Below are 144,179 nucleotides of genomic sequence, written 5' to 3' on the forward strand. Positions count from 1 at the left end.
GTTACAATTTTATATCAAAATTCAGCGATAGACCTCTTAAATTTTTGTTCATATGTCAAAAGATGATTAAATTACAACTTTTATCTTGTCAGCCTTTTACAGGAATAGTTCACCCAAGAAAGAAAATTCTGTCATCATTTACTCATGTTGTTCCGTGCACAAAAGAAGATATTTGGAGGAATGTTAGCCGTTTTCAGATCTGGGACAACACGGACTACCATAGGAAAAGTTAATGTTGGTAGTCAAAGGTGCCCCAGAACTGCTCGCTTTACTAAAGTCTTCAAAATATCTAATTTTGTGTTCAACAGAACAACAACAAAAATATAAATATAATGTAGTTCACTTTCATTTTATATGGTTCTCTCTCTCTCTCTCTCTCTCTCTCTCTCTCTCTCTCTCTCTCTCTCTCTGTCGTTCTCTCTCTCTCTCTCGTTCTCTCTCTCTCTCTCGTTCTCTCTCTCTCTCTCGTTCTCTCTCTCTCGTTCTCTCTCGTTCTCTCTCTCTCTCTCGTTCTCTCTCTCGTTCTCTCTCGTTCTCTCTCGCGCTCTCTCGTTGTCTCGTTCTCTCGCTCTCTCGTTCTCTCTCTCTCTCTCTCGCTCTCTCGCTCGCTCTCTCGCTCGCTCTCTCTCTCTCTCTCTCTCTCTCTCTCGTTCTCTCTCGCTCTCTCTCGTTCTCTCTCTCTCTCTCGTTCTCTCTCTCTCTCTCGTTCTCTCTCTCGTTCTCTCTCGTTCTCTCTCACGCTCTCTCGTTGTCTCGTTCTCTCGTTGTCTCGTTCTCTCGCTCGCTCTCTCGCTCGCTCTCGCTCGCTCGCTCTCTCGCTCGCTCGCTCTCTCTCTCTCCCTCTCTTTCTCTCTCTCTCTCTCTCTCTCTCTCTCTCTCTCGCTCTCTCTCGTTCTCTCTCGCTCTCTCTCGTTCTCTCTCGTTCTCTCTCGCTCTCTCTCTCTCTCTCTCTCTCTCTCTCTCTCTCTCTCGCTCTCTCTCTCGTTCTCTCTCGCTCTCTCTCTCTCTCTCTCTCTCTCTCGTTCTCTCTCGCTCTCTCTCTCTCTCTCTCTCTCTCTCTCTCGTTCTCTCTCGGTCTCTCTCTCTCTCTCTCTCTCTCGTTCTCTCTCTCTCGTTCTCTCTCTCGTTCTCTCTCTCGTTCTCTCTCTCTCGTTCTCTCTCTCTCTCTCTCTCTCACAGTTGTTATAATGTCGGCTTTATTTAAAGTGAGATGTAGAGGTTAAAGGTCATGCGAGCACTAGTGATGAGTTGTCATGTTTGTTATCGGTCACACACAGTTTATCCGCTGACAGTGTTTGTGTGTGAGAGTTTGACCTGACTGCTGCTGATGTTAATGTCTGTTCATGTACGAGAGACGTTCTGACCCAGCTGTGAGCGGCCAAAGAAACACTCACCTCTGATTCCGTTCCAAGATTATTATAACATTTACAACTTCATTTTGAAGGAATGGACAATAACATTATGCTTATTTCTTATTGTAAGATTGAAATAGCCTGAACATTTATGCTTTCATTGGGCTTTTAAATTCATAACATTGTAAATATATAAAGTAATAAAATAAGTTAACAAAATATGAAATGTGTTGTAACTTTATAATGGATTATTTTTAGTATTGTTTATTTACAAATATAAAAATACAAGAATTTTGCACATAAAATATTTATCCATCTCATCATCACAGAAGTTATTATTTGCTTGGAAAAGACAGGGTTAATGTGAATCTGTATACTCAAACAGAAATATCATGGATCTGTTTCTTCTTGTCAATGAGAGGATTCGGGTTTTTTCCTAAACGCTGCAATTTCAGTTTAATCCTGTTTCACGTGTACGTGTGTTGGCTGCCGTTTGCAATATAATCTCAAATGAAACGATAGAAACAAGATCAGTAAATTGTGTGAGATTTGTGATATTATCCCACTCTCATTGTTGAACGGAAAATCTGCTTGTTGCTTTATAAAAGCAAATAAAATGGTACTTAAATCTCACTATTTGAAAATCAGCCGTGACAAATCCAATCGACTTCAGATTCCTTTTCTTGATCTCTGGTTCATCTGGGTTATTTCTCCTAGACATCAATGCTATAAAATGGAGAGTAACTTCTGTTAAGTCTCATCTGCGTCTCAGATATTTCAAGAAGTCAGGCATCTCACAACTGTCTCAACCTGAGCTCAGATTTGAAATCAAAAGTCAATATTATTGAAGATCTCAATACAACAGAGGACTTCATCAAATCTCGTGAGCTATGAAAGCACAACATCTGAGCAATAACATTTTCCACTGGGCACCTTCACTGTTTTCTTTCTTTGTTTGGATGAAAGGCCACTTTAAGACACGTTTAGCATACAGATGTGATCATTCACCGGCTGTGGAAAATGGACTTCAAGCGTCTCCCAGCCCACCACCGGAGTCACTTAGACATCGCTATCCTTGGAAAATCAAATAATAGTGCCATTAATTTGTCAAGGTAATCCGGGCTGTCAGGCACACTGGAGAATCAATCTCGCCGGCCGGCGTTCATCAAGTACGTGACAGCCGCTGAAGTGAAGCATTATCTCATTAACATGAGAGGCGGCGGCTGCTGCAGATTTACACACGACTGTTCATAATCATAAAATCTCACGGCACTACGTCCTTTTTGTGAAGTATTGTAAGTTTTTACTTCAAATCTAAATTTATTGTACTTTAAAACCGTTTACTGTGACTAAACGTGAGTGTGAGGCACAAGCAGCTTTTGTAGACTTTGCAGTATAAAAACATTATAATCGGCACAGCTCTGTTCCCAGCAGAGCCGTGCACAGAATGTTCGAGGGGCATGTGCTGAAACTGAAAAAAGGGCAAACCCCGACCCTTCATTGGTCACATGGTTTATAGTTATATTTTTGGGCTTATTGCCTTTATTAACTATAGGACAGTGTAGAAAGACAGGAAGTATTTGTGGGGAGAGAGGGAAGCAGAATCGGGAAAGGATGCTGAGCCAGGACTCAAACTCAGGTCTATCAGGGCTCAGTTGCACCACATGTCTGGAGTGCTGTGCACAGCCACGGGCTCTGACGGTTGGTCACATCTTGATGACAAATTTAATCAAACAAAATAAAAGTCTGAAAAGCTTTAGATTCATTCACTATTAATAACAACCATAATAACTAACAGGTAGGAAATATACAGATATATACGATTTTACCCCATTTTAAATATATACAGGACCGGACATTATGCGTGTGCGCGTTTGTGTGTTTGCGTGCATGTGTGTGTGTGTGTGTGTTTGCCTACAGTATGTGTTTACATTGTGCGTGTGTGTGGTTCCGTATGTGAGTGGTTGTGTGTGTGTTTGCATGCGTGTGTGTGGTTGCATGTGTGTGTTTGCATGTCAGATTGTGTAGTGTGTGTTTACAGTATGTTATTACAGTGTGTGTGTGTTTGCGTTTGTTTGTTTACGTGCATGTGTGTGGTTGCGTGTGTTTACAGTATATGTTTACAGTGTGTGTGCGTTTACTGTGTGTGTGTCTGTGGTGGCGCTTGGTGGTGTGTCCATGTGTGCATGCCTGTATGTGCATGTTTTTCTGTGCAGGAATAGGTATATGAATGTGTTTTTATTTGATTTATGTGTGTATGCGTAAGTGTGTGTAGTAGATGACGGGTAGTAGAGTTGTGTGATGTCGTCGTGACAGTGTTTCTCTCTGATTATCACTTCTCATTATTGATCGGTTAAGCGCGCTTTGCTCTGCATTGGCATCTCATCACACATAAGGGGGAAATGCAAGACTGCAAGAGGTGCAATTAGTGACTCCCTGGAGCACACCAGAGACTGACAACCGATTGGCTGCCTGGCCTGCTGTCATTACATTGTGAAGTCATAATGCCCCATCCATCCAGCGGCCAATCAAATTCTTCCTGCTTTAATTGGTCCGGTATCGGTTATTTGTTCTGGCATGTTGGTGACGGACGTGATGGAGCGCTCCTTAGGGACCCGATGCAAAGTTGGCATGAATTCGTTCACTGAAGCAGAAAGATGCAACTTTTGTGTGGTAATAACACAAATGAAGTACTGCAACTTTTAATTCAACGTTTTATTATGATGCAGATGTTTACAATAACGCTTCATATTAATAATGCATCACTGATAGAGATGTTGCTGTGCGAGTAAACATGCAATCTAAATGCAGAGAGAAAGCCTCGAGAAGGCACGAGAGGAAATTGTGTTGCTTCTGTCAATATGGGTAACAGGATTTTGAAGGCAAATGTCAGTGTGCGGCTTTGCTTGATTCTCCTTGAAATGCAGCTTGAAAGCTTGTTTGGATATTGTGCTGGCGAATGAAATCAATCCACGGGACTAAAGGAAAACCACGTTGTCATGTCTTCTTGACACTTGAAAAATGTCTGTGGAAGCGGGTAAACTGTGTCTCCTTCCTTTAAAGTCTAAAAATGGTGTAGATCTCAAAGGCTGCACAATGTTTATAATGTTTTAGATGTTTAAATGCTTGTCTTGGTTTCCCAGTTTCATGTTCAGAGGCGGCATTCTGAACTAAGTAAACACTTCGGCTCTTGTCACATTATGGGTGTAGTTGTAATCTAGCTCAATTAGCCTTTTTGGTTTTGAAACATCTTTTAGATTTGACGTTCGAAATGTGTTTAAATTTGTTCTGTAATGTGTTCATAGTTGATGGAGTGAAGTGAAAGTGCAGCGCTTTAGGAATGTTCCTTGAGTGTTTTGTTGATCCGGAGGGGTTTGTTGGTCAGGATTGATGTAAAATGTGGTTGATTTGATGAAGAGAAAAACAGGGAAGTCTTGTTAACTTCAATCTTGTGGGGAACATCTCTCTCATCAATATACCTCCCGGCTGACTCAGGAACAGCACTCTCTATAGTGACATATTGATTTTTTAACATCAAGACCAGGGCTTTCTAAAAGGGCACATGTAATCTTTTTTTTGTGTGGATGTAGTTTTGGTGAAGATGGTTTGGAAACGCACCTATCCAAGATACTTGTTGTTTAACAATGAAATTCGTAACTTTTTGGGGCGTTTAAAATAAACAAAAGTTAGTTATTGAGCAAGCATCACAGTAAAAACCTGTAATTTTACAGTATTTTACTCAAATTTTGTACACATTTTCACCTACAGGATAATGCCCAAAAAACAGTTTTTACTGTTTTATTTACAAACTTTTCATGTATTTTTAACACGGTCAAATTACAAAAATGACATCAAATTTACTAGAAAACAGTAATTTAACAGAATTTTACTGTTTACTATTTTATTTACACATTTTTCACGTATAGTGCCCAAAAGCCTGTAATTTGACAAGATTTTTCGGTTTATTTCCAAAATATTAATGTATCTTTGACACCTTCAAATTACAAAAACAACAGCAAATTTACAAGAAAACAGTAATTTAACAGAATTTCACAGGGCAGTCGTGGCCTAATGGTAAGAGAGTCGGACTCGTGACCAGTTGGATTCTCAGGGCCGGCAGGTAACGACTGAGGTTCCCTTGAGCAAGGCACCTTACCCCTACTTGCTCCCCGGGCGCTGCAGTGATAGCTGCCCAGACTGATATTATGGGTTATGTCACTTTAAATGCAACTCATGTAAAGGTAAGTATGAAAGAAACCTTCGGTTAATATCTGTAGCAATGGTCTTATGCATCTATGAAGGAAATAGTAAGTTGACTCAATAAAACGCAAGTTAGTTGCAAGAAAGTAAATGCAAGAGGGAGCAATTTAAATCGACACAGTCAGACCTTCTACTTTTCCCAAATGAGATACAATTCTTATTTGAGCGGAGAACTGACAGAAACTCCAGCTGCTCTGCCGCTAAAGGAATTGACTCCGGGGTTCTGGAAACCGCCTGCTAAATTAGCCATCATAAAGTGTGACCACACATCTGATGACCGAGTCATAAGACACCAAACAGAACGTGCAGACTTGATTTTGAGAGGAAAATCTGCCGGATGGATTTAAAGGTGTGAAAATGTGTTCAATTCTGATAGGTAAACTCTCATATTTATAACTGAGAATGTTTTGAGCATTGTTATGTTTACAGGAGCAAAAATAATACCACACATGCATTTCAAACACAGAAGAAGGTTCAAAGCTGGAAGTGAGCAGTGGTCTTCATGGACCGTGTGCGGAGACCCTGTGTTGCATGTAATCTGTAGAAATACACGTATGCAGCGTTCACATGCGCAAAAACTCGCTGGCATACGTGCATTATTAATGCTCTCTGCTCATAAGACTGAAAGAGAGAAATACAGTAATGAATAAATCATTGAAATGCAGCAGTGTGATTACAGTAAGCACAGCACTGCCCATCTCTCTCCCAAAACATAGACAGCATTGAAACCGCATCACAGGCACGACTTCCATTTGATGCTTAAAGCAACAAGATCTATAGAGCAATCCCAGAATGCATTGCAAAGAGTGGTTTCTTTTTTTGTTTGGATTTCATTCATTTGAATTATTTAGTTTTTATATTGCTGTATGAGTTCAATCATTTTTTACAGTTTTATTTGAGTTTTTATTTCTGTAAATCTATTTTGTGCCTTTTCTTTAAGATATTTCCTTTCCACGCATTAACAATTTTTCTTATTTTAGTTTAGTTTACGTGTTTTAAATACATTTGGGCTTATATTTGAATTGATCTTTTTTGTTAATTATAATAATCTTGACCACGGTCCCTAAATTGAACCAACGTTCAATCTCAAACCGTATGTGTTCAACAATAACATTTTTGTGTTATGGAATTTTAACACTCAGTGTTTTTTAACACAGTCATTTTGGGTCCATTTTGTATTCAGTTAAAAGGACAACGAAAGGTTGAGATAAAAGTAACACAAAATGCTCTGTCCTTAACTAGACACAGATGTGTTGAAACAAGACCGATTTTATTGTTTATAACACAATAGTTTTTTGTAGCGTAGTCACTTTTATTCGTACTTGTAGTAAAACCAAAGAAATGTGTTATTTGTATGAAACTATGGTACAGTGGTAATCAATCTGCCCTGCTTGGCACACTTTTACTATACATTCACAGAGGTACATTTTATGTAAAAGAAATCTCAGTCTACAGTACTTTTATTTCATTTAAAGGTAGTGATAGAAGAAAACTAGTAGAAAAACTATTCTTGTTTTGTGTCCTTCACACCTCTCCGTTTTTGGGTTATGGAAGTTTATCTGCAGATAGCAGGCCCGTCATCACACCCTCACTGGAAACCATTTACCTTCTCATCGAACTGAGTTTCACATCTGCATTCTCCGGCTGAACGACTTACAAACGTTCTCTTAAGGACGAACATGAATTTTAAGCAACCTCGTGCAACAAAGGAGGTAATTGATGTTTGTGTAGACGTCAATGCAAATGACGGCAGGCAGCAGGAAAAGTTGGGCTGTAATGACTCTTTAATTGAGCTGCACCTGATGAAACGGATGAGGTTTGAGTAACTCATCAGTGTCTCTCCTGAGATGATTTTAGACGCATTGTTTCCTGCATTGATGATGCGTCTAATGTTGGTGCAGTATGAATGGAGATGATGTTCATCTTCTCGTTGGATTGTAATCGCTCTAAGCGAGCTGTTTGTTTCATCAAAACTTTTTTCCGTGCCGTTGTCCTTCTCCAGATTTTTGAATGCGGTGAAGGACAGGGATGAAGGTGAATACACGTCTCGTCTTCCATCTTTAGATGATGTCCTCACATCCACACATCTGAAGACACATGTCAGGTGTTGCGAGTCTAGAGAACATTAATAAAGTAGATAATGCAGAACCACACTGGTGCTTGAGTTTCCTGAATGCTTTCTGTTCTCTTAAAGTGAAATCCTGCTCGATGTGTGAGGCTCAGCCTGCATGTGATCCGCACAAGTCAAATGCATATTTAAAACACAAGCTGTCAGCACAGACCACTTGGATCTTTCCGATGCAAATATGAAATGTACATTTTAAATGCCAAGTTTTCAAGTTTAGAAAAGTCCTCTGATTTTCAATGTATAGTATATATTTACTGCGCTTAGTATCAAATTATTTTATGACAACCTTTTCTCAATATGAACAACCGCTTCTCATCAACTTCTTCCAGAATTTGAACCAAATATTAAATGTTAAGGAGGGACGTGAGCCATGCTGTGAGACCCAGACAGAGACTTGAAGCAACTCATGGTGGTCGGTTTTGGACAAGCAATCTCACATTTCCTTTAAAAAAAATATAGTAGAGTTTAAACATAATCTAATTTTACAGCACAACCGTTGACAATTATAGTATTTGGTTGTGTAAAAACGTGCATTATTATGAACTGATCTGAAAGTAAAAATCCGTTTGAAGAGATTGTGCAGATGATGTCATCATGTTTGCATGTTTACTGTGTGCTGCAGCAGGTGGTCTCTTGTGTGGTTATTGTAGGAGATTATGAGCTACAATAATTCACTTGCATCCTAATGTTCTTTAAGAAAAGAAAAGGAAAATAAAATAAGAAATAAAAACAAATTAAAAATCATGCATTTAGGGATTTAATCAAATTAAATATTAACTATATCATTAGATACAATTAAATCTTTAATATAAAATTAAATTAAATAATACAACCTTTCAGATTTGTTTGGTAATTTAAATAAATAATATTAAATGTATTATTTAATTAATTCAATATATTGATTAAACCTTTGAGATCAAAAGGTTTTTAGGACCATGAGAAACGTTTTGATCAAGTTTTGAGCAGAGCGTATAAATACACAATATACACAATGCCGGATGGACGCATGCTTTACAGGATCACAGAAGATGAAAGTGTTTGTGAAAGTCATGACCCCTCACCGGACAGCACGCTGGAGTTTCTCATCCAGTAAACATTGATTGTAAAGAGGATATCAGTGTGTGTTCACCTCCACGGGACAACACAGATCAATATGAATCATATCTCTCTTAACCTTTCATCTGTCTTCTCCAAAGTCTCTAGGCTAGTGAGCTGCCTACCGAGGGGACCGTTGTCACGTTCACAGCGTGAAGACTCTTCAAAAAGATAAACAGCATAAACTTGAAAGAAGTTCTCAAGCCTATGGAGAATACAATCCCAGAATGCTTTGCAACTTTCATGTTTGCTAAGGAATAGTTCACCCCAAAATCCTTTATTTACCTTCATGTGGTTCAACATCTGTATTTTTGTGTCCATGCAATAGAAGTCAATGGGGTTCAACGATATTTTCTCATCAATGTTCTTCTGCAGAAGAACTCTGACACACATTCATCTCTTTCTCCTTCATTCCACCGTTGTCACATTACGAGCTGTTGAGATTTGAATGGCATACTGTTGGATCTTATATGCTATAATAATAAAAAGCCATAACTTCCTGAGGACCATTGATTGACGTGTGGTGGAAACTCGATTACTGTCTTTACAGCGAGAGGCTGATATTACACACCGCTGGCTGTTGAGCTTTAGACGCTTTATATTATAGTATATTGATGTGTTTCCTCTGGTTCCTCGCTAACATTCACAATAAATGAGAGCTGGCTGTAAAACTCATAACGGCATGAAGAGAAAGACGCTCTGAGGATTGTTGCCGTTGTATAGTTTGAAATGAACTGTGGCTTGGTTTTCCACAAGGTGCTGTGCATTACAAAAGTTTATGTGACTTTGTTCATTACTTCAGATTTTATTAATGTAATAAATGGAGAATGAACGCTTACAGAACAGTGAAATAAATGTATTTACTATAAATTTTGTAACATCATTTAGTGTAAATGCTGTCTGGGATGTGCAAAATCTGATAACGCTGCAAACGTCCAAAAGACTTTGCGGAGGTCAGACAGTTCTTTAAAAAACACATCTTCATGTTAATATTCACAGCATTTGGCATGGAATAGAAAAGCTCAGATAGTCAGAATGAATGTAAACATGTAATGTGTTTATTTTCTTTGTCTATATGAATTTTAATATTATTATTTTATTGTATTATAATTGAAGTAAATATACGTTTTGTTGTATCAAATTTAGTTAAATAGGTCCCGTATTTTTGAAGCATTTAAAGCAACCCCTTGGAACATTAATATCTTGCGGTTTAGCTCGGTATCGCAGTCAAAATTCTAAACATGGGAGAGACAAGTTTAGCCAAGTTAGGGCGTTTTCTTTTGCTTGTTATCAGAAATAATCTACAGGCGCTCTATTGTTTGTGAACGTGTACCGTGCACATGCGCAGTGACGTTTGTTTATGTTAACTCTGAGACCATCTACATGTATAGTCAAATATTATGTAGAATCATACAATTTATAAAAAGAAATATTATTTAGAATCATGGACAGTCTTTTGATGTTTAACAGCTCTAGACATAAGAACAATGTTCTTTTTATCGTAATAATTTGATAGGATTGGCTAGATGGATTGAACAGACAGGTATGTGATTTTTTGCCTTTGGTCCTGACACTGTAAATGCTGTAAAGCATGCCGTGTTTCAGGTTTGAGTCACGTCACCTGTCTGAGGATAAATCATTTATCTAAAGTCAAGATTAAAGCAGGATTTTAATGGTAACAGCATGCAGAGAATGTAAACAACAAACAAACATTGTGAGTCCAGCTGTGTGAGCATGTAATACATTCATAGCGTCTGCTCGCAGATTTCATCTTTAAAACAATCTGTGGATTAAATTAAAATGAAATATTACACATTTGTAACAAACATCATATTAACTAAATCATCAACAATAATATCATCGCTTTCTCCATTTTATTTTAGTTGTTTTATATGTTCAAAGTAAACGTGAAATCACAACGGACTCTTGGTCTTTGGTGCGGAAAGAATAATATTCATCACTTTTAAGTTAATTGTTGCCTTTTATCATCACTTTGGCATATTGAACTCATTTATGTATTTATTGAAATGATGATGTTTGTGTATTTGTCTGAAGTCACTTGAAGATCCTCCAAGAACTCTTGTCTCGGTCCTGACCAAATGAAAAAAGACAGTGAACCAAACAATGGCGAAACCAAAGTGTTCAAACCAAACCATTCAGGAGTCCAGGTCACAAAGTCAATAGATAAAAGTAAGAAATTTAATTTGCGTCAAGATAATTTAAAATATTCATTTTTTGTACAATGATTTCATAATGATGTAAAATGATCAACATTCATAAGATGATAGTTTCTGGGGTTTACTACAAATGAAATCATGAAAACAATGAGAAGGGTGTTGTTTAGCTGTCCATAAGTCTGCACTGGTAAAGTATTGAGATGATTCAACACTTCGTCTTTACATTTGACCTTCACACAAGGTTGATATTTGGAAAAGGGCATTTTTACGTTTTTGCTTAATTTATTTTAGCATTACTTGTTTTGGATGTTCATGAACACACTTAGACCTTGAGAAAGGTTAGTTTTGGTGTCAGTTGAAGTTTGTTGAAGAATTCACACTTTTCAAGGATGTTGTGATAATTTGTGAGTACAGATGACATCAATTTACCTTTATAACAAGAAAATAAGAAGTCTGCACCAGGAGAATGCTTTTGCTCAGAGACTGATCAGAAGACAGAATGGAGTTCTCAGTTAAGTTTCATCTTTGTTTACACAAATTTTCCACACTTTAAATTGTCTAACAGATTTATATTTATTCTTTACCTTGGTCTGTTTGAATAATCAATTCTGATTGGCTGGAATATCTGCATTAACAGTTTAATGCACAGGTAGTTTGAGTCAGTGTGACCAATGTTTGAAATTACTGACAAAAACAATGGTCAATTTTTACCTGTCTGATCACAAATGACACTGTAAACATCAATAAAAGCTTTATCTTAGCAAATAACCATGGTATAAGCGGGCTAATGCACTGCTATAGCTAAGAATTTTAATGCACTTTTTTAGCCGTGGATTATCTCTTACGTATAACAGGTATAATAAATACATTTTTTTTAGATCAACTTTAAAGTTGGAATGCTGACTGTGACACATCTCACATTTACTCAGAATAATACCTTTTATTAGACTTGTTTTAGTATTTAGGACTTCCTGCTTGCACAATCAAACCTCTCCAGATGATCCAGAATGCGGCGGCAAGAGTGGTCTTCAATGAACCGAAGAGAGCGCATGTAGCTCCGCTCTTCATCAGGTTACACTGGCTCCCTGTTGCCGCCCGCATGGTAGATCATTCCACCAATGTGGAACAGATCCAGAGAAGGTACGGGAGAGTGACTTTTTTCCTTTTTGGGATGGTACCACTAGTCGTTGTTCCTTTGCAGACCGCAGTGATCTGGCAGGAACATAGATCTGCATTAGCGAGTGGAGATACGATGGTGCAGATCCGGTGTTGGTCTTGTAGGCCAGGAGCAAAGCTTTGAACTCTATGTTCCTGCCAGATCACTGCGGTCTGCAAAGGAACAACGACTAGTTGTACCATCCCAAAAAGGAAAAAAGTCACTCTCCCGTACCTTCACTGGATCTGTTCCACATTGGTGGAACGATCTACCAGCTGCTACAAGATCAGCAGACTCGGTTGCCATCTTTAAAAAACGCCTAAAAAAGCATCTCTTCCGTCAAAACGTCGCTGATTGATTTTTCCTAATTCTCTTCCCTTTCCTTCTTTATAATAAAAAAAACCGTAATAACCTCACTATTCTTAGCTTTTTATACTGTGCTAGGCTTTAATGGACTAGTTTTGATGCACTTATGTATTTTGTTGCCTATGTTGTTATAATTGCTTCCAATGTTTCCTCATCTGTAAGTCGCTTTGGATAAAAGCGTCTGCTAAATGACTTAATGTAATGTAAATGTAAATGTATTATAGTTTCATTTAGCTTTTATTTTTAGATTGTTAGTTTATTTATAATTTTAGTTAAAGTTTACGTTTGAGTCTCATTTTTATCAATAACGTTTTATGCAAAGTTTGTGAGATTTTGTTTGAGTAGCGTGTGTTTCTTTAAAGTCCCTGTGAAATGGAACTTGCGATCGTTTTTACTTCCCTATTATGACGTAATTTAGACGGATGAACAGTGGGCGTGGCTTGTTTTCCATTGCAATTGGATTGGATGTAAAAAACAGGTGTTGCATTTTTAAACAAAACTAGCAGCAGACTGACAGTTGAAGGGGAGGAGTTAACGACAGTCTAACTGACGTCATCTGAGACGGATGGCCACTAGAGGGCGAACGTGCATTTTCAGATTTCGATTAAAGATTTTGAGGCACATGAATTTTAAAGAGTCAATGACCCACACTGATAAGCTACGTATAACAAACACTGCAAAATCCATGAATAAACAGGAATTGTTATTTTAAATTTCACCAGGACTTTAAAGCTAATGCTAGTAAGTGCTGTGGGAGAACTTCATTAGACTGATATGAAACTGCAGCCTTGCAGATACTGTATTTATTACAAAAAAATCAAATAACTGGCAAATTTACTCCATTAATCTTATGAGGCTGTGGATAAACGTTCCAGAATGAGTTTAGGAAGTCAAACCTCAACAACTGTGAAGCTGTGGATCTGATTATCTATTTATCACACACGAACACACACACACACACACACACACACACTCGAACAGTGCTGAGTACAGCATGTGGGCTGTAATTAGGAGGCGCTCGGCCGAATGCTTTCGCTCGCCCGCTCTCTCGAGGGACTCGCTTGTCAGATGCGTTCTGTTATGTTGGATCAAGAAGGGAGTCGCTGTTACCGAGTTTCCCGCCGTGCAGGACGTATTGGGATGAGAAACGCTATTCCTCTGAGGACAAAATGCCAGCGTGTGCTAGTGGACACAAAAACTCTTAATGTATGACTCTGTATAGTCACCAGCGCTTGAAAGATCTCAATATAAAATTTCAAGATGCAGTCCTTTTTTTGATAGCTTCAAGTCATCATTTATGCAAAGCTGTGAAATAGCATTCGTGTACTGTATATGCATGGCATTCATGGTGTTTTATGGTCACAAAATACAGGTCAACTGGTTGAGCTGTGGAGGATGTGTGTATGTTTTGTCGTTTGTCTAGTCTCAATGAAACGTATTACAAAATGACGTTGCGACAGTCAGATTGTGAAGAAATTGGATTTGTGTGCGGTGTGAATTCAAGTTTAGGTTTAGTGTCTCTATTGCACTTTATAGCAATTTGTTTCTGCGTCTAATTTGTGTGAAATTTAAAGACAAAAACATTTAAAACATTTGAAAATGGTGTGAAAGCAAATCGTACTTAAACATACAAATGTGATCATGCAAATTCCTACAAATTTGTCACTTTATAAAATTGTTGTGCCATGAGATGTGTCCCCTCAACCTTCTCGCCTTTGGAATCTCTTGTGTGCTTCTAAACCAGTTGAGTTCGTCTTTATCTGATTCCCAGCATCCCTGAGATCTGAACGTGAGGTCAAACCCAGTAAAACCCTTACAGCTTGAATAAATGTGAAAATTTCTCGAGGCTGGGATAGTCTCCAGAGAATGTGAAATGTGTATGTAAGAGCAGACCTCTGCCCCGCTGCCGTGGGCTCATTTTATAAGGTCTCCCTCTTTAAAGTAGCAGCGATTACATCTCAGAAGATATTAGCACACTGCAACACAGCATCATTAATCTCTCGCCATAACGAGACGCTTGGCATGTTTACTGCCAGCCAGCTTTTGAAATCAAAGAGGAGTCACCACGTAAATGCGAAACGGACGCTGACTCCACACCGCAAACAAGATTTTTATGACGCTCATAAGATTATGTCCACCTACAGTAGAGTCAGGTGCAGAGCAAGAACCGGTTGCATCTGTAATATTCGGTGTTTGCAATTTTTTATGTTGCAATAGGCCAAATATATACTGTTGAATAAGCCCCTTAAACACTGAGATGCGTTTTTGTAGGCGGAGCTTGGATGTAGGCAAAACTGTCAGGATTACCTTCCAAATCAGTTAAGGGGTCTGACATCCACACACACCAGATAAAGACATATACATGTTTAGATGTGTTTATGTACTCACAGTGGCAAATGGTAGCAAATGCACTGACACATAACATGAGTCTTCTCACTGATATCGCTCCAAAAGGGGTCTATTATATGAATGTGAATGCCCGTCATCTCTGTTTGTGGAAAATCTTGCTGAACAAGTTTAGTTTAAAGCTACAGTATTTAACAGGGATGTGACACATGTGGCCAAGCCTGCGTGTGTGTCTGCATCTGTATTCCGCCATCTTGGAACAGTCAACATTTCAGTTATCGTGGTCACTCAAGATGCCACAACAAGGGGCAGTCGTGGCCTAATGGTTAGAGAGTTGGACTCGTGACCAGAGAGTTGGACTCGTGACCAGAAAGTTGCCAGTTCGATTCTCAGGGCCGGCAGGTAACGACTGAGGTGCCCTTGAGCAAGGCGCCTTACCCCTACCTGCTCCCCGGGCGCTGCAGTGTAGCTGCCCACTGCTCCGGGTGTACGTGTGTTCACCACTTGCTGTGCGTGTGTTCACTACTCACTGGATGGGTTAAATGCAGAGGTCACATTTCAGGTATGGTTCACCATAACTGACAAATAGGTCACTTTCATTTTTTCATTTCTTTCATTTCATTGCACAGCCTCTGGGTGAAAAAAAGCCTATTAAGATTTCCCCCAAAAAATAGGACTTTCACAGGTGAGAATATATTTTATGTATTAACTAAATATTATTATTTAAAAAATGTTAACAGTTTTTTTAACTGTTTAGTATTTTTTATATTGTGTTAGCTTTTGTCTTGCAACATTGTGTTACTTTAGCAACTAAAATGTATAAAAACAACTGGTATGATTTTCTGTCATACTTTTTACGTTGGGTTCCTTAAATTAGGCTTGGGATGTTTATAATGACTGACATCATGTCTGATTCTGTTCACAAGTTTCTCTGACCTCAGACTCGAGGTTGTTTTGTTGCATTGGTGTGAGTAAACCTGAAAACGTTTGATGTGAAAAGAAGAGTGCATTTGTCAAAACAGAGTTTTCAATCCAACAAAGACTCTATTGGAGACAAATGAGGATCATGGGGAAAGTCTGTTTCAATGTCTCTCATTTGCACGAAATGGTTTCCTGAGTGTCTTTCTTCTCTGTTTCTATTGCGATCGGCAGAGAGTTTCAGTGAAACATCAAAACGAGCGAAAGCACTTGAGCGGAGATAAAAAGAGGCCGGATCAGACTTATTCAGCACGATTCTGTGGCGTGCGAAACAGAAGAAGCAATTTTCCATGCCCTATAAACATGGCTAATAAATGTTTTATTTTCAGGAGGGTTTGACGATGATTTCAAGTCAGAGGAGAAAATAAAATCGCTGTTGTGATGAACGTTCGGCCTCAGGTAAGAAAGAAACTTCTCATATAGTTGCAGTCCTGCTAGATAAAACTCTGTCTGGTCACATTTATTCTGACGTCTGAATGCGGATCTCAGATGCTTTTAACAGCAATACAAAAACAGAGATGAGCTGTCACTTCAAATAGTCGTGGTGAGAAAATGCTTTCGTGCTACTTGGGCTCTAAATATGTCTGATTCTCATTTCTTTACTCCTATGATGAAATGTCAGTCATGTGTCAGAAATACATTATACTTGTCCCTTACGGATAATGCAACACGACAGAGGTCTTCCCTATAGAAAATTGAAAATTTCTGATTCAAAGCCTGCTGGAAAATCCATCTCAAGTTTGTGGTCCAAACTGCGAAATATCTGATGTAAACTGGAAGAGCACCTGCTATGAAAATGTTCAGACACATTTGTCATATGTGATAAACAGACGGAAATGAAATGCATTATTGAAATATGTGCTAATGTAAATCTGATCTAAGACATGTGGTGCACATGAAAACAATCATTTTATTCGCAAAATCTCACTATTGATGTAAAATAAATGTTTACATAATGTGTAGTAAAACTAAAGCATTCCCTGTGTCAAATTTGATTGAATGCACGAAAATTCATTTCTCAGGGATAAGCTTCGTTATCATTCATTGGTGTTTGTCAAACTGCGTATGTGACAAGAAAAGTGATTACAATGCAAATGAATAGTGGATGATTTAAAGATTTCTCTGAAAGAGACATTGATTCACTGTGTTTATATAAACGAAGCGTCAGAATCATCATGTATTAAATCCACAACAATATAATGCAGATTACAACATACGACACAAAGAGACCAAAACAAGAGGACATTAGAGAAATAGAGGATTTAAAGTTGTGCTGGGGGGTTGCTGGAGCGATGCTGTGCTGTTGCTAAGGTGTCATGATGATGTTGCTAGGTACTTGTTCTGAAAGGAAATTTGTGGGCCTCTAAATGTAATTTAATCTCTTCATAAATGCACTTATTAATAGTAACAGAATGGGCTTCAAATTGAATGTTGGTTGTTGCTATGCGGTTGCTAAGGTGTCCTATTGGGGTTGCTAGGTTGTTGCTTTAAACAGAAAAGTTGCTTTGAACATTAACTTAACACTTACTTTTACAGCTCTCAATTTATTATACTTCTCTCGTATTAATAGTATCAGATTGAGCCCCAAGACTCAACTGTAAATGTGTCTGCAAAAGCAAGATGCTAGAGTGCTCTGGGTGGTTGCCAGGTCATTGCTGTGTGGTTGCTAAGGTGTCCTAGTGTGGTTGCTAGTTGGTACTTAGGTTTAATAATTATATATTTCATTATATTTATAGTAACAGACTGAGCCACAAACTGAATGAAAGCATGATGCTAGAATCCTGTGGGTGGTTTTCAAGTCGTTGCTATGCAGTTGCTAAGGTTCTGATTTGGTATTAGTACGCAGCTACATGGTTGTTTGGGTCTTCAGTGTCGTCACATGACTCACATGGTTTTATTTGTACCACAAACGCTGTAGGACAAGTTACATTATGAAATTTAATGATATAACTAAGCAAATATCACTTGACATTATGTCTTATTTTGTGTGATGAACAATCCTTAAATGGTAAATGTTTCGTGTTTCAGAATAAGTCTTGTTTTTTGTCCCAGCTCTTAAAGACATCACACAACAGCTCTGTGGCCGCTGTCTGTTTCTCACCTTTCGTACCGTTCTCCCGGGTGCCGTTAGCTTGATTAAAATCTATCACCTCATTCCCCGGTTCAGCGGCTTCATTTACGGGTTCTTCATGGAACTTTGGCGGGACGTCGTTCCCCAGCCGATGGCTTTTCTTTAGCTGTCATATTATCAGCCGAAAGCCAAATCTCTACGGTGTGATGCGTTTTCACCTGTATAACATTCGAATATTCCTAGTGAAGCTCGGGCCATGAATTTCTAATGGGTTAAAGCTCAGGTTGAGAATAGAAATGAATCGGAGACGTACGTTTGAACCTTAGTGAGCCCTCTGCTTAGACTGGATTTTAAGGGATGTCCCATGACTCGAGTCTCTCTTTCAATGTACTTTTAGTAATTTAGAATGGTAACATCACACTTCTTAACTAACCACACCATTTGAGGTTCATTTATATCTGTAGGAAAGGAAACATTGTTTGTAAGTGAACATGTTGTTCATTTAATATCAAATGTCTTACAAATTATAAAAGGATTTTGTGGGTAGCTGGCTTTCATTTAATATGAAATGTCATTGGTAGATCCTTTCTGTATTTTATTTGTTCTATAATAGTTCATTTGTAGTTTACTCTTAGGTAGCTGCCTATGTAGACAGCAAAGAGCAAGACGTCTTCCCGCTGTGAAGTAGGTCACTAATCTGAATAGCTTCCCATCACTTCCCTTTGCTGAACATTAGTTATGTTTGGCCGGTGGGTATTTTACAGATTTTGTGTCATACCACATCATTTGTAATCATTGGGAAATGATACACGTTTGATTTATTTGTCATGAATTGATCAATTGTGAAATACGGCTGCGAACAACAGAATCAGATCTGAATGGGTTGTGGAGAAACAGCAGCAGGTTCATCCTCCAGATCATTATTTCCTATTATTGCCAAAATAAAGCACCATTAAAGTGCAATTTCCTTACAACAGGAGCTTAAAACAAAGTCATATTACAGGTGTTGGTAAATAACCATGCACAGTATTTTTTATGGGAATGTTATTTTATTTTGTGTTCTTCGGTTTATAGGTTTCTGCTGTGCATGTCCTCCGGAGATCTGCTGAAGGTCTTCTGTACTTCTACAGAAATATATCCTTGAATTACAACAAGCACATTGACTCTTTAAAAGATACTGCAGACCCACTAAACATTTATGAAGCTGTAATTGTGAATCCATTTGAAACATTAAATCATTTCTATAGACAAAAAGAGCTTGAAATGTTGAAGCGATGAAATGAAAGTGCTTGTGTGTGTGTGTGTGTGTGTGTGTTTCAGTGTGAGAGCGAGGAGAGACAAACGAACACTGTGTTGTTGAACACGTTGAAGTTCAAAGGCTTCGTTCATTTGTATGGTGATGTTGACAGCAGAGAGCAACACAGAGCCGTCTGTCCTCCCTCGTGCACATTCATCTGCCTTTAAAATATCGGCAAACATTTCGACATAAGTCATAAATCAAAAATGCAAAATGTGAGTTCAGTGTTTATTGTTCAGTGTGTCTCAAATCGTACATGCAGACATCCTTTTTATTAATATTAAATTCTAGTTTAAATACATTGGTTTATATTGTGCTATAGCATAAGCACTATAGCGACAACAAGGATATATACTGACTGCAATGACAAAAATTACTAAGTGATTAAAACCACTATACAAAACCAATCATTTATCTTGCAAAACTTTAGTTAAGCCTATTGACTATTTGTGTGAAGAAGCCAAAATGACATTATAGTGATAAAGATTAGTCATAAACTAAATCATCCAATATATATATATATATATATATATATATATATATATATATATATATATGTATGTTAATTTAATTCTATGCCAGTAAAGTCCTCGAATATTGAAAAACAATACAAATATTGTTTTTAATTACATATCCCATTATGAACCATCAACCCAAAAAAAACAGTACATAATGTCATTATGTAGTGTACATTGGACCCTATTCCAGTAATGGTGCTCTAATCTATGGGTCCCATCCACCAAATAAAAGCGACCATTATAGTTTCTATTAAAACCAGTGCAATTCTGATTATAACTGTTGAATACATTATAATTTCTCTCAAGGCTTCTATTGGTTTTCTCAGCATGGCCTTGTGTGTGTGAGAGAGAGAGAGAGAGAGAGAGAGAGAGAGAGAGAGAGAGAGAGAGAGAGAGAGAGAGAGAGAGAGAGTGTGTGTTTATGAGTGTATAACTCTTCATACAGATGAGGGGTGGGAGTCACGCTCTCTTTGACGTAGACTCACACCGGCTCGGTTTCCATAGCGCGTTATTGCGCAACACGTCGGATGTTTCGTTCCGTTCGGCCTTGGAGCGAACGCACTTGACTCGGTTCGGTCCATTTGGCACCGACAAAAGCACCAAAGTCTTCGCTTCTTCCTCCCACACTCGGGAGAGATCACGGACGGACGGACAGGTGCATGCGCATTCCTCGTTCGGGATTCTGCTGGTGCTGATGCTGCGGGCGGACACGCATCATCAGCATCACTGAAAGCGCTACGGACTCCTCCAGCAGAAGCGGCTCCGAACCTCTAAAACACACATCGAACGAACAGCCAGCAGAAGCGGAGCATCTGATCCCAGATTAAGCGATGACATCTGCTAAAAGACCGTTTTCGTGGGAAACGCGATTAATATGCAGTGAAGCTCATGCGTGATTTGTCATCGGAAATGTGTCCGAATCCACCTCCGAATCCCAGCAGCCAGTGAATGGACACAGCTGTCCATCCGGATCTCTTCATTTTCCGCTCCGTCATTGCCGATCTTTGTAAGGATGCAGTTATGTTACTTAAACTGATGTCTCTTTTTGCTTTAAATTGTGTTATCTATAAGTCTAAAATGTGGTGATGCACATCTTTTTTCCCACATCTTCCCCACCCTGGAAAGAACTCGGACTCTTTAATCTGGATATGTTGAAAGGCACGTAAGGATGGATGGGATTATTAATATTCTGGGGGTCCTGACGCTCGTTGTCGAGGGCATATCGTGCCAGGGAGTGTATGGTAAGTGACTGTTATAACTCACATGTATTTATATGCCAGGCGACATTCCATGTGTGGATGCGAACAGGTGCAATTTCACAAACCATTTCAACTGCATGATGTGCCTCAATCTCCTCAAGACCCAAAATCGACAAGGGTTTCTGTTCAGTAACAGTAACATTATCATTGCAATTATTCATGTGATCACAGAATACACACCTGTTTTGCAAATCTAATATTTTATTATAATATAACTACATAAATAGAAACAGGGAATCATTTTTAATTCTAGAAATGCTGTCATGTTTTGCACTTACAGTTTGGGTTAAGGTTAGTCTGTAGTCATCTCATACAAGCCATTCTCAACGGCATGAGTTCAGTCCTACCTAGACTGCTTCAAGGTTTAAATATGTCAGGATGCTTATAAATATCGCTTCGATGACATTTTCATCCAGGCTAAACTAATTTCACATTGCTATCAGCATACAGATGAAGCCATCAGTTTGGCCAGACATGCATAATATTTTGCTTTAAAGAGACATGGTCAATTTTCTCGTGGCGTTTGCAAATGTTAATAGCACATCATCTGAAATCTGTGTTTGTAGATAGTGGCACTTGCTCACCTCACCCTCCCTTATTTTCTATACTATATTCAACTAGTGGCATTCAGTAATGCAGCGTGTGCTCTGCATACCGTGACTCATAATGTGCAAATGTCATTAGAGAAAACATCTGAGCTCTGTTTACGCCGAGCTGCTGTTGTTCATGGGCGATATATCCGACTGGTGGGTCACGCTTTCAGAGGGTGGGCGTAATATCAGCCTTGCGTTTTGGAGTCGGTTCACATAGAGAGGAGAGGAGACGAGGGAGGACGTTCATGTGTCTAATGAGATAATTGAACCTCAGTTGAGCTCGATCCATGTATCAATGAGTACAGTCCCGTCGAGATGATCTTTGAGATGTCTTATTGAAATGCTATTAATCTACAGTCTGGTTTCTCATAATTCATCATTATAGAGACACTGCAGTGGTGTAGTCGGGGCCAGACGCAGGCATACGCCGTAGGCTGTGCTTACTTTTTACACAGCGCCGTTTGCATATAAAGACTTCTAAAGATCTAGCATATACCCTCCCTATACTTGTTTTCCTGCGTAAAATGTCTCCAAGCTGCATTGTGGAAGCTATCCCTTCAACTGTATTGCATTTTGTCTTTGTTAAAAACGAACGATTCATTCATACAATTTGGTGTATATCTTACTTACAATATACACAATATTTTCCGTGGACATCATGCCGCTGAAGTTGTAAGATAACATTGATAAAATGCTCACTTTAGTCAAAGTTGGTTGAAAGTGAGCTCGCCGGCAGTGCGTATTCGAGTTTCTGCTCGAGAGAGACAGAAACAGAATTCACGGGTTCTCTCGCGCTGCTTTGTCTTATCACGAATCACGAATCACGAATCTTTGACATCTGTCACAACTTCATACTTGGGCTAATATTTAATAAGTCAGAATCATCTCTGTATCCTCATTCTCTTTACAGTTGTTTTAAACATCCTCATTGCGTTTATTCTACATTAAATTAAGGTACATTTTATATCAGGTACCTTTGCATTGTTGTTCTTTTGTTGCACAAATTGCTTCTATTGTCTTCCCCTTCTTTGAAAGTCGCTTTGGATTGAAGCGTCTGCTAAATGACTAAATGTAAATGTATTTTTATCAAGTTTTTACACAGAGATGGCAGAGATGGCAGTGTTGGCAGTTAGGCGACACATGTACCAAGTAAAATCCTGCATATGTTTTAAAGTAATGTCGCGTATGTCATGTGTTAAAAAGATAACCTTTGTAAAAATAGAGCATTGTGGTCAACAGCACTGGTGTTTTCCCAAGTACTTATTCTGTTCCAGTGCTATAACTTCATGATAAAAGCATACTTGAAGAATTAGGCATAACTATGAATAAATAGCATATTTAACTGTAATAATTGTCATGTTACTAGAAAAAATAACACACTGACTTGTGTCTTTTTTTATCATTTGGGGTCGGAGGTAATAGCATCGTACACCACATTTTTGGTAGGACTCCACCACTGGTACATTGCTCTATATGTACTCAGCAGGGATGTATCTGATAAGTTTACTTGACAGAAATCCTTTATGTCATCGAGCAGACTTCACGCGGAGTAAGATGATCATGTGTAAATAAACATAATATAAATGACTATAATTGTTTTTATATACACACATGCATTTACACACTAATTTGATACATAACGACTAACAATATTTCTCCTAAATTTCAAATTAATATATTTTATTATGTACATATTATTTCGGTTTGTATTCTTTTTTTAAATGAAACTGGAGAAACAGATGAAAATAACAGAAAGGATGCTCTGTATTTTTCCAGACCTCAAATACTGCAAAGAAAACTTTTGGAAAAAATGTATGTGATAACCTGGATGCTATCTCGGTTTTCATATGTTTCATATGATCCTTTTTTCTGCTGCTGTTTAAGTAATTGACAGCATTTGTATAGCATTGCATTAATAACATAAAATGTTATGGGTTTGATTCCCGGGGAACACACACGCTGATAAAAAAGTTCAGCTAGTGCATCCGCCAAATGCAGATGTTGTAAAATATGAATGAATCTTTTACAACAAGGCAACATTTAACAGCTACAGGAAAATCACATTATGATGTTCCCCGAACTAAAGTAATGAAATGTAATGAAGTAAATTGATCATCCACTGAACTAAAGTCATTCAAAGATCTTACCTGAAGGTACTCCAGCACCGAGAGATTACATCTGATACAAAAGTTTTACAATTTCACCTTCCAAACAACTAGAATTAAATCTTTGCTGCTGCCCTCAATATTTTATCATTCTGACTCAATCCAGTAGCAGAGATGTGTTCGTGTAGGGTGGTTTTACATGTAGGGTTCGCTGTAAGTGCTCTGCAGTGGGTCGGGTGCAGTGATGTTGACTTTCAAGTGAATTACACCAAACGTTTGAAAAGGTAATGCAAAGTGTTCAATCACCAGTCATTTCAATTATGAATCCCAGTCTGATTCAGTACCGCATTTCTTCTGTCGTAACCTTTCTTGCATTTACATTTCTTCATTTAGCACTAATGACTTACCTATCGTCGCTGTCCTTCTGGAAACTGAACCTCTTATGTCCAAATTCGCTGTTTTTCGAGAAATGGAAAAAACACAGTACTTTTTAAATGCTTAGATACTGCTGTTTGGTCAAAGTTGACAAGAACTTTTTAATAGGCCTACGTCATATTGGATTGATATTTGCTAAACCTAGGAACACTTAAATTGTGATGTGTGTTCATGTGAATATGTTTGGAATGAAACTGGTTTGTTCTTGTTTAGTTCTCTCTTCTTCACATATTGGTAAAGACGGGGAGCTTTTGTAGCGCTAATGAAAGAAAGTGATGAGCAACACGTGTACGTGAGGTGTGTGTAATTGGTGTTTTATCAGTGTATTTATGCATTCTTGTGCCTCCACAGAGAATGATGGGAAATAGTTCAGTCACATGATGCCATCTCTGCTCAAAAATCAAATCAAAGATCTCAAATTGCTTTAGTTCTTCTCCATCAACAAATCACTCAGTGTGTTCAAATTAAAAGGTACAGCGGTGACAATTAAAACTTAATTATGACCGATGACAATTACCTGCTGCAATGATTCTTTATTTGTCGCTCCCTCGGCTTTGAGAGTTTCTCAATGGATGGGTGACGGTCACATGGAAGCGTCATTCTAACATTCAGCCATCATCAAAGAATAGCGAATAAATCAATAACAGTCCTAGTGTGTAAAGGATTAGTGTCGGGTTGTTTGTGTTTCATCTCATTGAGACGTGACGCCCTCCTTGCATAACATTGTTGCATGCAGGGTGGGACGAGAGCCGCGAGGGAATGGCGCAAGGCCGGTGATGCGAGTGGACCGGTTTCGCCTCTCTCACAGAGGAGCTCCGGAGGCATAAGACCCTCCCGGGTTTCGGCACCAATGTCGCGAAGGTCGGAAGGCAGGAGGCGGGAACCGGCGAACAAAATAAACAAACAACAAAACGAAAGTCAAATGCCAACAGCTTCCTCACGGTCACAAAACACACTAAAATACAACATAAAGTCCAGGCCTGGTCCTCTCTCGCACTTCCCTGTTGTCGCTCCTCTCTTATGCCTCCGGAGCTCCTCCGTGAGAGATGCGAGACCAGTGCTCGTTAGTCCTCGCGCCGTTCCCTCGCGGCTCTCGTCCCACCCTGCTGGCCACACACCGCTTCAGCTCTTAAAAAGTGCCGAGATAAAAACAAGATGCTGGTTCTTCATTTGATCTCTGGCTGCTGGTGAAGCAGTCAATCAATTCACTTGGATCAGGCCTCGCACATTTCCAACTGTTTCATTCAAACATTGAAAGGTTTTAAAGTTACAACGATTAGCATAAACCCCACAGTATGAAAAATATGAGCATTATGAAAATTTGCCTCTTGAATTTGTATGGTTTAATGCTCTCGGCAGCCATTAAATCATCATATTGTTATATTGGTATATTTGTAGCAATAGCCAACAATATACTGTATGGGTCAAAATTAGGGATCTTTAGTTCATGCCAAAAATCATTTGGATATTAAGTAAAGATCATGTTCCTAGTTTACCAGAGCATAACGCCAGCAATGCTAAGGTCATGGGTTCGATCCCGGGGGATTGCACATAGTCAGAAACAAATGTATAGTAAAATGCAACTTAGTCGCTTTGGATAAAAGCGTCTGCCAAATGCATAAATGTAATGTAAATGAGTCACAATTTAACATTAAGTAATTACATATTAACATTACAGAGTTACATATTGTTTGGTATGTTAGCTTAGTTTACTGTAACTACTGTATCTTAATCAAAATGTTGTATTGTTATGAGTTTGTTGGTCACATATACAGTAGAGAGCATCTAGCATGATATTAACAATCAACCATCCGTGCTCTTTCTTTACATTCTGTATCTATATTATCCAAGTACATAGTGTGTCATTGCTCAGCCTCGAGCATGCCCCTGTGAGTGACTGAACGTTTGCTATCAGACTCATTGGCAGTCTCATGATAATCTTTCTGTGTGTATCTTTAGCCACACACATCCATTTCAAGTGCCGCTCCCGTGTGAAGTGATGTCTGTTGTCATGGTGACAGCATCCGCTGAACACTTCTCGCATCCCGACTGCTCTCTTGTACCAGAGAGTCAATCTCTGAAACAAATGTGAAGTGATTGCGACCTGCAAACGCACGCCACCGCCGCATGCGACATAAAGTGTCTCGCAAATTTGAAAAAAATCACTTTCGTCATTTTATCTTGCAGAACCAGTTCATTGTGGCTATTTTTCTGTATTGTGTGTGAGGTTTGACGGGTTGGGGAGAGGGTGACTGTAAACATGTTGACGAGGAAGCCATCAGTAGTCGTTACTGGTCAAACGTTCCATCAGTGCTTGGGTTGAATTATGCGTTTGTGCATGCATGCGCGCGATGTGTGTGCGCAGGCATGTGATGTGCTTGTCATCACTTGAGACTTCTGCTATTTAGTGACTCAGTATTGTATCAGCATTAAATGGTTAAACATCATGAAACCTCAAACCATATGTGAGCTGTTTTATTGTTTTATGTTATGGTGTGAGTGATGTTCAGACAGAGTCGAAACAGTGAATACAGAGCAAATGGTAGACTAGATTTCCCTTCCGGAGCTTGAGTTTGTATGTGAATAAAGTGGTGGCAGTGGTAAAGTTGTGCCTGTCAGCAAGAAGATCATAGCGGCAGCAGTTGCATTCAGCCAAAAACATCTCCATTCACGGGCGGCCGATGTCTGACGAAACCAGCTGTCTCTCTCTCTCTCTCTCTCCTCGCAGCGTGCCTGTAAAGAGCTGCACGTCAGCAGTTGTCAGAAGCTGCGCTGTACTCCACCATCACACACACCGGACCTGACAAATCACTGGGAAACGCAGCTGAGATGCACTTTAGTTGCTATTCCAGCTGCATTTCGCTTCTCACACACGTAAACGTTTGCAGTCAGTTTGTTCTTGTTGCACATCAATACCTGATGGACAGACTTGAACTCACATTTCAAAATCTTCGGCCAGGATCTTGTGTTGGTGTAGTTTTTTTGGTGCATTGGTACATATTTAGTCTTGTGTTACAGGTGTTTATTATTATTATTATTATTGAATAAAAATATATTACAACACAGAATAGCTCTAGTCTAAAAAGATAAACATTAACAATGCATTTCTTTGCAGTGTTACGGTGTGGTCAACTGATAAAGTTGAATTTAATAATTAAATTGTTGTTTGCTGGTGTGTGTTTGGAATCATTACTTCAGCACAATGGACATTCTGTATTTTTCTCTCTATTTATACTTGTCTCTCTCTTTCTCATGCAAATTCCTTTGGTTTGTTAAGCAGGTCCGTCAAGTTAATTGGTTTTGTGGCACTGAGCAGAATCTCTTCCAGGCTGCAGTGGGCAACTTTTAATGTCTCTTTTAAACTGTCGTGTATTGAATACAGTGAGCGCTGGTGTGTTTACACATGTCACATCTGAAATAGACTTATCATTCTGCCTCAAAGAACTCACAAATTTAATTTGCATATACTGTACGTTTGGTGGGTTTATGTTCAAGAAAAGCAATACTCTATAAAATGTTATACTAATAGGAAAAAAATCACACAACTGTCACACAAATGCATGCACTGCTCCATTGAACTGTTACTGCACATACCGCATGCACTTCTCTGTTTTCATCATATAATGCTCTGTTGTAACTGCATGTACCGCATGCACTGCTCGGTTTTAACTTCTTGCGATGCTCTGTTAATGTCATGCACTGCTCTGTAGTAACTGCTTTTACCACATGCACTGCTCTATTATAACTCCACTTACCAGACATACTGCCTTGTTTTAACTTCATGCACTGCTCTGATTTAACTGCATGTACCGCATGAATTGCTCCATTGTAGCTGCCCGCACCGCATGCGATGCTCTGTTTTAACATCATGCAGTGATCCATTGCTCCATTGTTAATGCACGCACTGCATGCACTGCTCTGTTTTAACGGCTTGTACTGCATGTGCTGTTCTATTGTAACTGCACGAACCGCATGCGCTGTTTGGTTTTCAACTTCATGCATTGTTATATTGTAACCGCATGGACTGCATGCACTGCTTTACAGTAACCGCATGTACTAAGTACACTGCTCTGTTTTAACTTTATGCAATTTTCTGTATCAATGTCATGCACTGCTCTTTTGTAACTGCTTTTACAGCATGCACTGCTCTATTATAACTCCATGTACCACACATACTACCTTGTTCTAACTTCATGCACTGCTCTGTTTTAACTGCATGTACCGCATGAATTGCTCCATTGTAGCTGCCCGCACCGCATGCGATGCTCTGTTTTAACATCATGCAGTGATCTATTGTAAATTCACTGCTGCTTTATTCGATGGATTTCTGTTTTAACTGCAGCATGCACTCCTTTTTTTAACATTATGCACACGCTACTGTTTGGACTGCTGTACTTGTAACTGGATGCACTGCAGTCTGTTGTTGATATAGTTAGTTGTACTTCTGACTCTAAACCTAATAAGCAGGCACTTAAGCAGCTAGCTTTGCGTGAGCAAATGCGACCGCACTGCATTGTGGTTTGTAATCCTCTAAATTCACTGAAGCGTTTATTCTTTAAAATGACTGATATTAATTATGAATGGACAACGATGAGAAAATGTTTCATTCTGTTCAGATGTTGCATTGAATGTGAGTGTGTGTTATTTTGAGGAGGGTTGCTGTGATCAGAACATGAAGTGATTACTCTTTCCCTGAAATAGCTCGATGAGCCTCAGGAGAGACTCCCTAACACCTCCCCCCCACCCCCACACGTGTTTGCTCGTCTCACTGGCTGTGACGACTCACGTCCCTTTTTCTGTAAAGTAACGAAAGATAGAAGCAGCCACAGGGTTGTGTGTATGCGTGTTGCAGTTGGTGCATGGCCTTCTAACACACAAACAACTGTAGAGGTTGTGTGTGTTCATCTGAAGTCGTGATGCCTGTGAGTGTGTACAGCTCTGTTTAAATTACATTGTCATTTTTTCTTCTTTGTGATTTACCACATTGTAGAGTATAACAGTACTACAGTTCCCATTATACACTGGGGAATCATGTAAACGACACTGGTGTTTGTGTCCAGCATTTTCATTGGTTTTTCAGTTTCTTCATAAAAACTGTCCTCATGCTGTAGAAGTTGCAAATAATTTTGTGAGAATCAACATATATGGATTGGCTTATCCATATAAGTCAGTATTTTGCTCCTATTCTCAAGATGTTTATTGACATAATTTATTATTAAAAACATCCTGCGTGTCCCTTCAATTATGCAACAACCCCACTAGCGGAAATGCGGAAGTGGTTATACAGCATCTGGGACGCAGCATCTGTTGTGCTGTTATTATGGATCACGACTACTCTTTGGTGAGTAAAGGAAACCCAAAAAGCGTAAACGTAGTTTCCTTTTTAAACGACAACTGTATGACTGTTTTAAACACGTAAAACTGTGAAGCATCACTACCAAATCAATTGACTAAGTCCAATATAATTTGCGAGCTAACGTAGCATTACATTCGACGTTTCTTGCAAGCTAATTCATTACGATGACATAAAATGTATTAGTTCATTACCTCGTCCGTGAACATAATAGGCGATCTCCATACGCCTCTGGATGGTGAAAACGACATGTCCCATAATTCCACTCTCCTACATGACGTCATTTAGCTCCGCCTTTTGTTGTTGTTTCGAAAGTGCAACATTTAGAGGTCCAAATTTACATATTGTACCTTTAACGTATTTTTTTATTCTATTATTCGTGAAGTCAGGGGCGCAATTCCAGGGGGGTCAGAGGGGACATCCACCCACCAGTATCTGATTTGAATAGTGAAAGAGCAAGATTAACATTGACCTAAAATGAGACTCCAGGGTGTGTGGGGTTAAGCATGTTGTTCTGACAAAATAGACCCCTTAGGTTTGCTGTTTTACATCTTTCCATCAGATCGTAAGTTTTGTTTTCAATACTATTTAAGAAATGTTTGAAAATTGGCTAACAAGTGTTTAATCATAAAGTTTAGGGCATTAAATGAAAAGTCAACCAATCGGCAGACCCAAGCCGCGAGTGAATCTATGAAATCCTATGATTCATATGAAATTCACGAAACAAATTTAAGGAAAAGTAATGTTTTTTATTAATGTTACTTTTATTGTCATAAAACACTGCATATTAAAATGTTAAGCTAACTGAAATTAAAATGGACTATTACACAACACTTACTTTTGGTCGCGTCCCTGCATGAGGTGCCGCTGTTGACACTCACTTTTACCTGTTCTCCATCTGAACCCTTCACTCCAGCTGTCAGGCTGCTTTGTGTTTGTGTTACTCTTGCATTAGCCCTGCGTGCAGTCGAAGTGAATGAAGGTGTTAAAGAAAACTGTAATGCTAGCAAGGCCAGGTTCTTTTCTCCTGCCACAAATATTTGCTTGAACGAGTGAAGCGCTCTGGTTGACATAGTCAAACGGCCGGCACAGCTGATAGAAGCCTGTGTTTTATTGCCGTAAGCTGTGAATCACAGCTACATGAAAGCCACTTATCACTGTGTGTTATGAAGGCGAATAATCTCTCGAGGTGGAACATGCGTTGGTTGTAACGATTGTCTGAAGTTCTGGCAGATCTACGGCTGGACCTTCCAGAATGGCAGAGACGGCCGTAAAGCTGTTTTATAGTTGGAGCTTTTATAGTATTTTCTGCTCTCTAAAGACCCGTTTCTGTTCTGAGAGCCAAGAGCTGTAAAGTTCCTCCGTGCGGTGAAACACATTTATTTGCGATCGTCAGACGTGCTGCAGGTCATTCCAGTCACGCTTCTAAAACGCTTCTGTTTCAAGCACAGAGACATGCAGTATATTGTTTATAATCTAATACAAAAATATTTGAATGTTCTTAAAAAACATAAAAACATTATATTCTCATAGGAATTCGTGACTCATTCACATGAATTTGTATGCTCCACCCCCAAACTTTAGTGTTGATGGTGCATAAACAGATCTAAATGAAATGATCTCCTGTCTCTCTTTTACATCTCCACTATGGCTATGAGGTGAAATTACCAGGCAAATAAACAATATCCATGTTTGTCGGAGCCGATAGCCTTGCGGTAACGTGCTGCGACATATAGCGCTGTTGCGCTCCGGGCAACCCGAGTTCGAGTCCCAGCTCGAGGTCCTTTCCCGACCCCAGCCCCTCTCTCTCGCCCACTTCACTTCCTGTCCTCTGTAAACAACAGCTGTCTAAATAAAGAAAAAACGCCCCAAATATTAAATCTTAAAAAAATAAAAATAAATACAATATCAATGTTTGAAGCATATTCTTCGTTACGCGTTTGCTGTGTCCGAGTCTGTATTTAGTGTTTAAGAAAGATTAAAAGGCTCAGCTGTGGCCTAATGGTTAGAGCGTTGGGCTTGTGGTCAGAAGGTTGCCGGTTCTAATCTCAGTGCCAGCAGGTCATGACTGAAGGGCCCTTGAGCAAGGTACCTTACCCCTGATTGCTCTGCAGTAATGTGCCACTGTATAAAACTACTTGTAAGTCGCTTTGGATAAAAGCGTTTGCCAAATGAATAAATGTAAATGTAAATGTAAAAGACGTCACTGTGATGGTGTTCCGTTGTCTTCATTGGACTGAGGCCATTATTAATATGCAGCGACACTTGCATATACAACCGCAGTGATCCGAGATGTCTCGTCATGGACCATAAAATTCCCCAAGGTGCCTTTTGCCCATCTCATATTGAGAACCTCCTGTACCTGCATTATAAATCATTGGGTTTCCATTATGGAAAAGTCTTTATTGCATTGCTGAAAGCAGAATCTACATTGAATTGAGGAAAGTTTCTGGCGCGGTCTCTCTGTGTGTGCGTGTTTGTCCCATTTAAAGGTTACAAGAGAAATTGGCCTGATTTCTGTGAATGGAGATGTGAGATGTGAGTCCTCGGTGGACAGAGTACTATTAGATTTACAGGTTCATGTACAGTTATTGGTTTGTTTTCTGGTAGACAAACTCCTATCATGACTATTACAAGAGTGAGTGGCCATTTTCATGAAACTCTTGAGTCTTTATGCTGTCTCAGTGATATTTAATTTAATTTAATTTAATTTAATTTAATTTAATTTAATTTAATTTAATTTAATTTAATTTAATTTAATTTAATTTAATTTAATTTAATTTAATTTAATTTAATTTAATTTAATTTAATTTAATTTAATTTAATTTAATTTAATTTAATTTAATTTAATAAATACATTTAATTTCTAGTCGAGTCGATTAGTTGTCTGTTTTAAGGTTTTGACAATATAATTATTAATGAAAATAGATTTATTTAATGAAAAAAATATATACTTTAGAAATGTAAAAAATGTGTGAACAACTCAATTTATTTACCATGGATTGAGCTTAACAGAGAAGACTGTCTTGAGCACTAAATTTAGGGCCTTATGTAGATGCAGAAAGTTTGGAAACCAAACAAATCAACACTAAACATACAAAGCAAATACAACTTAAATGATGGAGAAATGTCATTTGAATGAAACAGTAAGTGCAGATCCAGGACTAAATGCAGCAGATACTGCAGATCACTCTTGTTTTCTAAGGTTTCACAATAATTGCGGTGATCTGAAATAATTGCTATCAAGTCAAATAATTGCGACGAGCCGATTATTTAATAATTGTGACCATGTGTGTGTGCGCGCGCATGCACGCTTGTGTTACATAAGTTTATTGTTTAAACTTTAAGGGTCACTCATTCATAATTTAAGACTGATAGTAAACTCATCTATCAAATGTATCCTTGGAATTTGTTTGTGACAAATAAAATCAATTAATTAAGACTTTTAAATTTGATCTGCTATTCTGTTAATCTACCATGATAAGTTTTCTGCATTCTTCGGCCCAAGTGATTAATTTCAAAAACAATTTTTTAATAAAGGAAGCAAACATGTTTGCCCTCTTTAGATTTTGCCTCTGAAACTAATTTCAGACATTTAGGCAAAACCCTTTAAAATTAAATTGACATGATTATATATTATAGCATTATTATAGGTTTATTTATTTACATTTACTGTTTTTGCAGTGCTTCATGCATGCAGTGTAGTCTTTTTTCAAATGTGAAATATTTTCTCATATTAATATCCGGCGAGAACTTTAATCCACTGGCAGACGTTTCCCTGAAAAGTACAAATATTATAACCTCCTGTTTAAAATATATATATATATATATATATATTGCCTCAGGGCTGTTAGTGATGCTAGTGGTGCAGAATCTACACTCTTTAACTTTTCTCATCAAGTTTTTAACTTTAAATCTTTCACTATACAGTAAATTTTCTTCTCACGTAATGCTGTGATTGATCACGAAGCTGCTTGATTTGGTTTCTGACTTCAGTGTTCTTCATTGAGGAAAGTATTCAGAGATAATGTTTGGTTGTGATGTGGATCACAGGCTGATGTTAGCCTCACTGACACACACATGCAGATCTCATTAAAACCACGAATGAGTGACAACGGAGGTTAAGCGCGTCCCTACACGGCCGTGGCTGTTTATTCATCGAAATGCGTCGTCATCCCGGATTGATTTTCACATTTTCAAGGCTATTTTGTTTGTGTTCTCAGGGCCGAGACGTTTAATGCAGTGCGGATGAGATCCCGTGCGAGGTTGAACGTGTGTGTTTGAGGTCAAACTGCCTCTGTTTACCTCATTTACCGGTGTAATGAGTGCAGCTGGAGCTCTCAGATCCGACATTGGACTAAATTCTTTATGAAGCACATCATTAGGAAAATGAACCATGGTTTTATTAAAGTAAAAGTGTGGTAACCAAGTTTTGAATATTTTAACACAAATACCACGGTTGAACTTGGATAATTTCCGTAAGGGTGGATGTCGCTGGAGTAGAAACGTTTAAACTCCTCACGATTCCCATCGGCCCTGCTCCATCTTTCAGGATGACACAGTTCCAGTTAGGATGCAGATGGTTGAGGTGTAAACCGATGTCGCTCTACACCCTCAGCAGGTCAGCATCACAGACGTCGTGTATCACGTAAAGTCACCTGAGCTGCTGACTGTGGTTAAACACAGTTGCTTTAACTGGGACTTAAACCTCAAATCTCCATAATGGATGGATTCGTAGGCGGCCGGCGCTCGTGAAATCCCAGATGGGTTTAATTTTATACTTCCGACATCCCAGGACCAAATAACCTTGACAGTAAACCCCCTGTGATGTCATTAGACGATTTTTCTTCGGCCGTTTGCGAGCGAGTTCATTTCTCTGTGGTGCGATGGGTTTTGTATGATTAAATTACGGCTGTCATCTTTGATCGCTGGTGTCGTTCAGAGAGCTTCGGAGGACCAGCGGCTTTACTGTAGCTCCTCCCCGCCGTCCTTGTGTGAGAAAGAGCTCATTGATAAACATGGCATCGCTCTTGTGGCATCTGTAAACAAAGAGCCTCTCTGAATCCCTCCCGATCTGTCCATCTATTCCACGTATGTGCTTTGGTTTTGCTGCCTTTTGGTTGCTGAATGCAGTGCGGACGTGCCTTTTATGTCAAACTATTGTTGCTTCAAAGAGATAGTTCACAAAAAATGTATTCATCCTTATGGTGTTTAAAACCTGTATATTTGTCTTTCTTCAGTTAAACACAAGAGAAGATATTTTGAGAAACGTCTCAGTGGTTTTGTGTCCACACAATGGAAGTCAATGGATTTGTTTAGTTAGCAACATTCTTCAAAATATCTTCTTTTGTGTTCTTCAGAGGAAAGAAAGTCAGACAGGTCTAGTATGACATGAGTGAGTGAAATAGATTTTTTAAGTGATCTTTCCCTGTAAAGAGAGCAAAATAATACATTATATTATCAGTATATTGGTGTTTCTGCAAAACATTTGACTGCTCAAAATAAAAGAATCAACCCCTATGAATTTTATTACCTTTGTTTTATATATAAATTCTGAAATACATTTTTTAAGGTCAAATGAATTACATGGATTCATTAAGATTTGAATCTGGAACATGTTTATTTTTATATTTGTAACTGAATTGACAAGAAGGCTTGAAAATGTGTTGTGGTAAAGACATGCTAATATTGCAGCTAATAAGGTCTACTACATTAGTTTTGATCTTAATATTCATGAATTAAACAGTAATATACATTCATTTTTAAATGTACTTCAAAGTACAGAATTACTAAACTGTATGGTAAGGACACACAATAAATACTGACAGAGAAAAGATGAAATGTACCTTATATTTTGGGGATCTTGTGAGTGAGGTGAGGTGGCCTAATCTAACATTTACTTCATAAACTTAAAAAATTGATCAGTAAAATATACCAAATTGTTTTTTGATGCTGTAAATAAATATGTGTATTAAACAATTCCATTTGAAATTATGTCAAATTGTAATTCGAATTAGCTTATTTTACATATCTTAATGTTGGCACCAGAGTTGGTGTTTGGACCTATTAATGAATATATTTATAAAGCGTAAAATGGCATTTGACATATAGCATAAAAATTTCACTATTGGGACTTAAAAGTGCGTTATAAATATTATATCTTAGTTTTGTTATTTGAGCTGAAATGACACTTTCACGATGTAAATTGTCAAAAGCGCTATTGAAATAAAGCTGACTTGACTTGTCATGTGTGCTAACTTTGAACACTTACCCTTTTTGGGTGTTTCTCTCCTAAATGAATTTGTTTTGAATGACGAGATATTGATTCAGTGAGTCATTTATCAAGATTTTGTTCGTTTTAAACGAATAGCTTGAATGATAGAATGAAGTTGAACTGATTCAACTGCCTCTACCTACTTGTTGTTTTATTTTCACCTTTAAATTAAGCTAAACATTTCCCTTTGATATATAAATCAATTTTAAATTAGTTCCCACGTCAAAACATTTTCTATTGTACTTTAATATTTACTAGAGTAAACTTCACAAAAATTCCTAGACACTAGTGTTTTAGTCTTACCATAGTAAATATTAAATGATACTACAGTATTTGCTACAATTCTTCCAATTACCATTGTAAATACTAAAAAATATTGTATTGTACAATATAATATAATGAAAACTTAATGTTTCATATCGATCTGTGTATTAAGAAAATGTGGTTTATTTGTTAGATTTCAATAATGATGCTCTAATATGCAAGTGTCAAAGCTGAGAAAGGGTGCTACAAAGTTCTTCACATTGTCATAATATAAGAAAAAAATGTTGGTTCCAACAACCATATACTCTCAGGTTCTTATAAAAACAAATTCTTACGTACTTTTCTATAATCTAAAGAAACCTTTTTTTACTACAAAGTACCTATTGTGAATGAGAAAGATTCTTTGAACCATTTAGTCAAAAATTGTTCTTGTATGTTATCATGAAGCACCTCTATTTTTAAGAGTGTATTATGGTTCCTTTAGTCTTTATTTTGTTATGACACTAAACAACAGCCGAACAACACACACATTAAACTACAGTCTCTTTGGAGGATTTTTTATTGTATGTATTTTAATGTGAGGTACACGTTTCCACATAATTCATGTTAATCAACTGAGCTCTCAATTGCTTTATATTTGACATACTACACTAGGTCTTTCATTCATCGGTTTATTTTTGCAGACGCTACGTAAGGTTTGTGCAGCGTAAGTTAAATAGCGAGACAGCAGTCAGGTGCCTGTGCTGAGCTGTTGGGCGGAAGATTTATGTGCCAATTTAGCATCACCTCATTTTTGCCTCCTGCATTGTTAAGACGCTCGGCTCACAGAAAGCATGTAAGGAGTCTGTAATTACAGCGCCCGCCAAGTGTTTGGACCTCATTTAACTTTCATCCCGTATGCAACATTCCCTACATTCGCCATCACAAAGTGTTACGGTAATTCCTGGCTCGCGTGAATAATTGTTGCTGAACATGTCAAGTCTATAGACGGCGCGACTGTCCCCACAGACAACAAGCACATTGTTAATCGTTCCTGGGAGTGTTGGGAATTGTTAGCAGGCGTTTCACTGGTGTCAGTGCCGATGAAACTCACAATTAAAGCCTCTATTAAGCGGATTGAAGTGTCCTGAAGGTACAGCGGTCTTATGAGCAGATCAGAAGAGGGGGGAAGCAGTTTGCAGAAGAAGTCAACAGAAGTGTAATTGATTAATCTTGTCTTATTGAGTTTAATGCAGTGTTGTTGCTTTGTTTACTACCGCCGTGTCACGTGTTGAAATCATGTTTGTTCTCATCTAATCTAGTGCTGGTTTCGCTTGTTTATTGTGGGATATTGCAAGGCTGAATTCAATTGCGTGATTCAGAGGGGTATATAAGTGTGATTAACCACCACGGTCGCAGCAGCCTCGATCGCGTGAAGACCGAAGAGCGTAAAGACCATCAACTCTACTTGTGCAACTCCACCGAGCAAGGACACCCACAAGGCACTTTAGTATTGCACTAAAGTATTCACCTTTTGCACTTCTATTTATTCGCTTCTTGTTATTCGTGTTGTATATTGCCTATTCTCGGATTTTGACTATGTGTTTTCCAATCCCTACTGTCACTACAACTCATTAATATCCTGCTAATAATCTGCACACTCTTTCAGCATTCCACAAATACCTCAATTACATTTCCTATTGCTTTATTGAACTGCATATCTTCTATAAAAAAAGCAGATTTCATCACAGCTATTGCTAAACATTCTGGTCTTTCTCTTTTAGCACTTACTGAAACCTGGATCAAGCCAGAGGACAGTGCCACACGGGATGCCCATTGTAATAACTACACTTTCTCCCACAACCCACGCATATCAGGGAGGGGTGGAGGAACCGGGGAAGGAAACTTATCCCTAGCGAATGGATATTCTAACAGCTAGCACCCTCATGTGACAACATCTACATTTATGCATTTGGCAGACACTTTTGTCCAAAGTGACTTACATTGCATTATACTATACATTTGTGTGCAATCCCCAGGGAACGAACCCATGACTTTGGTGTTGCTATTGCAATTCTCTAACCACTGAGCCACAGGAAAACATCTCCTTCAAGTCAAATTTCTTGGAGGAGTTGGATACAGTTCTTGACCATTTCCTGGGTGATGTCTTCTAACCACCCAACTACCTGCCCACTAGGACCCATTTCCACTCATCTCCTCCTGGGCATCTCTCCATTGCTTGTTCCCGCTCAGACCAACATTATCAACTCGACTCTCACCACTGGTACATTTCCCACAGTCTTCAAAGAGGCCTCTATTACCCCACTACTGAAGAATCCGACTCTTAATCCTGCACTGTTAGATAACTACAGACCGGTATCCCTCGTCCCCTTCATTGCCAAAACTCTTGAGCGTGTTGTATGTAACTAGCTCTCCTCCCTTCTCATGCAGAACAACCTCCTGCACAGCAATCAGTCTGGTTTCAAGAGCGGTCATTACACTGAGACTGCACTGCTCTCGGTCATTGAAGCCCTGAGATTGGCAAGAGCCACCTCTAACTCATCTGTATGTATCCTACTTGATCTATCTGCCGCCTTTGACACCATTTACCACCACATCCTCCTGCAGACCCTCAAGGCTATGGGTATTTCTGGAATGGTGCTACAATGGTCCAGGTCATACCTCTCAGGTAGGTAATTTAGAGTTTCCTGGAGTGGTGAGGTCTCTGAGTCCCAACATCTCAATACAGGGGTGCCTCAGGGCTCAGTACTTGGACAGTTGCTCTTTTCTGTATACATGACATCACTAGGCTCTGTCATACGGAAGCATGGCTTTTCTTAACACTGCTATGCAGATGATACAATGCGCTAATTGGTGGACTTCCTGCTTGCACAACAAAACCTCTACAGATGATCCAGAATGCTGCGACAAGATTGGTCTTCAATGAACCAATAATACGCATTTATAAAAACGTTTCAGTTTTACAAGTGCAAAGAACTGAGCATTTTATCTACTGAATAAAAAATACAGTTTTGCCATAATGATTATTTTATAAGTGCAAATATTCTTGCTGACATTTAAATCGCCATACGTTTTTTCATAATGATATATCCGCTGCAAACCCACCTCCCTCTAAAGTTTAAGAAACATAGTTTAAAGAGCGAATTGTGTACTCTCTCGGATCGCTCCGATACGCTCAGAGTCGTTTTTACACTTCTGTTCTATCTAAAAAAATAAATGACCCGTGAATCCATATCCGTTCTGTCATATGGAAGAGGATGAAAAGGCCTTTTGAAAGATTACCGGCTACTTTCTTTCATTCTTGTTCCCGAGCTGTGGAGGAACTTCTCCAGGGTCAAATAAGCTACAGCAGAAGGACGTTAGCGGTTTTATCACACTGACAGGTATCTATAGATGTTGTAGACTTTAAATTAAAGAGGAACGCTTTGCAATCAATCATACATGCGCAGGCCGGACCAGAGAGCGAGGCTGTGATGCATTGACCTGCTCCTCCTGCGCAACTAAACCCATCAGAGCTGAATTAAACCCGAGACAAGAAAAACGTTCAGTGGGATCAGGAGATAGTCGGTCATACTATCATTGACGCGCCGGATAGTTTTCAGTTGACCCCCTCTATAGGTGCAGTCCTGTATTATAACTACACAAAAATTAACTTTCACTTATATTCAGTAAGATCTTTCTCCTTATCTTCATGTCGATAATAAATATGTGTTAATTGTCATTATATCGAAGGCAGTGTTTTCATAAACATTTGTGACCCTGTCTGTATCCCACGTGGAGGCTGAAGTCTCATGATGTCGTTGCAAGATTAGAAGCGTGGAAGTTTGATTTTAATCATTCATTTCACTATGATATGACATGGTCTTGCTAAATCCATATTAAAGAAAGCAAGGTTGTATTTTCATAGAATGTTCTTAATATTAATTTTAAGAATTTAAGTATTATTTTGTGTAGAAAATCACAAAACAAAGTGTTTTTATCCCGATAGCCATGTAAATCATGTGTATATATATATATATATATATATATATATATATATATATATATATATATATATGTATAAATTCTTATATTCATTATTATTGATTATTGTAATGTTACGTGCTTTGAATTGTAATTGACAAGTTGAATGACACATGAGGAGGCGTAGCTTTGGAGAGAACTTTAAAAGCTGGCTTGTAATTGTTTTTTATTTTTATTTTTATTTATCTTTATTTAATTTTAGCACAGTCATTGCTCACTGGTGACATAACACATGTTACAGGATACATGTATCCTACGACAGCTTATAAGCACATGCAACACACTTCTGAACAATGATGACCACAAAACTCTTCTAAATATCCAAGATAAGTGAATATCAAACACTCACAAGACTACTGAAAAACACATAAAATAATCATATTTTGAAATTGACTCCCCTAATGCAGTCTGCTGCAAAGCGTGCTGGGAAATCATTCTCGACCAAAATTGTGTTTTAATGAATTTTATTGTCTTTTGTCGCATCGCGCCACGTCCGGTCCAGTAGAAACATCTGTAAAAAGTGGCACCACGTTTGACTTTATGTTTTCTTTAAGCAGTGAAGGTCAAGTCACCCCGTTTATATTGAAATACTATGTCTGTCACAAGCATGCAGTATATTACTCTACAAACAGAACATTCACAGTACAAACCACATCAATTTCTGCCGTTCTGTCCTTTTCGTTGTGTCGTGTTCGTCTCGGTCCCTCTCTCCTCCTGTTGTCGTGCGCTTCTGATTGTTTGAAATCGACATACTTCAAGTCGGGCCACTTATGAAGAAAGATCCATTTCAATCACATGTGTGTCTGCTGATTTGAAGTGTTTCATGAAAATACATTTTTCATATTCCACACGTACAAGTGTTTAACAGAGAGAAATTGTATTTGTAATCGTTTCGCCGGGAACACAGCTTTATTAAGCGATGGAAACAGAAATGTTTTACTTATATAAATAATTTCACCATATGAATTTTACATGTGATCCTATGAGATTCACATGGAAGAAACTTCAACACCACACGTGTTTTTGCGCGTGTGAAATTCATGTCTTTTAACACGTATTTTCTGTAGATGGTATATACATTTTTGATTCTCAGATGTAATTATTTACATATAAAACAAACAGGTTTTCCTCTGCTGTTTACAACTGTTCTGAATGAATCATACTCTTGGGCGATGGGTAGTTGTCAGGAAATAAAACAGCGCTAATGTGATGCGATACTTCTGTGGGGAAAATTTGTCCTGTTAAAAACAAATAAAGAAACGAGGAAACGTTTAGATAAAAAGAGCACCATTTCTCCTCACTTATAATGTCCCGAAGCGTTTACACAGCAGCCACCTTGAATACGAGAGGAATTAAAACAGTTATAAGAATAATAAGGCGTCGCTTTTACTGGTGTTTATTTTCGTGCTTGGATCACACAGCTTTTTGTTGCTTTTCTAACTGACACTGTACTATAATGCATTGATAAAATAACAATATACTATAATATACATTGTCTACTAGTAAGGTTCAAAAACGACTACTTGATCTCTATTTCACTATAGTATACAGTTATTTATGACTATAGCATACAGTTTACTTTAGTAAAACTAAAGTAAACCACATTCCTTTTTTCTTCTGGCTTGGCACGTCGGACGGCCGTTAAAAACAAAACTGTAAATGGTAGCGGTACCCAAACTCTTCAAGGAAATGTTTCCGAGATGTTTCATTTGCCGCCTGTGACCTCCACAGCTGTGTAATAGTCATTATAGCGCTCTAATGTGCTCGCCGGCATCTTCCACGATTGTCCCAGAGCAATTACGCCGAGTTTGTGAGCATGTAATTATTTCTCAATAGATGTAATTATATCATCCCACCTTTGCCGCGCTCACTGAGTGTTTCTCTCGGATTTCTTCTTCGTATCGGTCGCTGTTGTTTACTAAATAGAATAGTCACGTGAGTTTTTACCGCGTGTAAATTCCAGCGTTAATCTTTCTCCAAAGTGGAGTGTCAGCACGCTACAGTAGCTTTTAATCGCTGCTTCCTGTGGACTGTTTCTTTTCATCAACATCACAATTTGTCGTAATTGAACTCTTGTCAGTGGCAGACCCCCCCCGCCCATGAGTAATCGTGACTTTTAGTAGTTTAATTGATGAAAGGATGGAGAGGGAGAGGGTTATTTATTTGCTGTGCTCCGGCTGCCAGCGAGGGTTACTGCAACACACCAACACTGACTCAAATAGTGTCCCGGTACTTTTTACGTTTCTGTTTTTAACGGTAGTTCAACGCACAGCACGAAATATTGTTTTAAACATACAAAACTAACAGAAAAGCCACACGGATTTTCCAAAATGTATGAAATGTCGGCACACCAAAGCTCCGAAGGAAAATGTAATAGACTTTCACAAAATGTGTAACATTTCGAGCACACGGGCTAATGAAGATCACTTTGCTTCCCATCTCGACATTTTCTGTGTTTTGCACCTGATTATTCTTCATTGACATCATCATCCTCCCGGTTTCTCTTTTGTACGTCTCGCTTTTCAATCCGACCTCGTCTGTCTCTCATCAGACGCCCACGGAGGCAAGGAGCGTTCCTCGCTCTTCAAATGAGCACCTAGTTATCGGTTTGCCTGCGACGCTCGCGTCGTTCCTGTTTGTTTCTGTGGTTTTGCTGATGTTTGACTAATGGCTTCTATCGCTCAGCACCGAAGTGATTTCTCACAGGTGACACACTCGCAGAGCCTGTAGTTTGATTTACAGCCATTTAAGATTCATTTCATTGGCACGGGCACGTTTGACACGGCACAGTTCTTCTTCCCGAACGCATTTATCAACAGACAGACTGCAGAGACTAAACAGATTATTCCAAGACGGATTCTACTGTGGCGCAGTGATAATATAGAGCTTAAAAATGAATGCGGATGGCACAGCTCAGAATCTGATGAGACATGAGAGATTTCTTTATTGCAGATGAAGCGGTGTGTGTGGATTCAGCAAAACAACGGGGGTTGTTTACCTGAACAACACCGATGGCACGTATGACGTGACAGATAAGAGGCGCGTTGGCAAAGTGGAGGTGATAACTTTAAGAGCTTTGATGGTTGTTTTGTAGAAAGCCAACCAGAGCTGAATGAAGACTGGAACGGAGGCGTCGCTCTCTGCGCTGAGAGACGGTTATAATGTTGAGGTCCAGACATCTCTCACATGACAAACGGCGTTCTTAGCCCTGAAGAACTAATGGGTTTGCTCACTGCTCACCACACATCCTCCAAACAGGCCACAGTGGGCACCCTCCTGCCAAAAGACAAAGATGCTTCATTTTCACCTGCTGTGAAAGTGTCGATTGATGGCAACGCTTCAATCACACTTTAAACCCTTGTGTATTTGTTTGGACCTGCCAGTGATGTCTTTCGTTTAAGGCATCGTTGTTGGTTCTTATCACCATGTTTGATTTCTTAAAGAAGGATTTCTTAGGATTTTAATAAGCTGCAGATCAAAACAAGGGAAGCGACAAGAGACCGTACAGCTGTTTAAAGTATGTAGAATAATATAATTATAATGTATAATATTGCAGAAGAATGTAGAAATCTTTTTGTCTAAATACACAATCTTTCATCAAAATACAATAACTTTGTCCGTTCCATCTGATGGGATCTTAAAGGACAGTTCGCTCCTGAAATAAAACTTCTTTCATCATGCATATTGTATATCCTCATGTCATTTCAAAGCTGTATGAGTTTCTTTCTTTTGCCGAAGACAGGAGACGGTATTTTAAAGAGTGTTGATAATCAAGCAACACTTATTGACTTCCATAGTATGGACACAACCACTGAGACGTTCCTCAAAATATCTTCTTTTGTGTTCCAGAGAAGAAAGAGTCACAGACAGATTATAAACCACGAAATCAAATATAACAGAACATATTGCTTTAACAATAGTTTATAAAAACAAACTAAAGTATTTTGCACGACCTGTAGACACGATTCCCTGCAAACGTGGACTTGACGGCAGTCAAGATGAAGTAAATTTCCCACAATCCATCGCGCACATTCAGATCCATCCATCCCTTCCTAATAGATCAGATAAAAGCGCAATGCTCAAAGAGCATCCTAAATTACAAAACAGACAATATACAGAATGCAGAACATCACCGACCCATACCAGCACATCTCCTGCGAGGCTGAATATTTAAAGAGCCTAAAGGCCATAACTGAATGATATCTGTGCTCAGGGATGGTAATATTCCAACTGGAGGCCTCGGGCATTGAAAGGACATCCATCACGTAGAGTTACTCCATCTGCACGTGGAATGTAAAATGTGTTTCAGGTGGATTAGCTGAATACGTTTGCAACATGTTTCTTTGATATCATCCAATGTCTGTGTGATGTATAGCTGTGACACACGGGCCAGAAATCCATAGTTTAACTGTAATTGATTACGGTTGACTTGTGTGCAATGGGTCGATAAACAAAACAGACGTATACTGTATGTAGATTGATGTCGACGTGTTCTACATTAACATATAACAGTAACAGATGCAGATAGGTTACACTGTGTTACGTTTGAAAGAAATAAAGTAATTTAAGATTACAAAGAATTCAATTACCGTTGACCTTTTGCGAGTGGCTGAAGATGTGCTCTATGTATTATTCCATTTATTTTCCTGCTTAAATGCCAAGCAAATGCAAACAAAGGAAAGGCTTTTTAAATATTAGAAGTCCATAATACAAGTTACATTTTAACCCTGTTTGGATGAGAATGTTTGTCATTTTAATACCCGTCCAAATTGAACACATCTGTGTTTTTTTGGCTCGGGAGTAAATAGCGTACCTACTGTTTTTCTGATGACTCCGTCATCTCTCTATAATCCTCATATTGTGTACACGGTGCATCTCCCTCATGTTTGTGTCTTCACATTTGTGGAATACTGATTTTCTCATTGCTAATGAATCTTTTTTTCTGATGCAACTTCATCACGAATCTGACAAATCCCCTGCAGAAAAGCCACATGAATTGTATGTTCTTTGCTAGATTCAATCTATACGATTTTTCAATGTAAATTAAACATACAGATCTATCTGACATAAAATATTTAAAAATTTTAGCTGGGTAAAAAAATTGACAGTTCTATGGCTATTAAAACTAGTAACACCCTGTTACCCGGATTCTGCAAATCATTTTGAGATTTATAATTTGATAAATTATAAATGTATAAATTAGATTATAAATATCTAATTTTCATTTTATGTCCAGTTTTTTTGTCATGGCAAGAAGCCGCAAAGCGGGATAATGTACAAGTAGCCAGCTGTTATCGTGAAATAAGCCTCTTCAATGTGATACACTGTCGGCCTTATTTCTGCGATAACAACCGGCTGCCTGTACATTATGCCTTATATAATCGTTGTGATATGACATAGCAAGTAAGCACAAAACTCCTAAAATGGGGAGAAAATCATCGTAAAGCTTGCATCTTTTAAACTGCCACTTTAGAGAAAATAAAAAACACAACATTTTGTTCACTGCATTTCTACTATTTTAATAACTTTTTTGCAAAACCCACAGAACAACATGAAGGATGACCAATAGCAATGATTTATATAAAAACCAAGAAACCAAAAATGGAGTAGCTTTCCAAAGGTCTTAAAATGTACATTTAAAAACATGTATTGTGTTAACCGTGTTTATTTTTGAGCAAAATAATCATGATATAATCTTCCATTGGCTCAGTGGTTAGCGCATGGCCAAGGTCATGGGTTCGATCCCAGGGGATTGGACATATTCAGAAACAAATGTGTAGTATAATGCAATGTAAGTCGCTTTGCATAAAAGCGTCTGCCAAATGCGTAAATGTAAATGTGATAATTTTCTCATGATCGTGCAGCCCTAGATGGGTCAAATGTGGACAAACCCAACTGTTGGGTTCAATTAACCTTGAAAACTGTAGGTTAATTTAACCCAACTCAGATGTCATTCACGTCCTAAACAATATTTGAGGAGCACTTATAGGTCTCTGATTTCATGTCAAATGAATCACATGAGAGTTGAGTTTCCAAACTCTCATTAACCACAAAGAGCAAGCAAAGATTTAATGGCTTTCTAAATGTGACTCAAATACAAGAAATTTAAACATAATGGGACAAAAAAAGTTGGTCCAGATTGAATGTGTACTTTACCAAAAGACAGACGGCACAGATGGCGAAAATTGAATTCCACGAAAAGCAGGATCAGATCATTAAAATGTAAATTTAAGGCATTAATTTTGGCTGAAGAAATACAGATGAACCAGAATACTCATCTATTCGAGCGCAATTTTCTCTTACGCAAACAGAAAGACCTACAACACCTCCTCTTAAATTCCTCTCACTTTCTAAAGAAATGTTCCTGACCAAACTATTATAGAGGGAATTTCAGGAACTGGTTATGTAAACATGCTGCATTATTAAACATGACATTTTCGAGATGAATCATAATTACATGCGTTTGTAACAAATATGAAAACATGTTTCGGTCAGGAGTATATACAGTATTTTATCCAGCCATGAAAATGTACGTATTATTTATGTATTTATTTCTCCAGAGAGACAAAGAGTAGAATAATGAGACCTGCTCTGACCTGAATGATTTACGGAAAAATCCATCATTGCTCATTATCAGTCCTAATGTATTCAGAAACATGCGTCCATCAAGAAGAGCACTCATACGGCCATATTTCACTTCCATAATGTGACAACATTTAACAAGAAAAAGATTTTATCGCGCAGTAGATAAAGAGGTTATTGCATTTTAACATTTTTGTCTATGGAAAAGCAAATGGACTGTGCGATAAAAGCTTTGAAGGTCAATAAGGTCAATAAGGTCAATAGGATGAACTATGTTCTGCTCTTGACCTGACTGAGCTGATAAGATCAGTACAGACTCGTACTAATGCATCTTTGAGCGATTTCATCTCAGGGACTTTTATCACGATTACATTTTAAAACCTTGTGTTTGGTTAAATATTTAAGATCAAACCATCTTCTCGCCATTCAAAAATCCATTTTAACTGAGATATTATTCAAATGAAATTTGAATCGCTTTAAATTCGTAGGGTTTTCATACATTTTTGAAGCACCCTTTATTATTTTATAGACACATATATAGGGGTTTTCTAAGTATTACGATTTTGCAAATTGTACTCTACCATTCAGAACAATTTCTCCTATTTTTCAACACACGCTGTCTGATATTGTTTTAAAACAGTGCAATCGCAGATCTTTCCAATGGGATTCTGTGTGTGCGCCTTTTTTTATGATGCTAGAACAATTGGTAATATCGCAGCGTTTGGTGAACACAGAAGATATTTGGCGACCAACGTGTCATTGTTTTCTTGTAACGGCTGTAATTGTGGGCCATCATTCTGTAACATGACTGACGTCCAGTCGGTTCCTATGATACCGTTTCCTCTTGAGTTCAGCATCAAATAATGAGTTTCTCTTCAAGAATAACACTAAGCTCTCGGGGCACCTGATTGCCACCCAAATTTGCTTGCAGATGAATATATGGATAAATAATCCTACCTTTTGGGCTTGAAATGTAAATGAGCGAAGTGAAGCAGGAGCATGCATCAAACACCAATTAGCCTGTGAATGGCATGAAAAGAACCAGCATCTTTCTGCTCCAATGACTTTATGTACACTTTAAATGGGACGGATCAAATGCCACAGTACACACTCAAAATCGTGAGTGTCTTCAGGTTTATCATGCTTATGTGTAAAGTCATTATACATTTCAAAGATAGACAATACATACAGTATGTATAAATATCAAGGCTAAATGTTTATTGAGGCTTTTTATTCATTTAAAAAGTTGCCTTCTGTGGTTTATTATTAAGCAATTTAGCAAAAACACTTTATCTGATACAAATATGTTCACAAGTTTGCAAACTTTGCATTACATACACCTTACCGCGACCTTCTTCCTGTTTAAAAGAAATGACGTGACTCAGGAATTGCTACTGCTCGTCGCCAGCCCTCCATTGAAGTGAATGGGATCATGCCGCTTTGCCGCTTATAAATGTGAACGAGGGGTCAAACGTGGCAGGTCACCTGAATGGGCTAATGGACGGGCTTGCACTCGACAGGAGGTGATGCTCGTAAAGATCGGCTGGCTGTACTGTCAAATAAGGTTATTCCCGCCTCTCTTTGTCATAGGTCAAGAACACCTGTCGGAAATGAGTTACGCAATGATGGGGACGTTGCCATGTTCTGTTTGGTCTTGCTCCAGATGGAATGCGATTTCAATACTCCTAAGCCATTACCGCTGCAATGTTTAAGGATTGGATGACAAAAACTGGATGACTGAAAGATCTGAAAGATAACCGTAAACCCATTAATAAAGACTTCTATTTCTTTTCTACTTCTTTTTTCTTCCCCCCCCCCAAAAATGTGGTACTTAGCTACGTAAACTGTGTTTTATTGCACTTATGCATCGTTGTTCTAATAGCTTCTGTTGTTTACCTCATTTGTGAGTCGCTTTGGATAAAGATGTCTGCTGAATGACTAAATGTAAACAATGTTTAGTACTAACAAGTAGAACTTTCACGAAATCTGCTAATTCACTTACTGTGTTTTCATAGTTATTTTAAAGCAGTGAACATAAATACATAACTTTGTATTTCATGTTATTTGATTTTAATTAAAAAAGGAGGAGTACGAAATAATTGATGTGTCCTTTACTTTGAAAATGTAAACATCACATAAAAAATACATTCAATTCCCCATAAAACAATCTAGTCAATTTACTAGATTATTAGCTTATACATTGACTATATTCCTACAGAATCATATAGTTTGCTATGGTAAATATACGATACTACTTAAAGATAACTAATCGGCCTTTACAATAGAAAACTGCAATTTACCACAGTTCTTATGGTGAATACAAGGTACACTATAGCATTTTTGTGCTCATATTATGAAATAATATATCCAGTATTCGGCCATATAGTAGCATGACTATAGATTTACTTCTTATGACTTTGTAGAATGGCTATATTTTAAAGGTACAGTTCACCCAAAAATTCATCACTCACCCTCAGGTTATTCTGTTAAACACAAGGAAAGTTATTTGTAAAAATGTTTGCAATTTTCAGTTCCGTGACATCATCCACTCCCATAGTAGGAAAAAAACATGTATATATTGCCGTTTTTTTAACACAAAGTGAGCTATTTTGAAGAATTAGGAACGCAAACAGTTCTTGGGCACCTTTGACTACCGTTTCATTTTTCTTACTATGGCAGTCAATGATGTCACAGAATTGAACATTTCTAACATTCTTCCAAATATCTTTCTCTGCGTTCACCAGAATAAAGTAATTTATACAGGTGTGAAATGACATGAGGGTGAGCAAATGATGACATCATTTAAATCTCTTCTGCTGCAAGGTCTTTATTTTGGTGCAGGAGTTTTGTGGAGTTAATGGACTGTGGAGCAGTGAGATGAGACTGATGACCTTACAGCGGTGCTCCTCAACTCCTGCGTGGAGGTGACGTCTGTCTCCATCTGTCTCGACTTCAAATTCTGATGAGCCCATACGGCACCAGCTCTGTGATCACGACCCGCGTTCTTCTTCTGCAGCTGGGGTCACGTGTTGTGTTCACAACCGCCAGTCGCTCCGAGTAAAAGTGTCTGCCAAATGCCAAAATGCAAAGGAATGTCTGGATTTCTCACCGTTGTTTGTGTGTAGCTGGGACTAAAACCAAAAGAAACATTCATGCATTTGGCAGATGTTTTCGTCCAAAGCGATGCAGAGTACGTTCAACATGTTTATCATTATGTGTGTTCCATAGGAATTGAACTCGCGATCTTTGTGCTGCTAATGCAATTCTCTACCCGTTGAGCTACAGAAACATATTGAAAAATGTTATGTAATCATTAAAAAATGTGAATTGTGCGGCGGATGCGTGCTGTTCAGTACGATCTCGGGTCATTTCAATATTTTATTTTTAATATCACACTGTGAGTCTGATGGTAGAGAATACATCTCTCTGTTCCCCATGCGGTTCACAGCACGACATTCAAGAGAATGTGCTGCCCATGAGGATTTGACATTTTGGGAAGCAACATAATTTTCTTCAGAACAAATTATCAGTGTGTTTGTGTGTGTGTGTGTTTCAGAGAAAATTGGGCCATTGAGTTAAGCAGGAATGAAGCAAAGCCATGAGTCAAAGACATATGTGTGTGTGCTCTCTTTCTGATAACAGAAGCTGTAAATATGTTTATCAAGCTCATAAATGATCGTGTGATCATTATAAAAGGCACTTTGCTATGTTTTGCATACAGATGAGACGTTCCTCTTATGTCAAATTACATATAAAATATTTGTCAATGTTGAAGAAAGAGGAAACCTGAAAACAATTTATCTTTTAATCTCTTACTTTTAAAAAGAAAAAAAATGACATCTATGGATATGAAATGCTATGATCTGGAGGTTACTTTGGAGACATGACCTTACTTTTGTCCTTTTCTCACAGCGCCCCCTACCGTGCGTATTGTGCACTCAGGTCACGCGTGTAACGTGGAAGAAGAACGCTATTCGGAGAGAGTCTACACCATCCGAGAGGGCGAGACCCTTGAACTCACCTGCCTGGTAACCGGACATCCACGGCCACAGGTGAGTGCTGCGATCCTGAACTGACCAATCACAGCCCTTTGTATGACATACGCACTCGTTTCAACAGCCTCCGTCCATCTGTGATGATGCCATCGCTCTTCCAATTTCCTACGCAATTATATATTGTTCTTTGTTTTTACTAACCGAATGGCAACATTTGAATGGCAACTCATGTGAAATTCAAAGCACATTTAACAGCTCATTTAGCTTTATTTTGACCTCTTGAGGTTAGATATGAACAACAGTTTTAAGTGAAGGACCGTGAAGTTTCGCTGACCATGACTTGAATGAATAACGTGATGTGTTCAGGGCTTCATATGGTTGGCTCACCATCATGGGTCACCGCAGCCAAACTTTAAAAGTGAATAAATTCCTATCACAATGCCTCAGTTCGTTATCCACCTCCCCAACTAAATCTCTTCAGTTAAGACATTAGGGAAAATGATGGTGTCAAACTTATTTATTAATGTCTTAATTTAGTGCGCCACGCTTATAGCGTTCAGTCTGCCCCACTTTTCCCAGGAGACGCCTGCGGAGCCACCGAAGAGAAATGATTCTGTGCCGTAATCCATTTTTGTGCGGTGGGTTTGCTCCTCACATATTTCCCAGCTGGATATGGCCGCACAGCCGACCGGATAAACAGCTCTAACCCTGAATAAATCCATTCGCAAGGGCCTTAATCAAGCGGAAGACTTTTTTTGGGGGTCTGTTGACAAATATGCTCCTCAGACACTGGAGACCTGATGCTTTTGTTTTCAGGCATTCAAGATGCAACCTATAAATGTTTCTTTTAATGTCGTTCTTTTTTAGTTACAGAAACGTGTCCGCCTTCATGCGAGCTGCTTTCATATTAGTTTCAGATGGTAAAGCTTTTAGCAAAGTGAACGTTGTAAGAGACCTGTACATGTTTTCTTTTTATAGACAGTTTTTATTTCTTTAATTTTTGAATCGCCCGCGTGACATCAGTGAGTAGAGGCTTTTGGTTTATTACTATCAAAAAAATAAGTATACTCTTAAAAATAAAGGTGCTAGAAATGTTCTTCACAGAAGAATCACTTTTGGTTTCCCAAATAATCTTGCATTCAAAGGTTTTAAAAGAACCATTTCTTTTTTAACCTTTTTATATAAGGCCCTATAAAATCAGTTTCATCTTTTCCCAAATTCATTTTTTTCTGGATTCTGTGTTTTCAGTCTTTTACTATACAATAGTAATATACTGTATTTGCCCACATGAAAGAATACTTCAGTATATTATAGTAATCGCTATATTAAAAGACCTATAGTAAATACATTGACCATACAGGGAAAACATCTGTAAAAATAGGGTATAATGTACAACTAAATGTTAATAACCAGTATCTTGCAGTACATTTTCATTTGTAGGTCTTCTTAAATGTACATACTATGTTTTAATTAAGTCATATTTTTAATAACACGTTTTATTTGATCATAATTTTATTTACGAAAGTAAATAATAAACTCTGAGGTCAGTGCATGGCACTAACAATGCCAAGGTCATGGGTTCGATCCCAGGGATCGCACATACTTAGAATCAAATATAGGACAATGCAATGTAAGTCGCTTTGGATATAAGCGTCCGCCAAATGCGTAAATGTAAATGAAATAATACATTGGCATTCTGCGCTGCCTGGATTCTGCGATTCCGTCTGCGTTTCTATATTGCAGAAATGATAGGGCCCTATACTAGTCTCTGGAACCTTGTTCACTACAAATATCTTTTCGTGAAACAGAAAGATGGATGTTCAAGGTTCTCTTCGGATCCGAATAACCAGCCAGAAAACCTTTTTGTAAGAAAGTGAGAGCTTCTGTAAAGTGTTTTTTGCAATTTCTGCAGTACATACAGTAATTCCAATATATGAAGCTCTGTTAGAAATTCTCGCTCCAACGTTTATTTACATGACACTTTTTTTAAAGAAATCAGATCCAGCCTCAACCACGATCTTGTTTTGCACCGAACTCATTTAGCAGGAAATGAAACGGGATGTGATGGTGTCTTGAGGATGGACTCATTTAGTCTAATTAATATTTAATTCATCCTTTGATCAATAATCAGCCCATTACTTGGTACACTCCTACCCGCCATGTTGACGCACACCAGCTATTGATTCCTATATTTCAATTGAAAAGGTGAAGCCCCCTGAATTAGCGAGACGCTCCTGCTGCGATTTATCTTGCATGCGCAACACGCCACATAATAAAATTTTTAAAACGAGAGATCAAAGTTTCCTTGTGTCTCCTTTGAAATCCAGTCATTAAGATACCGGCTCAGGTCCAGCCACAGGGAAGCTTCTGGCCTGTCACTCCGGATCTGGGAAAAGAAGATTCTCCGAGACCAAAGTGCAAAGTTTTTATTAAGTCGAGACATGAATGAGATGTTAAGACACGTGGCGTGTTTTAGAGGTGAGTTGTGGTTGTGTCGAGACTCGGGTCGGAGCACTTCAACTAGTTTGATGTAAAGTTTTTCATGGCAGTGTGGTGGAAAATTACGCTTTTGATGTTTCATCAATTTTATCCAACGGTATAGTAATATTATGCATTATTATTAATCAGTGTATTGTTTTCATATATCTTTACAGCGAGATAAATTTACTTAAGATGCGAGGGCGAATATATCTTGAATGAAATAAATAAACTGTGGCAGTACTTCTGAGAAGAAGGTTTGATTTACGACTTTATTTCACAACGTCATGAAGCTCAAATTACTTTAGGGAAATCTGTTATTAATAACTTCCATTCCGTGTTGGTATTAGAGTTTATAATCTTTCATTTTACCCTCATCATTGTGTGATTATGCCATCAGCCCGAGCGATCTTCCCCGCGGTCAGAAGATATACACAGATCTCTCTCTATTTAATGATATCAGAGGCTCCGAGGCCATTTGTGTCCTCAATGGGGCCACGGTTGCCAGTTTCAACATTGTTTAATTCCTTCAGTCTCTTTCCGTATGCATGTGGTTTATTTTACCCAGAATCCCACAGGGCACTGCCTACAAATGGAGCTCGTGGACCTTGTCCGATAAGCCCTGTACAAGTAAAAAATCAGTTTGTAGTTTTATATTTGTATGATGTCTCATAGAGTGTTTCTTATGAGATCGATTTATAATTTGGATGGCGCCGTGGAAGTTTGGACCGCAGTTTATCCCTTTCCAATCTGGAAGGACCCACTGTATCCACACAGTGGTATTCTGGGTAAACATGCTCTTCCTTCGTTTCAATTATCGGGCCGGGTTGAGGTCAAGTGCTGGGGGTCAGCGGGTGAGAATTAGTGCTGAGAGCAGCCTGCTGACACCTGAAAGCTGACTTCTCAGTGATGGAGATTTCCGCTGGGATCTTTATCAGTCATTAGACTACATAACAGATTTAACAGAGAAGTGAAATGTTGACTCTGAATCAAACAAAAGCCTTTTCTTCCATTACTATTTTTTAAATCAAAATATTTATCGTGCTTTTCACAATTTTGTAAGGACGTAAATATATTATTGATATCGTGTTAATCGCAATAGCAAAATGTCTCAATATTATCGTGGTCACATGACTGTATGGAACGATAGGTCTTCCGGGCCTAACATAAAGAGAGTTCGAAAAATAATAGATGTTACCTTTGGCAAGGTCCGTCTGGGGCAATTATTTTATTTTATAAAAGAGATTTTTCGCTCATTTGACCCATTTCATACAATAATGTATACCTCTAAGCAACAGTTATGATTAGAGGATAAAGAAAAGAGGATGTGTATGCCACGTTTCCATCATTCAGTCATCATTTGTCACTTTAAATATAGCAATAAATACCGTACGGTGAACGATATACCGAGGTATCACCCAGAGCCGATCCTCCCTATTCACAGGCCTCTGCACCACCCCTTGAGTACCGAATCAAAAACACTATAATGTAATCAAGACGCTATTTTTAGAACTTGCGGATTAATCATTTATATTAACAATTCATTTATTTAATTATTTTGACATCATAGGTCTCGGACATCGTGTAGTGCGCGGCAGGTGATGCATATGGACATATGGCCATGGCTATAAAAGAGCTATCCGTCTGTAGTGGAAAAACCCCCAACAACGCGAAGCAAAAGAACAAGGCGGCGTGTGTTTTTGAACTTTTTTAAAGTCTTATGTAGTTTTGCCAAATTACATAAGGACAGATTTACAAATTCAGTATTTCTCCACTGGCATAAAGTTGGTTTGACGTTGGACGTTCGATAGTCTGAATTTAGGGACCGTCTCCAAAGTTACAGGCTAGAGATTAATATGCACGTTTCTGACTTCAATAGCGTTAAAAGGGAATGACTTACAGTCACAAAACCAGCTGTACAGTGTTCATGTGGGTGTCAGCTAAAATGCACACCACTGCAATGCACTGTATGTTTTCCCATGATAATATGTCATTTTTGTGTCATCACATTTAGAAAAATTATTGATGTGTTTTAATTGATGAATTAATAACACTCAGAAAGTTAATAAATATTATTTTAATCTTCAGAATTGGTATCAGTAGATATCGCTCTTAATAGTCGGCAATCAGTATTGGTGGCATACATATTTTTATGTAAATGTTTATGCCCAAATTTGAGCCTGCACATAATAAAAATCAAACATGAAAACTTTAAAAACTGTAATTAAAGTTTCCATTCCCTGCGATCCCATCTTTCATCCAGTAGTTAGTGTGGAATGTTGCTGTTAGAGCATAAATTATACCTGCAAAATGATAAAGCTCAAAGTTCAGTGCCAAGCGAGATATTGTCTTTAATAAAATTTGCTTTTCAAGGACTACAGAGAACGGCTGGAATCGGACTACAGCCCTCTACTTCCCGGGTACATGATGTCACTATTCCTAGTGCTTTTAATAAGCTCCGCCCAAAGGAATACGCCAAAAAAGGGAAAAAAATTTATCTCTAACAAAGATTGCGGTTTGCAAATGCACTAGCAGACCTCCGTTACACTTCGATCGATCCGCATGTTTTAACTGATATAGTGAAGCTGTAAAGATGACGCATTGTTACTGTTAGCCAAACTTTATAAATACATGTGTACTGAGAGGGGCTCCGACCAATAACAACAGCCTGAGAAGCGTAACCTCGCTGATATGGTGTGGGTGGGACATCTTCACACACACTAAGCGGGGAACCAATCACAACAGACCAGGTCAGCTTTACCAATCAGAGCGTTTCGGAAGGAGGGACTTTAGACCGGAAGAAATCCTGTCGTTTTGTTAGAAGAGGGAAAGCGGTGAACAATAGACTTAATATATAAAGCGTTTTTTTATTAGAAACATGAACATCCATTGTTAAACACCCATAAACATAATCAAAGCCTCAAAAACAGCAAAAGAATGGCTCCTCTAACCATTACTGCAGCCAAAAAACAATTACAAATGAGTTTATTAAATCAATATTTAATGTGTACCTTTACTGAAATGTATTATTGCACCACTTGAAGGCCAGATTTAACAGCTTGCGGCAGCACAAATGTATTTTTTGGCTTAAAAAACTGTATTTACTTAAGACAATAGCGTGGGAAGGTCTGGACGCAGCTGTTTTTGCGACTGACCTTGTTGCATATGCATTTTTGGAGTTTCCTCTTCAGCAGCAATTTTTATGGGGAGGAGAGCATTTCAATGAATCACGCAACGAAGATTCACTAATAAGATTTATAAAGTTTGCGCTCATCATTGTGCCGGTGTTTGCCACTTTAACATCCAATAAATGCTTTTCTTACACCTTGAGTCAATTTGCGCTGCTCTTGTTAGATTGCGTCGGTCATTGTTGGAATGAAATATTGCGACTGTTTTGATGTGAGCCTTGTTAGTAAATCACCTTTTTTTTCAATTGCGCTCTCTCGCTCTTTTGCCCTGTTTCGTAAATCTGGCCCTGAGTCTTGTTGCTTCTCATCACATACAAGTATGTGATTTCACATCTCCGACCTTATTCTAGGTCGCTGTGTATTTCTTATACACACACTCCTGTGTCATCACTTAAGATGTCAGTAATTGTTGTGTTTTATATTCCTCAGGTGTTAGTTGGAGGTTCTGTCAGAGAACGCAGGGCTGCGGCTGCTATTGAGACTAGCAATTAGGAGGTAAAGTTCGGAGGGGAGTCATTTCAGCAGGTCGAGAGAGCGAGTCGCTCGCCATGCGTGCGTTGGCATGTATTGTCAGAATCACGACAGCTGTGCTCGCCGTGTGAATTAGAGGCCACGGCACGTCTAGACCTTCAGACTTCTGCTGTTCACAGTATATACAGATGTATCCCATTTTTTCTATTTAATACTACAGAATACTATATAAAATAACAGAAATTATACTATACTGTAATATAGGATAGTACGCTACAATTTACTTCAGTATACTAGTATTTTTTGACTATTTTGACTTCACTAAATGAAGGATGTAAAGAATACGATTCGTGAGAGTGGGCCGTCACCGCTGTGCTCTTTTGGCATGATTTACGTTTCCATGGTAACGACTTCTCCGATAAGTGAATCTCTCTTCAGGATGATGGGTAGCGGGGTGCGGTGCATTATGGGGATTCCTTTGGAATAATTTTTTGACGGTAGCGTGTTTACTAATAAACCAGAGAGCGGATCTTCATCACATCTGGGGAATAATTGCTGTATTGGGCTTCAGTTAAGTGTGTTAACCGTTTTCCCTGCCGTTTCCTAACCGCGTCCCTGCCGTTTTCAAGAGCGAAAGAGCCCACGGGCTCAAATTAACACGAGATTCGAGTTGGTGTAAATTACAGCGAGTCATTTTCCTCTGCATTGCCATGGTAATGTGTTCAGGTAACTGTAGGAAGTTTCTGATTTATGAATGACTTGAATAGCTGTTCTTCACCTCAGAGAGGAAGAAACTGGGTCAATGTGAATGTTAAAGGTATTTATCCAGGTTAAAACTCCTGCTTCTGTGTGCAGTAAACATTCAGATCGAAAATGCACTTGTTTGATGCAGTAAAGCTGCAAGGGTGCCAATGAGAAATGAAGGAAGGATGAATTCTGCTGAGCGTGCAGTACAGGAACGGTGTGTTTTAATGAGGATGGAACGCTTTCTGGAAGTCTCCAAAGCTTGATCTTCAGCCTGATTTATTTTGAGATCTTATTAAACCGGTGCAGTCGAGTTGTCCTCAAGCACTGTGGTTAGCTGTGTTATGTATGATGTCACATAAACATTATATACAGTATATTATATTTACAGACCCCAAATATGGCGGAAATCTAGGGATTCTCTAAGGATGTTCACTTGTAAGATCCTTAAGTTTATTCACCAATTTTGTGTTCTTATTTATCATTATTTTTTTTTGAAAAGGTTTAGCTACTAAATAAATTAAGTGAAACAATTCTAAAGGTACACTCTTAAAAATAAAGGTGCTTTAAAGGTTTGTTCACAGCGATGCAATAGAAGAACCATTCTTGGTTTCACATATAACCATTAAGTTAAAAGTTCTTTGAAGAACCATCTCTTACTTACTTTTGATGATCTATGAAAAATGATATTTATTTCACTTCTATGGCATCCTTTCGAAACACAAATAGAAAATATTTCGTGTAGGAAGTGTTTTGGGTCTAAAAGAAGTCTAGAATCAGGTAGACCCATCATTTACTTATCTCCTAAAACCGTATATTTGTGACGCCCCCTAATCCGTTCTGATTCAAATGCCCCTATAGACAAACACTCAGAGCACAGCAGAGGTGGATGTTTCCGAGGTTCAATTTGTTGGAGTAACGACTTTGGCGGCCTGACAAAAGCTGATCCTCCCTCCCCGTGTTTGGGATTTCCCAGGGCCCCCTGACTGGGACCCTCAACCTCCTCAGATCCTCCCCTCGGTTCTAGTGGAACACGACAGTTAATCTTCGTCTCGAGTGGATATGCATTAAAATAAAGAGAACACTATTTAGGCAACATGAGGCAACACAGAGCTTTATACCCTCTGCTCTGTTGAACGCAGTTGCAGCGTGTTTTAGCATGCTGGCTAAATTGACATTAGCGCAGCTGAGACAGAATGGCAGGGGGCTCCCAGAGGACGCGTCGTGGCATTTGTTTGACAAATGAGCAGCGCTGCCGTCTTCACTGCTGGAGTGTTTGTGACATAGTGTCAATCTGCATCTTCTGCATGCTGCATGCAGCAGAAACATGCGACCGGGATCAAAATGTCACGCTGCCACTGAATGTAAAGCATATAAATACTGCATATGCACATTACCCTTTTGTAAAATCCTTCTCTTGACCTTTCAGATCTGTTCTGAAGATGCTTAAATGTATGAAATAACCAGACAGAAAAACAGTATAACTGTGCAAACTTAATAGTTTATTTCATTACAAAACTAAAATCATTTGATGACATTTTATGAAAATGGATATGAGTCAATAATAATTATAAAGCGGCCAATAGGAGCTCATAATAGATGCAAACGGTCCGGTGAGAAGTCATCTCAAGCTGCTTGATAAAAAACGACAAGTGAACATTTCTGTGACAAAGGGAGAATACTGAAGATAACCAAAAGGTTTATGTGTTTTTGAATGATTTCAGCACAACATAATTCCCATAAAGTATTTGAGTTATTTAATATTTTATTAACTGCTTTTTGCTTCTGATCCACTACTCGTTTAAAGTTTTGAAGCACTTACTTATTCTTTATTACCACCTTTTAGGATAATAGTATACACGTTTAAACCATAGAATAACACAATTGTGACTGCGGAAATTATATTGTGACTGAATGCATCCAAATGATATTCCTAAATAAATGTAGAAATATTACTGTTGTATTGTTTACAATTGACTATGAACTTGTGTTCTTTGCAGTATTTGAGGTCTGACAAAATACAGAGCATCTTTTCTGTCATTTTCACCTGTTTCTGCAGTTTTCATTTTCTGCGAATAAATGCAAATAGAAACAATATTTTTGTTTGAAATTTGGGAAGAATATTGTTAGTCGTTCACAAAAAAACAACCAAAATAATTTTACCTAAGCACATACCTATAAATTGTAAATTCAGAACAACTGAAAATGGGCTTTGCAATGGTCTTCATTTTTTCCGCGGCTTTATTTAAGCATCTTTAAAGTAGTCTCACTTTGTCTAAACAATTTGCTAAATTGTACACTTGACATTTTATCATCCAGCTTTTTAAGTCTGATCCTGGAAAGCTTTTCAAACAGTATTTAAGGAACTTCAATCTATGCTGGACTCTTATTAGCTGCATTTTATTCATTATTTGGTCCCGTTACTTTTACATTCAAATGTGGTTTTCTGATGAAAGAAATTCCAAGTTTGCACAAATATATTTTGGTTTACAAAAGTTATTTCAAACATTGAAACATTACGAAAAAATTGTTATAGATCATTAGAAACACTTTTGTCAATTGATTGTAAGCTTTAATGGTTTTTGTGGGTCTCTACCGGGAATGTGTTGGGTTGTTTTGGAGGTTACCTCATAACTCATGCAATGAATAGATCTATATTAATATCCACCTGACATTTCTCAAAAAACGCAAACCAACTTTTTTTGCTTATTTGATGAGACGTAAACATTATATTTTCTTGTCTTGCTTTTTTTACGCAGATTCGATGGACCAAGACAGCAGGCAGCGTTTCCGATCGCTTCCAAGACTCCAGCGTATTCAACGAAACTCTTCACATTGCTAAAATCCAGAGACATCAGGGGGGCCGATATTACTGCAAGGCCGAGAACGGACTGGGTTCACCGGCCATTAAGTCCATTAGAGTGGATGTCTACTGTAAGTCACTCCCAAAACATTTCTTTTAAAATTAAATTCCAATTTAAAGCTCTTCACATCAGGTACATGAATGCTTTCATTGGCCAGAGGAAAAGGATATTGCTCAGAGATTGCTCTTTTATTCCTCGTCAGGTTTTGAGGCGTTATTTAGTCTCGGATGAATTTGATGAGGGATTTTGATTTCATATAGACATCTCAGAATTTTGTGGCATATGTGAGCACAGTTAGATCTCTTGTTGTAAGATTTTTGGGTCTGAGAAGCTTCACGTCCAGGGGTTAGACTTCATACGTTTATAGACAGGAACCGGCCAGTAGCGGTTTGGATATTGGAATAATGTAAATGAAAAATTCATAAATGCGCTATGAGGAGTTTGTTGGCATCTTTTGTTTTAAACATCGCCCCGGCCTTGCTGTACCTGCGCTATGTGTTTTTCATTAGCCGTGCACTGCAGTGTTTCTATTGAGAAATGTTAAAGCTGTCCCCGCAGGCCGAGCGCAATTGATGGGCTGATGCCAGCGTTGGTATTTTCAGCGCACCTAGCCTTGATTGTTACTTAGCATTGAAATTGCTGCCGCGCTCTTAACACCTTCAGCATGGCAACGTGAAAAATTGCGTTCCGCATTTACACCTTTGTTTGCCGGGGATGGACAGTTCCATTCGACTTTAAGCGAGATGCGGTGAGTAAGACGGGATTAAATCGAGCTGACATCACAACGAGAAGCTTCTCTCCGTGTGAAAATGGCTTCAGAAGTTTGTATGACTTTCATATTTCACTGTATTTATCAGAGCAAATCACAAGCACTTGAGATTTATGTGCATATGAATCTCGTATAGTTTCAATTTAATTTCATGAGATCTCAGAAGACTGTCACTTTGAAGGTTTGTACTTTAGCCCTATTGCCCTATTCATTATTTTATACCAGAATGAGATGAAAGTGAATCTGTTTTAATTCTGAACAACGGACGCCAGCGTCCCCCTTCAGACCTGCGGGTGGGGTATAGATTGAGTGCATTTGGAGGTGATTTCCCATGATGCTTTGTCCAGTTGGCCTTTAATCTCCATCAGTTCTGCTTTGTACTAGTTGTTTTTAGCTCGCTGCAGTTAATGAGAATGAAGAATCAAGCGCTTTGATTTACTCTCTGTGAATTGCAAGAATATGTAATCATCGATCTCTTATTACTTCATGTTTGTGGACTTGACTCGAGCTCTCATCGTTGAGTTCACCCAAAATTCTTACATAATTTTCTTACCTTCATGTCATTTCAAACCAGCATGAGCTTTTTTCTTTTGATGATAACCAAACAACACCGAACCCCATTGACTTACCATTTCGTAAGATATCTTATTTTGTCTTCCATTGAAGGAAGAATCACAAACAGGTTGAGAACCACATAAGGATATATGAACGATGACAGATTTTTTTCTGTCCCTTTAAAGGAAAAAATATCAAAATCCAAACTAATCACTCACATGACTCTCGGCATCATCCGAAAACAAATAAAGATATTTTAGGTACATCCAGGAGATTTCAAGGCCTCATAGGCATCACGGTTATAGTTGTTGACAAGGTCCAGAAAAGAACTAAAGACATTGTTAAATTGGTCCATCCGCTCATAGTGACTCTATAAAAGTTTATGAAGCGACGACAATTACTTTATGTGCGAAAAACAAACCAAAATATCGTCTTTAATTGATATATTCTCCTCTGTCTTGTCACTCTAGGGTGCGCGTTCACGAGAGCACTTCCACGCATGCGCATTCGGTTGGTACGGTTGGGCAAAATAGTGTCTTCCTCAATATAAAAAAAAAGACATTTTGCAAAGATCAGCTTATATAAAGCGTGCGTCTGCTTGTAAACACAGAGTTGTGCTTCTGGGTTATCAGTCACCACCGAATGCGCATCACCAAAGACTGACATGACAGAAAAGAATATATCTAATAAAGTCATAATTTTGGTTTGTCTTTCGCACACAAAGTATTCAGAGAAATCAATTGAGTCACTATGAGCGGATGGAGCTGAAATGTCTTTAGTACTTTTCTGGACCTCGACATCAACTATAACCGAGATGTCTATGAGGAGGCCTGGAAATCTCTCGGATGTCACCTAAAATATCTTTATTTGTGTCCCGAAGACACCGGGAGGTCTTAAAACACGTTGAACGTCATGTGGGTGAGTAGAAAATAACAAAATTTTGATAAATTGAGATGAAATTTTCCTCTAAGACAGAATAATATAGGTTATACAATGCTGGTCTACCTCATATTGGAATAAAGAGGTCGGTCTCAACAGAGCTGAACAAAATCCGATTGTAAATGCATGTGTGTTGTGAGCGGGACTGAGACGCTCTGACCTGCTGTAGAAATTGTATGAAATCTCTCTCTGTGAACATCTGAGGAGGCCGTGCAGGTCGACAGCATCTGTGCAGACTGTAAATTTGTCTTTTGTGTTAGAGATCAGACAGAGTCATTCGTCTAACAGCTTCAGACATCAGACGTCCACGGTTGACAACCTGTTGGGCTTATAGGAATAGTTCACCCAAAATGAAACTCACACTCATGTCATTTTAAACCTGTATGACATGATTTTAAAATATCAGTTGTGCAGTAGTTGTTTTTTGAGTCGGACTGCAGGTGGAGATCGGAAGAATTTGTGTTCGAGTCCCTACACTTGCCTTTCAGCTTTAGTTGTCTTGAATTTTCTGCCAGGCCTCTGTTTCGTCTGTCTGGGATTTCGTCTGCAGTAGAGAACCGCGGGTCACCGTTTGATTTCCACCGAGATGAATTGTTGGGGTGATGAAGGCAGGCAGACGCCACTGTCCCGGACAGAAGCTGAGGAAGAGATTCATTACTCCTCTGACTTTCCTATTGGCTCTCATTATTTCCTCATCTTTATCTGGAGAGAGAGTAAGATCTGTCTCTGACGGGTGAAGCATCCATCAGCCCTCGAGCGGCGACCCGACGGGCCGGCCAATCCAAAGAGAGCAGCACCTGTCATTGATGAAGATGAAGGTGTGGGAGTGATGCGAGCGGAGAGGCGGAGTTTACTCTTTGTCCTCCTGACGTTCTAAGTGGTTGCCAGTAGTGGTGCAACAGATCACAAAAGTCACGTTTCAAGGGTTTCGTTTATAAAACTTTGCGTAGATTTTATCCTTAGAGTGAGAAAAGGATTTAGATTTATAAAACCATCGCTTTTTAAATCCCCTACAGGAGAAGACGTACATGCGTACCATATCATTTCCATATGTATATTTCCATTCACGTGACGTACAAGACATGTGGAAGATATGAGCCAATATGGACCGCTCCACAACCGGACACAATAATATCAAAGTGCGCACCATTAAGCATTGTTCTCGCTAGAAATTGATTTTATTTTTTATTAAATCTTTCTTTAGAACACGACTTCTGCAATTTAGTTTAAGAGGAATTATAATGCACCTCGCACTCCTCGCTGTTATTAAGTTTCAAGTTTATTAGATTTATAAAGCACATTTAAAACAACCTTGGTTGACCAAAGTGCTGTACAAAGTTGTCCATTATACCTTCACAAGACATGAAACGCACAAGAAAACAGAGAGGTTTTTAAAAGACTTTTGAACTCAGACACTTTGGGCTCTGTTTTTATTAAATCCAGTTTGTTCCACAACTTTGGGCAAGCTACTACCACCTACATCGTAGTCTAGATCTGGGAACCCGTGAAAGATGACTGGTCTGTGATCGAATTAAAACATTCAAACATACAGCATGCAAAAGAAAAGTGTTAACTTTCAGATGTAAGTTTAGTGCTTAACTCCAAGAGTTCAAGACATATACATTTACATTTAGTCATTTGGCATCGATTCCAATTAGTAATCGGGATCGAAATCTAAAGGAATCGGATACTTGAGATTCAATTCCTGTGTGTCTATTTGCAGCAAAGTACAGGCGTTGCATGATCTGCTGATATCTCAATAAAAGCCCCTATGAAAATGAACGCTATTTTTTGCTTTAGTAAGCATAGTTTAACTAAAGTACTTTCTGTAAGGCACAGGAACCACAAATTACCCATAGTTGTATTATAATAAGTACAGTTTACCATGATGTTAAATAATGATAATGCAAATGCTAATAAATCTGAAAAAATATGAGTAAATATGCACAAAACGGTTCTCATAAATCGAAGTATCGTCGCAAATAACCAGAAGTATTTTCCATATATAGACAAGTGACATTTAATGTATATCAAAATGAAGGTCAATGAAAGTCAAATGGTACATTAGGACTTGGGATGCCGCTTAGCTGTAATTTTGAATAGTACAGATCAGGGATGCAGGGATAGTAGCCCCGTGTGAGTATCATCTGAAAAACCTCTTTTGGAAATCTGTGTTCTATATATATCATGTTTGTGAAAAATATCTCGCATGAAATAGATGGAAAACCTTAACAGACAGCAGCGTCATTTAATGATAGCTTAATAGCTTTCCTGCGGCTCTGTGGTTAGCGTATGGTGCTAGCAACGGCAAGGTCATGGGTTTGATCCCAGGGGACTGCACTTAGTCAGTAACAAATGTATAGTACGATGCGATGTAAGTCGCTTTGGACAAAAGCGTCTGCCGAATGCATAAATGTAAATGTAATAATGTACTGTACACTTTCGGTGTTGACGTCTGTTTTTAACAGCAGGTTGCAGTTGAAATCTGGTACCTGCGTCGAGTTTGGCGACACTTCATCTTGCTCTTGCCAGGGTCACATTTTCAGCAGCCAGTCGTAATGTGTGAGATCATCCATCTAGCGTGAGGAGAAATGATGTTTGCGGCACAGCGGGCCAAAGGTTCGCCTCTCGATTTCTTTTTCCCGTGTGGCGTTCAGCTGTCGCCACCGGCTGCGTTTAGATGTACCCATTCGACAGCCTAATGACAAAGATGTTGATCAGCAGGGGTTAGTGGCACGTAGGTGGAAACGGTGAGATCTTTTATTTCATCAAAAGGCTACTTTTTATCAGTTCTGTTATCTGAATCATGCATGCTTTTCTTTTCAAAATATTATATTACCCCAATTCCTAGTGATCTGCTTATGCTTTATCATTTGAGCTATTGGGTGTGATGTCACAGAAAATGTCGGATTGATGTTTATTTGGCTTTAGTCCATGATAAATAGGTACATAAAGTCATTTTGTTTCAGATAGAGATGGCAATAGGGAGGCAAAAGGAATTTGAGTAATTGCGGGTGACAGATTTGTGTGCTCGTAATCAGAGGTTTGGAATGGAGCGTTTGGAATGGAGAAAGTTGTTTTGCGGCATCCGTCACAGCCGTTGCTGAACGGTTAGACTGTTTTGTTTAGGCTGGCAGCGCTCCATTCCACACTTTATAGAGGTCTGTCTTTGTTTTCACAACTATTGAGGTGATTAAAACTGTGCGACCAGCGTGTCAGTGCGCGGCGAGAAAAGTCTCTCTCTGAGCATCCAATAAGTAATGAAGTAACGCCGTGAGCCGGGTGGGTTTTCTGTCCTGTGTTTCTCTCCATTAGATCTCATCAGAACAGTGATGGCTCAGACTGAGAGTTTAATGAAACACGCCGTGATCTCCCACTGTAATCTATACTGGTCATTATGGGAAAACAGCTGTCAGACCCTTCAGTCTGTCAGATGTGGGTGTTACAGGGCCAGAATTAAATGCACCCCGACTGGGCGGCACTAATCAGCATCCTGACTGGATTACACGTGACCCAGGTGACATTTGCGTGGTCGTTGTCTACGTTGAAATAGTCACATTGTGTGAAATAGATCAGCCGTGTGCTTGCATTAGGGAAACATGATTAATAGAGACGAATTACCATCAAGCAGATGTGAATCAAACCAGACATTTTCTGAGGAAAGAAATGCTTAATGCACAGTGTTTTTCAAAAGTTAATGTTTCGTTTACGCACGTCGCTGAGACTTACTTTTGTTGGGGTGTTTGGGTGGGTTTGCATCATGTGTCCTTGCATAAATTGAGGTAATAAACATGCACTGCATTGTTATTGTGTACACTTTGAAATAGCACAAATGATACGATAAAACTTTGCTGTAATTTCGCAGCAGGTTTGCCAGTATTTTACTGTAGTTTTGTTTGGATAAAAGCGTCTGCTAAATGACTGAATTTTAATGTATAGATTTAATGTACCATTTCGTTTTAAGCATTAGCTCTCCTAGTTTATATATTGTTCTTTCATAAAACAAGACTTAATATCTTGGGTCGCTTTTCTTGAAATGTAAAAGTCAAAGTATAGCAAGTCATTAAATCTACAGTAAGTTATTGACAAACCTGCTCCAAAAAAACGACAGTGAAGTTTTACAGTGTATACCTTATTGTCTGAATTGTTTAGATTGTGTAAGGTGTTAAGCAAAATCGAATACAAATTAAGAATTTAATGACAAGAAATGTATTATAAAACAGATATCAAACATTTCTCATTTTAATCTATCGTGTTAGTCTATTTTTAGATATTGGTTGAAAATGTTTTTTGTTTGTGCACTTCACTGAAAACCTTTTCATGTTTTATTTATGATTCATTTAAATTTCCATCTTGTTTGAAACCTGTATGTGACTTTTTCTTCGGTGAAACAAAAGAAGGTATTTTGAGAAACGTCTCGGTGGTTTTGTGTTCATAAATTGGAAATCAAAGCTTCAATGTTCTTTGGATACCAACATTCTTCAAAATATCTTCTTCTGTGTTCTGCAAAAGAAAGTCACACAGGTTTGTAATGACATGAGGATGATTAAATGATGAAAGACTTTTCATTTTGAGGTGAACTGTCCCTTTAAAAGGAAATCTCTGAAGTGTTTATTATCTGTTACTGTAATAAATTTTAACGATGTGATAATTCAGTATTCCACAATAAACGTCCAAGCAATTGTCACGATATATAAATTTAATAACGTCACGTGTCCACGACTGTTTTTTGTCCTGGCAAACAACGTTAATTTGAATGGCTTTGAAATGCACCGCACTAAAAATAAACTCAAAAGCCAAAGCGATAAGGTCTAAACGACACACTTCTCGATACCCAAACCGACCGTGGCAGAAATGAAGCAAGCAAAGATCGCAGATGAGGTTTTAAAGCTCACCACGTCAACGTAATGCATCAGTGTATTTATTTAAAGCAGCGTGCTCTGCCAAACCAGCCCGACTCAATCGCAGCGTTCTGCGTGTCCAACGTCTTGGTAAAGGTAATTGCTCCTACCTGCGTGGCTATAATGGATCCTGGATGAAGTATTGACCGCCTCTAGATTTTGATTAAGGACCTGCGGGGCAGAACATGTCTTAATGAAAGTGAGGAATCAGTATTCACATGGCCCCTCGCACTCTCTGATTAACTTTGGATCTCGGTCGGTTCCGGGGAGGAGACGCTAAATTAAAGCAGCTTTGCCGATAAACATTTTCAACGTGTTTTATTTTTCCTCTTGAAATCTTAATGGTGTAAGGAGAGGATGTTATTGGCATCATTATGGGCTTTAAAGGGCGTTAGAGTTCATGATGAATTCATCGCACTTCATGCTTCACACGTCAGTCTGCCGGCCAATGGATCAATCTTTAAAGTATTATTAGTGTGAAGCAAACATTAGCAAGCGGGGTGACATCGAATTTATGATGAGATCGGTTTGGAAAGGCTTAAGTAAAGGATACCCTGGTAATCCGGGCAAATCTGTCCAATCCACATGACATGAACCCTAAGAAAGAAAATTCACAAAACGAACGAGATGTCTTAATGTTTTCTTTCAGACAGCAATGACATTCATGGAGACCCTTAAGTCTCCCTCATCAGAGTCAATGTTGATACAATATAACATAACTTTCCATTGAAATGAAAGACAACCTTCCATTGGTATTCACAAACACAGTCGATCTCTTCAAGGGGAATAAAGGTCGGCTCAATATTTTTCCAAAGGCTGATGGGAACAATATGAGTGTTGGTAGAGGACATTGGTGGTCCATTGTGAGGGTCAGCAGGTGTGATTTTACTGCTTCGTGCGTGAGGGATCGTCCTACCGGGTCATTGATCAAGAACGTCAATATGTCCTCTAGAGGAAAGTTTGTGTGGAGTGAATCTGGCAGGACTTGAAATGATTTTTTTTCTCCAATTAAAGTGTTGAGTGATTAAGTCCGTCTCAATATTTCATTTTCAGTTTCACATGTTAGAACGTGTGACAGCTGAGTAACTCTATATCACACGAGCCGTTCTCTTTTAAAACGTTTTTCCCTGATATGTATTTCTTCTGAAAGAAATATTCTCTTTTGTATAGGTTTGGACTGAGGTCTTATCATTTGTCCAGACGGTTTGGAAACGTCTGTAGTTTTATGTAAGTTTAAGTCACAAAGTGAATTGTGGTTTCTTGTGTCTGATCTCAGATCTGGACGATCCGGTCGTGACGGTTCATCAGAGCATCGGTGAAGCTAAAGAACAGTTCTACTACGAGAGAACGGTGTTCCTGCGGTGCGTGGCCAACTCCAACCCTCCCGTCCGTTACAGCTGGCACAGAGGACGAGATGTTCTCTCTCAAGGCTCGGATAAGGGCGTGGAGATCTACGAACCCTTTTTTACCCAGGTAAGAATTAAACCTGCGCTGGAAAGTGGCTCCGGACATGATACTGTGGTTATACCGTGATTTATAATTCATTCACTCTGTTTTTAATCAAAAAAATTTTAATGCAAAGATGCTTTGAAACAATGCAATATTCATTTAAATGAAAATAAATTTTCCCTGGGATTGTGTTGTAGTTCAGTTATGTATCATATAACAAAGATGGTACTAACATATAAAAATACAATAGTACTGAATGGTTACCATATTCATGTATCATATTGTCGATGCCGTTCCAAACCTCAGATGGCCAAATTAGCAGTTTTGCTCAATTTTACAGTTGACAAGCACTTTGTAATACTTGTTATTGGATAGATATTTGCAAAAACCTTGTCACAGATATAAAGGCTGATTATAATAATGATTTATTGCAACAACAACAAAAAATGACCTCACGAAATATAGAGAAAAGAGACAGGAGCGATATCCACTAGGTTCATGTGTCATTATATTGACTCTTGTTTCTATTCGCTTTATCATCCAAACAATTTATTTATATTTCTAATAATAATATGTACATAAATAAAAAGCAACACATTCAGGTATAATAGTGCACTTTTGAAGTAACTGAAGTGAGTTGAATTTGTCGTAGTAGCTTAAAGGTTAATGGTGTAGACGGGAGCTGGGATGGTTTATTTTAAGCCGGGAGTGTAACTAGAGCAGACAAATCTCAGTGTTTTTGACATCACTCTCACCAAAAATTTGCAGGCGTCTTTGAAACTCAACGTGTGGGTGACGCTTGTAATTAACACACGTGTGATGAATCTTCATCCTGTACTTCCCACAGAGAGCACACACGCACATCGCCGGCATTCTGAGCCTTTTCATGTCCATCGTGCCACTTAATGTCATTTTACCATTTCACACGCTTCCGGCCAGCGAGGATCGAGAGCAGACACGCTAACGTCCGCCTCACGTGTCGTATGTCTGCTCGGCTGTGGTCATCATGAGAAAAGCTAGACGACTCGTCCTTCTCACGCTGTTTGCTTGTCGTCTGTTAATCTTATAGTTTCTCAGCCTGATCTTAGTTTTTCACTTGTTGGTGTGTGCCCATGTAAAACTAAAGTTATAAGGGTGTAAAGATTCCATCGCGACGCAATGCACGATATGATTCATTCACAGTTTATTTGTACAAAATGAGTTGAGACAAATTCAAAGTCAAACAAAAAATGAATAATACCGAAGTCTCTTTAAAATAAATAATTATATTGACTCTTGTTTCTCTTCTCTTCTCTATATAATATTTAAATAAATAAAAATACTTAACTGTTTTATAATATAAATTAATTCAGACATAAGTAGTTGAAAGAGTTGAATTTGTCGTAGTAGCTAAAGGTTAATGGTATAGACGGTAGCTAAAGTAGTAACTAGAGCAGACAAATCTCTGTGTTTTTCCAAATCAAATTTTAGGTTTAAAGTTAAAGTTTTTTTCAAATAAACAAACTAAGACTTTGTGCTTTTCTAGGATTTTTTGTATGTTTAAGATATTTCAGCATATCCGCGTATTCTAAGTTTGCAGTAAACAAAGCAGCCCCTGCTGTTCAAAACATTTATTGCGATTCGAATAACGACTTGAATCGTCACAAAGTTCATTTTGAACCGGCTCACGGTGTATCGTTACATCCCTGCTAATCACCAAATTTTCAGCGCACGTGTCTTTTCATATTCCGATCTCGTCATAAATGTATTTCTCTTGAAATTGCTTTCCCATCGGGGCTTGACAGCCGAACGCCAGGAGCTGCATGAACAATCCGATATCAGGCAGATGGAGACGGACAGCTAATAAAATTACATTTGAATGATCGTCGGAATACAAAAGCGAGGGAAGCTCTTGGTTCTGATGAGGTGTGATCTGTCTGATATTGTAATCTGCTGTGATGAGACGTTACATCACCGTGAGGTCGGCTCAGGGTTTGCAGATTCTGTACCAGCTTTCAAACACAACAGTCTAAAGCCCCCTGCATCTTTACCGCCCTGATGTGGCGTCAGAATATGGTAAGACACAGGCAACGACGTCCTGAGAGCAGTTATCAGTCCCAATCATTTTATTGTACAGATCGGCTTTAAATGAGGAACGCATCTCAGTCTGTACGTCGTATATGGATTTTAATGCTGCGGAACTGTAATAAAATGAAGATTAATGATGAAATCACGGACTGCAGACGCACATGCCTACAAATCCACCTGTTAGTGAGCTTTGGTAACTCCTATGGTAAAAACATACTGATCCAATTGATATTTTTATTATTACAAGCTCAGATTTTAAAATAAACAGGACATGATCGTGTAAGATAGTTCTGCTAAAAAACTAATCCTGATCACCTTTAGAGATGCACCAATACTACATTTCTCAACCGATTCACGATTATTCAGAGATTATTCATTATTTCATTCCGAATGCTTCACAGAGCACATATTGCATTTTCTTGTCCTATTTTAACTTTTAACAGACATAAAAAACCTTTGTAATGGTTTTAATTAGAGATCCACTGATATAGCGGCTGATAAAAGGGTTTTTTACCTTATTGGGCGTTACCGATTATTGGCAGATATATCGGCGCATCTCTAATTAAAACCATTACAACGTTTTTAATGCAGTGTTTTTTTTCTTATTTCAGTGGGATGTAATGACGCTTTAATGAAAAGGACCACATTGCCAGTAATGACCCATTATATAGTTTCCATTAAAACCAATACTATTCCCATTATAGCCAGTAAATCCTAAACAATTTCTAATGTTTCAATTTTTGGCAGCAGATAGTAGAAATGTTTTGAAAGCTTATGTACATTTACATAAAATAATCAGTCTATGAAAAACATGTACATATGAAGAAAATGCTTTGAAAGAAATGTTTGCTGTCAGTTTTCATTTCAGTAAGCCTGTAGCCGAATGCGAGACCTTGAGAACTAACTCATTTGAAAAATGTTCATTGCTGAAACAATCAAATCATTTCTTTGTGTCGCTCGTGATCATATGTTTATAACCCGAGCACATTCTCCTTGAGTTTGGGTCAGATGGGAAATGGGTCATTTGATCGCAATGCAGCTGTGGAACTCTGACGTTGGAAATGGCACTTGATTTCTGAAGAGATGAAATCACAGTTGTCCTCTTGAGAAATTGGGTCGCTCTCAATCGCCGCCGCTTTCAAGCAGGTCGACTTGAATTCGTGTTGAACTTTAGATCTCGAGCACACAAAGTGATGCAAGACGCTTTTAAAGCATCTTGTGTTCATGTGCCCAATGTTTTTTTATACCAGCAGTGAATCTGAATCTGAATGTTAGCCCGCATTTCATGCCGCTCTCTGTCTTTTGCTCTGAGCTGCAGGGGGAAACGAAAATCCTGAAGTTGAAGAACCTGAGACCCAAGGACTACGCCAACTACAGCTGTATCGCCTCCGTCAGGAACGTGTGCGGCATCGCTGACCATAGAGTCGTCTTCAGACTCACCAATAAAACAGCGTCTCCCTCCATCAAGCTGCTGGTGGAGGATCCTATCGTGGTGAATCCTGGACAGACGGTATCTCTGGTGTGTATCGCCACGGGTGGAGAACCCACACCAGTCCTGGCATGGACCAGCAGCTCGGGCGCTCTACCCAAGAAGAGTCTGGTGAAGGATGGCACTCTCACCCTGCCGGCCATCTCCTCAGAGGACGCCGGAGTCTACAGCTGTTTGGCCAGCAATAATGTGGGCAACCCGGCCAAAAAATCCACAACCATCATCGTGCGAGGTAAATGAGTGAATACTTTCTGTTGAGTGATTTTTTCCCCAACTTACGCAGGATCGTTTTATGCTTATATACGATAGGACGGTATATACTGTATGGGTTGAATAGGAAAGTGAGAGAGGGGATGCAGAGAGAGGGGATGCAGATATGAAAAGGACCTTAAACGGAGTACTGATCTCGGGTCGCCGGAGCAGCGTTTGCTCTTTATGTCGCAGATCATTATTTTAAATGCATAACAGCTTTCCGTTGCAGTTTACATGTCAGGGACTGTACTGAATCTAGCTGAATGACCGGTGGTGTTGTTTCTCGGTGTGTTGAGGCGCAATGATCCTCTCATTGTTTTCATTATTTGCACGGTCGGTTAAATCATGTTTACCTGTCTAAAGTGATTTAAACTGATTTTCAAGTTAAGTTTTATTTCTGTAGCGCCTATTACAATTGTGCATTGTTGCATTTAGTATATTGATTGTCAGGAATATGGGAAATTATTCTTGTTGAGATCCTTTTTTTGCATGCAGATGTTAAGTTTTATAGCTTTGTTTGACTGTTAAAGGAATGAGATGGTTGTCGTTTTATTAATAGACCTTTATGTTGATGTCATATAGGTAAATCTCATGTCTTTGTCAGGAATCTTTTGAAAATGTATTTGACAAAATATATCGACATTTTTATTATGCTTTTACCACTTCTGCAATTTAGCTACATATGCATTTCTATATTTTTGTACAACATTATTCTGACAATATTTTACTTAATAACTTTAATTTAGCTACATGTAGATATATTTTTATATTTTTTAAACATTTTTACATTTTATGCATTTGGCAGACGCTTTTCTCCAAAGCGACTCACATTGCATTACATTATCCTATACATTTATACATGGGTATCTGCAATCCCCTGGGATCCAACTCACAACCTTGCATTGTTAACGCAATGCTCTTACCACTGAGAACTATATATATATATATATATATATTATTTCTCATTTACATTATTGGGGCAATATTTATACATTTTAATAATTAATATTTTCTGCACTTTAATTTAGTTTAAATAGATTTTTTTATAAACATTATAGTGACAGTCTATACGTTTTTTATATTTTCTGGCACTTCTTTAATTTAGTTACATATATAATATATTTCTTTTAAAGCAATAAAGATAAAGTGGTAGATGTCGTTTATTGAGATGCCGTTTATGGTAAAAGCTTTACATTTGCTGTACTATTTTATAAGCTTTTTCAATGATAAACTTAACTTGAACTTTGTTAAAAGTTCATTGCTATCGTGTTCAACACACATACACACACTTACACATGCAGATTTATTTATAATTTAATGTATTACTTATGCATAATTTCCATGTGCAAATTACAAGCTTCAAATTTTCTTTTCTTTCATGTATTACCCAAACATTGAAAAGCCCTGTCCACCCACAGCAGACAAATGACATCTGTGTAATATGTGTATTTTATATTCTAAATGTTATTGATATCAATACATTTATAAAGAGATTTATTAGGCATATTAAATTGAACAAAACCAAATATGATTGTGCTTCAATAAATGTACGTAATGTCACGCTGTGAAAATCGTAATAGTCATCTTTGTCAGCTTTCCTGCATGTGTAGAATATATCATTTTCATTTTGTCTTTAATGATTTTACGATATAAAACGAACTGGAAACGGTTTCATAAGATTCATCCAAATGCTAAATTACAATCAAGTCATTAATGCGTGTTTAACCTGTTAACATCTGTCAGTTTGTAAACTGTAGATTTATGTCCCGTCTCCCGCTAAGTAAGCTGAGAATGGCAAACAGTCAGTGTGATTGTCCCCTAATGAGTGCACGCATGTGTGTTTATGTGTGTTTGTCACACTAGTCCTTGAAAAGCCCTCGTAGCTCCGCTCTGCCAGCATGCGCTCCTGCGTTCGGTCAGATCTCGCCTCAGCAGATGGCGGCTTTTCTCCGCACGCTTCCCAGTAGCCTGGGATGACTTTCAGTTTGGCCTGTTCCTCCAGTATCCCAGCATGCTCTTGGCACACCAAACGCCCTCCATCATGATCCTTCCCGTGGATTAAAGGATCCTGTCTCTTCTCCAAATCCAGTTCAATTTTCAACACTCTTGTTTGTTCAGCGGCGTCCAGAGAGTTTGTGCATGGCTCCCGGAGGTTTTTTTGGAGAGCTTCTATTTTTCAGTTGTCCATCACACCTTATTGAACGAGCACGGCAATGACACGCACAGCTTCAATTGAAGATGTTTTATCTGGCCGGGAATTGTTTTCTATACCCATCACGATTTTGCATAACAGATTATTGCCTTGGTTTTAAGCATTTTTAGATATTTTTACTGAAAGCAAGAAATAATATTTTGTTGTGCGGAAATCTTGATGTTTTGAGTCTTTGGCTCATTAATTTATATAATATTTCTGTTTCTTATTATTATTAATGGTTCGTACAAAGTATCAGTTGATAAATTTCATTGCTATTTTTTGTTTTTCTGTTGTTTTGTCTGTAGTGATGAAACCCTGCATTTATCAAACACTGATTTTTGAACCTTCTATTTGCTGTGATAAATAGAAAAAACATCTACATTTACGCTATTTAAAGTTATTCTGTTTCTACATGCAGACCGAAGGAAGTAAATTGAGATTTATTTCAAAGAGGCATTTGAGAACATTTGCTCGGCAGCGGTAATTGATGATTAACTAATGGAAAAGAACATCTTTCAGTCGTGGATTGACTGTGGGAATCGGGTGTTTCGATAGAGTCCTGTCGATGTGACCTTCAGCGTCCTTCACAATCAAACCCTTGACCAGTCGAGATTGTGTCGTCTTGATTTAATTGGATGATGAAACAGTCAGATTTCATCTCGTGTAAATAAATCACAGAATGAGCCGTTCGTGATGCTGGTGGTGTAGATACGCTGTAAAAGACGCCATCAGTCACTGACATCAGATCAGTCACCCTTCAGAAGAGAGCGCTGATGTTATTTATAGGCGAGCTTTTGTCTGAAACACATCATCTGCTTTATTTGATTTGTTGTTAGCTTGTAAGTCAACATGTAAATGTCTGATTTGTCATGTTTTATGCCTAATCACATGTGTTTGACCAGCAATCCAGGAGGAGTTAGAAATACATTTTTGGGTGCACTGTTCCTTTAAGACGTGTTGCGTGTGTGTGTGAATACGATCACGTATGTCAACAGCGTGTCTAGCGTTTTTCGTCTCCTTGACCCCTCAAGATGCGGTTTAGGAAGAGCTTCACCATCTGTTTGTGAATCATGTGACGCGGATTACACACGTGTAGCCGTGAGGTCACGTTAGAAACGCCCTCGTCATAGACAAATGAGCTTTGAAGACCAGAGCACATAACATTGAGAGTAAATATATAATAGATTGTATTTCAGTTGTGTTTTCTTTGTATTCTTGAGCTCAGAGATGTTCAGAGACTGACCGGGCCTCAGACAATGCCTGTAAATCATGATAGACCTAAACTACATTTCGTTTCACTGTACTTGTATATGTGTAATGACAATAAAGTTGAATCTAATCTAATCTAATCTAGTCAAGTTCCTCTGTGTTAATGCACGTCCTGCTCTAATGCAGTTAGAAAGAAATTTAACTCCAAGTATTTGATATCAGTTATTTGTCCTGACACATGCTGGATCTCACCAAGAATAATAATGTACGGTCATGAATTTATTTCATGGATAGTTTGTCTTATCTGTATTATGCATCTAGAATGTTATCAAGGAAAAAAGAAGTAATTTATCTTTGTCTATAGATACTGCCTGTGCATGCCTCTGTACGTGTGTGAGTCTCTGTGAGTGTATCTACAGTATTTGTAAGTGAGTGTGTGTTCGTGTCTATCTGTTAATTTGGGATTGTACGTGTCGGTAAATTTGTGTTTATGTGTAAGTGAGTGTGTGTGACATTAATGTCCCCACAAAGATAGTAATAGCAGTAGATTTCGACCGTGTAGGTCCCCATGAGGGAAACAGTCTTTAAAGCGTACAGAATTATATTTACAAATGGTTAAAAAAGGTTTGTGTGATTATTAGGTGTTGGGGTAAGGTTAGGGCTAGAATATATCATAAGCCTGATATAAAATCAATGGAAGTCTGGAGACGTGTGTGTGTTGATCATTTGTATGAGTTATTACCGGTGTCTTTGGCAGGCATCATTATCAAAGCTCAGTTTTAGTTATTTATTATAAAACGACAAGTTTTGGTCCTTGATCCTGATTGGTTGAGCCGCGTACTAAGCCGTTATTAAATACCAGATTTGTAACCGCCGGCCGCAACTAACACCGGGTTCACACCGAATGCGAACTTAGCGTTTTGCGCAAGTAAATTACATACAAAGTTAATGCAAAGACGAGTATAGACGCGAACTTGTGACAGGCGGTGCAAATGACACAAATCGGAAGGATGGCACGATTGCCGCAAATGCACGGCAATCTTGTCTTTCGCGATGGTTGAAAATATTTGTCGTTTCGCATCACTCAAGCGGAAATAACGAACTTTTCTGTCGAGTAATAAAGAGCGCAGAACGCGATTGTTTGCGTTTGGTGTGAACCCAGCATAAGCGTGCTTTTCCAACATCGCGCCATTGCTTAATCGGTACACGCCGTGCCGATCCAAGCCGAAATGTAAATGATTTTATTTTCCACCGCAGGGCTGATAACAGAATTTTTTGAATGTGAACACAAACGCGTCAAATGCTGCCTTGGTAGCACAAGAGACGTAGCTATAACGCCTATGCACGCATTCATTAGCACGGTTCCGAGCCGAGAACAGTTTGTAATCCTGCCGTGTAGAACCAGGCTTAAACCTAACTGTAACCGTTTCAGACACAATACATTAAAATGTATTAAATGAATATGAATTAACTGAGATTATTATGATTTATATCAATTTTCACTACTGGAACTAAAGAAAATGTATTGAATTTAGAATTGTCATTGAAAATAGCCGGATGTTATATATGAAGTAGAAGAGTGAATATTATAAACGAATTGGACTATAAATAAATCTGCATGTGTGAGTGTGTGTGTTGAACATGATTGCTATGAACTTTTAACAAAGTTCAAGTTCAGTTTATCATAATAACGGCCCTTAGCTGTTAGAAAATGCACTGTAACCCACTACTTCTTGGGGCGTATTGCTGTTAATAATAACTTGTTCTTTGTGAAAGTGTAACTTTTAGACGATTCAGTCAACTAAAGGGATCAGAGGATTTTGAAGAAGCGTCGGCAGCATCAATATTGCGTATGGGTTTGTGTATGTTGTTGACTCTGGTGCTGTGTGCCGGCTCTTTTAAAGACAGACGCTGTGTTTGCAGTGGACTTTAACTGCAGATTCTGCAAGTCTTGCGTTGCAGGGGATTTTCAATCTCTTTGCTTAAGCTGCTCGTGTCGTTGTGCTCTGGACTGTATTTTCATTTGACCATGTCAGAATCCTCCTCATGGGCTCATGGGATGTATATACGAGGTCTGGACGGGGTGATGGGGGAACATGCAGGCAGAGCAGGTAAATGGAAAAGTTCTGTTTCGGCGTGTGTTCTCATGGACGTTTAACAAGGTTTAGATGATGTGTGTCGCATTTGGCGGCTCTTTGTCGTTCAGGAGATGAACAGCAGCAGACGTCGTCGTTCATGTGCAAGACACTGCAGGGGTGAAGATTTGTGTCGGTTTTTCCTTTAGATTTCTGTAACCGTGAGCTTTTGCATTTACGCATTTGGCAGATGCTTTTATCCAAACCGACACACAATGCATGATCATATACATTTGTTTCTGAGGACGTGCAATCTGTGGGATCAAACCCATGACCTTGGCGTTGCTAGCGCCATCCTTAAACCACTGAGATCTTCCCTATTTCAAACCACAAACTTTAAAATATCCACATATTTAGCATTTTCACATTATTGTGAAAGTAGTTTTCTGGTTTTATCATAAGGGGGTGAGCGGGTGTGCTGGACTGAGTCGCCATATCTGGTCTGGAGGTTTGATGCGGTTGCAGATATTATTTTTAATAAGATTTTATTTCATACTTTAGTGTCTTTGCGCTGGATTATTTATGACAGTGCAAATGCGATGCATAGAGATTTAAGGCTAAAAACATGAAGTCAGCTGTTTTACACGGCTCCAAATTACATTTGTTTTACCTCCCAAGAGAAACATGATTTTTTTCCCCGTTCGGATATTTTATTATAGTTCATTAGCTGTAGAATTATGGTGGTTTTTTTATTAAAAACTGTAAAGACAGTAAGTTCCTGCAGCAATTCAAACAGAATTGACTATAAACGGTTATTTTTGATATACGATACGACCATCATCAGCACGAAATACCTGCTGAAAGAAATCATAGAAACCATCAGAGAGATTCTTCTGGATCTAATGGTTATAATGGGAAATATAATGGTCTCTGTGGGTCTCACTTGGTGATGTGATATGTTCTAGTGGTGGGATGTTATCTGGCCAATAAAGCTATTTACAGCTATTACTGTAAATCCTACTGGGAAAAGATCCAATACACAAAACAAAAATGAATAGCACTGTCGTTTATGGTAAACCGCTGATGATTCGTAATGGTATTTGCAATTAAATTCAGCTGGATAGCCTTGATGGTTTTGACGCTTTCATCACATGATACTTGTTTTCTTGTTTAAAAGTAATGGATAAACATGCAGCTCCACATGTATCTTGTATAAAGGAGTGACAGCCACTGATAAGCTTGTACAGCGAAACATCAGCGGTTTATCATGTCTTAAACCACGGGGCTGTTGAATGCTTCAATCTGATTGGTTGACAAAGTTCTATGGGTAAGCATTAACGTTCAGTAAGGTGTTCCAGGTCCGCCGACCACATTACAGTTCCATATCACTTCGCCAAGCTTTAACAACAGAAAGGTTATTGTGTCGCCTACAGCCCATCACCTCACACGGGCTCTTGATATGACGTTTATATTGTCAAACTTTACTGTTAATGGAAACATGTGCAGTTTCGTTGCAATTAACACGATTTTCTTTTAAGAATCAATACGCTGAATAAATAATTTATTATCACTGGCTTTTCTGTCACATTACTGCAAACACGCAGCAGGTCGCTAGCTCGCTCTCTTAAATAGATGCGCAAGAAAGTAGTCCCACCATCGAGAGCATTTTAAAGGCGATAACAGGACAAAAGTGGTATAAGCGGAATAATTGACTCTTTGCTTTGCGTGGTTGTCGCATTACCACCCGGGGTGTGCATTTACTTTTGAATAATTGAACGGCTCGTCGTCAACTATTCCTTACGTAGCCTACAGTATGACTGCAGGTTAAACTATGTTGACATGATGAAAACATGCATCGCTAGGTGTCAGGATCTTAAAAAACAGATGGCACTTGCCTCATCCGTGAATCTCTTTCCCAGTTCGTTCAATTTCCTGTATTTGAGTCAGACAGGCGCTTTTGTTGATTGTTTTTCCCATCATCCTCCTTGTAATGCCGCAAGGAAAGATAAAGAGTTTCCACGGCTCTGACGGAGATGACATTCATCCGATACAGAAACTGTTTGCATGTCACATGAATGGAGATGATATCTGAAACAAAAGAAGATTATCGTTGTCATTTCAGCCACAACGTTGTGAATTGACAACTAATTATTTGTTTACGGTTAGTAGCATGTGACACTTAAACGTGTCGTATCATGTAGCGTCGTGTGATTTAAAGTCTCACAATTACATTTTACATTTATGCATTTGGCAGACGCTTTGCATTACATTGCATTATACTGTACATTTGTATCTGAGCATGTGCAATCCCCAGGGATCCAACCCACCACCTTGGTGTTGCTCCATGATGTAACTACTGTCATAATGTTTTATTTTTTGTCAATTCAATTAAAATGTATTTTGCATTTTAGTAGTAACATAAGAAACCAAAATCGTATAAATATGGAAAATAAATGATAAAAAACTCATGGTCCATTTTTTCCATTCGATTAAAAAATATAAAATTGTACCATTGCAATCAAACTGTATTTCTTGAACAAGTTTGACTATTCTGATTTAAAGGAATAGTTTCATTTCATGAGTTCACTCACCCACGTGCTATGCAAGCCATCCGTGTGTTTATTTCTTCTGTCGCAAACAAATTGAGACTTTCCACGGTTCTTATCCAAATGAAGCAAGGAAACGGGGTTGTTGGTCAAGGTCCAAATTTCAGTTTCATCGCATCTTCAAAAGGCTCTACACAACACCAGCCAATAAATAGGGGTGTCTAGTTTAACGATTAGTAATGTTCCAAGAATTTTTTTATACTTTTTTAACATAAATACACAAATTTAGACCTTTATAGGGATAAGAACCCTGGAAAGTCTCAATTTGTTTTCGACAGAAGAAATCATTTGTGGGTGAGTGAATTATCATGAAATCTTATTTTAATAGTGAACTATACCTTTAATGTCCTGTGAAGGCTCGGAAGTTTATTTCGAAGAGTACATTCGTTTGACCTTCGTCTTTTGTCATTTCAGCGTTGAAGAAGGGCCGTTTCTGGATCACTCCAGACCCGTATCACAACGACGACAACATCCAGATCGGCCGCGAGGTGAAGATCTCCTGCCAGGTGGAGGCCACGCCCCCCGAGGAGCTTGTGTTCAGCTGGCTGAAAAACGGTCGGGCCCTGCGAAGTTCAGAACGCATGGTCATCACCCAGACCGACCCCGACATCTCCCCTGGAACCACCAACCTGGACATCATCGACCTCAAGTTCACCGACTTCGGCACCTACACCTGTGTCGCGTCGCTGCGGGGCGGAGGGATTCCAGAGATCAGCATCGACGTGAACATCTCGTCCACCACTGGTGAGTCTCACACACATTTCACAGATGACGTGCTGTTTAGGACACGCGTGTGTTCATCGTGTGCTAGTGTAGTGTGTTGACAACACATGACGTCATCCGTATGGCATTGAGCAGATTGTTAGCAGGTTTATGCATGGAGAAATGAACAGACGTTTTCACAGATCTGTTTGAGAAGACAATATTACGACTTTTCAATTTAACACTTTTCAATTTGAATCTTTTGTTATTTACTGTGATTGCTGTAATCTTTAAGGAATATTTCACCCAAAGGGTAACACTTTACTCGAAGCCTTTTTTATAATGCATTATAAAGGGGTATTATAGGGTGTCGTAATATTTTTGATGTTGTTGTAAAGAATTATAACCGAATTAAAAATGCAAGTGTAACAACGAATTGATAAGTGTTATAATGTATTAACTATAATTACATTTGCATTATAGGGAGCATTACAAGGCATAGAAAATACATTAAAACAACTTTTATAATGCATTATACATATATGATTTGAAGTGTTACCGAAAGTTCTCTCATACCATTCCAGATGTGTATAATTTCCATCAGCTGAACAGTTGAAACATATTTTTTATTGTATACAAATATTGAAGCTCCGACAAGCACATACATTGATCAATCAAAAGATAATAGTCTTCTGTAGCAAATTTGACATTTATGAAATACAACAATAACTATTTTGAGCTTATAAAAGATAACCATAAGAGTGCTAAAATCAAATACGATCGCTTGTTAAGTTATATATAAGACACAAATGAGTCAATGAGAATTTACTCGACATGTCAACATGTTATTGGTTTACAGGTTAATGGTTTTCTCATACACTGTTATCGTTTAGCTTCAGATTTTTCAGAAAACTAGCGTTGATGATATTTCACTGCTTGATTGCCTTTAGCTTAAAGCAAAGTAAATGTGAGCCAAATGAAGATTCAGACAACACATTTTGGCTTGGTGGACTATTGAGTGCAGGGAATGTCAGGCGACAGGAGTAGTACACTATGAAGTGTGTAGTTTATCGCTGACAAATCAGTTCTGAGTCACAGGACTCATCGATACACTTCCGTCCTGCAGTCTTGTGTTATTTTTCATTACCATTCCACCATCAGACGAGCAGGACCGTACCGGATCGATGCATCAGCCCGTCTTCACGCGCCGGGACGTCCACCCGCTGCTGACCGGTGATTTACTTATGAGAGTCACACTGCGTTGTCTCCAGAACACAAGAGCTGAATTACGTCAGATGTTTTTAAACCTTTGGTGTGAAAGTTTTGGGAGTTTGGCTCAAGGTTACGTTCTGTCTCTAGTAAAGCAAGTGTGATGAGCTGAAGAGGTCAATGTCTGTAAACCTTGGTGCAGATTTCAGGAGGAATATTAGTCATTATTTTAAGAAACTCGATTTTACCAGCATAGTTGCATTGAATTTTGTTTCTGTAAACATTGGATCGCTTCGTTTTTCCTGAATAGGCCAACACGCGATCCGAAACAATGAGGTCAGGATCAGATTTGACAGCAACATTCAGCTCGATTTGAAACCGTGTTTACTCTGGTGTTTTAGCTCAAGGAAACTGAAGATCATCTTGATTGTTTGCTAGGTGTTTCTTCACTGCAGTTTCGTTCTGGACTGCGTTATCTGCTTTCATGCACAGATACAGCGGTGAGGTCTGATAATCCTGCGAGCATCAGTCACACCTGCAGCCCTTGCTGTCTCATTATCTACTTAAGTTTCCCATCTCCGATCGATCTGAACAACATTCTGTAAAGTATGTGCTTTTAACAATTAAGCTAATTTCTAGACTTTGTTTTTATATAAAAGGGATGAACAGCAGGTGTAATGGATAAGAGTTTTCCACTGGATTCAGACGAAGGTCTGTTAGATTTGTACGGCTTTAGATGGTTTTATAGCAGTGTGTATTATAGATGCCAGAATACCCTGCTGTTGTTTTTAACATTGTCGGTTTCAGAAAATAAATAATGAAAAACAAATTCTGTCATTTGTTCACACTCGTGTCATTTAAAATGTCTGTGGGGCACAAAAGAAGATGTTTTCAGACATGGTTTCACTCAATGGAAGTCAATGGGGTTCAGTGTTGTTTGGTTTCCAACGTTCTTAGAAATATTTTCTTTTGAGCAGAAGAAAGAAAGTCACACAGGTTTGCAATGACATGAGGATGAATAAATGTTAACAGATTTCCCTTCAATAGTCATAAAAAGGCTTTGTTTCTCAATGCAAAGTCTGTTAGTCTCTGGGCTATATTATGTCCTGCACATGTTTTAGTGAGATTCACACATCTCTTTCCTTTTCTCTGGAGTTGGAGAGCAGGTGTCCTGCCGGCAGCGCGCTCCGAGCTCAGAATGCACCTGCGAGCCGCTCGCAGGATTAGTTGTTTTGGACCGGCTGCCGCACTTCTAAAGGACCAATTAAAGCTCTTAATAAAAGCATTAAGTGGAGATTATATGCGCCACGTTTGCCAAGAATTCATGCTGTGGAAATGTTTGGACTGAGATTGAGTCCAGAGCATTCCCTGTTTGAACACAGCAGAGTCCAGCCGTACCCAAACCAGAGTCCACCGCGGCGATTATGAGCTCTGCACAAACTTAAGCGGAGAGAGATCTTCGTACAAACACCTCTCGTGTCTCCTTCATCACTTGCTCATTAGATTGCGTTCCTCGTTTGAAATTGCGCAGATGATGATTTATTCTTGAATTTGCTGACATTTTTTCCACCGATAGCGCACGGATTAGAGAGCGCGTGGAATGCCACGGATCCTTCGTTCTTATTCCAAGAGTAAAACAAAATCAATCTTCATTGTGCCGGCTGGATTTAATGAAGCTGTATGTGAGCTGGACGCTTCTGTCTGCTAAAAAGCAATTAATCTTTGATTTAGTCGTTACATTTAAATGCTCCGTGATAATGAGAGCGCTTGAGATAGCACGCCGGTACGCTCTTCATCACCCTTACGGTTGCTTCGTCCTTCACAGTGGCTCACGCACTTATCTGAGTTCATCCAAACTACCTCTGTATGCTGAACTGAACTTCATTTATCTTTGGAAAATCTGCCGGAATAGAAAGAAACTTTAGCAGGTTCAGAGGCACATAACTGAGTTTCTTCCTAAGCATTTTTATCTTGTTTTCCAGTAGAAATATTGAAAAATCGTGATACATGACAGGGACAGTGGCCTACAGATGTTAAGACTTGTTTTACGAAAGATTACGTATGTTTGAAACAAGCAAAACAATCTGCAAGTAACTAATTCAAGTATATTTTTTTGTTGTTTTACACATACAGTACACTTACCTTATTCTTACATTTTTTTATTTCGTATTTTGGTCTTGTTTTGCAGTACAAATATGTGACCCTGAACAACAAAACCCATCTTATGGGTAAATTTACATTTTTATATCTGAGGACAATGTCTGACGGAGATAAAGCCTTTTAAGTCTTTGGTATCTGAGAGTCCAAAAAAGTCAAACTATTGAGAACATTGCCTTAAGACTGGTTTTGTGATCCAAGGTCACATATCAGAAAAATGTTAAACCATACATTTACTTGAAAGGAAAGTGTCCTCAGATTTTAAATATTGTTTTCTGAAAGCATGAAAATTAATCTTTAAAGTAAGTTTAAAACAAAAAGGTAAGAAATTTGCAAGACTTAAGTACTAAGTAAAGGGGTAAGGCGTTTTTTTTGTTTTATGCAGAAATGTACATACGTTTGATATTTTCTGTCAGAACACACGATTTTTAACCTTGAGACACGTTTACTTGTATTTGGATTTAAGAATGTTTAGACATTTGTACTGGAAAACAAGACATAAATACTAAGTTAGAAATTCATCTGTAAGTAAAAAATTAAATAAAAGTCTTTGGTTGGTTGTGTTGTTGACTTCTCAGGGTTATTATAGTTGTCTATATGTGTAGCTTGTCAACTGTAAACAGCCTATAGCTACAGTGCATATAGTACTATCTGGTGTAAAAATATTTCATTTATATTGAATTCATGTTCAAGCCTGTGCGAGTTTTTTTCACGTCGATTGTTTTTTTCTGTCACGAGTGTTTCAAAACAATAGTAGTTTTTGGTTGAACTATCCTTTTAAGGCCCTATATAAAGCTCGATCAGAATAAGGCTTCCAACCATTCCGTCTGGAGCTCAAACTGGCTTTTTACTAACAAATAATGTTGCACAAGGAAACTGTTTGAAGGTTTCAAATAAAAAAATCGACTTACATCCTTTTATCCTTTCATTTCTATGCCTTCAGAACGCTTGATTGTAAATGAATTCCAGAAAATCTGTATCAGGATCTGTCCCGTCATGTGGTTTATCTGCTATAAATTTGCCATGATTCAAGAGAGATAGACATCATGTCAAGAACAAGCCGTTTACATTTCACCCCAAAATCCAACCCTTACGTTTAAAAATTCATCTTTTGCTTGTAAACTGTTATTCATGCATAGTTTCATCTTTGATTTATTTATATTTATTTCATGTATTAAATGACCTTTTCGTTTTAATTTCTTTGATTTTGGGCTGAAATGTTCTCACTCAAGGCGAACAGAGTGACATTGATGGCCTGGTGTTTCCATGGCGATGGTGATGCGATGTCATTGCTCTCATCTCACAGGACTGTGGCACGTCTGTGTGTTTGTCCTTTCACACACTCTTCTCTTGAGTTCAGGGGGAATGCAGTCTGCAAATCTCTTTTATCTCCACAAGCTGACAGCTGAATTCATTTACAATCCAGTGACCTCTTTGACTTGCATTGTATGGACAAAAAACCACAGAGACATTTCTCAAAATATCTTCTTTTGAAAAAGTCATGTACACGTTTTGAATGACATGATGATGACCAAATTATGATAATTTTTCATTTTAAGGTGAATAGGGGTGACCCCGAATAGTCGAAGATTCGATGCTTTGATAGGAGGAGCCCGATTCGACTACCAATCTCACAGTCGAATCTTCGCACAGGTGGTTTGGTTATGTGGGCGGTTACATTTTGGTTATATGGGCGGTGGCGTAGCAGACGGGCACACACTGCTCCGCAATTTTTTTATTTATGATGTAAAGAGGGTTTTAGGGTTGGGTACCGACCCCCCGGCGCATAGAAGGTCTGGTTTTGACCCAGCGCAGGATCGCGTCTCTCCTCATCTTCTGTGCAGTGAGACCGGTCAACGAGAAGCAGTTCGTTCCGCACGCACCCACATATATCTCTCAAATGGATGTGTACACCGTTTGTGTACATTTACAGACAAAGTGTTAATTCATATATAATGCCCAAACACGTAGTAAGTGACAAATGTTTGGGCATTTAAATATGAAAATAACACTCATGCACGTAAATGCTCGTAGTTTGTAACTTAGACCGTACTTTGCGCTACATGATTAAAAAAGATAAAGTAATGCAACCAAATCTGAATGTTGGCATCACTTCCTGCGAATGCACAGATTGAGTAAGTACGGATACACCGAGATGATTGGCTGGAACTATAGGTAATGAGTGACGTAGCATTAGAGTATTCCTGGCAGAACTTGGGCTAAAGCTTTTATTCTTGTTCAGAGATGTACACAAGAGTTATACCGTTGAATCTGACTCCATCATTGACAGGTTCATGTTCGACCGTTGAGGTTATGGAGCTGAAATATATTCCAGTAATAGCAGCACCTTTGGTGAATCGTCGCCCTGAGATGAATTTGCACGCTGTTTATGACACAGACAGCTGGTGTCTAATGTGATGTCGCTTTCTGCAGGTTCCTGCATTACCTTAACAGTTATTCATTAACGCTTGTTTCTGTTTCTGATCATTCCATGAGATAACATCTATTATTATTACACACCCTGATATTGAGCAAGTCAAGCCGAGCTATAAAAGTCTACAGTAAAGTCTTATTATAATGTGATATGTGTGGAAGGGTGACGGCTGGTTCTGGGTTATCGTTGTTGGAGGTTTGATTGAAAACGTTATTTTTAATATTTGGGTGGATATAGTACTGGAGCTTGGCTTGAACTGTTTCTATTTTGGATTGATTTGCTGTATTCTCATTTATATGTTATTGATATGAGTATAACCGAAGAGCTGCTGTTTTGCATTCTGTAATGGGGCTTTACGATTTTTATTAATAGCATTTATTGAGAGACGTTTGTTTGTGCTATATTTAGAGATGCAATCCGTAACATTAAATGACCTCAAATTGACATTTCCTTCTAAATTGTATTCAGTAAATAATCTGTATACGCTTATTTTTAGCTTGTTGTGTAGTGGTGTAATATAAGTAGACAGTCTTGAAAACCGATTGTTATGTTCTTGCTCAAAAGAAATTACGCATTGTAACTTTCGATATTATAACATGTTTACCGCAGAATCAACAGCAGAACAAATACGTTTTAATGAGATTTTAAGTGAAATTAATGTTTCGTTAATGTCGAATTAAATGGAAGTGAAATTAGATTTAGATGATTCAGTGTTTACTTAAGCATCATCATATAGGCAAAACAACCGTGACGTCCAGGTCCCTTTGTAATGCACACAACTGATTCGCACACGACCCTGTTGACCACCGTCAGCGACCCCGTCTGCTGCCTTTCTAGAGCCCCATATCAGTCCCTCCTCTGTTTTTCTCTTTCTTAGTTCCTCCGAACCTGAGCGTGCCGCGGGGGAAGTCCCCGCTGGTGACGCGGGAGGGCGACACTGTGGAGTTGGAGTGCCTTGTTTCAGGGAAACCCAAACCTATCATCCTGTGGTCCCGGGCTGATAAGGAGGCGCCCATGCCGGACGGCAGCATGCAGATGGAGAGCTACGACGGCGTGCTGCGGATCGTGAACGTGTCACGGGAGATGACGGGATCGTACCGCTGCCAGACCAGCCAATACAACGGCTTCAACGTGAAGCCACGGGAGGCCGTCGTCGAGCTGAGCGTCCAGTGTAAGTTCGGTTTGCATGTGCTGTGTGATCGCCATCTCTGTTTGAAATAAAAATTGCAGGTGCTTTTTTCTTTGTGCATGTGAAATATTCTCAATAAGTTATTTTAGTTTTTATGCCTTGGATCAGCAGGATTTCAGAATGCCGTCTCTCTGGCGACTCTTCTGTCGTTCATATAAACACTTCAGCGTGTTTAACTTGTGTTCCATTTTAAATTGTCTGGCACAAATCCCAAGATGCCGCATGTCATCGCTCCCATTGTTACTCCATGAGTGAGGTCCATCTATTTTCTCTGAATATCAATAAGTGTTAGGTGAAGCATACGAGCGAGCATGTTTCAAGAATCTTCTGAAGTAGTGTAGTTTCGCAAAAGCCTCTGTAACTCCAAACCGAGCTCCAATTCAGACGTCATTATTACATCTTGAAGAAGAATCGCTCCTGTTGTTGAAACAGCAGGCCGTCTCTGGTCATGTGAGCTTTTCAGAGGGATGCTTTATCTGCATTTGTGCAGGTGTCTTTTAAAACATAAACATTTATCACCTCATTAGCAGAGACGTGAATGTTTAAAATCCAGTGAAATGTGCAGGATAGAAGCGTGACACGTGTGAGTGCTGTGTTTAAGGAGCAAAATATCACGCTGAGCTCAAGAGTCTCCTGAGAGTCATCGCAGAGACGGTGCGAACACAAACAGAAACGTTTTTTTTCAGTTGTATGAAATGTGCTAATGTTTTGTAGCTGTATATTTTTCTTTTTCTTGTCCTATCAGCCTCGCAGAAATTGAGGATTTCTGCAGCTTTTGCGCCCAAAATGTTATTTTCATAAGCAGCCAATGACTATGGTCCTATGGTGTTTTGGGTATTTTTTGTGCACTTTGTTCTGAGGGATGAAGTCGTTTTTCTTCTGACGGTTTCATCGGACTCACATTAAATAAAATACTAAAAACTACATTCAATTAAAGAGTAGATTTTCCTTGATTTAGAAGGTCCTACTTTGGTTTATGTAGTGTTTAACAATAGGTTTACATACATAAAAAGTGTGAAAACTATTTTTTTTTCGTTATAATAGGCAGTTTTTCTTACCTTGCTCCCAAATGATTTGTTCGGCGAAATTATCCGTCTAATCCCCTCCTTTCCGCCAGCCTACTCCGATATGATTGGTCAGATGGTCTAGTCTTTTGTGATTGGTCTACCGTGAATGAGGCTCTCAAGCTACCGTGTTTGGTATAGAAGATGGAAGGTGTAGTCCTAGCCACACGTAAGCAGAGACTATGGGTAGTGACATAAATGTGTGAAGGTTCGAGATTCAGAGTTGACTCCCTTTTTTCCAAGCCAATAACTTTGTTATTCATCCACCTTCGGCTTTACAACTTGGCAGACTGTTTATATTCACACACGGCAAAATTACACACTGCATTAAATATAATTTACATGATCTCTTAACACGACCTTTGCTTCATCCATCCGGACCGCGAGACATAGCCTAATAAACCATTTAAAACTTTTGACCATTTTGGTTGACTCATTTGAGCGGTGGGTCTTCACAATGGAGAATCACATCACACGCTCTCAGCGTTGAAGATATTGTTATATTTTCACAGAATATTCTTAAGGGTGATTTTATGAAGGAATTTTGCTGGGTTTTCACAAGCAGGTTCACACTTTGTAATGAACAACATTTTAATTGGGAAATTATTGAAAGATCAAAGTGGTTCTGGCATGAAAATGAAATGTGAAAATGGCATGAAAAGGCTGATTTACTAAGTAAATTTGTTTTCTGTTTATGATTGTAATTGTTATATTGCATTTTATTTGTTACATTACATTTGCTGTTTTCATGCTGGAGCTCTTGGAACTTTAATTGAATACCGCTGCTTTAAGATATAAATAAAATCAAAGTGGCTTTTCAAGTCACTTGAATTTAAACTATTTTGAAAACAGAAAATGTTGTTGCATTTCACATAAGTTGGGAAATGAAATTATGTTATTAACATGTAAACACATCATTTTACCGCTTGTGTAATGTTTACTTTAAAGTGTATTTACTTTTTAAAGTCGGTCATCACTTATTGGATCTCCTTTTCACAATGAACTGTGGGTAATAATATCACAATCTCACAGCAAAAATCATGTGATTACACCATGTGACTCATTTTGCTGTTGGTGTGCACTTTAGCAGACAGTCCTGGGAATTTAAGGATACGACGAGCTTAATTCTTGTGCTGCGTAACAATAAAATCACTTTTCCTATTTAATAATAAGATTTGGATGCAATATTCACATTTTCTACAGCTTCACTATCACTTCACTCGCTGTCATTCATATGCAGGGATTTCTCAGAAGATGTTCAGCAGAATGATTCTTAGATGTTAACACAGCTGTTATATTGACTCTCTTCTGGACTTGTGTCGTGAATTATATTGTTGTGATTTGTTGACATATGGATGATCGTCCTCCGGTCTTCTGGGGCGTCATTCTGCATATGCGGTGCCAAAGCCCAGCGGGCGGCAGACGGTCTTCACTTTTTTAATAGCGTCTCAAATGGCATTAGAGATTCGATGAAGAAACTGAGATCTTGCTGAACTTCTGATGTCTCTGTTTTCATATTGCATTAAAATAACATTAACAGTTTGTTTATTTTAATCCTGGTTTTGACATTTGCTGGTTCGCATGTATTGTTTTGTGTACATCCCTATTTGTAGATGCTAGTTTAGTCGTCAACACTGAACTCGATCTCATTCTTGAGATCAATATTTGTGGTTTGTTTGAGTTGCTGTTCAAATAAATCTCTTTCTCGCACAGATCCGCCCGCTGTGGAGCCGGTTTGGCAGGAGGTCCGGCAGGGTTTGGGACGTCCGGTAGCGATGACCTGTCGCGTGTTGCGGGCGCATCCGTCACGTGTGTTGCGTTACGAATGGAGGCTGGGCTCTCGACTGCTCCACGCCGGACATTTTGACTCGCGAGACGAGACAGAATACACCATACGCAGCCTCGCTCGAGAAGGCTACGGCGAGTATACCTGTGATGTCATCAACGAGGCGGGGCCAGGCCGCTGTACCTTCCTGGTTACTGGTAAGACTTTCCACTGACCTCGTTGCAATGTATTCTGGGTGTTTTGGGTGAAGGGCACATGCGATTCTGCCTCTTGAGGTATATGGGTCAAATGAGCTGTTTTTAGTGGTTTTCTATGGAACATCTTTTGCTTCAAGAACGTACTTAAGATGATGTCAATGATATAACACAACCAAGTGAGTTATGATGAAGATTCTTGATTCATTACTCAAGACGGTCTGTTGACAATCTGTTGATTTCATTTGTTCAAAAATGCTTGCATTCAATGTGTCTCAATCTTTTTTGTGAGAAGTTTGGTAACAGAACAGTTGCTGTGCTGAATATTTCACACTTGTGATTAAAATATGTAGTCTAGTTTTTGCTAATTTCAGTTATTGAGTACATCTGCTGTATGTTGTTATCTTGAACAAATCATTGATAGAGTACACAGAAGATATTTTGAGAAATGTGTTCATACGATGGAAGTCAATGGGGTTGTTGTTTGGTTATCAATGTTCTTCTAAATATCTTCTGTGTTCTTCAGAGAAAAGAAACTCAGACAGGTCTGAAATGACACGATGGTGAATAAATGATGAAAGAATTTAAATGTTTGGTTGAACTGTCCCTTTAGGAAATCTTTGTACTCTGGTTTGTTAATCTTGCAATGCTGTGATATTTCACGTCGCCGTACTGGGTGGGTAGTCTCTCTTCAAAAATCAATATTTGTAGTTTCAAAATACTGTTTTAACTTGTACACAGGAATATTTCTGAGAATCGGTAGACTGAACGTCACTCAAATGATTGTGAAGGTGAAACATCAATACATCAAGATCAATACACACTTGGTTATTTCTGCAAAGTCAAAACGCAGAAGAAACTGGGAATATATATATATTTATATATCAGTGCAGAACCATTTGAGTTCACAGGTTTGAAATATTGATTATACATAATCACAGTATTATCAAATCATGAAATATAGTAAATATGTACAGCCGTGGAATGAGACCAGTTTTCTGATTTTAAAATGCGTTTGTGTTTAGGTAAAATGGTCATTTTTTTACTAACATTAATTCTCCCAAATTTCTAATAAAAATATAGTTTGCATTTATTTGCAAAAACTCGAGAAACAAGTCAAAATAACAGAAAAGAGGCTCTGTATTTTTTTCAGACCTTAATTATTGTAAAGAAAACAAGTTCATATTCACTTTTAAGCAATACAACCGTCATATTTCTACATGTATTTTGAAAAGTTCAAAAATGTATTTTCTTATGTGATTACCTGGATTTTGATCACAGTTTTCATGTGTCTTTCACATTTATGTTGAAATTCAACAGACACCGGACTGGAATGACCACAATACATCTAGAAATGATTATTACATGAACATTTGGATTGGTTTCAGAATCTCTGGTGTGAGGGCAAGTGAAAATGAATAGAATTTTTGATTTTGGGTGAATTGTTCCTGTAGACTCTTGGCGGGTCCTCTGATGTGTGAATATAATGACAGAATCATATGATGGGATGAAAATCTTGGCTCTGTCTTCAGGGTTTTTGGTCGGTTGGCCTTTGTCCTTTCATTCTTTTTTCCTGGCTTAGGTGTTTTTTGTCGATTGCGGGTCGGGTGGAACTGAGCTCTTTGGCCTCCAGCTATGTGCTTTGTGGCGGTCAGTTTGATGGTCAATGTGCCAGTCGTTCAGAACTCATCTCTTTCCCAAAGCGCTACTATTTCTGCCATCTGGTCATGAAGGATCGTGCCAGAGTCACGAGGTCTCTGTTCTCCAGAGAGAATCAGATGTTCAATGTCTGATAACCCTTGAAATCTGGCTCACGTTTCTCCCAAAATCTGCTGTTCTCTGTAGGGATAATGGATCTGGGATTGTACTCACAGGGAAGGAAGTAAAAAGCTTGTTTCTCTTTTCAACGTACATGCAGATGTCTGTGGATGCTATAAGATTTGTTTCGCATCTTCAGTTCCAAACAACACACTGGTAAAGTTAAAAGTGGTAGTTTGATGAAGGGGTGAATGGTTTGACCAACATTCTCTTTTTCACCTTTCAGATTTTTATTTGACAGCAAACTGAAGATAAGGAGTCAGGAATGGACCATGAGCCCTTAACGTTATTGTGCAATATTGTCTCCTTTGAATTAAAATATGTTATTTTTTTAAAAATTAAGTTATTTATATATTCTGTGATATATGTAATGTTTTTATCCTTTTGTGCACATTTTGGTACTTTTTAGAAAACAAACGTCAAGTCTAATAGAAAGCATAAAAAACTTTATAGCTTTTTATCTCAAAACTGCCCAGAATGCAGATGGGACTTTATAATTTCACGGCAAAGATACAGTTATTGGCACTGATGTGACCATTATATTACAGGAGCAGTATAAATCAATATAGTTATTTTGCTTGAAATTTAATGAAAAATGGCTAACCAGCGATTTCTAGAGTTTCCAGCCAGCACTAAAATTATTAATAATTTTCACAAAACGTTCATGGCTGCCAGATTATTTTGTTGTATGAATATGTGACCCTGGACCACGAAACCAGTCTTATGGGTCATTTTTCTCTAACGTAAGATTAAGACGTCATCTGAAAGCTGAATAAATATGAGCTTTCCATTAATGTATGATTTGTTCGGATCAATGATAGTATTTGACCGAGATACAACTATTTCAATCTCTGTAATCTGAGGGTGTAAAGAAATTTAAATACTGAGAAAATCACTTTTAAAGTTGCCCAGACGAAGTCCTTACATTTTGCATATTACTATTAAAATAAAAATTATTGATATATTTACGGTTGGAAATGTAATAAATATCTTGAGTTAATATCCTCAAAATGTTTGGCATAAAAGAAAAATAATTTTGACCCATAAAAGTTGTTTTTTGTCTATTGCCAAAAAATATTTTGCTGAAAAAAAACACTTTATTCCAGCTTTACTAATACTTGAATACACAGTATTATATAATCATGGCTATTGGCAATTTTTTCATAATTTCCTGAATTTTAAAGAATGTTTACCAAACCATTTTTCTTTCATAATTTACTTTCTACACAAACAAAGTTTAACTGGATTAGTTTTATAACTTTGAAAAATAACATAAAACCATAATACAGTTTATATTTTTTTAATAAACCTTTGTGTCAAACATTGTGTTTTGATGAAGAATTGAATTCATACATTTGGGACTGCATGATGGTGAGTGATATACTGTATGAGAGAAATTTTGACGTGACATCACCGACTGACGATCTTGATTGACAGTTTTATATAGAACTATCCCTTTAAATAAATTGGGTTTAGCAGGATTTACTTTAAAAAGGTTTTCTCAAACAGCGTACCTTCAGGTCACTTGGGCAGAAATCAGATCGCGACACCAGACTGGGTGGACATCTGCTGGTTCAGCTTTCATGGGAAGCCTGTCCAACATCACCCACAGATACCAGCTCCACCAGTCAAACGCTAGCAAACAATGATCAGGACCGTGTCAGAATCTGACCGCGACAAAATCCATATGCTGCTTTGTACATGAATAATTCTTGCCCGATATTTAAGAGAGCGTGTGAACAGAAAGCCAGACGGCGTTTTGCGCGGAGAAATGCTTTTGTGTGCTTCGCTTTGTGTGCTTTTGTTTTATTGGAGTGAGTTTAATTTAACGCTAGAGTAGTTTCCGTTTTAAGGTAAATTACTGATAATGAGAGACATGCGCTGCTGAATGTTCATAGCCAGATAATATACTGTATCAATGAGCTCTCAGAATGACGTGATGTTGGCATGCTCTGTGCTGGAAGAGAGCATCCTTCTGTACAAAACACGCTTTGTCCATTACATACCAATGTCATTGTTTTATCAAGATGCACGTTCAGACAGAATTCAGTTAAGAGGGTGAAAGTAGATTCTGATGCAAGTGTTTCTGTTGCTCAGTTACGTGTAAAACTTGAAGTAATAAAAGCATCAGCAGCCTTAAATCGCCCTTGAAAAGCGATGATGTTCTGCACACGTACTCCAGAGCTGAAGAAGTTCTCGTTCCTTCATTTCTGTGTTGGCCTCACGCTGTTCAACAAGGTTTACAGTTGCAATTTTCTCTCTAAGCTTTACTCCGAATTGAGCGTTGAGCCGGTAAATCTGCTGGAACAATAACATGTTATTTTCTGCAGCGGGCTCGAGGAGGTGGAACAGTTTGCTTGTGCCGTGGTCGCGAAGATGAAATGTTTTGCCCGAGATTTGTTTAAAAAAAAACACAGTCTTTCCTCTACATGTAATTCCCACGAGCAATATCACGTTTACATTATGTGATATTAAAGAGACAGAAATGAACTCTTTTCTCATTTAATCAACATCGTGTCATTTCAAACCTGTTTGACTTTCTTTGTCCCGCAGAACGCAAAGATATATTGAAGAATGGCTGAAAAACAATGAACCCTATTGACTTCCATTATATGAACACAACATTACTCCAAAAATCTTCTTTTCGTCTGTGATTAATTGATGCCAGATTGCACTGAAATAACCAAGGAATCGTGTATTTAACATCCAATAGAGCAGGGACGCTCTTAATTTGACCCATGATCCATCAGTATCACTGAGGGCTTTTCCAGCGCCGCTGGCTTTATCTTCGGTGTTTTTGTTGTCCCTCATATATCTGCTGGCGAATTGGCTCATGATGCGCACAAACAGACCCCCGGTGGGATAAAGATGGCCCGGTTCTCAGCCTGCGAGGTTAAATCTGTACACCATTGAACGTGGCCGGCCCACCGCAGTGGGGTAATAAGTCACGAGTGACACGCACACAGCAGCGGCAGGTTTATGAGGTGTCTGACTGAGATCACTAACTTCTCATTCCCCAGCGTCAATACGGCTACATCTCTGTCTCATCACAGCCGACACACACACACATTTCACTGCCAGCTGAAAGAGAGAGTGATAGTCACGCACACACGCATAGACACAGTCAACGACCAGCTGAGAGAGAGAACGAGTTACATTCACAAAAAGAACAAAGTTTCATGTTTTCTGTTGTTTCTACTCCCTGTTTTGAAAGTGTCTGTTGCCTGTGAAGCTGTTAAGAATCACTCCTATACTACTTGTGAAAATTGTTGTTTTTACTTTAAACAAAACCCAAAACACTGTAGTTACTTGTTAAACCATGGAAACCACAAATATACCATTGTTTTGATACAGTCATGACTCGTACTATATAGTAGTGCGACTTCGGAAAACACGGATGGGTTATGGGTCATGGCTGGGTTATGGCTGGGTTATGGGTCATGGGTTATGGGTTATGGGTTATGGCTGGATTATGGGTTATGGGTTATGGGTTATGGGTTATGGGTTATGGGTCATGGCTGGGTTATGGGTTATGGGTTATGGGTCATGGCTGGGTTATGGGTTATGGGTTATTGGTTATGGGTTATGGCTGGATTATGGGTTATGGGTTATGGCTGGGTTATGGCTGGGTTATGGGTTATGGGTTATGGCTGGGTTATGGGTTATGGGTTATGGGTCATGGCTGGGTTATGGGTTATGGGTTATGGGTCATGGCTGGGTTATGGGTTATGGGTTATGGGTTATGGGTGGGTTATGGGTTATGGGTTATGGCTGGGTTATGGGTTATGGCTGGGTTATGGGTTATGGCTGGGTTATGGGTTATGGCTGGGTTATGGGTTATTGCTGGGTTATGGGTTATTGGTTATGGGTTATGGCTGGATTATGGGTTATGGGTTATGGATTATGGCTGGATTATGGGTTATGGGTTATGGCTGGATTATGGGTTATCGGTTATGGGTTATTGGTTATGGGTTATGGCTGGGTTATGGGTTATGGGTTATGGCTGGGTTATGGCTGGGTTATGGCTGGATTATGGGTTATGGGTTATGGCTGGATTATGGGTTATGGCTGGGTTATGGGTTATTGGTTATGGGTTATGGGTTATGTCTGGATTATGGGTTATGGGTTATTGGTTATGGCTGGGTTATGGGTTATGGCTGGGTTATGGGTTATTGGTTATGGGTTATGGCTGGATTATGGGTTATCGGTTATGGGTTATGGGTTATGGCTGGGTTATGGGTTATTGGTTATGGGTTATGGCTGGGTTATGGGTTATGGGTTATGGGTTATGGATGGGTTATGGGTTATTGGTTATGGGTTATGGCTGGGTTATGGGTTATTGGTTATGGGTTATGGCTGGATTATGGGTTATCGGTTATCGGTTATGGGTTATGGGTTATGGCTGGGTTATGGGTTATTGGTTATGGGTTATGGCTGGGTTATGGGTTATGGGTTATGGGTTATGGGTTATGGCTGGGTTATGGGTTATTGGTTATGGGTTATGGCTGGGTTATGGGTTATGGGTTATGGCTGGGTTATGGGTTATGGGTTATGGCTGGATTATGGGTTATGGGTTATGGCTGGGTTATGGCTGGATTATGGATTATTGGTTATGGGTTAGGTATACAATAATATATTTTGTTTTGTGCTGCATCCAAATCCACATACTATCGGTCCTAAATAGTATTTGAAAGTAAAATATGCTCCAAATCATAATATGTTGAAAAGAGTATTCCAAAGATTCCCGGATGATCTACTACTTCCGGTAGAAATTCGATTTGCAGAATTATGCACACTGTTATGGCTGATATTTCCCACAATTCACAGCGAGTAGGCGGAGTTTAGTAACTAAATGAACAAATGTAATTATACAGTGAACATACAAAATAATGATCTAATATATACCTTAATGGAAAGAAGAGCTGTGTGTGACAATTAATGGCCACAATATTGTCTAGGCAACAACAGGCAGGTCTCCTGTTAGTCCCAGTGCAAGCAAATTGTTTTGCAACACACTAAAGTATGTACTGTTTTTGTTATGAAAAAGTGTATATAAAGGCATAGCGCATAGTATAAGAAGGACGCAGCATCACTCACTATTTCCCATGATACAGCGCGAATCACCTGGATACATGGAATGTATGGGACAGCACTGTCAGTCGTAGGATATATTACGTCAGTTGTCCAAAATCGTACACTAATTCTTATTCACTGCTTCCCCATGTAGTGCACTATTTATCATTCGCTATATAGGGAATAGTGAACGAATTCAGACACGGCTATTGTCAACAGACAAATTAAGTTGAGTTTTAAATTAATAATATAATAAATAATATTTTTCCTCATTATATTTACGAAAATGAATGTTGTTTGGTAAGTTTGTGAACAAGCATCCCCTGCTGAAATAGAAACCCAACAGAAACCATTACAGGAATTCTAATGGTTTCCATTAAAATACTATTATGAACCATTAGCTATTTCCATTAAAACCATTACAAATATCCTTTTTGTAGTGCACTTTGGGCATGATTCCAATAGGCTACATCACATGCCATATTTGTATACCATACATTTTCCATTTAAACCAATACAAATCCCTTTAAAACCATTATAACTTATTTAATGGTTTCTATTGTTTTTTTAATCAGGGTCTTCCAAATGCATTCATATGAAAAACGCCTAGAAAAGTGATGAACTTCTGCACATATACTCCAGAGATGAAGATAGTTAACGCATTGTTAAAACTCAAATAAATGAAACTAGTGCCAATGTATAAAGTCCGTTTTTTGTTTTTCTTCAAAAAGTAATTTTCCTTTATGCTGTTTAGAAATATTGTTGTTATTTTGAGAGCTGGTGAACACTGTATAAATGTTTAAATACAGATGATCATCTGATGTTTTTCATCTTTTTGCAGGAAAAGCGTACGCGCCTGAGTTTTACTATGACACATACAGTCCGCTGTGGCAGAACAGACCGCGCGTTTATGGCTTCAAGCTGCAGTGGACACAGATGAATCCTAATGCTGTGGACCGGATCATGGCATATCGCCTGGGAATACGACAGGTAAAACTTTACTTCAACTTTACTTTAGAAATAATGCCACTTTTAGCTTCGTTCATTTTTTGTGTGTTATATCCTTTGTGCGTTTATATCCTTGTATATTATATCCCCATGATTCGAAGTGCTGTTGAATAATTGTAAAAGATGTGCATTTCTCTCTTAATTTCTCTTGACACACGTTTCCGTTGTAATGAGAAGTTAATCTTTTCATGCGGTTTCTCATTTATCTAAGCGTTACAGAGTTCTTGTGTGCTGCATCTTTATGTATAAATTACAATCATGAAATAATGATCAGATATGTGTTTGCATCTATTTTGAATGTGTTGAATGTCTTTGCCATTTGATTGGATGTAGCAGACTGACAGTTGAAGGGGGGAGTTAACGGATGCTCCGCCCAAGACGTCTATCACTCGTCATTTACGATAGATAGTCAGTGAAGTGCATTTTCAGAAGGGCAAACGAATTTTAAAAAGAGAATGGCCCTCATAATAAACTATTTACATAAGACGCTACAATATTTCATGAAAAAATAGGCATTGTAATTTTTTATTTCACTGGGACTTTAAGATAACATTAAATTTAAAGTGTGTTTTTTGTAATGTGATTTTAGCTTGTTTTCTTCGTTTTTAAGTTTTTTCCTGCATCGATGTTGAGTGTCGTGATGTCGTCCAGCTGCAGGTAAATGAGAAGTGTTTCGCATCCCCCGTTGAACTGGTTCTGTACAACGTGTTTGAACAAGGTCAGGAAAGAGAATAAATAAATAAGCATTCCCCCGCATGCCGGGGATTGTGCCGCAGCACGTCGGGCAGAAGTCAGAGATGTGAGCTTATTTTTAGCACAGTGCCGTGGACTCCTCGCCGTTCCCCAGAATCATTATCATTTCCCCACAGCTCTGCCTTTGAATTAATACTGAAGCCTCTGCGTTTCACGGCAGCGTGAGGGAGGATTTTCTCTGGCTCTTTTGAGAGGCAGCTCGAAAATAAATTCTCAAAAACCTTGATTGAAACGTGAGAATCACCATCACACAGGTTACAGTCCTCGTAGACGATTCATTCGCATCTGAATATATTTTCACAACGATCCGAGAGAGCTTTATAAGATTTCGTTCAGTGTTTCGTATATTATAGTACTGCATGTAGGTGCTTGACATTCTTCTGTGTGATTTACTCTGGAAAGTGTTTATGATCAACAGAACAGCTACTGTAATGTTTGTGTAATGAGATCAGATTCTGCCGGTGTCAACACGTACTGTGCAAGTGTCAGGTTGTCGTTACACAAGATAAAAATGAATATCATGTGTATTGTCGTCATTTAAAAACCAGTAAATGGTTAAAATGTCTTTGTCGTACGTCTTTTGTAAATTGAAAAGCATAAAATGTTAATAAATAGGCATCGTTTTACAAGTGTCTGTTTAAGTAAATGGCTCTTACTCTTTTTTCATCCATATATTCTTAACGTGTAGGAGCTTGATACATTTTGTCACTGAAAACCTTGTCCTTTGATGTAACATCTCAATTTTAAATGGTGTAATCCCACAGACAGCTTCCAATAGATGAAGAATCCGATGTAAGGTCATGTAAATATTCTTCAAATAAGTTAATTTTCTGGAAATGTTTTGCTGTCCACTGGTGCAACACCAAACTGTATAATGTTGATGTGGAAAATTAATGTGAGTCATCATTTCACATAAAAATAACACTGTATAAGGTTCTAACAAAGAAGATACATTTCACATCCTATTTGTATATTATTTAAAGCTCTTTATCTGAATTCTTGCTTTGTCAAACCATAGTACACATTTATAGTAAAGTTCAGTAAAGATGTAGAAATACATACTACATACATTAAATCATATATAAATTCTGATACTGTATAAATATAAACAGTACTGTCCAAAGGCTTAGACACATTTAGATGAGTTATTTACTTCTTTTGCTGCAGTGTATCAGCGGGAAAACTTTCCAGACATTTCTTTTGCTGTTATTTGTAATAATCCATTGATATTTTTGAGAGCAGTGAGTCTGACAGCCGCCAGTATGATCCACACGGAGATCTGGTCTCGCCATCGAGTCTGTTTATTATTACATGAAGAAAGAGAAAATACTCCAGAATAACTTTGGCAATGCTTGTGAATTGAATAATTCATGTCTGTATTGTATCATCCAGTCAATAAGTACACAGATCGTTTAATCTCTAAATTCTAATTGAATGGAAATTGTTGTCATATTTTAATTGTATACATTTAGTATATATATATCATTTTCTGAAATTGAGAGTTATACATTATCTGAAAGCTGAATAAATGCATGGTTTGTTAGGACAGGACAATATTCGGCCGAGATACAAATACTTGAAAATCTGGAATCTGAGGGTGCAAAAAATCGAAGTATTGAGAAAATTGTCGTTGAAGTTGTTAATCGGAGGCGCTGAAGTTTTAAAGTGATAGTTCACCCATACATACATTTCTGCAGCGAGAGAAGTTTGTAGGTGGGTTTCCGGTCTTTTTTGTTAGCGATTTTGCTGCAACCACTCACAAAAATAACGTTATGTAAAAGTACATTTACAAAACATCTCCATGGAACATGATCTTGACTTAATATCCTACATGACTTTGACATTAAAGAAAAATCTGTAATTTTGTATCATACAATGTATTGTTGGCTATTGCTACAAATATCCCCGCGCTACTTATGATGACGGGTTTTGTTTTACCATTTGCATTTCCATTTTTTCTCAATATGTTGATGTTTGTGCCCTGAGAATCATACCCATGAGTTTAACAATGCTTACTCAGGAACACATTACTTATCTGTATTCTTGTTTTTTCCTCATTCTCTTCTCCAAGACACCATCTCCTGCTTGCTCAATTGATCTGTGAGTCCGCTGTCGATCAGGTTATAGGGTCCACGAATGATCCCCAATATCTGCTACTAAAGAACCAGTAGTTTTCTGTTCTCTTTTGATCAGATCTTGCGAAATCTTCTGTGGAGTTGACAGGTAGAGTCGTTAATTTTAAGGAAGGTGATGAAGTTTAAAAGAAACCTGATGAATCAGCGGCCGAAACGGATAAAATAATTCCAGCCAAACATTGTTTGCACCTGGAACACTTTTAAGGGAACAGACTAAGGGCGGATTTTCACTACTGCGTAGGACCTACGCCGTAGCCTGACGTGAACCACTCCAAAAAATGTAACAAGGAGACGCGGACCACAATCGTTGTGATTGGTGTACTTGAACCTTTTAGGTCCAAAAAGTCTGTAAAAGCATCCGGTCATTTCCGAATTAATTATCAAAATAAATAGAAAATTAATTACTTAGATAATAAAAAGATGTATTAGTTTGATAATAAATGTATTACTTAGATGATGTTAGTAAATAACGCATAGTGGCCATTGCCTATCGACGCGGACAACAACGCACACGTATAAAAAAAGGCATAGGTCTGACACAGAAGATAAAACCTTCCTTAAGAGGTGTTAAAACAGCAGCTTAATAAGACTATACAATTTGTGTTTTATGCAAGAAAGCCAAGTTTGTAACAGAAGCATCTAACTACGATAGCTAATGATGCCCGTGACTCTTTGGCAGAAACCGAGCAGGTAAGCAGGATTTGGTATCTTGGTAGGTGACAGAGTGTAGTAACAATACCAATAGCAAAACCAATATAGTTGAGTCGAGGTTGTTGATGGACAGAAATGAACGAGATCAGATCTGAGAACGTGATCAAATCAGCTCTTGGGTTTTTCTTCCACACTTTGTTGTTTGTGTAAGATATCCCTACGTTGACAGAGAATCTCCTCCGGTCTTCCCGTTCTGAAAGGAAACCAAAGCCATTTATTTTTTCTGAAGACCGGAAGGTCCGTGCCATCGACTTTCTTGTCTGTGCCGTCAACCCTGACTGCGGTAAAAATGTTAGGGCGCGCAAGGGCGCTGTCCTGGCACTGATTTGACCACTTTGTCTCATTAAATTAGCCGACAGACACCTTTGAATCCACGGCGACAGGGGCGCGGGGGTCCTGACAGCTGGTGTGACGTTTAAATTCTCTCCTGCAGACAGGACAGCAGAGGTGGTGGGAACAGGAGATTCCGGTGGATGGAAACATTCAGAAGGGAGAACTGATCACTCACAATCTGACGGAGCTCATCAGACCCGAGGCGTATGTGGTTCGACTGACGCCCATCACACGTTTCGGAGAGGGAGACTCTGCCATCAGGGTCGTCACCTATAGTGGTAAGTTTGACAGTTTTTCCAGTTTTGGAATTGTGGGTAATATCAGCCATAATAGTGTGCACATCAAATTTCACAATATGTGTGTGTGTGTGTGTGGTAAGGCCAAACAATGAACCAACAAGGTCAATATTACCTTTGTTGTGGAGACATTTTGTAATTAAGTCCACACCATGACATTTTGTCATTTTTGAAATTCTATTTTATTTTGATTATTTGTCATGTTTTATATTATATAAAAAAAATTCTTGTAGAAATGGCTAAAAAGCCAGTTTCTGATCCAGTGTTGTTGGACACATTTGCTTCGAGCTGATTGGAGATCAGTGGAGTTAAATGAAGTGTGTTCGAATCAATTCTTTGAGAACACACAGTGTTTCGTGAATCGCTCGGCAGTAACTCAGTTTGTGGGTTAAGCGGATGCGCACTATCTATTCAGTGTGACAGAAATCAATGATTGAAATGCTCAAGCACCTTCCGACAGTTGAGAATGATTTTATTCCACGTGAGAAAAAGACGAACAGCGCTATTACGTTCCCTTGACCTCGCTGTCTGGATGGAGTGTTCTTGTTTTCTCGCTTGCGACACTATGTTGAGAAATGAACTTGTGATAGAATGGGAAGAGATCTGTACACTTTGACCTTAAACATTTGGATACAAAATTGGCTTTTTTTTTTAAATGGTTAGACGTGTGTTTCCGATCTCTGATGAAACACAATTGTTTCATTCGGTCGCTTTCTAAAGCACAACCTGAACGGCAGAACAGCGTCTCCCAATATCTGCTGTCTGTTTCTGGATTCATTGCTGCCGAGTGATGCTGTGCTCTTGTTTACTATCAGCCGGATCATCTCCTTACATCAGTTACTAAGACACGTTAATGTGAAAGCAACATTTCATGAAATTACATCACATCCTCATGTTGACGGTAATGAATTCGTGTTCCACTTAAAGATGACGGTCAGTTCTGGTTCGCTATATAATCGCGATGGTTAATTCGGTCTTCGGGGAATATGGTTTGGCAAGACGCGCTGGGATTGGTGGAGACTATAAGCGTTGTTGATCATGTTCCCTTTGTCCTCTGTGTTTTCTTCTGATCACAGTTAAAGATGCATTCGTCTGTCAGACTGAAGAAATCTGATCTAATGATCTTAAAGGGATCTGATGATGGAAACAGGATCTTCTTTTGATGTATTACGTGACACTGAGACCTGTTTACACCGAGAACAATAATAAAGATATAAAGCAGATGTGTTCCCATTTGCGCTTACGTCTTTGCACAAAGTGTCGCTCAAAAGTTACAATTTACAGAATGTCTAAACGTTTTAAAGGAACGGCAACAAAAACAGTTACATTTTATCTAAATGCATTTGAAATTATGATTGTTTACTAACAAATAAAAATGTAAAATTACCTGTTTCCGTGTTTAATAAATGTTGTTATCTTTTCTCGTTACAGTTCCTGTCAACCCACATCTGAGTGAGTATTTTATATATTTATATAAGTATCCATCTTCTCAAATAAACATATAGAACATCATAGGGCTCACTGTTCTTTATGGTTATCATGGCCAAAAGAATTCACAATGACTGTATTAAAACGATATCTTTCATCTAGTTTATTTCGTGTTTTCTACTTTTATTGGCCAACAAATTACAAGTGTAAAGAGTAGAGCATTGATTCTCAAACTGGGGGTTGTGGCCCACAAGATGGATCCAGACATTTACAAACTTCTCATCAATTTGAGGCAATAAAACATCAAAGAAATAAGATTACCTACCAAAATAATTGATGTTCTAGCATTGTAAAACTGAATATGTTGATGATTTAATTACAATTCTAAGTTTAAGAATATGTCTTTATTTGGGGGGGCCACAAAGGGATGCACTCTTCACAAAGGGGGTCTTACGATGAAAATGTTTGAGAACCACTGGATTAGAGAGCTTGTAACCATTGTGGCTCTTAAGGCATGTACTTTAAATGGGTGCTGAATTATTTACAATATCATCATGTGTTAATATGTTAATCGATTCAAAACTGTAATTATTAATAGCACATTTGTTTAGCACACATGACGATGATGTGACAAATTATACTTTTAGATTCGAATAATTTCCCGTTTAATCTCCAAATCAATGTAGAAACAATATAAAGGCGGTCTGTTTCTTATTTCTTTAACACCATCGTTTTTTGACGGTGAAAACCTGTATCACTGATATCAGTACTACTACTAACATTCATTACAAACATTCACCATTGAAGAATAATTGAGAGCTATTCATTTCACATTTATCAGGCTTTCAAAAGAAATTGTGTGGTTTGGTATCACAGTACATTGTTTGCTATCGCGTGTTAGGATGTTGTGGCAGCGCAGATGCTTCTTCTGTCATTCCTCTCTTTCCCATCATTACTGTCTCTCTCATCCCGTCTCACGCTCACGATGAGCTCCCGAGCTCTCGCGGTTGAAGTAGCATTAGCTGTGCCGCCGGGGTAAAACCTCCATTTAAATTCTCATGCGTGCAGCGAGTTCAGGAGTCGAGAGGCAGCGGCCCTCTGACGCCCATAAATCCCACTTACTCCAAACACTTCAGAGGATCGTGATGCGAAGGTCACGGCGCTCGGCATCTTCAGATTTTAATAAAATCAATGAATATTTAGCAACAAACAACACCTGCTGAATGTTAATGGCTTTACACCGTATCAGTCATCAGAAGAGGGTTCGAAAATCTGATATGAGATTTAGTATGTCATTGGTTCGTGTTGAAGGAGTCATGAATATGCTGTTGTTATTTGCTCGTGTTGTTTCGAATCTGTTTGACTTTTGTCACTGCTTTACATCTTTTATGTCACAAGAGTAAACAATGACAGAGATCATTTTTCCTTTAATTCCTGTAATCATCGTCTCTCTTGTTTCTCTCAGGAGAGTTTCATTGTAGTTTTGAAGAGGATCCCATCTGCATGTTCACCCAGGACAAAAACGACGACTTTGATTGGATGAGACACAGCGCAGCCACCCGTGACACTAAATACACTCCGAACACGGGGCCCAGCGCAGACCGCAGCGGATCTAAGCAGGGTAAGGTGTCTGGTACCCGTCAGCCTGACAACCCCACCCCATTATAAAATCATCATTTTGTCATAAGAGGTTTATTTCCGCACCGTTCCCGGATGGAAAGTTCTGGAATTTTGCCAGCGAGAAACTTCTAATCCTCACGTTGATTTCCAAGCGTATCTTAAATTGCATTCACATCCGCCCGGGTACCAATTACCGCTCTGAGCAATTTCGTTCAGATGAAGTTTGGCAAATGAGCTTGTCTGTTCCCAAATTGAGACAATACCCCCCCCCCGGCAGGCTATGGCACGTGTAAAAAACGTCCTCCGTTTCATTGACACGGAGGAGCTTGATAGCGAGTAGAAACTCCGGAGGGAAGGAAGGCCGGTTGTCTTTGTCCTCTGTGGGAGAGCCGCTCGTGTAAATAATACATTGGCTTTAATCATCCTAATGCCGTCCGACTGTCGGCCGTTTCATTACCGTCAAGAGTCCTACAGAGAGTTTAATTATCCGTGATCAAATTCAAGACGAGAAATTCTGTTTGATTTCGGCTGGAGGCTTTTCACAGGCACACTTTCAATGAGCTCACGCTCCACGGAAGAATCATACATGTGCCGAGATTTGCTTTCTTTCAGCAGAGAATTTATGTGGTGCACCCCAAAATTCAAGAGGGAAAAATCAAGCCTTTATTTGAAGATCTTTCACGGTGTTTTGCATTGACGGGTGGCTTTAGGAAAAGTAAAATGTAGCAACTTTCTGATGACATCACTCTACATATCTTGGAAAATGTTTTTTAACATTCTTTTATGAAAGAATTGAAGCGCTGATGGATGTAGGAACACTTTTCTGTTTTTTAAATGATGTTAAACATGTTCTCTCGTGGTTTTCGCATTTTGTCTCCTTCACAGGTTTCTACATGTACATCGAGACATCCAGACCCCGTAAAGAGGGCGACACGGCACGTCTCATGAGCCCAGCGTTCAATGTCGCCCCCAAAAACCCTCATGGCATCACCAACCCACCGGTGTACTGCTTCACTTTCTACTATCACATGTATGGCAAACACATCGGTAAGACTTCAATACTTTCCATCGAAATACCAGTTTATTTTTGGCCAAATGCCTAAAAAGGTCCATTAAAATTACAGATAACCACAAAGTAGATTTTTTTTTTCATAGTAGTTTTATTTTTATTTTATTGTATTATTTTCTGCTATCCTACTGAAGCAAAAGATATCAAAGATAAAAAAACATTTACTGTGAAGCATTTCATGTCTCTATGACAAGAAGTTTGTTCTTTGGCAAACCTCAGCTTTATTATGTTATTTGAGATGCAATGCATAATTTGAGGCAGACTTATTATAGTTTTGTTTTTAGTTTTATTTATATTTTAAATTAGCTTTTATTTTTAGATTTTCGTTGTTTAGATTTAGACAATTTCTTATATGCCTTTCTCATATTGTTATTTCTTTGTTTTCTTTGTTGCTATATGAGAATATTTTTTTTATTATTAGTGCAATTATTCAGTGCATAACATAAACTTATTCAGGCATTATTTTAATAAAAAAATTTAACAGAATCGTTTTCAAAGATTTAGTAACCAAATAACCATGTTTTGAGGATTTTTATGTTTGTTTATCACATTACACACAACAAGGCACACATCCATTTTCTCATGCAGGGTCGCACCCGCCATTTTTTCTGTGGTGTGTATAAAAATGAGTGAAATAAATGCCTAAAAGCCTATCTAGCAGTCTAGCAGTGGACCTCAATGTCAAAATAAGGTCTGTGGCCATTGGCCAATAATATGTAAGAAGGAGGGACTTGTTTTCAGAGCAGCTGTGGTGACCAATCTAATCAAAGAATAAAGTTAAGGTTCAAGTGCAACGCACGACATTAGTGGCTAAACTTACAATATTAAAAAAGAAATAACAATAGAAATGTTGAGCGATAGTATCCACTGATGCAAACTACAAAACGCTGTTATAAATGGAAATACGCCATTTACGTGATTCAAGTAATGTAATACACAATTATCAGTGTGACGAGAAAAGAGATTTCCATCGTTTAATTAAGGATAAGATTAGTAATAAATGTGTCCATTTTAAACTGTATGGCTTTGAAAGTCTGTTTAAAGCTTATGGTAAGCCTATAAAAATGAAAAACATTTGCATTGTTTAACAATCCATTGTCTAATAAACAAGCACATTTTCTTAATTTGTAACACCGTCATCACCTTTCCACGTTTTCACATTGTGGTTTATATCAATGTTTTTCACCCCAAAAGTGGGTCGCAAGACTGCTGTATGTGGTTCACGGAGTGTACAGTCTAAGAAACAACATCAACGAAAAAAGCGTATTGTAATTTTTCTTCTAATTTGAGACTTTTATTTTGGAAGACGTGCGTGAAAGCTGTTGTCACTTTGGCGAGTGAGCGCTCGCTGTCTCAATTCATCATCTGCGTTTGGGCTGAATGTCAGTGTCATTATTCTATCGTTATTTCCGTAACTTGTTTTATAAAACACTAGTTTGGGACTGCTATTAAATAGCCTTAACTTATAGGATGGTGTCATATTCGTCACTAATTTGTGTTAGTATTTTATACCTTGTATGAACTGCATATGACGTCATATATCCCAAAATAGTGGGTCGCGGCCTGATGAACATGTGGGTCCCGTTTCCAAACCAGTTGAGAACCACTTGTTTTTGTCACATCACCTGCCATGAGGTCATAGGTCATTAATGCGACTCACTTCGAAGTTCGTCTTTGTAGTTTTTTTTCTTTGAGTTTGTTTACCGGCTTAAATCTCAAAGCTCAAAACACTCGCAGCCTGTCGTCTCCAATAATGCTGTTCTGTAGGCAATAGACCCCCTTCATCAAGTCCGACAACACCTTATTCATCTCTAAATGAGAATCTTTATCCCCATGGGTGTTCTGGATGGATTGTAAGAAAAATGAGAGCATGTTTAGTAATGTGTTGGGGTTTGGAGACCCTACGGTCAGCATCTCTAGTGGTAGTGTTTTGTTTCGAGCACGAAATGACTTTCCTGGTGTTACACAGACATGTTTATGCAAAGCAACTTACACAAGCTAGGAGAGCAGCGGATTGATTCAGTTTCTTTGGTTGTCAATGAGGGTCAAAATCTGTTTAGTTACAAGAATCCTTCCCATATATCTTTCTTTGGATTTGGGACAACTCGAGTGTGAGCAAATAATGACACAATCTTTTGGGTGAACTGTCCCTTTTAAGTTGCTCTTGTAGGAGATATTTCACTGATGTTAGCTGGTAAATGAATGGATTGATGTATTTTTTGTCTCACAGGTACACTGAATGCTTTTGTGAAGCAGAAAGGTCAGTCGACCTCAGACGCGGGGCCAGTGTGGTCCCTCAGTGGGAATCAGGGAGAGCGCTGGAAACAAGCCAAAATTACTATACATCCAGTTTCCACTTTCCAGGTGTGTCACTTACGCTTCTCTGTGTTTATAAAGTGTGTAATCATGTGTTGTGTTCATATTCTTATAAATAAAATGAAACGGCTTTAAATGATCATTTGTCAGTAACTGTGGTCCGTATTTTAGAAACGTACTGTGCCATATGTCCCAAACTGTCCCAACATTTATTTCATAATAAAAGTGTACTAAGAGTGTTTTCTTGAGCAGATTGCCTGCCATATGTATTATCATAATTTAACTACAAATTCTATGGTTAATTTGTAGTTACTATGGTTTAAACATTTAACCGGTAACTTATCTTCTAGCCTTTGGGACAGTTTACCTAAAAATCCAACCTTCTGTTATTTATTTACGTTCATGTCATTTAATATATTTGACTCTTTCTTCAGTGGAACACAAAAGAAGATATTTCCAGAAATGTGTCTGTGATTTTGTGTCTATATAATGGAAGTCAATGGGGTTCGGTGTTGTTTTTCAAAATATATTTTTTGTGTTCTGAAAAAGAAAGTCAGACAGGTTTGACTTTTCATTGTTTCCTGAACCATCCCTTTAATTCATTTAAGCTATGTTTGTATTCTTAAAGCAACAGCTTTCTCAAAAAAGCAAACCCGTCCAGCTGTTAAATATTCAACAAAAATGTTTAACATTGCATAAATAAGTGAGGATGTACATGTGACTTTATGATATTTTTTAATATATATATATATTTTTATATATATATTCTGTCTGTTTCGACTCAGATCATGTTCGAGGGAATTCGGGGTCCAGGGATCGAGGGCGACATTGCTATCGATGATGTCTTTCTTGTGGAGGGGGAGTGTCCTGACCCTCCGTCCAATCGTATGTATTAAACATGTGTCTCCGTGGTAACCGGCCCATAATTGCGTGCGCACCAGCAAGAGCAATTTTGTCCAGGAAAGCTCAGTAATTACACTGAAAAACAGCCAGAAAACAGAAATGAAGGAGGGTAATTGGCTGGAATTGACATGGGTGATGGTGACAGAGAAACACTATTTTTATTTTTTTCCGTGTGTGTGTGTGTTCCATGTGAAATCTTTTTCATTACGAATCAAGATTAGCATTGAAATTATGACAAAAAGTCACTTTAATTATTAAGATCATGAAGCAGAAATATTTCATCATGTTTCATCATTTTATGTGTTAGCGATGTTGAGTATTGATCTCTCTTCTGAGGTTTCGTAGAGACTGACTTCACAAATACAGAGACGTGTGCATCCTAAAATATTAAAAACTGAGATCTTTATAACACATATACTATCATCTTGCTTTGTTGAATCTTACATCCCTCTCTCTTTGTTACAGCTATCAGAGGAAGAGCTCCACACAGAGTCTTCAATACATGGCCATTGTGCGTCACACTATTTTTTACCCTGTTCTTTCGTCAGAGGTGACATTCCACATGGGAAAGACTGGAGACGAGTCCCTTAATATTTGATCACCAAAGATTCATGCATTCAGACTGCAGAGAGCCGCAGCGCCGGCCCGACATGGAATAAATTCATGACACAAGAACAAACCAACACGGAAAAGTAATAAAGATTTACCAACGTCTCTCTGATGAAACAACGCCATGAGTCGAGTGTTCTAGCGCTGACCAGAGAACAGTCAGAAAAGCACAATGACAACTTCAACATGTGACTGTAAAGATTTCCTTGAGAAGAAGCGAGTTTCGCATAAGGGATTTCTTCCATCCTCTCTGTTATCGGATCTTTTGTTTGGATTCAGTTTTCTTTTTCGGGCTACAAAAGGATTTCACACTATGCTCCTTCTCTTATACTTTAACGCCGACGTCTGCTTTTCTTTGTCTTGCTATTTGCTTAAAGACGCAAATAAAACGTCGGTAAGACTTTGCTTTTTACCCCGACATGAGTAGCAGCCTGTATTCACCACACTGTGCGCACGTTCCCCAGCAGCAGATGCCGACTGCTTCAATGTTCACCTTCCATCCCAGACTTTCTGCCATTATAAAAGTGCCTTCAGGTTATAAACCCATCTGTGAACCTGACCATCAAACATCAATGGGCTATTTTATACGAATTTGTATTGCCCCTCAAGTGCTGGGACAGGGAAAACGCAACCGTGATGGTCGCGTGCGAACAAGCGGCTCATATCGACCATGTTGGGACTTGCGTGATGCCGGCTGGTTTCTGCCGTAGGAGTCAGCGGCCGCCGAGCGACACCGAGCCTGCAATCCATCTCGACGGTTCTATAAAGAAAATCAAGTGATAATCAATAGGAGAAAGCAAATAGCCTTTGAAAGTAAGATGAGATCAACCTAGAACTGCAGTTCATAAAGTCACCTGTCATTTATATACGGTACCGAACAATGCAGAGAGAAAAAAAACAAATATTCATAATTATAAGACTATTTTATTACTCTATCCAGAATGTGTTTCAGCTTTTACACACAAACTGTGGTGTTGTCTACCTGAGAGCTCGACCGGACGATTTTTAAAAGCAGTGTTGTAAAAAACAAACAGAAAGAAAAGATTTACGTACGTTGTGTTATGAAAATGTTTATTCACGTTATTGCTTATTTACGTTGAAATGTCCGACCGATCTCTCGTCGTTTCCCTTGCATTGCTGAAATATCAAAAACAGGCAGAAATGTGCTGCGGCGGTTTGTAATTGTACAACTTGTGTATGTGATTCGGCTCTGTTCATTGACATTTATATGACATGTTTTGTGTATGATTCAAGGAAGCACAACAAGGATTCAAGTGTTTCAAATGCAGTTTTTCTTTTACAAATCACGTATGTGACCGTTCCTCTGTGAAGCCGGGTAAATGAAATTCATCTTCGGAATAGAAAGTGTGTGTATGAAACACTTTGTCTACACCTGCATGACATCATCATGAGGTTGTGCACGCTGGAGTTATCACAGGTGTGTAGCATCTCAGCATCCGCTGACGTCACACTTCAAACAAATACCATTTTTATTGTATCATTATTATAGATACAATCCGTAACTCATTGTTTACAATTAACAAAAAGATGTAAAATGCACATAAAACAATCAGTGTTGAAAACTATCCTCTTACTTTACAACGATTCACAGCAGCATATATTTATATAAATTGAGGATTTTTTGTCGTCAAGTGATGATAATAGAGAGATAAAAGTTACAAATTGACATTTTCATATAAAATTGCATATTTTATTATGACGATGGGACATTGTTTATCCATAGAAGAATATAATCTATAACACACAAAAATAATGTATTTTTGTTTTGTTTTCCAGTAGATGTCGGAAAAATCTTATAAAAGATTTCTGGTTTTTGAAAGAAATGTAGTTTATATTAAGTGTAGTTGTAATGAAATGAAGTAATGAAAATAAGGTGAGTTTATGTTTAAAACATGCACAAATATTTGCCAACAGGATAAGAAAAATAAACTTGAATTAAATGCCAAATTAAGAGATAAAGGGTCAAAGTTTATTTTTCTTACACTGTCGGCACATATTTTGCATGTGTTTAGCATAAACTCACTTAATTTCCATGACGTTCTTCAGAAAACTACTCTAAAGTATAAAGTATATATTAACTGTATGTATATCTTGCTTTCAGAATAATCCTAAAAAGGTCAAATATGCAGTTAATGTACTTCAAACTTAATTTCAGATAATTTTTCTAAATAATTTATTTTGCTTTAAAAATAAATTGATATTTGTACTGGAAAACAGGCCTAAAATACTAAGTATTAATAAATTCATTCCTGCAGCCCATGACATAATTTCATACTGTCTGAGAAATGAAAGTGAGCAGATTATGTGCAAAAAACAGAACGTCTGAACACGACAGATAGCTTCAGCATGCACAACACTGTTTATTATAAAGAGAGTCGTCCAGTTTTATGTTGACACGGTCTGAAGCCTCTGAATGACCCTCCTTTTACTAAAGTGCAACTAAACGTGTTTGCACCTCAGTGGTGGTTTCATAAACATGTATTGTTCTCTCATCGGTGACCGAGGTTAAGATCCGTCGGTCATGAAGTGTCTGATCATAATGTGCAATTTCCTTCCGCGTGGCCAAAAACCAACTTTCAGTTTGTGACCTCTCAGTGAAGCAGCGGGAGATTAAAGCTACAGTACGCTGAATGATGTAGCATGTAGACAATTTCCCACTGATGATTATTATGGTATGGCTTTCACTGGAACGGGTCACGTATATGTGTGCAGGTATATGCAGTGTACTATCGGTCAGCACATGGTGACAAAAACCATGTGAATCAGAGTAGAGCGATGGACGCTCATATTTCTCACAGATGTTCGCTACTGTGACGCTTCTCTTAAAATAATCCTCATTATATCCTGACAAATCACCAATATTTTAGCCCTTGTTCTGTTGTGTGTGGACATTCGATACACGAGAGTTTCATTATTTTAACACTTTTTGCTCCCATGTACAATTTATTTTGTCATTCAGGCCTGGGCAATATATCATGAGGTCAATATAGCCATAGCTTCTAAAAATGTCTGGGCCGTTTCAACCCAGCGTTGGGTCAAAATTCAGCCAGAAACTGTTAATATTTGACCCAACAATGGATTAAAACAACCTGCCATTTTGGCTTGAAACAAACCAGCGTTTGGCTTTATCCCATTATGTCCCTTTTTCAATGTAATGATGATGATTATGGTTGTTGTATTTGGCCATTATGTAAATCTGATGTGAGTTTGAGTTTCACATTTCTTATGTCCCTTGTCTTTAACTTAAATGAAAAGTTCACCTCAATATCAAAATTGTGTTCATTTTTACACACCCACATGACGTTCAGCGTGTTTAAAGACCTCACGGCATCTTCGGAAGACAAATAAAGATATTTTACAGAGATTTCCAGGCCTCCTCATAGACATCATTAAAGTTGTTGTCAAGGTCCAGAAAAGTACTAAAGACATCATTAAGTTGGTCCATCCGGTCATAGTGGCTCAACTGAATTTTTTTGAAGCGACGACAATACTTTATGTGCGACTTTAATCGATATATTCTCGGCATTCTATGGTGCGCGTTCATGAGAGCAATTCGTTGCATGCGCATTCGGTTTCTGCGCTGAACGCCACACGTCAGAGGAAAATATATCGATTAAACTCGTTATTTTGGTTTCTTTTTCGCATTTAAAGTATTATCGTGGTTTCAAAAAAAGAAAAAAAAGCTCTGTTTAGCTGAACCAACAAAAAACAAAAGAACATTTTTACAGTGAAGGAAAGTTCAGATTCGCTATTATGCAGTACAACAGTAATATTTCTACATGAAATGTTCAAAATACACAATAAATCTAGAAATGATGATTAAATAAACATTTGGTATATGTGATATTCTCAGCGTTGCATTAGAGACTGAGCATTAGTGAAATTTCTGCAGTTTTCTCTTGCATTTCATGATGGAGAACGCTGATGTTCGCAGTGTTCGTGTGCTTGTGTTCTGGCCTTCTGACATTGATTAAATCACAGTTTTTGTGTGTTTTTTCTTTACAGTATGCAGTAGTGGATGTTGTTATCGCCGCATTGTGTCGCAGCACATTTGCATTAAGCCTAACTTTGTCACATCAGCAGTGGTCAACCTCTCAAAACACTTTCATGCAAATGAGTTTTACAGAATCGCTGTGTGTTCTCTGTATTCAGTAAAAACCACATGTGAGTGTGTGTCAGAAGATAGTTCTGTATTAGGGATGGGTATGGTTATGATTTTATCAATGCCAATACCGCTTATCGATACCGGTACTTATCAATACTACGCTAATCTATAAACAGAAAACAGAAAATGCCACGACAAAACGTGCCTGTGCTCCTCAGGATACCACTTACGGCACTTATTATAATGTTATTCAACATATCTCCTTTACATCACTATGGTTATTTGGCTGGTGGACCGTATTTCTTTCTTCCTTTCTGGATTTAGGTCTATACATAAATGTAAGAACCATTTTCTAAGCAAGTAATATTTTTCATTATATGTACAATTTTTTATAATTTTACTAGCACATTAACTTCAATTTACTAAAGTAAGTAAATATACGGAAGTAAATATATATTTGATGGAAGATTCCTCATTGTGAAACGCGGACGCTGAAAGCTCCACAAGCGCAACAATCACAAATACATCGCGGAAATAATATGGCCCTAGATATCACACAAACGTCAAGCAAATGACCGGCAGCAGCCTCTTATTTGCCATTTAACACCCAAATACACAGAGATAAAACAACACGACTATCGATAACAGTATCGTCTGTCACGAAGCTTATCGATACTCTGGTATCTACCCAAAAAAGTACCGGTTCTCGGTAACCATCCCTATTCTGTATCGATCGTACAGTCATACACTGATTTGAGCTCAATATCTAATGATGTTTCTTATCACTGTATTTCTTTGGATTTATCATCCATTTTGTGTCATTCCTGCAACTAATAAAAAATAAAGAACGCTATTTTACATTTGTGTGACTTCAAAATCTTTCTGTGTTGAATAATATTCATCGGCCCAAGAAAGTGTTTGGATGCGTAAGTCACACAATAATCACAAAATGGCAAAGCAAGTGCAGTCAGTTTTGATCAGTCATAGTCAAACTTTGACACTAAACCCTGTTGATGTTTTTAATATCATTATGGTGAAACACAGAGACAGAATGAAGATCGTGATTTAAAGACGGAGGCGGCAGCGACTGTTCTTGTGATGTTGTTGTGTGTCCTGCATGCGGAGACGGTGAGATTTCATTGTTTTATGAGATGCACACTCTTGTTTTTTGACTATTGCTGCCTGCAGGCCGGTCCTGCCATGTGAGAGAAAGAGAGAGAGCGATTAGATACACATTCACAAGCTCTTGTGTGGTGTTTGTATCTGTGGGACAATGTTTACTTAAAAAGGTGATCATATTTATTTTTATATTCAATCTCTGACATATATTGTATATATACAGTATATGCATTTTTAACATAAGCCCATAACACATTCTTCTAACAAACGATTTTGACTTTTTGTGATTTCATAAACGTGACGCAGGTAAATGATATTAATCATATGCTGTTTGTGGGATAATGTAAACATCTGAACATCTGTAAGTGTAATGGCTGTAAAAACAGAATGATGATGAGTAACAAAAACATACAAATCTAATGTCTCTCATGTTTGTGTAGTTGTAACCTTGAAATGTTTTCTTGCGGATCATGTTTGCTCATTTCTCTCAATCTAAATCTCTTTTATCTGTACTGAATTCCACCTCAGAGGTTCATTAACGTGTCCGCGTGTGCCCTCCGCTCTATAGTCTCATTGAACTATATATATCGTATTTCTCTCTCTCTCCGCTCTGTGTTGAGCAAATGTCACAGATTTGTTCTTACACTCACTACCGGTCCATTATAATAACACGAGGATTGATGGCCCTCATTAGTTTTATTTGATATCAAAGTGTGTCTTGCATAGGTTCTGTTCATAAATGGGTGTAAATCAGCATTAGTCTTTGGAAGTGTTTCTGTAGATGTATTTAAAACTCTTTCACTGGAGCGGCACTGCATCTCTGTTTCCTTGAGCAATTGATTCAACTGACTTGATTTAATGGATAGAAGCCTCATCTGTTAAATAACTAAAGTAATTTTTTTTGTAAATAAATTCTTTCCATCAGTGGAATATGTGAAATCTAAAAGGACTCTGAAACTTTTCAAGATGATAAAAGAATTGGATTTATAGGAAGAGAACGTATAGACCCCTACCTTTTTCTGTTCAGAATTTTTCTAATTTATTGGTTTCTTGGTATCTGTTTTTTTTGCTTTCAGTAATGTAATTTCATTTAATCTTTGATTACATTTACGTTTAGTCATTTAGCAGACGCTTTCTTACAAAGAGTTGAGGAAGCAATAAGCGATATGTCATAAAAGAGAAATAGTACATGCTAATACAAAGTTACTAGTTTCAACAAAAGCTAGACCACTACCTGTCGAGAGAAAGAGGATTAGTGTTCTTTTTTTCAATAGGAAAGATTTGCATTGTATGTTCAGTGGGGTCATTTCTGTGTTGTAGTTTCTTTTCAAAGCTTCTGCTTCTCTTTTTCTACTGCGAGTGACGTTGCTTTAAGACGATTTAATGTTTGTTTTCTAGGTTTGTCAGTATTGTTTGTGTACTGCAGTTCAAGGTGATGTTGCGTACGCTGTGTTTTCACAATCAGACAGAATATGTTTTCACTCTATTTATACATTGTGTATGTATGCATATTCAGAAGCTTTTATACAAAATGACTTACAGTCCATTGGTCTTTATATTTGATCAGTATGTCAGTATGTGTGTATCCCAGGAATCAAACCCACAACCTTTGTGCTGCAAACACAATGCGCGACTACAAGAATTAGTTTGAGGAGTTGAATTCCATGAGGAACTTGATTCTTGTTTCATACGCATGGCAAAACAAATACATTGTTTATATTTGGGGAAAAAAGGAGTGTTCACAACCTCAATAGAACATTAAAGCAAATAAAAACTTGTGTTGCGTGCACTTGGGCATCTAATTCAATCAGGACAGTAATGTCTGTGATAAGATTTTCACTGCTCCCTTCTTGTTTATTTTGAGCTTCATTTACATTATTATATATGTGTATAATTTTATCATTTTTTAAAGTTAGTTTCCTTATCATATTCCCTGGTTAAAAATGTTTCCAGTTGGATGATGGTGGACATGAAATGTAATGTTGTAGATTATAAATGAAACTTCCTTTAGATTAGATTCAACTTTATTGTCATTTCACATATACAAGTACAGTGTAACGAAATGTAGTAATCACATCCAAACAGCCAGCGTTTCTACTTCTACAGGGCGATGGCCATTATCTTTTTTTTTGCATTGCACTTACAGCGAGCTGAAGTTTAGTCATGTGCAAACATCTACTGTGTGATGAAGTCAGACGGCACAGACGTGAGGTTCTGCTGCCCTGCGTGTTGTTCCCTGCGACTGATTCTCATAATAGGTTCTCCAGTCACGCGTTACTGTATACGTCTCATCTCACTGCATCATGACATCTGAGTGATCTCATCTTGTCTGGATGCGATCTTTGCATGTACTACTAGTTACTGTAACACATGCATGTAGCTGAAATTGACTTTGACAGAAATAAAGAAAAGTGAAATATGAAATGCTCTTAAATGAGTTCTTGAATAATGTTATCTGGATCAAACACGACTGAGAACACCATTAAATAGTTTAATGAGCTTTGGAGTTTTTCTTCTGGCTTGACTCATAGACCGCTCACGTTGCCATTTTGTTTGACCCTGGAATTGCCGCTTGCGGCTATATTTCATCGTAGGCTTACATCCGGTTTATTCCAGTGACCCCAGAGAAAGTTCTGAAAAACATGTTTACTTGTTTGTTTACATCTGTGCAGCGAAATAGTTGTGATGCACGAGGTCAATAGATTATCTCACATTTGACCCAATAGCTTATAGCAAACAGTTTTTAAAGCTTGCTTTACCGTATCGACTTGCTTGAACAGTGAAGCGTGCATTTTTAATTGCGCATGTGGATGACCTGGAGCTTCATGCTGCGTAGCTCTGAAAATATGGATCGGGTTGTACAGGAGAGGCTTGTAGACAATCGATATGAAAAGTGTATAATTATGGTGTCAAGACTTGAAGGCATCTGTTCCACTAACACCGAAGAGGGAGGCGCATTCATGACCGCCCTTCAGGAAAGATGCAAATATTACAAACTCAAGGTTTTATGTTTTGTTTAGAAATGATAAATTAACTATGAAGATGTATTCGCATTGCAATTGTATTTTAACTCAAATTGCCATTACTGTGAAGTGAGGACAAAACATTACTGCGATCTACATGCATAATAATATACATTTTAAAATGGCATCAGGCATTAGATGAATGGGCTGAATTTCCGAATATTTCAATTTCAATCTGAAATACTTCACAGATATTTCACAGGTTGGAAACGTGCACATCCCGTCACCATGAGAGATGTTGAGATCAATCATGACACAGCAGGTCGTGGCATTCGGACAGCCGTACACAGAGATATTCTGAGCTCTTCCCATGTGCAGCCGCCCAATTACATTTCATACTTGTCTGGTACTGGCGTTGTTCGGCCAGAGAGGAGAGAGACTGTGGACTTGCTGTCAGGAGAGTGTAAACTGCAACCTATATACTATATACTGCCTCCCTTATATATAAATATTGGCACGTGTCTGTGTTTGTTACATGATCTCTTGCTATTGCATTTTAATAACATCTGCTCTACTGTAAACAATGTAACAAGATATATGAATACATTACACAACAAACTGTTGTTGTTTACAATCTACGGCAGTGAAAAAGATAACCAATGCACTAACCTTTTTTTTAAATGTGTGCAAAAAACCATTTGAAATTTTGTTACAAATTTAGTATATTCACTGTATACATTATTCAGATACGTAGATTTTTATTCCACTTTTAGTTTTAGGCAAGGCAAGGCAAGTTTATTTATATAGCACATTTCATACACAATGGTAATTCAAAGTGCTTTACGTGGAAGAAATAAAAAATATCCATTTGATAAAACAGTGAAGAAATAATCATTTTAGTATGATTCAAATTGATTTCCAGTTCATCTTTTAAGTGTCTCGGCATATTTCACATTTTTATATTTCATTTAGTTTAAGTTCTTCAAATAATGTTTAGGCCATTATTTTATTTAATTGAACAAGTTATGGTTTCAAGTTGTTTTTTTCAAGACTTTTTAAGATCAATATAATACCGCATAATATAATATACTACAATAATATGATTTTAATGTTAACAGTATGCATAATAACATTATGCATTCAAGACTTTGGCGGAGTTGGAGATGCCATGCTCCAAAGTAGATGGAGAAAACAGCTCTCGTCTCAAAGACAGAATTGTCCTTTTTAAAGTGAACTGTCTCTCTGTTTGAGAACAGAGATTTTATTCAGAGATTCAGGTGCTCTCTGCTTGACAACATGTGTCCAGTTATAACCTGCGGCTGCAATTTAATAAATGACTCTTGGCATGTTTGAGGTTTCGGGTCAGCGGGACTGCAGCAGATCTTCAGTTGTTATCTGCTTTTCCACATCGCTTATAAATGCCTGCTGAAGTCTTTTTGATTTGGCAGAGCTTGTAATGTGTTGTTTATCACACTGGGACACTTCGGTCTTTCTAAGAGGCTTCTGAATTACTCTGAAACACCTCACGCTTTTGTCCATTTACAATGATGTGTTGATGTTAATGGGAAATACGTGAAGACTGGAGCAGGTGTCCAGAAGTGATCCAAAGAAAGATGACAAAAACAGCTCCATTCATGGTTAACTGCTCTTCTTATATGTTGATATATAGTGCAGATATGTGTTCAAGAGCATTGCATTAGCAATGCAAAGGTTGTGAGATTCCCAGAGATCACACATACGGATGAAAAATAGATATATCCTGAAGTCGTTTTGCATGAACGCATCTGTAAAATGTTGGAAGTTTTCCTCATATCATGGCAATCTTTAAAGACCTGTTTTATAATTGGGTTTTGGAGTTGAACAAACGTTTGCCGTGAACGTCGGCGAAACCATCGGTGAGAAATTCTCATCAGCACCTCACGTTTGGTTGAGAAAACCAAATCTGCGCATCTTCCATCAGCAAAAGTCTTAGAAGAAGATTGCATCAATGTCGCATTGTGTTCAACACACGAGTTTAATTGAATCTAAGTGAAAAATAACTGGCCGTGATGCTTATGCAGCAAAATCACTTGTATCGATCATCATTAACTTGATTTAATGTCTGGCTGAATTCAGTCGCCGGAATGAAATTACGGCAGTGACTCGTTCATATTTCAGTGTCTCCCACCAGCGGTGGCTTAGCGTTCCTGTTTGAATGGATCCGTGCCGCACACATCTCTTCGTTGATCTCGCACGTTCAACGGCCGCAAAGTTTTCTGCCCTGGAGCTTTCTGGAAGCGCAGACAACTAAACGACACATTTTCACGGATTTATAGTCATTGAGGTTATCGTGTGGACACACGCAGATGGAAACTTTATGAAAGCCATAGATCTTTCTGATGATAACATGGTCAGGGATATTGTGTTAGATTTTGATAAGACAATGATCAGAGACAGAGAAAGTCATAGAGAGGCTGGTAAAATGTTAATAGTCGACGTCAGCAGATGCTTACATTCTGAACACAGATGTTATCTTATATGGGTCGGCGGTGATGTGTTTTCGGTGGCGGTTTTATTGATCTAATGTTGTGAAGTATGAATCTTCACTAAACCTTCAGAGCCGTCATATAGAGCCCAAGGCCCCACGTTCACAGAAACAAACTATGCTGGAAAAATAGCATATGTGTTTAAAGTTAACATGTACTGTATGTTCGTGCCCACACTTGAACCGACTTTTTAGTTAAAGGAGTCAAATTATTGTTTTGCATATACTAACATTAGTCATGTTTCTATAACATAACATGTTTCTAACAAAGATTATTTTGTTGACTGGACTGAGATTCTCAAGTCTTTGGCCAAAATGCATCAGAAAGTTTTTATGTTGATTGTTTTTTGTCTAGATCTTTGAAAGACTGTGCGATGATTTAAACTACGAATAGTGGAATTTATTTCTTTGAATGGTAGGTGAACTGGCCATACACGGAGACGCATTAAAGATTTTGTATCGTATCTGCGTTTGGCAAAGACGGATCTGCCGTTTGGTTACATGTTTTTAAACCGGCTGCCAGAGTGGATAAATCTGAAAACGCCACCCTTGCGCCACCCACCTTTATATTTTCAGAAACAACGATGTCAAGTAAAGTTTATGCGCATTTGCTCTGAGCCTTGTTCTCTGTGGTGTCTTTCTGTGGCAGAATTACAGCGCCACATACAGATTTGACGTGAATACTACATCGTTTTAAATCAGCTTCAGTGCTTTCGTGTGTACACAGATGTTTCTTGTGACGACGCCGTGAAAAGGAAAAAAAAGATGGGATAGGGAAAGCCACGTCTTTCCAAACCCCAATACTGTTGGTTTAGATAACTACTTTTTTAGCTTGATTGAGGTAAGGTAATAATATTAGCAAAAATGTAAAATTATCATTCTAATTGAGTTGTTTTATTTTAGCAATACAAATTTTCCCAGCCTCAGTTATTGTCTAAGTGTGACCTCAAGCGTTCTGCTGTGAAATTCCACTTAAAATACCAACAAAAGGCTTTTGTCTGTAAAATAAGGCCTAAATTTCAGTGAATTCCCCTCTGACTGCTTACAATGAGCCGCTATTGTGATGGAATAAAGACCACTTGTACAACAAGTTTCTCAGTACAGGTAGTTTTGGGTTATCACTTTTCTAACTTTAATATATAGTGCACATGTGAATGACTGAACGTTTAGGTCTTATTTAATTTTATTCATCGACTGGCTGCTGAAGTGGATTTCTATTTGTGTGTGTAGAGATGAGACACATGTGTGTTCAGAACCGAGAGTCTGATCCAGGTGGCGATGTGAGTCCGTCCCCTGTGAGAGCAGCGCTGGCACGTCTGTCCAGATGTGTCCTTTATTCTTTATTTACACCTGCAGCCATCCATCAGCACATCTGTGTCACGGGACACACCCCACTGAGTCTCATCCGGGTGAAAGCCGATCTGTTAACCGTCTCCAAGATGGTTTCTATCCAAGGTCAGTGTCTAATAAACGCAAAGAACAGTTCTAGGTGTTTTGTTATTTTCTTCTAAACATGTGATGATGTAGATCTGGATCTTTCTATATACTGTAGTTGCAGCTTTACATTACAAGATCAGTTGAGTAAAATTATTTACGTCTGAATCATGAATGACTTTAAGGTTGCTAGAGAGAAATTTTGATCTATTGTACTTTAGACATTCAGAACTGTAAAATCATTCATTTAGCATGCGCCTACAATTCATTGCAAAATACAGTTGTCTATTGTAAATATTTACTGTAAAAATTACAGCAATTTCTTACAGTGCACGTTAAATGATTTACGTTTGTTGGTAGTCACAGAACAACACACACACACGCGCTGAACAAGCAACACATTCATCTCACTTTCTCCAGCGCTTGCGTGTATTAGTCCATTATCTTCTCATGGGTTTTTTATAGCTCCTCTGATAGTCATAAGGCTTGATTTATGCTCTGGTCTTCCAGGTTTTTACGCACCTGTTTACCGAGGTCATTCTCCATAAAGCCTGAGCATTGGCTTGTTTTCCGAGCAAGATCATTTATGACCTTTGAACCCCAGCAAAACACAGAACCCCAGTCCTGATGGGATGAGAAACACGTCCAAGAACAAGCATGAGATCCAAACAGATTAGATTAGAAAATCCTTTCATATTCTCCCGAGAGAAATATAGATTCGGACGATAATGTTCATTAAGCTTTGAAGCAGACCTGATGTGAGGTTAAATGAATTCATTGAATTTACATTGAATTCTATATAATCTGGTTTAATTGCCGAATTCTCCCATGAATGCCGAGGACAGATCCACCAATCAGAGATGTTGATGTACAAACAGGATTCATGGCCAATAATAATAATAATAATAATAATAAGTTTTATTTATATAGCGCCTTTCCAGGTCTCAAGGACGCTTAAATGAACTCAGCAGCCGTTGTTTAGTCCATAAAGCTCTGTGAATGGCAAACGTCCCGGTTACGTATGTAACCTCTGTTCCCTGATGGAGGGAACAAGACGTTGTGTCGAAGCCGACAGATGGGGTTCGCCCTTGAGAACCAATCGTCTCTGACTATTTTGAAAAGGCCAATGAAATTGGCGAATGAAATTTGCATGCCGGGCTCCGCCCCCGGATATCCGGGTATAAAAGGGGAGCCGGCGTGCTCATTCATTCACCTTTTGTGCTGAGGAGCCTGAGAGCATCTCGTGACTGCTGCAGCGGACGGCTATTGTCGTGGCAAGAAGGACACAACGTCTTGTTCCCTCCATCAGGGAACAGAGGTTACATACGTAACCGGGACGTTCCCTTTCTGTCGGTCTCTCGACGTTGTGTCGAAGCCGACAGATGGGGTTCCTATGGAAAACGCCACGGCACTAGCCGCGTCACAATCTCTAGCGAAGCGACGTTGACCGGCCTGGGCGAGCCACACGTGAGCGCTATCGCGAAATTTGTAACCTTCCAGTGGGCAGGCAGGGGCTCCCAGAGCTTTTGGCAAAGATGAGTAGCCCCTGCCCTCCGCCAACTCAGACGGCCCCATTGGCGAGGGCCATCCAGTCGTAGGGCTACTGGGTAAGCGCTGTTCCTTCAATGAGGACGTGCGCTACGGAGACCACTTCCCACCCTAGGGGGGAATATAGTGGAGACACCAACATGGTCTCACCAAATAGGGGAGAACTCATGGGAGGTATGTGCGGAATGCCGCAAGGTGGATGTCCACCTGGGGAGGTCATGGGTTGCCACGCGGGGAACCATCTCATGACGACATCTCAGACGGAACCACCCTAGTGGGGGGTTACTACGTGTGGGGCACTAGGTCCGGTTAGAGCTATATGTAATAACTCAGCTTGATACCCGGCCATAGGCGGCAGGGCTGCTCCGCCGAGCCCGCCGCCCTGAGTGCTATTGTTGGATGGACGGACTGCCTATTCTTCACCCTTGGGGAAAGAAGGGAGGCAGCCCATAGCGCACTGGTCCACCTCAGAAGGGGAATGGCGCTATGCGCAGGCGTACGCCCCACGACTGCTGGTCTCACCTGCTGGCAAGACTCGAGCTGCCGACTCCCCACGGAGGTTGTAAGCCTCTGCGAGGTATAGCGTAGCCCAACCCGCAGCTCTACAGATGTCTGCCAGAGAGGCGCACTAAGCCGATGCCCACGAGGAGGTCACACCCCGAGCGGAGTGTACCGTCACTCAAATGGGCACGGGCTAGGATCGGCACGCCGTAGTGACGGCGTGTGCGACCCAGCGCTACAACTCTCCTCGGATACAGCACTCCCGTTGCTGACCTCCATAACAGACAAGAGCTGCTCAGGGCCTTGAAGCCCTCAGTGTGGTTCGAGTAGAGGCGCAATGCGCTTACTGGACACCCCACGTACAGGTTGGGTCTTTCTCCCGGTGTGGGAGCGCCTGCAAGTTCACCACCTAGTCCCAAAGGGGGGCGGCGGAACTTTGGGCACGTAAGTCGGCCGGGGTCTCAGGATCACGTGAGAGTCACCGGGCCTGAAATTTGGCAATCGGTGGACACGGAATGCTTGCAGGTGCCTCACCCTCTGGATGGACTCGAGCCCCAGCAGGAGAGCCAACCCCCCTCGCAGAACGAGGAAGGGGCTCTCGGCAGGGCCCGAAAAAAGGGGACCCAAAGGTCCACCTTAAGGTCCCTAGAGGGTACGGGGCGCGGACGAGGCCTTAGCCCCTCGCGCCCTAGAGGAACCTAATAATCAGGTCATGCCGCCCCAGAGGCTCACCAGCAACTGGTACGTGATAACCGCGACAGCGGGTACCCACGTTCCAATGTGGAAGGGGAGATTACTCCCCAGCCTCTCCTGCAATAGGACAGCACGTTCCTGAGCGAGCAATTCCGCGGGTCTTCTCCTCGAGAAGAGCACCAGGACGAGAAGGGGCGCCACTTAAAGGCATCCAGCCTTGTGGGCATGGCCCTTGCCTGAGTGACAGTCTCCACCACTGAGGGGGGTAGGTCATCCAGGAACTCCTCGTCCCATCCAGGAGCCAGACCCAGAGGTCCGGCTCGAACGCCACAACGTGTCCATCCCCTGCGAGTAGGCCCTTCGCCAGGGGATTTGGCCAGGGGGAGTTGTCGTCAGGAGTATTAGCTCCGAGGACCAAGTGTAGTTGGGCCCGTAAGGCGCAACTAGCAGCACTTGATACTCCCTTCCCAGACCTTGCACAGGACCTGCGCAATGAAGCTCACTGGGGGGAAGCGTAGTTCCGCTTGTCCCGCGGCCAGCTGCGCGCTAGGGCCTCCGTGTCGAGGGGGGAGCCTCGACCAGGGAGTGCCCAGCGGCACTGGGGGGTGTTCAGGGAGGCAACAGGTCCACCTGTGCCCGCCCAAACCACACCCAAGCCGGCCGCAGTGGTGGAGTCGTCACTTCGCACGAGGTGTCAACTGACGAGAGAGCGCTTGGCTGTCTGGTTCAGGACACCCGGTGGCGTGTGACCTGCAGGGGCCTTGCCACCTGCTGTCTCCACCAGGGGTGGAGTCGTCACTTCCCACGAGGCGTCAACTGACGAGAGAGCGCTTGGCTGTCTGGTTCAGGACATCCGGTGGTCATGTGACCTGCAGGGGCTTTGCCACCTGCTGTCTCCACTGGAGGCTGCGCGCTAGGGCCTCCGTGTCGAGGGGGTCCTCGTCCAAGGAATGCCCAGCGGTACTGGGTGGTGTTCAGGGAGGCGACAGGTCCCCCTGTGCCCGCCCAAACCACACCCAGGCCAGCCCGCAGGGGTGGAGTCATCACTTCCCACGGGGTGTCAACTGACGAGAGAGCGCTTGGCTGTCTGGTTCATGACGCCCGGTGGGCATGTGACCTGCAGGGGCTTTGCCACCTGCTGTCTCCACGGGAGGAGGCGTTTTGGGCGAGTTGCGATGACTGCAGCGAGCGAGTGCCACCCTGAGGTTTAGTACGCTACGCCGGTCGTGCTGTCCGGGCCAGTATGCTGGCTCTGCACGAGAGGCCGGAGCCTCATCAGTGCAAGCAGGACAGCTAGCAACTTGAAGGCAGTGATCTGCCAACGCAGGCGGGGGCCCGTCCAGCGACCCGACACTGCGCGCCCATTGCACACCGCACCCGCACCCCGTAGGGAGGCGTCTGTCGTTCCACGACCGGCCTCAAGACCTGCTCGGGGTTTAGGATGCGACGGCAGCAGGTGTAATGACGATACGCCTACTGCCGGTGCGCCACGCTCTCCAGGGAACTCATCTCTGTAGTCAGTGCTGTCGCGGTCCCATGTGCGTCAACTCGAGGGGGACAGGCCACCCCCGAGGACACCATGCCCAGGAGCCTCTGAAACTGATTTCAGGGGACCGCTGGCTGCTGCCTGAAAGTTCAAGCAGCTCAGCACTGACTGTGCGTGCTCGTGAGCGAGCACGCCGTCATGGAGACAGTGTTGAGTTCTCTACCAGGAAAAGGGGGAGCTCCGCGCCAGGGAGAGCTGCTCTCTTTTTCCCGGCTGACCCGTTTACTGACATGCCAGCCCCTCGACAGTGCCGAGGGAACTGTACATGAGAGTATGCGGTCAGTTGTCATGAACCACTCCTGGCGTCTGACAGACACCAGGACGCGCTTCTGCGCCTCCCGAACGGCACCCTTGCAAGGTGCTGCTCAAGGTATGCAGCGACCCCTGGTTTTGGGGATGATGAAGTGCGGCTGTCGAAGCCACTGGACATCTCGGCCAAGGGGACGGTTCGATCGCCTTCGCCAGAGGGGTGGCAGCCCCGGCCTGGAGCACAGGAACATCCCTGCCTCTGCTGAGGTAAGAGGATGCCTGAAGTCCGGCGGAGGTCTGGCGAGCTGGATCGAATGCCGAGACGGACCACACTCCCAGCCACCGTGATGGTTTGAAATGCTAACCAAGCACCCAGAGACCTCACAGGGGGGGCTGCGATCTACTTCATCAACCCGCGGGGGTTGGTTCAATGACTAGCAGTGCTGTTCTCCCCGGGGGGAACGGCTCCGCTAAATCACCTGCCAGGCGATGGCGCAGCTCGACGCACCGTCGAAGCGAGAGTGCTGAGGGCTGCTTTATACTCGTCATTGCGTGCCGCCACGACGCAACGTCGAGTTGCCGAACACCATCTTTCAGAGGGTGAGAGCGGCTGCAAGTGGGACCCAGAGAGAGACCTCTCCTTGTGAGAAGGCGGGCACTAGGCCCCCGAAGGGGCCCAGAAGGTGTTTGGGACGCGGCAGGGACCGCCCCAGTCCGACCATCCAGCAACCCAGGCTGGGTCGGGCCCGATGGTTCAATCTCTCTAGGTGGTCCTTCTCTTGACGTCCTCCTCCGGGGGGCCACCTGCGGGGGCACCAGAACCGGAGTCGACGCTGGAGAAGGCCAGGGCTGCCGGGGGCAGACCACGTGCGAGACCTCGACGGCCGAAAGGCGGCCGGGTCACAGCAGGCCGGTCTGTTTCTACACTGTCAAAAGGCTGCTGGAGCAGTCCTTGACAGCGCCACCAATCAGCCGACCTTGCGAGAGGGGAGTCGGGAAAGTGGCCTTTCTCGACATCGCCCCCCTGCGCAAGATTGGGTCCGAGGCATCTTTCCGGGCCACTGATGTGGACATCGTCCGACCCAGCCTGCGCTGCCACCGCGGTCCCCGGAGGGCCAGTCGGCGGCGGCACTACTTGGGTCGGTCTTACCCCATGGGGCTCTCTTTAGCGCCCTGGCCTGCAGGAAGGCCATGCGTAAGAGTGGAGGCAGCTTGGTCCACGGCACTGCCAGCCTCAACACCAGAGATGTTGAGACCTTACATGCCCTGGACGGTGAGTCTAGGTCAAGCCCCCCAGGTGGCCGCCGTCTGCGGATACCCGCGACTGCATGCTCCACCCAGGGTGCATTGACATAGTCCCTAGCTGCCTCCCCGCCCCGAGGGAAGAGAGGGCGATAGAGTCAGCTAGACGGAAGCGCGCCGAAGGGGACGCTCCAGGTCTTACTGAACTCCTTATGCAGCTCGGTAAAACTTGGCACTTGAGCCGGGCCCAATGTGCGAGTACCCAGCCGCGAGCACCAGGGCTGCACCGCAACCCGACGCTCACGGCGGTCCGAGCGAGCATGGCTGACATCTTGACGTCTGCTCTCACCTGTGCTCGACCTCCCGAGGGAGGGAGCTTCAGGGAATCGCCAGAGTCTGATGCCAGCAGGTCGCGCTCCGATGTTGCAAGAGACACCTCATCTCCACGGCTCGTGTCCGAGCGCGTGGCTGAGGAATAAGATGGCGTAGGACCATCCTTGGGGACCTGCTAAACAAGCGAGACGGGGCGCGAGCGGTCCGCGAGCCGACCGGCTGACGGATTAACGCTCACGATAATCCCCACATCACCCTCGCTGCTCGCCGCCGCTGACGGCAGGGCCGTAGCCGCTGCGGTCACAGAACGGGAAGCAAACGAGGTGGTGGCTTGCTCTTGACAGAACGTAGCCAACGTGACGCAACGTCTGAATAGCCGTCCGCCCGCAGTGACGCAACGTCTGACTAGCCATCCGCGCGCAGTGACGCAACGTCTGAATAGCCATCCGCGCGCCGTGCGGGCAGGACGAATCCACGAGGCTGCCACAGTGATCGGACCCCCGAACACTTGCGGCAACCACCGTGTCCGTCCCCGTCCTCGATGAGTGTACTGCACCCAAGAGATCAGCGGGCAATGCCACGCTGAGGAAATTGCTCTTTTAGAAAAATACCTCAGGAACTGCCAGGACGCCCAGGGGAATCTCCGCTGCACCGCGTCGTAGAAATCGGCAATTCGAAGAATGTCATCAGATGCGAAGGCTCCGAAGAACAAAAGGTGAATGAATGAGCACGCCGGCTCCCCTTTTATACCCGGATATCCGGGGGCGGAGCCCGGCATGCAAATTTCATTCGCCAATTTCATTGGCCTTTTCAAAATAGTCAGAGACGATTGGTTCTCAAGGGCGAACCCCATCTGTCGGCTTCGACACAACGTCGAGAGACCGACAGAAAGGGAACTCTAATACGCCTTTATTTAAATACGTCTGGATATGAAAATAAATGTTTGGTTTCATTTGTTTCTATCGCACTTTTAATAATTTCGCATTGTTGCGAGTAGCTGCGTTCAAAATATGATAGCAAAATATTTTTATAAAATACATAAGCTGTACGTGAAAAGTGTATAGCCAAAAGGAAAAAAGAGGAAACTTTTATATTGTATCATTTTTTAATGTATGTAAAACTGTACAAAATGCAAAAAAGTGAAAAGTACTAAATAAATACAATTTCAATGAATGAATGATTGTCAGACTCGTAAGTGTTAAATTGATTCATATCGTGTCACAATGGCTCTATTCATACCGTGATACCGTATACTGTAATATTGTGATATATTCAAAACATAACTTTGTGTTTCTAAAGAATGATGTACTTAACAGCTTGTGAATTCTCACATGTCACAAGTCGATGACGTCAGCCTCATTGCATCGTGCGGGTTGCTTTATGTTGTCTTGCAGAATCTTTGTGCAATTTTGAAAGCCATTTGTGCTTTGAATGAAAGTCATATTGTTGTGATTCATCCGAGAGCGGGGTGCTTTAGTTCGTGGGCGAGAACTCTTTTCAAGAATGACTTTAAACCCCTTTAGACAAAATGACTGAGGAAACCGTAGACGCAACGAGCAGGAATGATGATGATAGAAAGCGAGAGCGTGACGGATTGTTAATAGAGCTGGTGTCAGATACCCGGGAGGTAATGAGGACGATTTTTTAAAGAGCCGGCGCTCAGGGGTCACGTGTGAGGTCACAGCAGCACAATTACTGCACTCACAACAGGTCAGAGGTCACGGCTGCAGAGTCAAACTTTATACTGCATTATTCGTTCATGTGTGAGCAATGACAATGTCTTGAGTTTTTTGTTATATTTAAGGTTTTAATATTGAGACCGAGCATTACTAACGTAAGAACTTCAACAAAAAGAAAAAACGCTGATGAGATCTCTTTAACATCTCAATTATTTCTCAGAGATATCAGTGAGATGACATGGAGAGCGAATAGAAACTTTTGTTTGAGTCTCATCTGCGTCAGAACGAATGTCTTCATTAGAGTTTCAGAAGAGATCAAACTGAGCTCAGATTCAAGTCTACAGTCAGAAGATCTCAATATGAACATTTCTCATGCAATCTTCCCAAATCTAGATTATTTACCTCTCCAAACTACACCTTCTCAAAAGCAAATCTGAAGAGAAACATCTGAGACTAAGTTGATACTTAAATGACACTCAACTGAGATCAAATCTCATAAACTATTTCATGGGCATTCATCATCAAATGATCATTTGTCAATGATTTCCAATGAGAATGTTTGGTCTTTTTAATGTTTGGTATCACAGCGGTTTATTTTGCTTCTCAGAAATCCTAAAGGTTTCATTTTAACTGTGAGCACGTGAAAAGATCACATCCGACGGTCTTAAGGCGAAGCCCCGTTGACATCACTGGCTTCTGGTTTACATCTGATGAGGACTGACAACGCCTGAGGATTTCATTTTCAGCCCACGTCACTGATGCTCGGCAGATCTGTCAACACACAGAAAAACTAAATAGCTGAAAAACATGGCAACTGGAGGTCACTTGAAGACTGAAGAGTTTTGATATGGATTGTATAGATGTGTCTGACACAGAACATCTTAGAGAAGCGTGATTATATTCTAATGAATAGTGAATTCTCACAAATTCAGTTTAGACTTATTTCTATAGGGCTTTTTACTATTGTGCATTGCTGCAGACATTCTGAAACAATACATGATGCATGATATTATTGTAGTTTTAAATAAGATGTACATTGAGAGAAATATATATATGAACCGATGAACATTTTTCTTCATTTTACCAAAGATTGGTTTATTTTGCGTACTTCTTTTGCAAAAGACCTTTGTTTGATTTCAGATATTTTTAATTTGCCATCAAGTTGTTTGGCTCGTGTTATTGCCCTTATGAAAATGTACCATGGTCTTACTACGGTAACCGTAGTTTAAATGAGGTATTCATAGTAGCTTATTTTTACATTTCCTTCTACAGTAACCATAGCTTATTTCGTAAAACTATGGATACACTAGTATCTGTCTGCCAAAAAACACACATTGTAAAGACGGATGGACAGTCATCTATCAACTATCAGCAGTCAGTTCACAATAACGTACAACATCATTATTATTGACACATTAACTGAAGTGTTGAGCTCTGCAGGAGAAACTTGAACATGTAATGTTTCTCATAATCAGCTCTGCTTGACCCCAAACTGGACGAGAATGAAGTATTGTGGACGATAATCCAACAGTGATGAGCAGAGGTTCTTCTCGAGTCTAAGCCAAATGTCTTCATCCAGTGAGTCATCTCATTGCTTTATCACTGCCGCTTTCTGCTCGATTTCATTGCTCTGATGTGATTTAGAAAGTGAAGTCTGCAGTTTCTGTGAGCCAAACCATCGCGCTTCAATGCGAAGCTCATCAGAGCTGAAACTTCTGGGAACAAGCAAAACAAACACAGTTAGAAATGCTTCATTCCAATCTCAAATGAGATTCGCTTTATAAACTAAACATGCAGAAGATTCATACTTATGTCCTTTTGTGTTTCATCTGATCGATTTTGTCAATGCTCTTAAGTAGTTTAACTTGTTGCCAGGATGCTTTCTATGTTTATTAAGCATTGACTTGAGTATTTGAATAAGTGTTGACCCCCAAGCTCTGTCATTTCTAGGTCTCGCTATAGACAGATTTCTTCTAAAGCAGGTAAGAGACGGACTTTGAAAAGGATGTGAAATTGTTGTCCAGATGGTCTTGTCTTCATTTAATACCAAAACAGTGTTGGGAAATAGAATCTGTTTCTTTGGCCTTGAGCGCCTCTTTAGTTTATGTGCCTCATATTTAAAAGTCCTTACCGTCACCTCCAACCGCTTTCGAAATGTGAAATATTCAGAAACAGAAATATGATATTGTAAAAAGTCGGCATGAATGGCGGGTTATGATGGTGTTTTCTTCTAAATTGTGAGGTTGGTCTGAATGAAACAGCTTCTGTAATGATAATAAATTATGTTGACGATTTGTGAGGTTAACGTTTTGATAAAATCATTTTTACTTTTCCAAAAGACAAACGTACAGAAGAACACAATGGACAGGACAACCCCATGAATATTTAAAACACACAACTGAAATATGAAGGGGAGCTCTGAAATCCCATTTGGTGTGAATAATTGTTGTCCATCTCCGATGTTGAAATGAGCTTCAGATTGCTTCAAACAACGATTTGACGGGCGATGTGCAAATACGAGATGAGAAAATCTCTATGAGGCTCGAGAAAGAAGGCAGAAATAGATGAGTCTGAATGCAAAGCAAATCTTATTATAAAGGCATCACATCTTAACACAACCGGACGATTTGAAGACTCGGGGAAGCGTGGACCAGCATTCATGGGTGATGTCCATCATGAGATTAAATCCAAGCGTGAGGGGTGAGAAATCATGGACGGTGTGTTGTGAAACACAGCTAACTGAAGTCAGGCCTGGGCTGATGGAGATCTCCAAAACCAACCTCTCAGATTTCCCGGATAAAAGAAGGATCTTCTTTTTAAAGATTCATTTCATGGCACTCATGGAATTCAATTTCCTGCATATTAATTGAACATCAAACATAAATTGGAGTGAACCGTGGGACATGGGAATGAAGAGAAACAGAGAGGAATCACAATATAAATAAATTCATAATTTGAGTCGGATCATTTAAATGATTCATTGGAACGGATTCACATTAGCGGTCTGAATGATTTGTCTAAGAAACTCTTCACACTTTTAGAAATGTTGTTTTTATAAAGGTACGAAGCGTAATGAAAATATAACTATTATTCATTTTACATTCAAAGTATTAAGTTTAATATACACTGAAACGGCTGTGGCTCTGAAATTGTTTCTTAAAACCAAACAAACTAACAAACTATATTGAACTAATAATAAATGAATCTTATAGACCACTTTGGAAGAGCTTACTGTCTTGTTTACATTTTTTCTAATCTTACATATGTAAATCAATCTGAATCTGAATTTGATTTGGTTATAAATGTCGTATTGGTGCTATTGTTCAAACATTTGCGCGGTAAAAAACTGAAATAGTCCAAGTTCTTTTGGACCAGCATTGCAAACTTTTTCTGAAGTGGTCCATGTTGTTTTATTATAAATTAATTAATAAAAAATAAGCACGACAATAGAATTGCTATAACCTTCAAACTAAAAAAGAAAAGCAAAATGTCATCTTCCATTCTGTAGTCCAGGTTTTTTGTCTTTATACTTAAAACGCTTTTAAAACCGTTGTAAAGTAATGAAATGTTTGCAATTTAAACTCTGTGGATATTCTGCAAGTATGTGGAGGGTGAAATATGAACTAATTCATTTATCGAGGGAGTGTAACAATTACAATTCGTTTTACAATAATTAAATGCTATTAGCTGCAGTGTAGCTCATATTCCTCCCAGGCTTTTACCGATGTCTCTACTGGACATAATTGAAACAGTCCGGCATCTTAATAGGTCACGCAATTAATATTATATTCATAGCGTGATGTAGCCATTACATAAGCAAATTAAAACCCGCCATAGTGATTTATAAATGCTCACACTTAGCGACTGATCTCAATTCATGTTTTAGGAAATATAGGCCACGTTTTGTTCATTTGAGTCTTGCATATAAAAGTAGATAAATCAACTATTTGTTTGTTCCATTCCTTGTTTTCAGGGCTTGGAGGAATTTCAATATTAGTTTATTTATTTACTCAATGAACCATTTACCAAGGAACTTATTTAATCATCTTAAATACAAATTTGACCCAAATAATAGTTTCTATTTGATATAAGAGAGCATAGCAGATGTTCTAGATCATCTCAGGAAATGCTCTGAATTAAATTAAAGCGGCCCTAACTTTCTGTATATCTCATGTTATTCTTGAGATAATCTTGAGTCTTGAGTTGGATCACATTTATAAAAGACAGATACAGCTGTACGATTATTTCCGATAACATGCAACGCGTGTGGGGGGACAGAAATAAACGGGAGAATTGTTCAATAAGGGACTAAGAAAAGTTGTTACGTAACGATTATTCATGTTCGAAAAAAACTTTCCGAAACCTGTACAAACACTTGAGGAGCACAGAAATACTACGTAATACATCCACTTCGTTTTTTGACAAGTTGACCATGTCTAGCATGAGATAACAATACGTTTAACATTATAAAGAAGTCAGAATGCCTGAAACACCGTTGCACCACGCCTTTAAATGTATTGTAAACGCAAAACTCTGCAGGTTCACTTTAGTTTGACATGGTCTATTATTCTAAATAAGTAGTAGTTGTGTAGGTTACATTGATATCGGGACTAGATTCAATTGAAAGAAATCCTTGTCTCTTCTGTGTTTGTCTATTATTTAGTGTATATTGCAAAGATATCTGCTTATGATGATAATAATAATTACAAATATTGATTAAAATATAATATTAGAATATGGGCGTTAATATTAATTTTATGAATAGTATGCCTATAATCAGATAGAGGTACTTGAGTAGTTTTTTCATTGCATACCATTCTTTCAAATGGATATTTTTAATTTCTGTAAAGCATTTTATATTACCACTTTGTATGACATGTGCTATATAAATAAACTTGCCTTTCCTTTTACCCCGAGTCATTTTTTAAATAGTGACTTTTACTTGAGAAAAAAATTGCACTAGTCACTTGTTGTTTTGCTTGAGTAAAGATCTTGGCTACTCTACCCACCTCTATGTTTATAGTTATATGATCACATATAACATCACATCAGGGTTAAGGTCACAGACATCTAATGGAAATTCGAGCGCCCCCTTGAGTCCTGAGGTTTGTTGCTTCCACTGTGCAAAACATGTTTATTGTGTGTAATGAGGCCACACGCTTGCAATGTGTTAGTCAAACGTTTACTTCTAAGCATGTTTGTAATCTCAGCGGGGAAGATGCTGGTTTCATCCCCCGAGAGTCTCTTACAGCCTCGGGGCAAAGCAAACTTGGACCTAATCCCACATCTGAGAGCCGGCTCCGTCCGCCACACAGCCGGCAGGAGGAAAAAATAAGAAGGATGAAAAAATCATTTAATCAGATGAGTGATGAGCGCTACACGCTGTCTGACGCCCGCGGGTGATGAAACTCCCACATCACTTCCATCAGGACCTTCAGAAACTCTCTGTCCTGGATGGACATGTCCCTGTGGATAAGGTCAAATAGATGCATATTGTTTATACAGGTTTAGCGTGAGGTTATGGATGCATATGTCCGACGACGTGCCAAGAACCAAGAATCTGATCCTTGGTCTCATTGATCCATGATGGAAAGCTGTTGGTTTGATTCACTGTTTATGTGATAAGTGTGTGTGTGAGTGCTAATGTTATAGAAATGACAGACGGCGGGTAAAGACAGTTATCAGCGTGGAGATTAAAGGTAGAGTTCACCCACAACCATCATTTCCTCTCCCTCGTGTCGCTTTAAATCTCTGTGATTTACTGTGTTCTGCCGGAGCTCAAAGCGGCACGATCTGTTTGTGTTAAACAGAAGAACCTCACACAGCTTCACGACGTCCAAGAGGAAAATGGTATCGCTCAGAGGTTGCTCTTTAAGAGCTCGGGAGATTCACGGTTGTGTTTCATTTAGGTTTCAACGTAATCTCATATTTCTTTGGAGATATAAAAACGAATTGCTGAAACACTGGAAGAGCATGAATGTGAAAAAACAATGTAGATTGTAGACGTAAAATCATCTGGATTTGAGAAATTGAATGAGAAATGTTCAAGTTCATATTGAGATCTTCAATAATATCGACAAATCTGAGCTCAGTTTGACACATCTCTTCTGAAACCCTGACAGACACGTTTGTCAGATTCTTTGGCTCTTTTTTTACATGAGAAAGCACATGATGTCTAGTAGAAATTGAGATAACTTTCTTTCTTTCTTTTAATCTTTCTTTCTTTGCAAAAGGTGGAAATCAGAACAGGTTGTGTGAATGTTGTTGTGCTGGAAGTGTTATTGAGCTCCTAATGGTTGCATCGGCTTTGAATGTTCAGACAAACCCAGACACAGTGTTCTAATTTCTGGAATAGATTTTTGAGAGTGAAATGAAGCGGGTCCCGCAGGGAAACACACAGTGTTTGTGTAGGAGACCGCAGAGCTCGCTGACATCTAATGTTGCGTTTCACTTCTATTATTGCATGCAAATGAAAGTGATATTTCTTACTCGGAGAGGCTTGTGGTTTTTGTTTTTGCTTCTGCGCTGCGCTGCGTTACACAGAAACATGGTGACTTTTTTGCCGTTTTCGTGTGATTGAAATGATAGGTATGGACACTTCTAAATGTCACTCATAAATGTCGCTCACATTATCACAAATGAAAGCAAGTGTTATTTTTTTTAATGCACATTAAACACGTTATTCGAGCTAGACATTTAAAAGCAAGTGATGTGAGGTAAAGGTCAAATAATAGATTGTGACTTTTGTGGCTGTCACTTGTTTGTATTTCTGCAGTTAATGTGATGATCTACACTTGTTGTGAGTCTTAAATACGTTTATGATGATGTCAAGTCCCTTTTATTTATATTGTGCTAAACAGATAAAGTACATATCCCTTCCACAAATGTATTCTTCAATTTAGTCTAATTCAGTAAAGTTCAAGTACATTTTAAGCATACTTTAGTCCTAAGTATAATATCAATGTACCACGTTATCAATTTTATACGTTTTGTATTAGTATACTTTTAAGAAACAGTGATAAACGTTAAGTACATTTACATTGCATTTACATTTATTCATTTGGCAGACGCTTTTATCCAAGTATGAGAACATATAAACATTTGGTCAACACGCTTAACACTACCGTTAGTTTACAAGGCCATGCTACTAGGAGGATTAAAGCTGGAGTAAGCAAGGGAGAGAATGAACAACAAGAATTCTTTTAAATTATTCTTTTCTTTAGACACAATACATGGACAGTTATTGGTTAGTCCAAGTTGAAAGTTGTGAAGGATGCTGCAGTTCGTGTGGAGGCTGAGTAAAGGTGAGTAAAGGTACACAACTATTATTATGTTTATGCAACCTAAAAAGAGAATTTATGGGTTATTCTGATACTTTACTAGTTCAATACTTCACTGCAAAAAAGATCAATAAGTTACTTGAACATAGATATTTTAGTTAAAGGAGTCAAATTATTGTTTGGCATATACTAAATAAAATTAGCCTAAACATGTTTTAAATAAACATTATTTTGTTGACTTGACTTTGATTCTCGTGTTTTTGGCCAAAATGCGTCAGAAAGTTTAACCAACTTAAAAAACAGAGTATTTTGAGCAAACAATATTGCAAGTTTTTAATGAATTATGCTTTTTGATTATTACCATGGTTGAGGTTTGTGTGTTCAATGTTGACGTGTAAGTACATGACACAACCATGTATAAATGAACTCTACACCAAATTTTCACACAGTTACATGATCAAAGTTTGGTTTATCTGAGGGAGAAAAACACATGCAATTGTAGTGAAAGACAAATACATTTGTTTATTATATAACAACCAATCTATGTTCTCTATTTATGTTCAGCCAACAAAGATTATTTAGTTTGTTGTCCATAAGGTTACATTTCACTTCAAGAATACTACAAATTTATTTATGGTTTTATTCAAAGCGACTTACATTGCGTTGTACTTTACATTTGTTTCCGAGTATGTGCATTGCATTCCATGATCAAACCCATGACCTTGGCTTTGCTAGCGCCATGCTGTAGTTGGGAAAGTTTTGTCGTTTTTAATACAGCACGTATACTTGTCAGTGGTCAACACCTGTAATATTTCATCTTAGCTCAGCATAGTTAGTTAAATTAAGCTTACAAGCATTGTTCATAGAAACTAAGAGCTAACGGATATGTTGAACATGTTCTGGTGGACATTATAGAAATCCTCAACTGTGAAACGAAGAAAAATGATTTATCAGTTATGTAAAGCAACACAGTAACGTATCAGAAAACAATGGAACCCGAGAGTCATGCCAAGCTTCACGCCTCCAGTGTCGCGAGGTGATTATATATTGCGCGTGACAGGCGAACATTAACAGTATTTTCTCCATGACGACGGTTATTATGTCTGTCTGGACCCTCATTAACTCTTCCAGTTGAGACTGTGATAACCTTGTGTGTGAGACTTCCCAGCAGATAATGATGATCCCCAATCGAGCGTGTCATGGCGCACAGAGATGTTTTGAGAACTTTTCCATCCCATTCAGCACATATTACGAAAGCGGCGTATGGCCACGCCGGATAAAGATCAACCGGAGAGTTGGGGATGGCGAAGGACAATTGGCTCGTCTGTGAAACTTTAATAAGGGCCATGAATGAATCAATAAACGGGCAGAGTAGATGAAGTGGACTAAGTGTTGATAAAGCGACACTGTGGCATGCGCTACTGAATAAATCATTTCCCATGATGCTCTGGGGCCGGTCTGCCGACTGATGGGTTGCCGCCATCAGACCTTTGCGACTGCCGTTCCTCCTCGGAGGGAGCGAGAGTTCGTGCCGTAAGCGGAGTGAATGTTAACAGTGAGAAACTTCATTAGCATATTTCACACCCATGCAGCCTGTTAATTTCTTTGGGGAGAATCTCTGGATGCTGCATGTTAATGCTGCGCAATTAAGTGCCATAGTTCCCTAAACTTTCCTTACCGTGTCTCCCACGGGACTCAATTGTCGGAAATCCTGAGCTAATGAAAATTCTTCTCCAGCAGCCGTGTGGAGTTTGTTCATGAGAATCTTTTTCGCGGCGGGATTTTTTTTCACACTGTAGACCATTTCATCGGACGTGTGCGCCTGGACTGCAGTTAACTTCCGGTCTGTGTTAATAATATAACTATTTAGTATTTATGTTTTATTTCATTTATGTTCATATTCATTTGCATTATGTTTCATTGTATTAAATAAAAGACGATTTTCTTGTATGTTCATTTTATTAAACAAACTATTTCTTAATTCAGACTGTCCTCCAAGTAAAAACGAATCAGAAGGTTGTTTGTGCACGTAGCTTATTACGACAATAGTCCACGATTTAAATTAAAGCGCCCTCTAGCGATTGTTGTGAAAACGACCCCATGCCGTTTTGTGCAGTCAGATAAAGACGCATTTATTTTTGCATTTATGAAAGTATTACTGCTTTAATAAATGTATATGGATTGAAAGATATTATAAGAGCACCTAACTCCAATAACTCCAATAAAATGAACAACACAGTATAAACGTATTACAAACAAGTCTCCTGAGGCCATACGATAACTTTATACAAAGAACTCCGGAAACGGATATCAACACTTTACATTACTTGCTCGAAATGCCTGAATATGTGTGTATGTGTATGTGTAAGTATATACAGTTATCACGTCATTTTGAAAAGAAAATCAAACCACAACACATGGTATTATTGCACAATAATACCCCAAAATGTACATTTTATAATGACTGCAGGCGATAGTTTTGCATACAGCCGGGAGAGGCATTCATTTGGTAAACGCTTGTCGTATTTGCGTAAGGGACTTTACTTTATACACATAACACACTTGAATAAACTTCTTTTTGTAAATTGTGGATCTGCAAGACCAAAACTGTTATGTTTAGCTTTACTCAAAATGGCATTATAAATGGTGTTTAAGAACGTTGAACACCAAACCAGAGCTCAGTGTTTAACTAGCCAAAATGACATTTGTTTTCAGTTTTAACAGGACTGCAGGTTGCAAAAGTGACCAAAAGTCACTATTGCGTTCTGTAACTTTTAAAACCATTAAAAATGGGAGAAAAATAGTTTATAGAGTGCGTGAAAAGGTGAAGCGGATAAGGTTCATTGAAAGAGACGGGCTGGAATAGAGCGTAATCTTCATTTTAACCTCAGCCAGGATCACAGGCCGCGGTTCCAGCATGCTGAAGGATTTCTGCATTGCAACGGCGTGTTGTGAATACAGATGAACGTCCGGCTCTCTTATCTAACACTGTTTGCTAATCTCACTGTGTTGAATATAACACGGCTATAGACTCTTGTTCTCTTTCTCTGGCTTGGTCTCAAAACCTGGTAAGTGGTTATATTCTCCCTAAATGGGCAGCTGCCTTACAAAATGGAATAACTCTCCATTATCTACGTCTACAATTCCAAAAAGTCTTGGAATCGAGCGCATTTGTGTAACTTTGATAACTTTTCTGAGGTGATTTAATGGCTCATCTGCGGAGCTCTCATCGTCCATCGTCTTCTCTCAGCATCTCCTCTTGCGCTCCACAGAAGAAAGTAAGTCACGCGCGTTTGGAACGACGTGATGGTGAGAAAATGACACAATGCACAACATTTGGTTTAACCGATTGTTATTTTCCTCTAAGATACAGAACAAACGGGGGTATTTTTTTTTCTGACTTCACCAGACAAACTCTCTGCGGTGGGACACGGAGCCCGAAGGCGAGTCGCAGAGGTCGCGTCGTCTCTCTCCGGGGGAAGTCAACACACAGACACTTAATGAAATTCTTCTCTCCTCGCTTCCCCGTTTATTTCCTGTCCTTGGCTTTCACTTGATGGATTATGCCATCAGTAAGAAATAATTAACAGCGCTCCAGAGGCCTGTCTGACTGAATACTGCTGCTGGGTGAGGTCAAAGGTCAACTCCTCTTAGCAACATTGCTCTCCTCCAGTTCCTCACATGTAATAGAACTACAGTAAACGCTATTAGTCAAGTGATGATGATGCTGTTGCTCTTCCCCATCAGAGCCTCGGGATGAGATAGTCATCGCAAAAGAAAGAAAAATAACAAATGAGAGCTCTTTAATATCGCAACTTTTTCTCCGAGACATCAATGACATTCAATGGAGAGTAACGAAAGCGTTTGCTGAAGTCTCATCTGCGTCTCAGATAGAAATAAAGACGGAAATCTCACACATGTCTTCGTTTGGTTTATCAGCAATGTCTCAAACTGAGCTCAGATTTGTCAAGTCTTCAATCGGTAGTCAGTGTTATTTATCGCATCAGTATGAACCCATTTCTCATCAAACTTGAGCAATACACTTTTCTTCTGGGATGTCACTGTACTTTATCATTTTCGGGGAAATCAAAACAAACCTTGTCAGAAAATGTAAGACCAAGATCTTGTGGAGAATTGCAGAATGCGAGGAAAGATGGTTTCCAAAACCTCAAAACCAGACTGGTAAACCTGCATAATCCACGATCGCTATTTATGACTGAACAATTGAAACACATTTTGACACACAGGTATGTTTGATTTCTTTGATTTGAATCCTTCATATACATTTTTTTGTCGTTATTTTGACACAACAGGCTGCAGTGTCTCATATGAGACAGGTTCAACCTTTAGGAAGGTTAGGCGGTAAGCCGTCTGTCATGACAACAGATGTAGTTTTTATTTTAGCAGACAGAAGCTTTCGTGGAAGGTTTATTGATTATATTGTTAATCCAGAGGTGCTTTTAGAAACTATACAGAAAAAGGACACAAACACTTGGTGTAAAAGCGCATACGGTCTGCAATATTTTATCGTCTTTAGAGTGAATTTAACTTCGATTAATTTTGAGTGTTTATATAAATATGATTTTTACATTCGAGACGTATAAAACATGCGTTTGTAACACACATGTTTTCATTGTGAAGGTGTCTAATCTTCTGAAAGAATGTCAGAGGTTTTAACACTTAGAATATGTGTGAGATATCGGATAAGTTCGTCGTGAGATAAATGGTCTGTCTGATGGAAGTCTGTTTTATAGAGCTTGTGACTCTACAGAGAAGAAAGCGTTGGAGGTTTAGTGTTTAAAAATCTTCAGTTAAATGTAGTTTTCTTTGGACGTTTGACCATGAGTAAAACGAATTACTGTAGAGAGTTACGCAGCCATGTGTAGACAAACTGACACTTCCTCCGTAGTCCAGACATAAACTCTGTGTTATTCTGTGAATATGCTGCCTGAAGCGTTAGACCACACTTTTGAACTTTTCTCTGACAGAAACCATTGAACCTTCTTTCAAAGAACAGCAATTAAAGAGAATCACTAAAGTGCTTTGCGCTTTATCAAAAACTTAAAAATATAATGCCCTTCAGAGACGCACACAAAAAGCCTGTGTTTCGACAAACCTCTAGTGCAGTCATGCTCAATAGGCGGACCGCGTCCGGATACGGGCCTTCGTTGCATCCGGACCGCCAGACATAACCCAATAAACCATTTAAAACATTAGACTATTTTGGTTCACAACGGAGAATGACGTCACACACGGTC

At 39.2% G+C, this 144,179-nt stretch overlaps 1 protein-coding gene across 1 annotated transcript; it reads left to right on the plus strand.

The window, feature by feature from the left end:
- Nucleotides 1–20,912: 20,912 nt before the first annotated feature.
- On the plus strand, nt 20,913–111,068 carry LOC306904548 (MAM domain-containing glycosylphosphatidylinositol anchor protein 2; the record flags this gene model as incomplete). Its single annotated transcript, XM_079474536.1, has 15 exons — nt 20,913–20,985; nt 50,545–50,684; nt 60,268–60,442; nt 68,813–69,009; nt 72,371–72,773; nt 81,292–81,621; nt 88,257–88,550; nt 91,346–91,615; nt 99,345–99,493; nt 103,544–103,721; nt 105,171–105,191; nt 106,633–106,788; nt 107,673–107,834; nt 110,087–110,220; nt 110,958–111,068. 15 exons carry the CDS (start codon nt 20,913–20,915, stop codon nt 111,066–111,068), a joined length of 2,793 nt encoding a protein of 930 aa, XP_079330662.1.
- Nucleotides 111,069–144,179: the final 33,111 nt, after the last annotated feature.

The sequence above is a fragment of the Barbatula barbatula genome, assembly GCF_947034865.1.
Source record: "Barbatula barbatula genome assembly, chromosome: 15".
NCBI classification, from domain to species: domain Eukaryota; kingdom Metazoa; phylum Chordata; class Actinopteri; order Cypriniformes; family Nemacheilidae; genus Barbatula; species Barbatula barbatula.